Source organism: Mercenaria mercenaria, chromosome 5 (genome assembly GCF_021730395.1).
Source record: "Mercenaria mercenaria strain notata chromosome 5, MADL_Memer_1, whole genome shotgun sequence".
NCBI lineage: Eukaryota > Metazoa > Mollusca > Bivalvia > Venerida > Veneridae > Mercenaria > Mercenaria mercenaria.
Genome location: NC_069365.1, coordinates 1,382,310 through 1,503,300, shown reverse-complemented (window position 1 = coordinate 1,503,300; position 120,991 = coordinate 1,382,310). Strand labels below are relative to the sequence as shown.

The 120,991-nt window shown below is 34.7% G+C and overlaps 2 protein-coding genes across 3 annotated transcripts; one reads left to right on the top strand and one right to left on the bottom strand.

Annotated features, from left to right (window-relative positions):
* The first annotated feature begins 8,825 nt into the window (after positions 1-8,825).
* Positions 8,826-15,167, top strand: LOC123556248 (heat shock 70 kDa protein 12B-like). 2 transcript variants are annotated; one of them, XM_045346846.2, is made up of 5 exons: positions 8,826-8,959; positions 9,608-9,926; positions 11,026-11,250; positions 12,699-12,855; positions 13,446-15,167. In XM_045346846.2, the coding sequence occupies exons 2-5, from the start codon at positions 9,621-9,623 to the stop codon at positions 14,501-14,503; spliced, it is 1,746 nt and encodes a 581-aa protein (XP_045202781.2). In that variant the 5' UTR covers positions 8,826-8,959; positions 9,608-9,620; the 3' UTR covers positions 14,504-15,167. The 2 variants fall into 2 exon arrangements, with proteins under 2 accessions (XP_045202781.2, XP_045202782.2); XM_045346847.2 differs by lacking the exon at positions 8,826-8,959 and adding an exon at positions 9,258-9,347.
* Positions 15,168-29,340: 14,173 nt separating this feature from the next.
* On the bottom strand, positions 29,341-97,674 carry LOC123558068 (protein inturned-like). Its single transcript, XM_053542489.1, has 17 exons — positions 97,507-97,674; positions 69,177-69,886; positions 68,164-68,249; positions 62,613-62,915; positions 61,972-62,084; positions 58,872-59,039; positions 57,180-57,357; positions 51,000-51,053; positions 50,296-50,358; positions 45,276-45,494; positions 43,534-43,691; positions 40,539-40,651; positions 40,212-40,336; positions 39,446-39,537; positions 38,044-38,233; positions 36,984-37,105; positions 29,341-35,894 (listed from the first exon to the last, which is right to left on the bottom strand). Exons 1-17 carry the CDS (start codon positions 97,638-97,640, stop codon positions 35,792-35,794), a joined length of 2,931 nt encoding a protein of 976 aa, XP_053398464.1. The 5' UTR covers positions 97,641-97,674; the 3' UTR covers positions 29,341-35,791.
* Positions 97,675-120,991: the final 23,317 nt, after the last annotated feature.

Below are 120,991 nucleotides of genomic sequence, written 5' to 3'. Positions count from 1 at the left end.
ATTTTCCCATTTTGTTTAACCACTAACTGATCAATTAATGAAGCTGCATTATTAATTAGAGCAATTTGGTCTCCACCACCATAATTATTACCATTAGCAAGCTTATTTACTTTAAAACTTACTTCAAAATAAGCATTAAACCAATCAAAATATGAGCTTCTATCATTAATTGTAAAGTGATATCCGTTTTTTTGTTGCTTAACATTATTTCCCAAGACAGATATTAAGGCTGTATCTAATTGAATAGGAGTTAATTCATACCTTTCACAATTTTGTTTTGTTCTAAACATGTATATATTATATATTATTTTATTTTTTATTAAATTTCAAACTTTAGTTTTTATAAATTAATCTGTTAATACGTTTACGTGTCCCAGATCCTGACAATAATCTATTTAATCTTATATTAATATCCTCCTCATTATCATTATTATTTTTATTATTATTTTTACTGTTATTCTTTTCTTGTAATTCCTTGGCAATTAAATTACCAACTGCCAGAGCAGGTTTCTTTTTAAATTTTTCAACAATTTTATTAGCAGCTAAATTTTCAACTTCTGTTCTAACCTTTTTTGTTCCACTTTCAAGTGCTGCTTTTCCTGCTGTTTCCAGAGCTTTTTTTCCAGCTGTGCTAATTGAAGATGCGACTGAACTTGAAAGCAATTTCGTTAAAGTGTCAAAGATACCTGTTCCGTGTATAATTTCTTTTCCTGTGTGAGCATCAACATAAATAAATATTCCTTTATTTTTATCATAAACATTTGTACATTATATAAAACTAAATTTTAATTAATTTCTTTTAAAATTAGTGTAAAACTTGTTTCAACCTCATTAAAATTAATTATTCTACCAAATACATCTGTAATATATATTCTAATTGAATTTATAATATATTTATTAATTTCAGAATATCCAACTCTTTTTGGTTCTTTTGTAAATGGATAAGCTCTTGTTAAATCTGCAGTACTTAAAGCATAAATAATATCACTGAAATTAGCATCAACAAGTGAATTATCAATAAGATCACAATGAATGTAAATTGTATCCACAGAGTTAGTTATATTTGGTGTTGTAGTTCCCCATTCAGTTTTGTTTACAAATTTTTTCTCAAATCCAAGCAATGTATGAAAATTTGATTTTTCTAAATCCAACATAAAATTATCTTTAATTGAAATCAAAATCTTAAAACTACTTAAATCAAATTCCAAACTTATTGGAGTGGACCATGGTCTCCTGTCGCCTGCGGCAGCAATGTCTGATTTATCAAATTCATAATCACCATTACTTATTAATGTTTCCCTAATATAATTATTAATATCTGTGTAACTGTAAGAACCATTTGTAAATATGATATCTTTCCAATCCTTACCATTATAATAACGAATTCTTTTATTATCATATTCATCACTAATATTATGCCAAGAGTAGGTCATAGTGTTAATACTATCCAAACCAACTGCATAAGTTTTATTTTTATCTAAAATTAAAGAACGACTAAATCTGATTGTAAAATCACTTGGAGTATTTTTGTTATTATCTTTAACTGTTTCAGAACTTAATACTATTTTTTGTTCCATTTATATATATTATATTTATTGAAATCTAAATTCAAGAAAAATAATTTTTATATAACATTTCATGTTCTTTTGGTAAGAGTGAATTCATTTTTAATAGTTTATCAATTATGCTAATACCTTCATTTTTTAGTTCTTCATTATTATTTCCAGCATTAATTGAACCACAAATTAACTCCAAGTCATTAACCAATTCTTCCGGATTACATGGACAAACGTCATAACCCTGTCCTCTAATTACTTTTTTAAATTTCATAGATCTTTTATTTATAGGTAATCCTGATTTTTCTGTTAATTCTTTAAATATTTTTCTAGAATGAATTGAATGTTTTTTATTATTGTTACAAACTCATCACCATCATCCGTATCCGTATCCAAACCCACATGATCTTCAGGAGACCATGTAATTGGTGGTGGTTCTTGGAATAGCTGTGGTAAACCTTGATATGTTTGTATATCTTTAATTTCATCACCTAGTGACTCTAATTGTTGTTTTATTGCAGGTAATGCTTTTAACTGACTTGATAATTTTTCTTTTTGACTTTCTATTCCTTCAGTAATTGGCTTATAAATTTCAGTATACATGTCCCGATTTGTAGCTTTCTTAATTTTTTCTCTCATTATTTCTTCTCTAAGAGCTCTCATCTTTTGCCCGACTAAGTTTTTTCTTTTTCTTATTTCATTAAGTTTTGATTGCATTTATATAATAACGTAAGATAATGTAAGATAATGTAAAATAATGTAAAATAATGTAATATAGTGTAAGATAATGTATTATTATATATAAATGGAAATTCCAAATTATGATACAAAAAGTGATAAATCTAATAACTTTAAACAACATTATCCTTTTATGCCAGATTCATGTTTTAGAATGTTAATATGTGGATCTTCTGGATCTGGAAAAACAAATACATTAATGCATATACTTCGAAAACCTCTTATATATTATGATAAGTTATACTTATATGCTAAAAGCCTAGAACAATCTAAATATCAAGATTTAATTAACCAATTAAGTCAAGTTGCAGAAAAAAATAAAATAGATCCAAATGAAATACTTGAATATTCGGCTGATTCCAACCAAATTGAACCTTGTGAGAATCTTGAATCAGAAAAACAAAAAGTAGTAATATTTGATGATTTTGTATGCGAAGATAAAAAGGTTCAAAATGAAATAACAAAATACTTTATTCAAGGACGTCACAAAAACTGTTGTGTTATTTATTTAAGTCAGTCTTACTATAAAACACCAAAAGATATCCGTATTAACTGTTCACATTATATTTTATTTGAAAGTCTAGGTAAAAGAGAAAATGATATGATTTGTCATGAACAAAATATTAACCCTAAATCTTTTGCTAATGCAACAAATCAAAAATATGACTTCTTATATATTGACAAACCAAGGACGTTTTTTAGAAAAAACTTTACTGGTAATATATAATGGGAGTTTTTAATAATATAGAACAAATAAGTGAACCTGACAGTATAAGTAAAGTTAAATTTGATATAGATTTAAGTGATTATGCTACTAAAAAACAATTCAAAAAACTTAAAAAAGGAAACGGAATCGTATCTTCACAGAAATATGGAACTTGATAACACAATGAACAGAGCATTAGATATGGGAGGTAATAACCTTATAAACCTAGGAGATCCAGATAAACCCAACGATGCAGTTTCAAGACGGTTTATGTATAAAAAAGTTCAAAGTGTAATAGATGACTATAATCTTGAAGATATTAAAAGTATAAAACAGACACTAGAAGCACAAGTAAAGAATATTGAAGAATTAATAAAAGATTTTAAAAAAGAATAACGAAGTAATAATTTCACTCCAAGAAAAAATTGAAAAAGAAATGGAAACTTTAGATAAAACATTAAAAGAACTTAGAGAGAAATCTGACACAACAGATGAGCAAAGTATTTAAGCAAAACATTGCTATAGTTCATGGTCAAATAAAAGAACTATAGGGCAGTATGATTAAACATGAAGAACTAAAAGACAAGATTATTGAAGCTGAGAAAAAGTTACAAAATATGTATCAGTTAGAAATCAAAACAGAAGTAAATAAACTAAATACTGAAATGACAAAAGGGTATGAACAAATGTTCAATACATTTTCAAATAAATTTGCAGAATATAAATCTGAACTGGAAAAGGCAGCTTCACAAAGAGGTGATGACCATGACACAGCATTAGATAACCTTAAAAAAGAGCTCTATTCTAAAATAGATGACTTTAAAAAACAAATTCGAGTTTGGATTAGTACTGTTGACAACCGTCATAATTTAAAGTATGCAGACTTAAGTAATATTACAAAAAAATTACAAGAAGATATTAATGAATTTAATGCTAAAGTTGAAAAACATAAAAATGAACTGGACTTTGTAGTTGAAAAATCAGTTAAACAAGGAGAATCAATCACTGCTAATGCTTAAGCAATTAACACAATTAATGATCAGCTAGAAAATTTTAAGAAACAACTTCAGAACTTGATTAGTACTGTTGACACGTGCCACAATTTAAAGTACGCGGAATTAAGTGCACTTACAGAAATGTTAGAAAAAGATATTGGCGAATTTAATAATAAAGTTGAAAAAATAATAAATGATCTGAACTCTGTAGTTGAAATATCAACTAAACAAGGAGAATCAATTACTGCTAATACTCAAAAAATTTCTACTAATACCCAAGAAATTACAAAAGTAAAAAATGTTTTTCTAAAACAAGAAACACAATTAGCTAGAACAAAGGGCGTTGTTGATAGTTTATCTGCTTTTAAAGCTGCTACAACAAAACGACTTGATGATTTAGCTGAAATAATTCTTAAACTTAAAAAGAAAGATAGAAAAGATAGAGAAGATTTTTTTTTGGAAAAAAGAAATAGAAAAAGTAAAACATGAAGTGTTTCTTTTTGAATATAACAGCAGTTATAAAATAAATCCAATAATTGGATACGGTTTTTATGAATACATAAAAATGAAAAAGTATATTGACCGTCAGGATGCCTGGATATATTCAACATATGAAGATATGGCCGGTCTGAGCTATTTGAATACATTTCAATTAAGATCTGGAATTACCGTAGATTTTAAAGATTTTATACACATAAACCATCGATATAAAGTAGCTGTACCAGATGTGCTTTTGAGGGGTGTGTTTATAGTCGAAAAAACCGGAATTTATATAATAGATATTAAGATTTTATTAACGGGGGCCAAGCCAATAGGTGAACCGGATAAACCGATTAAAAGCCCAATATTACATTTTATATTTAGGTGGTGGAATGATAATGATGATCCATTTCTTAGTATATTTGATAATGTAAATATAGCAGCTGAGGACTTTGACACTGATCAGTTAGTATCTATTTATAAGAAAAAAATTAAGATTTATTTAACACAAGGGACAATGTTTGACATTCATCCTTATGACGATTCAACATCTACAGAAGTAACATTTACGCTTTTGACGGATAGTTACATCAGATTCTACATATCGGATGAACCTATATCTTATGATAGAAACAGACTTTTGAGTTAATCCCTAGTTTTTATTAAAGACACTGATTCTGGTATGCAAGGTATGTAGCTTATGGTCTGCATATTGGCGGTAAGAGCCAATATACAAGACTGGACGATTGATAGACTTGCTTCTGTTTATCATAATAAGCTACTGTATAGCTACTGTGCAGTAAATAAATTGCAGGTGATATTTCTCACCTTTATAGCAAATCAGTTCTCACCTTTATAAGGAGTTTAGAAAGCTTGATTGAATTAGGGCTAAATAAACAAAGTGATAAGATACAACAGTGTTTTTATCATATTTTTAATAAATCAAGTTTTCTAACAATTACATCTCATCATTGCAGTTTTTTTATAAAAAATATAAAAAATGCATTCAGGCACATAGCTTTTAGAAATAATAAATTATGTGTATTTTGAACAATAATATATCTTTATTGCTGGATTTATTATACATAAAAGAAACATTATTTAGACAACACAAGGGGAATTATGCATTTTAATATATAAAATCCTTCTGTCCATATTCCTTTTTTATCTATTAAAAATGCAACTGAACGCCTCTTTAAATAATTGCTAATAAAATCCAGCAATTATCTTTTTTCTGGTTTTATTTTGTTACTTTTGATAAAAGGATCATAATCATTGAATAAACAAACTTGTAATTTCTCTTTAAATAAATATTAAGTTTTAAATAATTATTTTATTGTTGAGGAGTGAAAATTGCTTTGCTGTAAGAGTTATAAATTTAATTGGCCAGGAAATTATTAAACATGACTGAGCAATCAAAATTAGTATATTATCAATTAAAATGATTGTGTGTACATTCTGAAAAAAAAAATAACAAAAAAAAAAACAGCACTTCAATCAATAAAATGCAAAACACAGGAAATAACCAATTTATCTGTAGGCAATAAAATTTATGATTCTCTGACAATAATTAGGCTACATGTCAAGTCTACGGGGGTTTTATGGACCCTTATCAGAGTGGACCAGACAGGATCTTGTATATTGGGGATTAAAAAGTCTGGTATTTGGGGGGGGGGGTCACTTATATAAGAGATTTTCTTTGCCTTTAATAACTATGTTTTTATTTAACTGGAATAATTAATATAATTTGTACTTAAATCTTGTAATATTTGTTTAATAGTTGTTAAAAATGCAAAAGCCGTGTTGTGTACATTTATTTTAACCCCGACGCCAAGTAAAATTTAATACGTGCACACCCGACGCCGGGGTGAACCATTAGTCTTTCCTAAGAGACCTCATCTGTAGGCTCACCATACAGCTGGTTTTTCCTAAATCATCAAACCTGCCCGGTTTTGCAGCCAGAATCACCTTCAACCCCATTGTTCGTTGCCTCTCGAAACCTTCGAAACTAGAGACAAGAACGAAGTAAGGCAATTCAGTGCTATTACAACATTGACGGAAGAATTCTTTATGTGCACAACCAGTCAATGTCATAACAGCAGGTTGTAACCGTTAACAGACAAGGCGACCCAGTACACAAACCATACTAAAAGCTACCTTTAAACAGACAAGGAAACGTCAGATCGACTTCCGGAACTAAGTGTAACACAACTCGGCTCAATGATATAAAAGTTGAAACCGGTTTTATATAGTGTATATTCTTTATTATAATAGTGTTATGGTTTTGAAATTATCATAATTCTATTTTTCATGTGTTATAGTTTATTCAATTACTTTTTGTTTTTAAATAATAACAACTCCTAAAGTAGTTTTATTCTTCCAATATTAATTAAAATAATTTGTATGAATTTCAGTTATCAAAGGGAGATATTACTTGTTTTTTTTTTAATTTCAATTATTAAAGAGGGATAGATTTGTAAATAACCTGACCTTGTTATATTTGTTATATTTAGCATTTGGTTTCCCGGTCTGTGTTATTTTTAGTTTGAAATTTTCTTGTTTCATGGATAATTATTAATGTATTTATTGGTAATGTGTACATTTTGTGTCATTTCTGATGTCTTTAACAGTTGTTTTATCTATGTAGAAGGATTACAAAACAAGGAAGTAAAAGAGTGATTTAAACAGAAAATAAATGTGGTCTAAATTCAACCACATTATATTTTACTTCCTGTGTGTTATATTAGGCCAAACTTATTCTACATTTTGTCTCTCGGTGTAGTGTTTAAAGTTTTTAAGTGGAAACTATTTTTAAATAAAGACATATGTTTTCTTCATTTTAAATCATCTTTAGTTAAATCAGAGGTTTTTACTGGGTTTTAAACCTGTGTATTTTAAATTGTCCGGCATTAGTTGGTTCGGACCGGGGATTAAAGGTTAAATTAGGTGAAACTGTTTCAAAACAAACAATTACTTTACTACTTACGTAACGGTGGGCAGTTAACCTAACCAACAATCCTGGATTCTGTACAATTACAAACCTGTTCTCCACAAGTTACTGCCAACTTCCCCAAATAAAGCAGAAGTGGAGGACTAATAATTTCAGGAACAGTGTCATTCATCAAATCGTTACGGAAAACACAAGCCAAGCCCGTATAGAATTCACGGCCCCGCGATCCGTTGACCAACACACTTTCTTTGAGCTAAGCAGGCGGGCTTTAAGTGTAGCTCTTAAAAACATCACAATTACTTTATTCACACACATGTACTTGTTTTGATAATGGATCATTGTTTTCCAGTGAACCGGGAGTTTGGGACATTTAATTGTTACCTATATGTTCGGGTTTTTGATTTGGACCCTTTGAGAAATAAATAATTAGAAATATATGAACGTGTAATACCAGCGTACAACCATACCTTAACATTCTTTAATAATTCCAGTAACTTATCTCTGTAGAATTCCATGATATATCAGTTAACTTAGTTTTAAATGGTTTGTAGACCCATGCATTAACATTCACCTTACGAGCCTTCCCTGGTCGTTGTGTCCTACTTTCAAAATGTGACTTCATATTGCCCAAAAGAGCATTCGGGTTCAACCTTTACAACAAAACTGGGCAGCAGCATGACCTAAACTGTGTTTATCAATAGAGTGGACAAGGAGAATGCTCTGATTTTTGGCTCTTTGAAACTTTGAAACTTGAGAATTTTCTTAAACGCCTATTTCAACACACAAAGCATCTTCAATGGCGTTGTACACTCATGCATTAAAACAGTAAAAACAATTCATCAGTATTAACACAGAGTCTTGATTTGCTTCAATGTAATTGCTGTAGTATGAATTTTAGAACAATGAATAGTAGTCTTTGAAGAAATGAGTTTTCAACTGCTTTTTGAAGATTTTAACTGATTCACTTTGTCTGAGATTTAATAGTTTAAACATATTTTATTGCAAACGATACATGTTTATAATACAAATAAACACATGCGTTATTTTAACATAGATTAATGAGAATTAGAAAAGCATGTTAATGTATACATTGAAATCAGAAGCAAAAGGGTTGGGATTTAATGGCAGTTCGTTCCAAAGTTTTGGTCCAACCGTACTGAAGCTTCTGTCACTGAATGTTTTTTTCTTGTTATAAGGGACAACGTAGCATCCTGATATGTATATATGACTTACAGTCATGCTAAATTTGTTTAAACACAAACTGCTATCATAATATTACACAGGCATACAATAAAAATAGTGAGCAACACTATACGGTTATATATTTTGAAATGTCATTGCAAGCTCATCGGTAAATAATTCATTTTTTAAAAGCATTGTTTGTGTACTTACGTGCAAAAGCTGCCATTTTAATCCCCAGATATCCGAGCGGCTTCTACGAAAGCGTACAGATTTTATTTTAAAACGAAAGAGGAAGTAAAAATTAAAACGGTTAATAGTAACAACACTTGGTAGTTTACATATTTTACTGAAGGTAAATATTAAAATTTTGAACCGCGTTAGTACATGTTTCTTTCAAAATTTTATAAATTCAAACATGTATCTATAAAATACATTTATTTTGATGTAATACAAATATTTAAACAATTATATGTTCGTCTTAATGCGTCTGAAAATAGTTTGTGTTAAAAAGGCTTCCGCGTACTTAAACCACTCTTACCGATTAAGCATGCAAGTTGTGAGTAAATGTATATAATTTTTATACTATTGCAAATTTGTTATTTGTTTCATATACAACAATCATAATGATTTTTTCTGCAAAGAGGAAGTACATCGATATCATTTCGTGGAATAAAGGGGAAGAGGGAAGTTATTCATCTGAGAAACAGAAACTATTTTCTTTTTAATATTTTCACGTACGTGTAAGTATGGATCAATGGCAAGGGTATGTGTTGGTATTTTATGCTTTTGGAATGTGTCTTTTGGAAACCCCAAAAAATATGGCTTCAAATTGTAATGAGCATAGACTACATGTTGTCCGTGTGATTAATTAGATCGACTTGTGCGTGATTGAACCCGCAGCAATTGAACTTCGCGATCTTACACCATTTCGCCACGAATCCCCTAGCCATTTATTTGTCTACCAAGAATAATGTATATGTACTCTATTTTTTATTTTCAGGGTATAAAATATCATGTCAAAAGAACCAACACTGCTAGTAGCCGCCATTGATTTTGGCACGACCTACTCCGGTTATGCTTTTTCATTCCGACATGAGTTTGAATGCGACCCGCTTAAAGTATCTGCAAGTTCTTGGACAACAGGATCAAGAGTGTCGATCTCACTGAAGACATCTTCTTGTGTTCTCTTCCGGCCAAATGGTCAGTTCGACTCTTTTGGGTTTGAAGCTGAGGACAGATACAGTGACCTGACCCTTGATAACGAACATCATGATTGGCTCTACTTTAGAAGGTTTAAGATGATGCTGTACGGTGCACAAGTATGAAACGATTTCAAAGCCAATTTTAACATAAAAAATAATTAAAAATAATCTATAATTAAAGAAAAAAAAATTACAATAATGAATAAAATACTTCAAAGTTTTCAATCAAATCTGAGCGTTTTACGATATTTTTCATTTTTCAATATATTCTTTTAGATATTTATTTCGGGAACAAAATGATGCATTAAACAAAGTTAGACCCTTACTGGAAATGTATATTTTATGAAAATTTGTAAATACCTCCCTTAACTATGAAAGTGTTTAAAAAGTGGTCCATGTCTTTTGATTTCAATAACACTTCTATTTTTGCATTTGTTCTCGGAATACGTTAACTACATGAAACAACAACTGCGTGATGGATTGAAAATAAATAAATTCCGAAGCTTCTTGGCTATGCAACCGAAATAGGCAAAGGGAGTTAGTAATAATTGTATAAAATTGCATGTCTAATTACTTTTGTTCTTGTCTATGAAAAATCTGTGATAACTTTAATACAGTAGTGCTTATAATCATGTTCTTCCTTAGGTAAAATTTTTTCAGTTGATTAATATTTATGCTAAAATAACACTATATCCTGGATGAGCAACCAAGATAGGAAAATCAAATTTTGAAGTAACTTCCAGTGAAAATCTGATGCGTATTAAGAACTCAGTGAACACAAATAAATGTACGTAGCTGATTAAGTCAGCAAATCCATTAGTTGGCCAAAATCTGATTGACCACCTTCAAAATACCATTTTTTATTTTCATTATTATTGAATGTAAATATTTTGTATTAGAATCATTGTTTTAACATTTACCCATACTGAATTCTCAGTGTTTTCAACAGTTTGCAAGACCTGTACTTTATTATTCTTTGTAGCATACATTTTAGCATGTATCAAATAGTTGCATTTCAAAGCTAAATAAATCCCATTCATAAACAAAAGATGTGTACTTATAATGATTAAAGGGTTTGATGTAAGTTTGTACATTTGTATCTATTATTTAAAAACATAGTGCTCACTTTTCTGGAGAAAACAATGTCTTATTGCTTGAATGGACTTGAATACGCTTCGTTTGTCCTGGGAAACTCCATCATTTATATATATTCCAGGACGTTCATAGGACATCAAAAATAAAAGACGAAACAGGAAAAGAAATGCTAGCCATGGACGTGTTTGCTGCAGCCATCTGCTATTTAAAAGATCATATGCTACAGTCTTACACTGATAGAACGTACGGCAGTAGGGTAGATATAAATGATATCAAGTGGGTTCTCACAGTTCCAGCAATTTGGGAAGATGGAGCCAAGCAATTTATGAGAGAAGCGGCTGTAATGGTCTGTGCATTACATTATCAAATTCGTGCGAGTGATGGACCACATAAATAGCAAACTCATCGCAGATGTTATTTTCGTTAGCGGTACATAAACATACTTGTATCATGTGAAGATCACATGACCAATGTCAAGGAAATTCTATTGTATTTTGTAATTTTTGTTTAAGTACTACTGCATTCCATCACTCACACTAGCCTTATTTATTTTGATACCTATACATATTTTAATTACTAAAATCAAACTGATACACGCATATCTCTTTACTGCTAGGGGTGACCACTGCTGAGGGTGTTCCAAAAATATCTGCTGTTTGCAAATTGTTACGGACAGCAACCATTGTTCACAACTTTATGCGCAAAAAGCTATGTAACATTATATTTTTAGATTTGAATTATTTCATTTTAGTTTGATATTGATCATTTTAATGGACTTTTCCGCGTAAGGTTAACGAAAATGTTTTCAATGAAATTGCTGCAGAGGAGCGTGGAATTCCAACAATATTTCATTACGCATTTTATCGCGTTGCAAACGCTTATCATTTGTAATTATGTAAAAACTTCCTCTAATGCATTGAAACATATCTTTAAACCCTTCTTTATAATACGTTAGAACTATAAGCAATATTTTCATATCAATTTTGACAAAAGTCTAAAGGCATGTCTCATTTAACAGACATTTGTCTAATAAGTAGTACTTGATATACTTTCTGCAATGGCACTATCATCATTACTAAACACTAAAACTCCAAATTGAGTTTAATGTATTAATTTAAATTTAGATGGTGAATATATATTAAAGAATGTATTAAACATAAAAACACTATACACACGAACTGATTGTCATTCCTCCTATTTCTATCCGTCAGTCCATTTAGGGAGGTCTTATGATTTAACATTTTCTTCGCAACTTATGAATTAGGATGAATTATTACAGGAGAGATCTAAAAGTGAAAAAGAAATACCTGTTCCAACCTAAGAAATACTATAATGGGCTTTGTTGCTGCGGCAACATTCCGAAGCGGAATATAATATGTGTGCAGAAATGATGTCTTTAGCTAGAATGTAGATCCACATAAAACATGGTTACTAGGGAGCTTATCATCTATGCATAATTAAGTTTCCCTGTGTAGCTATAGTATGTAATCAATAAATACAAATGGTTAGATCACGATAAAACTGAACCTTTCCATAACGTTTTCATGTTACTTGCTACAAAACATAGGGATGTGACATTAAAAATAAGAAATTGTGTTTGATTCGGCCACATGAGATATGTTTGTTTTTACTGTCGCCTAAAGGTAGTTCAAACGGGCAATGAACTGTAAATGTTTACTCCAATCTAAGAAAGTGTAAAAATAAACAACCATTCACACATTTAACAGAAGTGTTATAGACCCATTGTGTCTTATTTATAATAGTGTTATTATTTGCATCTTTTACATTATTCAGGCTGGAATTCCTGGAGAACACCTTATACTGGCGCTTGAACCAGAGGCTGCGTCAATGTTTTGTAAATATCTACCAGTTGAACGGATGAGCGGGTCTTCCGACAAGACAATAACTTGTTTTAAAACAAAGTCAAAATACCTCGTACTTGATGCTGGTGGTGCGTATTTTTATTTATCACTCGGTTGTCCACTTGTGAATATTACGGACGAAAACAAGTTCTCTAGGAAATTTAATAGTACACAGATTTGTTTTAGCATCAGTTTTGCTTTACGGCAGGTCGAACACAACTGCTTTTCAGCAGCTTAGACTCTAACTACAAAACTATATCACGTAATTAATATCAACAGCATTTTCTACTGCAGTTTATGTCAATTTCTTCTTCAAAAATTTAAATAGTTATATGAGATGAATATTGTTCTCTTTGATTTGAACATTTGTCTTCGTCTGTCGGATATCGTGTACATTTTTTCTTGACGTGTATTTTCATGAGGTTTCCCAATATATTCTTCTGAATTCAAAGATACTTACGTATATTGTGATAATAAAAAGTTTGATATTTACACTTAAACAATATCAGATATAGTTCATTATCATAGATAAGAGGTAAGGGTAGATTTCTCGAAAGCACAGAGCACCAAAACACAACCACAGAGCATTCTCATATCGGAGTCACCCGCTATAGAAACGTATACTAATATTTTATATTATATCCGTTTTCATTTCTGAAATTATTTCATTTTATCTTAGGTGGAACCATCGACATTACTGTCCACGAGGTCTTGCCAAATGGCAAGCTTAGAGAGCTATATAAGGCAAACGGAGGTGCATGGGGTGGTACAACAATTGACGACGCATTTTTGGAATTTATAGAAGGCATTACAGGGACAGAAGTGATGGCGAGGTTCAGGGAAGATCATAAAGACGATTACATTGATTTGCTAAGAGAATTTGAGGTAAAGAAGCGGACAGTTCAACCTGACATGGATTCAAAGGTTACATTCAAGATACCGATTTCTTTGCATGAATTGTACAGGGAGATCCAGAATGGGGAAATCAGAGAAGCTGTAAGGAATACACCAGATTTATCTGGAAAAGTCACTTTCGCTGGCGACAAGATGAGAGTTGATGCTGAAATGGTAAAGTCATTATTTGACAAAACCGGTGGTACTATCACACAACATATCGGCAGTATCTTGCGTTTATCGGTTGCAGAGGGTGTCTCGTCAATTCTAATGGTTGGTGGATTTTCTGAATCGCCGATGTTACGAAACGCTGTACAAAACGCTTTTCCTAACGTCCGTGTGATTGTTCCACACGAGGCAGGCTTGGCTGTTTTGAAAGGTGCAGTTATATTTGGTCATGATAGTCAAGTGATAACGTCAAGAATTGCAAAATATACGTATGGTTTGAAAATATACAAAAGGTATAATTCAAAAGTCCATCCAAAAGAAAGAATCATTAACAAAGATGGAGAGCAGCAGGTCAGAGGCTGCTTTGATAAGCTTGTTGAAATTGGGGAGTCTGTTTCTATAAATGAGCAGTCTCAAATGAAAACATATCAACCTCAGAGTGGATGTGACTCCTTCGCTGTCAAGCTATTTGCATCTCCAGACCCAAACCCTATTTTCGTTGACGACCCCGGCTGTATTCCTCTTGGTGAAGTAACAGTAGAATGCAAAGATAGAAAGGGAAATATCGGATGTGCGTCTGTATGTCTCGTCTTTGGGGGAACCGAACTGGAAGTAAGAGCAGTACACGACACTTCCGGTGAAAAGACGAATGCAAAGTTCAATTTCCTCGAATGAACAGTCTTAAGTATCTATAAACACTTGATACATTTGTATACATTTTATGTAATTATGTATAAAGAAGTCGTATGAACGCAATCCATGAAACATACTAAGTCTCATAAGTAACTGGGTGGAAGTTTCTAGTTTTCTTTTGGGTCGCGTATGCTTACATTTTTGAGGTGTAGGACAATTATCTGCATGTGAAATTTAAGAATATTAGTTATTTACTCATTCGCACTAGGATATCTGCTTACTATGTCTTGATAAATAGTTGGAACTACTATCATGCATCATCTGCAACAGCCCAGTATGTTAATTATGTAAATAAAAGAAAACATTTTTATGACTAATTAAATGTTTCTTTAATACTTATATGTATTCCCCACCATGAGAATTCCTAACACAAGTAATAAGAACTAAAGATACGATATGTACAAAAATATTTTGTCGGCCCAAGATAGCTCACCAGAGTTTTACATCACAAAGAGGAATAACAAGTTTGCATTCACAATGTCTGTAGAAGATAAAACAATGAACATTTGTGTACATTTATTTCAAAATCTGACCATTTGTGTTTGTTTGGTATTTTTTCAGCTCTGATGCATGTTTTTAGTCCAATGAAAAAAATGAAGTCATTTTGATTTTAAGTCATTCGGTGAAATAAAGTCAATATGCGATTTTTCAGTTTAAGGTAGCCCTGCACGTTTGAAAAAAAAAAACAGAAGTGATGGTGTAACGTTATTTATCCGGAAAACGTAGAATAAAGCCTGGATTCGACCTGCGGAAATGAAAATTAATTTATGAATTAATTGAAACCTGTGAGTAAACTTATTACAATGGCACTGTTGCTATATTTCTAAAGTCAAAATATGACAGTAAAACATACGACACATTAAAAAAAATCAAAATAATGTGTTAAAATTAGCATGAAATGTCCGGTTCCCTTGAATCATGGTCAAAAATCGCAAAAATAGGCAAATTATAGTCTAAATGTTATTAACAACCTTGGGAAGTTTCATCAAAATCTACATTGTAGAAAAAAAATATTCGCGAAAATGTTATGAAAGTTATGATTTACCCATAGACTCCCACTATAAAATATTGCATGAAGTCCAAATTTTTCAAAGCAGTCTAGCAAAAATTTAAGCACACGACCCTATCTTTTTTATTTCCTGAATTTTCTATGTATATTCTGAAGTTTTGAAAAATCAGAGTTTAATCAAATTCTACATTGTAGAAATAATTTCGATCCAAACGTGCAGAACTAGCTTAAGAGGAGATTCAGTTTGCATATTTTTGGCGCCAGCCGCTATGATTTTGTTTAAAAATAGGAATGCTTGATAAAACGTGATATCATTTTGAAAGTCACATTTAAGTGTCATTTGTATACAGATTCTGTTTTGTTGATACAACTGCATGTAAATTACACAGTGTACAACCAGGGAGCATTGACCATGTCCTGTAATGAATGTTAATGGAATTTCGCGGCCGTGGTTAAGCCTCTGAATCACTTGCTTCTTACTTAGCAGCCATTTCTGTAACAAATCAGAAGAATGTGATCAGCAGTTGTAGAGGGTCATCTACTATAAAAATCGAACCGGCATTGAAAATTGTGTTATCACTACATCTTGTGGTCGCTGTGTGCAGCTAACTTTAAATTACATGATTGATTTATAGACAAATTAGAAACTTAAGCAAAGCATAAGTAAAAAAAAAACGAGTAAACAAGAGCTGTCCGTAAGACAGCGCGCTCCACTATTCGGGGATTTGACAGTAAAATGAATGTATGTCTGAATAAGAGACCTCTACTTAAAAAGGAAGATACACCAAGGGGCATAATTCCATCAAATACACAAATTTGAGTTATTAGGATTGTTACAACACATGCAGATGATGATAATATTTTGAGTTTCAAGTCATTATCTTATATAGTACCAAAGTTATGTCCAAAAAACAAAGTTTGTAAAAACTTTAAGTATAAAAGGGTCATAATTCGGTCAAAAATACAAATCAGATTTATGGGGATTGTTACAACACATGCAGATGATGATGATGAAGATACATTTTAAGATGATGATGATGAAGATACATTTTAAGTTTCAAGTCTTTCTCTTATATTGCATTAAAGTAGTATCCAGAAAGCGAAGATTGCAAAAAAGTTTAAGTACAAAAGGGGCATAATTCTGTCAAAAACACAATCAGAGTTATGGGGTATGTAGCCACACATGCAGATGATTATAAACAAATACTTTTAATTTCAAGTCATTATCTTTTAAAGTACCAAAGATATGTCTATAAAGGAAGCTCTCAAAAAATTTAAAATGAAAATAATTCAAAGTATAACTTCTTGGTGACCTTGACCTTGGGTATAATGGGCCCAGCCCCTGCACATACTTTGTTTGTATGCTGGACAATGTTTATGTAAAGTTACAGTAAGATTTAAGCAAAAGTAACAAAGATATGACAGAAAAACAAAGGTTTCCGAAAAACTTTGACCTTAAAATACCCTAAGTATAACAGCCTGGTGACCTTGACCTTGAATATAATGGGCTCAGCCCCTACCCATACATTGTTTTTATACTGGACAATGTTTATGTGAAGTTACAGTAAGATATAAGCAATAGTAACAAAGATATGACAGAAAAACAAAGGTTGCCGAAAAACTTTAACCTTAAAAATAACCTAAGTATAACAGCCTGGTGACCTTGACCTTGGGTATAATGGGTTCAGCCCCTACACATATATTGTTTGTATACTGGACAATGTTTATGTGAAGTTACAGTAAGATATAAGCAGTAGTAACAAAGATATGACAGAAAAACAAAGGTCCGCCGGTTTATAATTGAAAGTTTTTGATGTTCATCAGCGTCGTTGAATGTCCATGAAATGCGCGTCATTGTCAGCATTGTTTTATTACGTTGACGTCACTTCCTTTAGACTTATGCGTTATGGGGTCGTAATGCATTACGTTTTTCTACGGAACGCGTACAGATATAACAAGAGCTGTCGGAGGAAAGCAACGCTCGACTATTCAACAGCCTTGTCGCCTGAATGAATACGAAAGTCGAAAAAGGGGCATAATTTAGTAAAAAAGTAAAATAGGGTTATGGAACCTGCATAGTGCTTATCAGCTCATGACAGTGGACAAGTGTGTGAAGTTTCAATCCATTCCCATTAGTGAGTACTGAGATACCAGCTTACATACAAAACCTTAACCAAAAAATTCTTAGTCGAAAAAGGGGCATGATTTTGTAAAAAAGTAAAATAGAGTTATGGAACCTGTGCAATGACGTCAGTTTATCACAGTAAAGAAGTGTGTGAAGTTTCAATCCATTCCCACAAGTGGTTACTGAGATACCAGCTTACATACAAAACCTTAACCAAAACTTTCTAAGTCAAAAAAAGGGGCATAATTTTGTAAAAAAGCAAAACAGAGTTATGGAACCTATGCAATGTAAGTCAGTTTATCACAGTGAATAAGTGTGAGAAGTTTCAATCCATTCCCACAAGTGGTTGCTGCGATACCAGCTTACATACAAAAACTTAACCAAATCGGGACGCGGACGCGGGCGCCGACGCATGGGCGAGTCCAATAGCTCTACTATTCTATGAATAGTTGAGCTAAAAAGGTGTGTTAACAGCGCGTGAATCTTTCTATAAATACACGTTCACTCTCCTGTTTAAACAAACCCCGAAAACGACAAGAATAGCAGTTTTATGCTAGAACCAACGTTTATTTAACAAATAATCAAGGCCATCGAGTGGTTTATCGTCTAATTTACCACGGTTCAGAGTTCAGATGTGTAGGAATTGAACGACGAGGGCGTTAGCCCGAGCGGTTAAATACTGAAGCATCTGAACGATGAACAGTGGTAAATTAGACGATAAATCACAAGAAGGCCTTGATTGTTTTCATTCTGACATGCTCATTGACATCTTTTAATAAATATTATGCTGGACTTCATTTACCCGAGGAGTAATGTATCGGACGTCATGTGGCAGTTTGACGTCATAATTGGCGTCATAATGCTCTCTTACCGGTCCGCGCGTCAACCGTTGTTTATCCACAGGCGCTTGAAGCTCTATCAATAAATATATGCATTACCATATCCCACCCATCTAATATACTATTCAAGAGATCTAACCTGCATACATATTTTATTGATTGATCTTCAGACACCTGTAGTTTATCGCAGAATATACAGAGCTTGATTTCATTCTTTGTTTAGCTGGAAAACAAATCGGGCCATGTTAGAATAATCTGTTTCTGTAATGACTATGCACGTAATAGGCCTACTGTTTAATTCTGAGTGTGAAACTTTCTAGTACAGGCTCAGATTTATCATAATTATTTTCTATTTCGTATTTACACTCTTTGAATGTTACAACTAATCACAATGACTTTGTATAAAATAGTTTTAAATAAGCTAGACTAATGAGACATTAACCGCGGTAGCTGCGGTATATTTGGAAATAATCCGATTAATTTTAAGCCCTCGATTCAGTAAGTCTAGCATTTTGCATAAAAACATGCTATTTTCCCTTCTGTTTTTTTTTTGTTTTGTTTTTTTGTTTTTTTGTTATAGAAAAAAAACTATTAAAAATCTTAAAATCAATCGTATTATACATGTTATTATTGTCAATGTTCTTCAGAAGGTTTACTTGATCAACGTGTACGCATTTAAAAACAATTAGTTTGTCTGAACAGGTTTTGGTCTGTCTTGTTGGGTTATTTGATACCATAAATGAGTGTAATTATGAAACTTCTTCATTGTGAAACTCAAAATTTTAAATATACCGAAAAACTAAGGCCACATACTTTAGGCACGGGTCAAGACGGGATGGTCATTTCGGTGTTCCTGAAATAATGAATTACAAATCAGATAACACAGTGACATTCCTGTATTTCATTCTGGTCACTTTACTTTGATCACGTTGACCGCTATCTTCTGTAGTACTGATATGAAATGGTTAGTGGCCGAAACAAACAATTTTTATCAATTCCCTGTCCTTACATTGAAAGTGTCAAGTACCTCAACTTCAAGACAATCGTCATTAATAAAGCTTAGACACTTGAGATTAATCTTAGCGACAAAAGTTAGACATATCACAGGTATATGATCTGATAATAATTTACAATATTTAATGTTTGTACAAGATGACGGTGTTTTGTGACAAACGTTTAAATAATGTCTCAGATAGATAAACAGACACCGACCCATTTGTATACGCCTGCTGGGTTAATAAATTGTTGGGACCGGCTTGAAGATATGAAAAAATGATAAATGATTTTAAAAAAGCCTATATGAACAAATTTTGAATGAGAGTAACTTACTTTTAGGTCAACGTAAATATTAAAAAAACGTATTTTTCATCAGTTATCTCTGTGTAATCTTATTTTGAAATAAATTAAAACTGAATTAAAGAAAGAGTAAACTTGTTATAAAACCCACGCATTTTAATGGGATTTTTATTCAAAATTTCAGGTGAAGAAATCTCAGTCCCAATTTTAAAATCAGTTAAGTCAAGGATGGTACACTATATGTCTTTGTTTATATGGACTTACAAATATAGTTTTATTTGCCAAGGTACTTTAACGGACAGATGACTTTTTAAGCCCTTACACAAAACTACTTGTAAACAAGAGCTGTTTATAGAACATAAAGACCTAAATGAGGACCTCATAACCGCCTACCTGAATTCAAAATTATTTATTTTATTACTTGGAACTGTGCTCTAGACACAAAATACGAAAGACAGATTGAACTGAATTTGTGACCTTGGCATTTAACCTACAGACCAAGTTCGGGCGCTATGCACTTCGTTTAATTGCTTCCTACCTTTATGCCAAGTTTGAAGTCAATACCTTGGCAATCAAGTTATGCTCTCCACACAAAGTTTGACAAACAGATTTGACCTTGCTGTGACCTTGACCTTTGACCTGGTTCATGCATTCTGCACATTGTCTTGTTGCCATCTGCCTATATGATGTGAGTGAGTGAGAGAGTTGGATTTCACGGCAAATCGACACAGAAAGTCATATATTGCCGAGAAGTTGTATTGAAAACATAAATTGTAAAGCATCTATAAAAACATTTAATATGTAAAGAAGTATATACATATAAAGTGTTAAAAATATAAGAAGTAAAACAAGAGGGCCATGATGACCCTATATCGCTCACCTGTTATCATTGCACTTGAGGACAAGAAGGTCCTCAGAAAAAATATCTAAGTCCAAAGGACAGGAACAACAAAGGAAAGAAATTTAACCAAAAAGAAAAACAAAATTCTTACAAGGTACAGATATGTCAAAACACACCTAAAAATTGGAGGTACCATCCATGTTGTACCACAGAAAAGTGGTCTCGGTTTTTCCCTACGGCCAATAATAAAAAAGTTACTAAAAATAGGCTATATATAGTAACGTAAGTTAACAAAAGAAGGATTTGCCAAATAAATGTGTTAACATAAATGAAATTTCAGATCAGTATCTTTATTAGTTACGGAGATATACCCATTTTAATTTCAAAAATAAAGGGAGGTAATTTGACATAAAATCAGTCCATAGTTATCTACCCTGATTGGCTCGGTCCAACTAATGACAATAATGAAATTTCAAATAAGTCCTGTAAGTACTTACTGATATAAATCCATTTTGACTACAATCAGGGGAGGTAATCAGATATAAAATAACTCTGGAAACTACGAATGGATCCGATTTGTTCATGGAATCCAAGATTTATTGTTGTTGAAGATATTTTGGAAGTTTGTATCAAATAAAACCATAAATGAAGTCTCTATCTGGCTGCAAAAGCCAAAATAGCCAATTTTGGACATTTAAGGGGCCATAACTCTGGAACCCATGATGGAATCTGTCCAGTTTAAGAAAGGAACCAAGATCTTGTGGTGATACAAGTTGTGTGCAAGTTTGGTTAAAATCAAATCATAAATGAAGTTGCTATTGTGCAGACAAGGTCAAAATAGCTAATTTTGGCCCTTTGAGGGGCCATAACTCTGGAACCCATTAGGGGATCTGGCCGGTTCAACAAAGGAACTGAGATCTTATGACAACAAAAGTTTTGTGCAAGTTTGATTAAATTCAAATCATAAATGAAGCTGCTATTGTGCAGACAAGGGCAAAATAGCTAATTCTGGTCCTTTCAGGGGCCATAACTCTGGAACCCATAATGGAATCTGGCCAGTTCAAGAAGGGAACCAAGATCTTATGGTGATACAAGTTGTGTGCCAGTTTGGTAAAAATCAAATTATAAATAAAGCTGCTATTGTGCAGATAAGGTCAAAATAGCTGATTTTGGCCCTTTCAGGGGCCATAACTCTGGAACCAATAATGGGATCTGGCCAGTTCAAGAAAGGAACCGAGATCTTATGGTGATACAAGTTGTGTGTAAGTTTGGTTAAAATAAAATCATAAATGAAACCACTATCGTGCAGACAAGAAATTGTTGACGGACGGACGGACACACGGACGCACACACGACGGACGACGGACGAAGGGTGATCACAAAGGCTCACCTTGTCACTATGTGACAGGTGAGCTAAAAATATGATGGACAGACGGACTGACAGATGCATGTGCCATCACATAATACATCTATTTTTTCAAAACGGGCATATAAAAAGGAAATAACAAGACCTTTCACTATTAGTAATACATTCCCCTGAAGTATGCCTAAGAATGCTACAGTTGTCTGTGCAAAATATGCCAGAATAGTTTAAGTATGAATCAGTTTGTGACCTTGACCTTGACCTGAGAGACTCGGGTCATAAGCGCGACACACCTAACAAGAGGACCATGATGGTCCTGAATCGCTCACCTGTCCCCACATGACCCAGTTTTGAACTGAGTATGATGTCGTTTTTTCTATTATTTGACACAGTGACCTAGTTTTTGAGCTCATGTGACCCAGTTTTGAACCTGACCTAGATATCATCAAGATAAAAATTCTGACCAATTTTCATGGAGAGCCATTGAAAAATATGGCCTCTAGAGAGGTCACAAGGTTTTTTATTATTTGACCTACTGACCTAGTTGTTGATGATACATGACCCAGTTTCAAACTTGACCTAGATATCACCCAGGTGAACATTCTAATTTTCATGAAGATCCATTCTAAAGTATGGCCTCTAGAGAGGTCACAAGGTTTTTCTACTTTTAGATCTACTGACCTGATTTTTGATCACAGTTGACACAGTTTCGATCTTGACCTAGATATCATCAAGATGAACATTCAAACCAATTTTCATACAGATCCCATGAAAAATATGGCCTCTAGAGAGGTCACAAGGTTTTTGTATTATTTGACCTACTGACCTAGTTATTGACGGCATGCGACCCAGTTTTAAACTTGATCTAGATATCATCGAGTTGAACATTCTGACCAATTTTTATGAAGATCCATTCAAAAGAATGGCTTTTAGAGAGGTCACAAGGTTTTTCTATTTTTAGACCTACTGACCTAGTTTTTGACCGCAGTTGACCCAGTTTCGAACTTGACCTAGATATCATCAAGATGAACATTCAAACCAACTATCATACAGATCCCATGAAAAATATGGCCTCTAGAGAGGTCACAAGGTTTTTTTATTATTTGACCTACTGACCTAGTTTTTGAGGCACATGACCCAGTTTCGAACTTGACCTAGATAACATCAAGATGAACATTCTGACCAACTTTCATAAAGATCCCGTGAAAAATATGACCTCTAGAGTGGTCACAAGCAAAAGTTTACGCACGCACGCATTTTCACCTTGTCACAAAGTGACATGTGAGCTAAAAATGGTTAACGTTTGTGTCAAATTGTTTTCAAATCCCTTGATAAATGGCAGAGTTTTGGACCAGACAAAAAACAGGCCATGTTAACCTTTGACTTCTGTGACCTTGACCTTAGAGCTAGGGTCTGGTCCTTGCGCATGACATGTCAACATGTTTTTCAACAATGAAAGCAATAGCACACACATCATATGATATCAGTGCAATTAATCTCTTCGCTATCTCCATGTTATCTCAAATATATGATAAATCTTAATTTTAATTAAATTTGATATGGATGTGTTCAATTGAAACAGGTAGCATTTTATGAGAGCATAACCACACTGTCAATCTTTTATGTAATTTCAAATTCACCAGGGATTTAGTAAACGACAAAAAACAAGAAAGATTTCTGTAATTTTGTTTTATTCATTAATACATATAAAACAGAATACAAAAATAACAGCAATATCAGCTGAATGATATTTCATATGACTGGACCATTTTTATGCAACAAATATGAATCAGAGTTATCACTGCAAGTAATTAAAACATCTGCATTACCCCTTAAGTCAAAGGAATCTTTTTATTGACCCTAAAACGAAAGTCTTCTTAACAAAATTTCCGTGCACCAACATTTTGTTTCAGTGAAAAGGCATTTAATCTATGCAAAGCTACCAATGGGTAAAGCTGCACACAAACAAACAGCTAGGTTTCATGATGATCAAGTTTGGAACCATCCTGTAAATTATTTGTCAGATATATCCATACTTCATGGTGACTATGTTAAAATATATTGTATGCGAATGGAAGTAGTTCCCACTAATTGTTTCGCAACTGACTGCAAGACCGCATACATGACAAACTGTCAAACAAGTCCTGTATTCCTCTGTACCACTGAACTTAATTTGCAGGTGTAATACCGGTACTTGCATATAACAAAAAGATATCTTTTTTATCCAAATTTACTTATTTTATACCAGCTTTTTCATGAAAACCCCGTTCAAAGGGGCTTTACATTTTTAACATCATTTGGTGATATCTGCAGCAAAATAACAAACGTAAAAATCCTTTAGTCTATTATTTTAGTATCTAAAAATAACCTGGGCATTGTTACTGAACCAGCTCAAAAGTAACACCACTTTAAATATTTTCAAAGCTATATAAGGGATTCAGTGTAATTTTCAGTAGCATATTCAATATATATATATATAACTGTAAAGGTGAATTATTGTAACTTTGAAAAAAACAAGAGAATTGCTCACCTCTTCCCACATGACCAAGTTTTGAGTATGACGTCCTTTTTTCTATTATTTGACATAGTGACCTAGTTTTTGAGCTCATGTGACCCAGTTTTGAACTTGACCTAGATATTATCAAGATAAAAATTCTGACCAATTTTCATGAAGATCCATTGAAAAATATGGTCTCTAGAGAGGTCACAAGGTTTTTCTATTATTTGACCTATTGACCTAGTTTTCGAAGGTACGTGACCCTGTTTTGAACTTTATATAGATATCATCAAGGTGAACATTCTCACTAATTTTCATGAAGATCTCATGAAAAATATGGCCTCTAGAGAGGTCACAAGGTTTTTCTATTTTTATACCTACTGACCTAGTTTTTGACCGCACGTGACCCAGTTTTGAAACTGACCTAGATATCATCAAGGTGAACATTCAGATCAATTTTCATCAAGATCCATTGAAAATATGGCCTCTAGAGAGGTCAAAAGATTTTAATAATTTTAGACCTACTGACCTAGTTTTTGATAGCAGTTGACCCAGTTTCAATTTGACCTACATATCATAAAGATGAACATTCAGACCAACTTTCAAACAGATCCCATGAAAAGTATGGCCTCTAGAGAGGTCACAAGGTTTTTCTATTATTTGACCTACTGACCTAGTTTTTTAAGGCACATGACCCAGTTTCAAACTTGACCTAGATATCATCAAGATGAACATTCTGACCAATTTTTAGGGAGATCCATTCACAAGTATGGCCTCTAGAGAGGTCACAAGGTTTTTCTATTTTTAGACCTACTGACCTAGTTTTTGACTGCACATGACCATGTTTCGAACTTGACCTAGATATCATCAAGATGAACATTCAGACGAATTTTCATATAGATCCCATGAAAAATATGGCCTTTAGAGAGGTCATAAGGTCTTTCTATTATTTGACCTACTGACCTAGTTTTTGAAGGCACGTGACCCACTTTCGAACTTGACCTAGATATCATCAAGGTGAACATTCTGACCAACTTTCATACAGATCCCATGAAAAATATGGCCTCTAGAGAGGTCACAAGGTTTTTCTATTATTTGACCTACTGACCTAGTTTTTTGATGGCACGTGACCCAGTTTCGAACTTGACCTAGATATCATCAAGCTGAACATTCTGACCAATTTTCATGAAGATCTATGAAATATATGGCCTCTAGAGTGGTCACAAGGTTTTTCTATTTTTAGCCCTACTGACCTAGTTTTTGCCCGCGGGTGACCCAGTTTCGTTCTTGACCTAGATATCATCAAGATGAACATTCTGACTAACTTTCATACAGATCCCATGAAAAATATGGCCTTTAGAGAGGTCACAAGGTTTTTCTATTATTTGACCTACTGACCTAGTTTTTGATGGCATGTGACCCAGTTTCGAACTTGACCTAGATATCATCAAGGTGAACATTCTGACTAATTTTCATGAAGATCTTGTGAAATATTTGGCCTCTAGAGAGGTCACAAGGTTTTCTATTTTTAGACCTACTGACCTAGTTTTTGAAGGAACGTGACCCAGTTTCGAACTTGACCTAGATATCATCAAGATGAACATTCTGACCAATTTTCATGAAGATCTTGTGAAATATATGGCCTCTAGAGAGGTCACAAGGTTTTTCTATTATTTGACCTACTGACCTAGTTTTTGACGGCACGTGACCCACTTTCAAACTTGACCTTGATATCATCAAGATGAACATTCTGACCAATTTTCATGAAGATCTCATGAAATATATGGCCTCTAGAGAGGTCACAAGGTTTTTCTATTTTTAGCCCTACTGACCTAGTTTTTGACCGCAGGTGACCCAGTTTCAAACTTTACCTAGATATCATCAAGATGAACATTCAGACCAACTTTCATACAGATCCAATGAAAAATATGGCCTTTAGAGAGGTCACAAGGTTTTTCTAATATTTGACCTACTGACCTAGTTTTTGAAGGCACATGACCCAGTTTCGAACTTGACCTAGATATCATCAAGGTGAACATTCTGACCAATTTTCATGAAGATCTTGTGAAATATATGGCCTCTAGAGAGGTCACAAGGTTTTTTCTATTTTTAGACCTACTGACCTAGTTTTTGATGGAACGTGACCCAGTTTCGAACTTGACCTAGATATCATCAAGGTGAACATTCTGACCAATTTTCATGAAGATCTTGTGAAATATATGGCCTCTAGAGAGGTCACAAGGATTTTCTATTTTTAGACCTACTGACCTAGTTTTTGATGGCACGTGACCCAGTTTCAAACTTGACCTAGATATCATCAAGATGAACATTCTGACCAACTTTCATAAAGATCCCATGAAAAATGTGACCTCTAGAGTGGTCACAAGCAAAAGTTTACGGACGGACGGACGGACGACGGACACCGCACGATCACAAAAGCTCACCTTGTCACTTTGTGACAGGTGAGCTAATAAGTGCAATTGCATAGCTTAACACATCAGTGTGGTATATCACAAAAAAAAATTTAACAAGAGTTTTCTCGACTACTCAGAAATGTTTACCAAGATATTATTTTTTTTGTGTGAGAAATGTACTTTGTTTTGTGTGTGCGAGTGATAGGGGTGGGGTAATGGGAGGGAAAGGGGGATGTGTTTGAGGGGATACTTTTTTACTGTTTTGTTGGGTTTAACATCACAATGACACAATTATTGGTCATATGGCGACTTTCAGCTTGATATGGTGGAAGAAGACTGAGTACAACAGCTCTCCTTACACTTAGCATAGCTGAGCTGAAACTGGAGTGAAAAGTAAAGAATGTTTTCTAGAATACCTGCAAAACAAGTCAGGGTATCTTAACCAAAGAAATATCCCAACAAGTGACAAAACTGTGTAATATTTGGAATGCTTAAAAGCTTACACAGAATGTAGTTTGACTAACCTGAGAAAATGAAATAAAAAATATTCTTTTGCAATTCGTTCTAATGACTTTTTGTTAACTAGATGAAGGATTAACAAAAGGAATGTTATAACTTTCAATTTTATAAAGGCTATAATCAGTTCCCAAAATAAAATGGAAGGTGTGTTGTGACTAAATCAAAACACAATCTTACAAAAAATGACAGAGATCTGTCACACTTTCTGCTGACAGAAAGAGAAACAAACAAATGGAAAGACCATCAGGCAGTAACATACTTTTTTCTCTAATTCGTGAACAAGCAATTAAAACAAAAAGAAAGTAAAATTCTAATGCCTTAAACAAAATAAATATGATTTTTTTATTATGTGAAAAAGCTGCACCATTCCTGTAACAGGGACTTGGTCATATAAAAATCTGAAAAAAAAAGCTTTTTTCCTAAATTTAATGTACATACAAATGAACAAAAACATTGAGAGGTAGTAGTTTAATTGGTTAAATGGAAGTGTATCAGGTTTTAAGTCACACCAACACAAGGAAAGCCAAATAGTGACTTTCAAGCTTTAAACTACAGACGAGGATCTCATATGCTCATCCAGGCATGATTTCAGAGACAGTTACCTGGATAGAACCCTAGCCCTATTGCCAGCCAGATGACTTCTTCAAGAGCTTGAAACCCCCAGGATTATGCGGCAAGAGACCTTTACCACTTGGCCATAGAGGCCATAGTGCCACATCAGAAATATAAACTGTATTTCTAATACTAAAGCCAACTAGAACTGTCACAGGAGTGACTCATACCCCCACCATACGGTCTTGTCACAGAAGAATGGCAACCATAAGAAATCTTAAAAATACTTAGTCTTTGGAGTACTTCATCCTGGGCTTCCACATATAAGTAATACTAGTATAATACTAGTATAGTAATACTAGTAAATATAAAAAATCTCTAATATTAGAGATACACTGAAAGTGAATACAAAAAAGTGTCTTACCGACACATGTTACCACAGAAAAATGTATTTACTTTTTACATAGGACTTATAATAAAAAAGTTAGAAAAATACCTAAAATATTGAAAATCTAAAAATAGGATTTCTAAAAATAGACTAATTCCTTGAATTAAAGAGGAAGAAACTCAGTACAAAAGTTAAACAAGAGCACCGCCTTGCGGGTGCTGACGCTCATCTGATTTTTTTTGTGTAATAGAAATATTGTCCTACCCATGATTTTCTAAGTCTAAAAAGGGCCATCATTCTTGCAAAAAGCAGAATAGAGTTATGTTTCTTGATGTACAGTGTCCACTTATGATGGTGAAAGACTGTTGCAAGTTTTAAAGCAATAGCTTTGATAGTTTATGAGAAAAGTTGACTTTAACATAATACTCAACCAAGAAAATGATTTTCTAAGTCCAAAAGGGGCAATAATTATTGCAAAAATCAGGATGGAGTTACGCTGCTTGCTGTACAGGGTCAACTTATGATGGTGAACAAGTGTTGCAAGTTTCAAAGCAATAGCTTTGATAGTTTAAGAGAAAAAGTTGACCTAAACATAAAACTTAACCAAGAAATCTGATATTTTCTAAGTCCAAAAGGGGCCATAAATCTTGCAAAAAGCAGGATGGAGTTATGTTTCTTGCTGTACAGGGTCAACTTATGATGGTGAACAAGTGTTGCAAGTTTTAAAGCAATAGCTTTGATAGTTTAGGATAAAAGCTGACCTAAACATAAAACTTAACCAAGAAAACTGATTTTCTAAGTCCAAAAGGGGCAATAAATCTTGCAAAAAGCAAGATGGAGTTATGTTTCTTGCTGTACAGGTCAGCTTATGATGGTGAACAAGTATTCCAAGTTTCAAAGCAATAGCTTTGACAGTTTGGGAGAAAAGTTGACCTAAACATAAAACTTAACCAAGAAATCTGATTATTTTCTAAGTACAAAAGGGGCCATAAATCTTGCAAAAGCAAGATGGAGTTATGTTTCTTGCTATACAGGGTCAGCTTATGATGGTGAACAAGTATTCCAAGTTTCAAAGCAATAGCTTTGATAGTTTAGGAGAAAAGCTGACCTAAACATAAAACTTAACCAGGCAACGCCGACGCAGACGCCGACGCCGACACCGACGCCGACGCCGACAACCGCTCAAGTGATGACAATAACTCATCATTTTTTTTCAAAAAATCAGATGAGCTAAAAAAGGTTACTTCCCTTTGGCTCTAAGCCAATCAGAATGAGATATAGTGAAAATACATCAAAATTAACCTTAAATTCTAGGTAAAAGGGGACACAATTCAAGAAAAATTAGTGTCAGAGTTATGCACCTTGTGTCACATGATGTGGGTGATGAGGTGGAACATCTATTTTAAGTCTGAATCATTTCCATTCAGTAGTAACTGAGATATAGTGAAAATACATCAAAATTAACCTTAAATTCTAAGTAAAAAGGGGCATAATTCATGAAAAATTGGTGTCAGAGTTATGCACCTTGTGTCACATGATGTGGGTGATGAGGTGGAACATCTATTTTAAGTTTGAATCAAATCCATTTTGTAACAACTGAGATATAGTGAAAATACATCAAAATCAACCTTAAATTTAAAGTAAAAGGGGACATAATTCATAAAAAAATTATGTCAGAGTTAAGCACCTTATGTCACATGATCTGGGTGATGAGGTGGAACAACTATTTTAAGTTTGAATCGAATCCATTTAGTAATAACTCAGATATAGTGAAAATACAACAAAATTAACCTTAAATTCTAAGTAAAAGGGGACATAATTCATGAAAACTTAGTGTCAGAGTTATGCACCTTGTGTCACATGATGTGGGTGATAAGGTGGAACATGTATTTTAAGTTTGAATCAAATCCATTTGGTAATAACTGAGATAATAGATTTCGGGACGCGACGGGACGGGACGGGACGCGACGCGACAAAACTGACTCCTATATACCCCCCTCAAACATGTTTGGTGGGGGTATAATTACTGAAGTCAATTTAAAATTTTCCACTGAATTTTATAAGAATACAAATTTTATTATATAACAAGACTTAGTATGTTATTATAAAGATTACCAGTATGATGACCGCTGGTACTGACAATCTGTCTCTATACTGTATTTTTAACTATGTATGGCCCTTGTAATCAAACAACAAAACAAATTATATCTGAAAATCTTTTTTTCAAAAAAAAAGCAATTTTTGTAATATATCTATGTCCCCTATTTTCAACATCTTTAAATAATATAGAAAAATGGCATATGCTCAAGTCAACTGAGGTAATATAATTGACAAAATTATATAAATATTGAAAAACACAAAAAAATAACAATAAAAAAAAGAATGTTAGAACAACACTACAAATTATTAGACGATTAAAGCTCTAAAAAAAGTTTGGCACCATGGTTATACAAAATAATAAACCTACTCATACAAAAACTATATACAGCACTAATCAGTTATCACAATCTAAACATATAATTTAGTACAGTTTCTACATATGCAGACCAGCTATTCCGCAAATTGAGTCATTTATAGCAATATCACAAAACATATCTTAAATTTGTGTCAACATTTTAGTGCAATAGGGACTAATCGTATATGACTTTATACAAAGGACAAAGAAGTGCATTAATATTAACTTGGTGAAGTTTATAGTTGGCCTTATTAGGTACTGGCAATATAATATACAACAAGAGCACCGCCTTGCAGGTGCTGACGCTCATCTGATTTTTTTTTTGTATAATAGAACAAGAGCTGTCCATAAGACAGCCAAGCTCGACTATTCGAAATATTGTCCCAGAAGCAGGAAAATATTACCCAAAAAGGTTAAAAATCAAAAAAGTTTTAAGTTCAAAAGGGGACATAATTTGACCAAAATGCATATCAGAGTTATGGGACTTGCTGCTATCAACTAGTTTTAAAACCCCGAAGGCACGTGAAGTTTTAATTCAATATCTGCATTCGTTTTGGAGATAGTAACTTGCATGTAAAACTTTAACCAGAATTTTCTAAGTCCTAAATAGGGCATATTTTGCCCAAAATACATGTCAGAGTTATGGGACTTGACCCAGTGAGGTTGGTAATTGATCTAAAAAAAGAAAAAATAAGTTTAAAATCTATATGCCTTTTAGTAATAGCTGTATGTTCTTGCACGCAAAACTTTAACCAGGATTTTCTAAGTCCAAAAGGGGGAATAATTTGCTCAAAATACATGTCAGATTTATGGGACTTGACCCAGTGAGGATGGTAATTGATCTAGAAAAAGAAAAAATAAGTTTCAAATCTATATGCTTTTTAGTAATAGCTGTATGTACTTGCATGCAAAACTTTAACCAGAATTTTCTAAGTCCAAAAGGGGAATAATTTGGCCAAAATGAAGGGCAGAGTTATGGGACTTGGTGCTATCAACTAGTTTTATAACCCCGAAGACACATGTTAAGTTTCAGTTCAATATCTGCATTAGTTTTGGAGATAGTAACTTGCATGTAAACATTTAACCAGAATTTTCTAAGTCCAAAAGGGGGCATAATTTGCTCAAAATACATGTCAGAGTTATGGGACTTGACCCAGTGAGGATGGTAATTGATCTAGAAAAAGAAAAAGTAAGTTTCAAATCTATATGCCTTTTAGAAATAGCTGAATGTACTTGCACGCAAAACTTTAACCAGAATTTTCTAAGTCCAAAAGGGGGCATAATTTGGCCAAAATGAAGGTCAGAGTGATTGGACTTGCTGCTATCAACTAGTTTTATAACCCCAAAGACACATGTGAAGTTTCAATTCAATATCTGCATTAGTTTTGGAGATAGTAACTCGCATGTAAAACTTCAACCAGAATTTTCTAAGTCCAAAAGAGGGCATAATTTGCTCAAAACACATGTCAGAGTTATGGGACTTGACCCAGTGAGGTTGGTAATTGACCTAGATTAAGAAAAAATAAGTTTCAAAGCTATATGCCTTTAACTGATGGCCATATGTACTTGCATGCAAAAACTTAACCAAGGTGTAACGCCGATGCCAGGGTGAGTAGAATAGCTAGACTATTCGAAGAATAGTCAAGCTAAAAATTGTCCTACCCATGATTTTCTAAGTCCAAAAAGGGCCATAACTCTTGCAAAAAGCAGGATGGAGTTATGTTTCTTGATGTACAGAGTCAGCTTATGATGGTGAAAAACTGTTGCAAGTTTCAAAGCAATAGCTTGAATAGTTTAGGAGAAAAGCTGATCTAAACATAAAACTTAACCAAGAAATCTGATATTTTCTAAGTCCAAAAGGGGCCATAATTCTTGCAAAAAGCAGGACAGAGTTATGTTTCTTGCTGTACAGGGTCAGCTATTGATGGTGAACAAGTGTTGCAAGTTTCAAAGCAATAGCTTTGATTGTTTAGGAGAAAAGCTGACCTAAACATAAAACTTAACCAGGCAACGCCGACGCCGACACCGATCAAGTGATGACAATAACTCATCATTTTTTTTCAAAAAATCAGATGAGCTAACAATCATATACCGTTTTATCTTATACAATGACTCTGAATGAGTACAATGTAGCTATTTGAACAAAAGTATAAATTAAATTTTGTCGTGTAAATTGCAGCCTCTTGTATTTACTAATCTTGGGTTCAAGTCAATTAATTACACTCAGTTCAAACACTTGTATTCCAAAACATTTTGGCATTAAAAGTTTAATTAGACCAATATGTAACTTTTGGCATCATACAATGATTCCAAAGGTTACATATATTAACAAGACTAATATGTAGCTTTTGGCATTGAACTAAACTTCAAAGGTTACATGATTTCATATGACTATTTTGTAACTTTTGCCATTAAACTAATATTCCAAAAGTAACATGTATTTACAAGACTAAATTGTTTAGCTGTTGCCTTTCATAACTTTGGAAAAAATGACAAAAGTCCAGAAATTTCAGAAACAGAAAACAATTACTACTACTAAAAGGCACCTAAGATGGCACTTCTGTGGTAACAACATTATGATGAAAAATAGAATAATTATAAATGATATAAACATTTAAATATGACATATTTCATTCTATTTATGTCAATATGGTAGATATTATGTAAATAAAATGGACGGTATGACATGATGAGTATGATATCTAAAGTATTCTATAAAAAGTGATATGTTCTCTAACTCTACCTCTGATATTGTTACATAGCAACAAGAACTTCAGTCTCAACAAATGACAAAACAATACATAGCTAGTGCAGATACAACCAGTTGAAATTCACTAGAAGCATTGAATGTATCTAACAGGTGCTTGTTACTATAGCAACTATTACTAAATAACATAGAAAAAAAGACATTTACTGATCTTACTGCATTTGCTATATACATGTTATACTTATATAAACTGACAAATACCTGTCTAGAAACATGTATATTAAGCTTACTTTGTGAGTGATAAATTCAAAACTGAAGTTTCTATCAACAGAGCATCAACAAATCTTAAAGTAGAATATAGGTACATTTGTATTTTGTACAAATCTAACTATTTAAAAGCATACTGTGCTGAAACTTTCATGTATGACCATCAAATATAGCATCTCTTGGAACAATATTGTTGAAACTTTTCATATTATAACATCCTTTGACAATGTTATGGGTACATTTTATGGAAACATTTTAGAGCATTTTCAAAGGAAAGGACAATGACCTGTGATTTTATGCATGTTTGACCAATCAAGCTTTGAAAAAACATGACTGTCATACTTGGAATATTTCTGTTATATTTTCATAGTTACCCATACAACCAAATTATGATATGCAACTTTGAACTCCTGAATCTATACATTCTGGATTGATAAAAAATAAAGACTTCTGACTAGATAAAGACAGAAAGGAGTGTGCAAAATCTGATCAAATTTCTAATATTGTCAAATTGTATAGTATGCTTGGGAGATATCACTTCTCAAAATGCAGATATTATATAACTGGTATTCATTTTTTGTGTGTATTTGACAGCTGAACTACACTCAACAAAACAAGCAATTTATTTAAACCAAAACTGTAATAGAATTATGTCAAATACTATCAAAAATAAAATACATCACAACTTAATTCAGTTCAGAAATGGTGATTTTTTATGGCTTAATACAACTATAGGTTTAGTAATTACAGTAAACATGAAATCACAGCAGGGTGTAATTCACACAAGTTTCATTTGTAATTGATTAAAGTCGTGTGAAAATTTTTTAGGAAAGCAAACAAGGTTTTTATATCACTGTCTGTCAAGTGAATCTTGTAATTTGATATTACATGTAAATTAAAAACTTCAAAATGTGGCTGAATATAAATCCTATAACATAGAGGACAACATTAAGAAGAGTGTAAGAGGTGAAGGTTTCATCTGTATTCTATTCAGACTCTATTAAGCTGTCATTTCATTTAACATAATACTAACTTCTCTACTATTCATACACCTGTCTTATCAAATAGAATATGAAAGCATCAACTATAATCTCTTGTTGGATGATGAAAGCGGCAAGACATGGCTACATACAGAGTCTAGACTGGTTGTCAAGTCACTGCATGGTTACATATAGCTGTACATTGTAGTTTTTAGATGTCTGTACACTCAGCACATATCTCTCTAAAACTAGTACATTGTTTTCTCTACAGGACACACTTATGTATCATATTGTAGTATCTATCATTAATTTATAAATTTTTTATTTATTGTAGCATAATGACAAAAGAAGTAGTAAGAATTCAAGAATACAACAATTTAAAAAAAATTCTGCACATAACTTGGAAAGGTCATAAACTACCACACATCTGAATCTGATTTCAGCAACTGCTTTGCTGCATTACAGAATCATAAACTAACATTCCCTGTAAAACCCTCAAATCATTTCAACCTGTCAACTTCACCACGAAATTTACAAGTTCTTCATTTCTGAAACATGAGTAAGTATTTCTTCCTTTAGCTGCTCTTACATATATTTAGCTTCAGCATGGAATTTACAGTTAACATACCATTATATTAAGACGGAACCTTTCAACAGGATTTTTTTTTTATAACTTTGATGATGTAAAGTATAGTGATATGATTTTACAACACTGAATGCATTTGCAGATTGTTCTGATACTTCTGTCTCCACAACATCCAGGTTAATAGGTGTCCCTCATGCTTGACAACTGTTCTCAGGATTCTGTTCCTTCAACCTTCAACTAAGTTCTAGCATTTCTTAATTTCCAACTTTAGAATGCAAACTTATATTTGTAGAAGAGAAGTATGTTGAGCTACCCCTATTCCATACATTCCTTCCTGGCTTCAAAATCTTAAATGCTACCAGCAAGGTGCAAGACTAGTTGTATCACTTCCTATTGAGCACCAGCCCTTGAAAACAAACTAGAAATTTGCCTTCAAGTCAATCCAAAGTTGTATGTGAAAGCAAGTTCTAACAAACACTGTGGAGCACCATCTTCTAAACACACAAACATTTCATGTCCATCAGGAAATCTCCGTCTGAAATATTAAAATTAGGATTTCTGATGTCATGTAATGAAACACTTACAGAATGTCTTGACAGTCAACAATATACACTTAGTTTATACTAATTTATTTTAGCTCAATTTTGATGCAAACTTCAAGCTTATTCAAACCACTCTCGAGTCTGCTTCCTGGAAAAGCCAGTACTGGTGTCATTTGAGAAGGCATGGTCTTCACTCCAGTGGGTTCGAACCCACAATCCCCGGGAGTTGAGCAGCCAACACCTAAACCATTGGACCACCGTCTCACTTAATTGTGTATATTTATTTGATGGTTTACTGGTCAAAACTTTTAAACTTCTAACCAACAAGCCATTCAGTATGTGTTTTAATGCATGGCATCAGAAATAAATTTTGTGTATTTTTGTCCCAAACATTTTTACTTTTATAACACAGCAAACTTGTGTTGAACTATTAACAAATAAATACTACAAACTATGGACCAGCAACTTATATCAGGAGTCATGTAATAATCAAAACTTATTGCCCTCAACTTTTCATATCTTTTGACTATTTGCCACCGGCTGGCTAGCCACAGAAGTGTATACTGTTAGCCAGGTCGCAAGATAGAGGTTGGTCAATAATCCATAAAATGCATTGCGTTCCAACAAGTTTCATTTTGGTGAAAAAAAAGAAAAACAAGCAACTTTTTTTCTCATCTTGCAGATCATGCACTATTTGCATCAAGTGGTGAAACTATATTGAAGATAATATTTCTGCAAATACAATTCAACCCGTCTATTTGAAACACCCATCAGAAATGAAGTGTTTACTGTTAACAGGACAGTGGTCTCTCATTATAGGCAAAACACTGTACTGTTTGTTGGTGGAAAGAAAGGGAAAATGTTTACTTCTTTTGTACAGCTGTGGCAAATATCAGGAGGGGATCAGCTATACAGTTCTGACAGTATAATAGGCCTGTGATTTGGTGAAAAATCAAAAGTCTGAAAATCTATTTTTTAAAGCCTGAAATATATCCTTTTCCACTAGAGTTATGTAAAAAAAAATCCTGGTAATCAAAAACATGAAATCAGTGTAGAGGGTATTTGTTCTACAATAAACTTACCCTATTACCCAGTACCTGATGAGTGGAGGTTGTTTTTTAAGATCTGTTGACAGACCAATCTGACAGGTAAACATCACACCTTCCTCTAAACTACACACTGCAAACTTATCTTCTCTTTTTACCTAGGAAAATACAAAGGTTGTAATACAAATAGAAATAATAAAACAAGAAGATTTTTATCAAACAGAACTAATTTTTCAAGATAATGTAAAGTATGATAATCCACAAAATTTTACATGAAAATTGTTCATTTATAATTGACAGTTTAAGCAAAATTACAGCCGTCTGGTCAAAATGTTGACATTTCAATCTTGTCATACAAGAATCAGTTTAATATGTCTTCAGGCTTTGCTTCTGAACTTCAACTTCCTCATATATTGCTTCAGCAGTTTTAAAACAGTTTTAACACTCTTCCTTTCTATAAGAAAGACCTAAGACCAGCAGCCCTCTGTAAGCCAGATGAATGACTCTGTTAAAAGACCATAATGGCTTTGTTTAAAATGTGGCTGCCACAGTTGTTTTTGTTACAAGCATAAAATATACTAGTTGCTTGTTAAAACCAATTTTGAAGAATTGTTTTCTTAACATCTGTCATATGTCTTATTATTATGTTAACCCTTACCCTGCTAAATTTTTATAATGAACTTGTCCATCTTTCAACCTGGACAGGTATCGTTAACTGTTAAAACGGACGCTTACCAAAAGAATACTGACTGAATGGCGAACAGTGTAGATCATGATCTACACTGGTCGCAAAGGCAGAATAAGTCATGTCCAACATGCTACGTGTTAACTGAAATTTTTTACCTCAATACATTGCTCTGACTGTAAATTTATGTGCAATATTGAAACTTGTGCTTTTCTTGCATACTCTCTATTAAGAGGGCTGCTTTAACTGTTTTTAACTAAAACTGAAAAAAACCTCTTGGAAATTTAGATGGAAGAACTCTACTTACAGCAGATTCTGTTACCACAGGAGCGAGGAGCCATGATTCAAAGTTGGCTACCATAACTACTCAGTCATGGAGACCCTCCCACCCATAGATATTAAGATACTCACCCTTTTCTTTACACACTTTTCAAAGGAATCATGTATTCTCAAACATGCACCATAGAAGTTAAACAGCAAGTGTTGATGTGTTGAACCTTGTGTTGAAGCAAGATCAAAAGGTGTTGGACTTAAGTATATGCCCTCAAACTTGTCAAAGTTCACATAGTGAAACAGCTGGTTGTTCAAGCCTTTTGTAAATCTATAAAACAAAAGTTATAATCAGAGACTGTACTGAACTGATATATGTTTTTAACAGAGAAATAACGTACCAACTCAAAACTGTTACAGATCAGAAAATATATTTCAAGTTTTGATGTGTTAGCCTTGAAACGTAAGAATCACATTTGAAATGTAAAGACTAGAAACACAAAAGCATTACAGTAAATATTGTCTGTAAAAATAAATGTCTAAACATGCAATGTTTACCATTATATTCAAACGGAATCAGATATTCAATTTCTTGGATGCAATTAAAAACCTCTTCAAAAGAAACTGTTAGTTTTGAAACATAAAACTCATTCAAATTGAAATCATATAAACATGGGATAACACTCACATTCAATCCCTTGGTAGCCCAATGACATACCTACTTACTGTCTAAGACACAATCCGACCTATTTACTCACTGTTTGAAACAATCAACCATTCCATTAGTTGGTAGTCTACTGACCTATCAGCCATTCCATAGCCTTATGACCTACCTACCAACCGTTTCGGACAATCAGCCATTCTATCGCTTGGTAGCCTTATGACCTACCTACCTACTGTTTAGGACAATCAGCCATTCGATCGCTTGGTAGCCTTATGACCTACCTACCTACTGTTTAGGACAATCAGCCATTCAATCGCTTGGTAGCCTTATGACTTACCTACCGTTTAGGACAATCAGCCATTCAATCGCTTGGTAGCCTTATGACCTACCTACCTACTGTTTAGGACAATCAGCCATTCCATCGCTTGGTAGCCTTATGACCTACCTACCTACTGTCTAGGACAATCAGCCATTCCATCGCATGGTATACTTACTGTTAAGGACAATCAGCCATTCCATTGCTTGGTAGCCTTATGACCTACCTACCTTCTGTTTAGGACAATCAGCCATTCCATCGCTTGGTATACCTACTGTTAAGGACAATCAGCCATTCTATCGCTTGGTAGCCTTATGACTTACCTACTGTTTAGGACAATCAGCCATTCAATCGCTTGGTAGCCTTATGACCTACCTATCTACTGTTTAGGACAATCAGCCATTCCATTGCTTGGTAGCCTTATGACCTACCTACCTACTGTTTTAAAACTTTAGGACAATCAGCCATTCCATCGCTTGGTAGCTGACACAATCAGCCAAGCAATAAATGAGATACAACTTATGACAACAGCCCATTGATGTAGGGAGTACATATATACATACTTGATGTCGCAAGCTTTACTACCATCTCTGCTGAAACTTCTGTTCAATGTTTCCACATCATACATAGATCCTTTCTTACTTCCTGACTTAATCTGCAATTACAGAAATATAAAGAACACATTTATTTATGAATTGGTATCTATTTAGTACAATACATGTAACACAATTAAACTAGAAAATGGACATTAGATGAGTTTATTAGGTTTCAGGAGTTTGTTTTTGCAAAACTTCTATTAGCTACCTGATTGGTCAACACATTTTTAAACCAAATAAAACGGTTCATATTTCTTTTCATGCAGTTTTCTATTTTAAGGACATCAAACTTCCTTACAAATTGAGTATTCAAGTGAGAATTCTTAAATAAATTTAGCTACTGAAGACAGGGCCAATACAATGCATTCATTTTATTATCATTACCAGTTTAACCTCAGAGGTATGCATTCACCAACATATAAATGGCATTAATTACTAAAGACTCTAAATAAAATGCCCTGCAAATGATATCAATTACAGCTAACCCTGTATTCAGCAGGCAGACAAGGAAGTTACAAAATGTGTTTGCTCAAGGCAGGTGGCTGCTTAAGTCGGGTAGAAATTAGAACAAATGTCAGTTCCACAACTTTGCTGACATTATGCTTAACGTGAGCAGCTGTTTAATACAGGTGACCTCTACAACACGTTTAACTGTATTACAAATGCCTCTTCGTCTGTTTACTTAGAGACCTGTGGCATTAATATTTTCCCTTACTGACATAAACCATAATACCTTATTTATACTTGTGCTGCTCCCGCTGGAATCATTAGATCCATACGAGAGTTTGCTACCTTGTCTCTTCATTACAGCTGGTCCATTAGGAGACTGGAATGATAGTCTCTCCCCATCGTCTGTACCTAAATCATAATACCTTGTAAATCTAGGTTGTTTGTACATTAATTCTGTCAACAGCCATTTCACTAAAACAACTGCCATTTCAGTAAAACTGTAAAATTGTTTTGTTTTGTCTGTTTTACTTTATTCATGCTTTAAGAAAGCCATACACTGCAGCTAAGAAGCATTTTTGGTGAAAAGAATAAAAATAAAATATGAACATACCGTGTCTTGGAGATGGTGTAGATTTAAGTGGAGAGATAATATCATTGTTTAACCCAGAGGCTTTTTCTGCATCTATACACTTTAAACTGGGGCCTGACTGTTCTGAGAAAAGTCTGCAATTAAAGAAAGAAATGTATTACAGAAATACTAATTACAATGACAAGAAGAGTGCAAAACTCACAACACATTCTCAACACAGCAAAGAACTTTTGTTTTTAAAACACTACTTACTGCACAGAAAAGTTGTAAATTTCTCTGATATTTTACTAATTAATACTCTGGTAACTGAGCAGACACTGTCAATTTTCATAATTAATAACTCTGAAGATACTGATCAAATCCTGGCCCAGGTTTTAAATGATATTAAATTTTTTGTATACATTTGTAAATTGGGTAAATTTCCAAGAAAAATACTTTTAGTTATTGTGTGGACCCTGTGGTTACAATTTTCAGTTTTGAGTAATTAAAGGCTCATGACTCCCTAGTGACTCAGACTATCCAGCTGTTTATGGATCCTGGCATTGATATTTTGCCTATAAACATGTCTGATAAACATTACATACGAACTATACAAGTTAGAGAGAGGACACTGTCAATTTTTGCTATTGTTAATAATTCAAGAGGCACAACACTACAGTTATAACTCTAGAGCCACTGCAATTATCCATATGTACATATAAACTGCTTTATCTACAAGACAAATTATGATATGTACTGAATATATTGGGAAGAGCACATGACAAACTATTTATCATCATGTCACGACAGTCTTGGCGTTCCATAAACTTACATCAGCTTATTATCTGTCTGATTAAAAAAAATAAGCATTCCAAACCTTTCATTGCAACGTAACTCTGTATCACTCTACATTTTGGTGCAGTTTAACTCTGTACCTGTATCACTCCACCTTTCGCTGTTACTCTATATCTGTATCAACCTACCTTTCTCTGCACTGTAATTTCATATCTGTATTTCTCTACCTTCCATTGCACTGTACCTCTATATCTGTATTACCCTACCTTTCATTAAACTGTAACTCTATCTCTGTATTACCCTAACTTACATTGCACTGTAACTCTATGTCTGTATTACTCTACCTTTCATTAAACTGTAACTCTATCTCTGTATTACGTACCTTTCATTAAACTGTAACTCTATCTCTGTATTACCCTACCTTTCATTGCACTGTACCTCTATATCTGTATTACCCTACCTTTCATTAAACTGTAACTCTATGTCTGTATTACATACCTTTCATAGCACTGTACCCCTATATCTGTATTACCCTACCTTTCATTGCACTGTAACTCTATGTCTGCATTACCCTACCTTTCACTTCACTGTTCCTGTATATCTGTATTACCCTACCTTTCAATGCACTGTAACTCTTATCTGTATTACCCTACCTTTCATTAAACTGTAACTCTATCTCTGTATTACATACCTTTCATTAAACTGTAACTCTATCTCTATATTACCCTACCTTTCATTGCACTGTACCTCTATATCTGTATTACCCTACCTTTCATTAAACTGTAACTCTATCTCTGTATTACGTACCTTTCATAGCACTGTACCCCTATATCTGTATAACCCTAACTTTCATTGCACTGTAACTCTATGTCTGTATTACCCTACCTTTCATTAAACTGTAACTCTATCTCTGTATTATGTACCTTTCATTGCACTGTACTTCTATATCTGTATTACCCTACCTTTCATTAAACTGTAACTCTATCTCTGTATTACGTACCTTTCATTAAACTGTAACTCTATCTCTGTATTACGTACCTTTCATTAAACTGTAACTCTATCTCTATATTACCCTACCTTTCATTGCACTGTACGTCTATATCTGTATTACCCTACCTTTCATTAAACTGTAACACTATCTCTGTATTACGTACCTTTCATTGCACTGTACCCCTATATCTGTATTACCCTAACTTCCATTGCACTGTAACTCTATATCTGTATTACCCTAACTTTCACTGCACTGTAACTCTATCTCTGTATTACGTACCTTTTATGGCACTGTACCCCTATATCTGTATTACCCTAACTTTCTTTGCACTGTAACTCTATGTCTGTATTACCCTACCTTTCACTTCACTGTTCCTGTATATCTGTATTACCCTACCTTTCATTGCACTGTAACTCTATGTCTGTATTACCCTACCTTTCAATGCATTGTACCTCTATATCTGTATTACCCTACCTTTCATTGCACTGTTCCTGTATATCTGTATTACCCTACCTTTCAATGCATTGTACCTCTATATCTGTATTACCCTACCTTTCAATGCATTGTACCTCTATATCTGTATTACCCTACCTTTCATTGCACTGTACCCCTATATCTGTATTACCCTACCTTCCAATGCACTGTAACTCTATGTCTGTATTACGTACCTTTTATTGCACTGTTACTCTATGTCTGTATTACCCTACCATTCAATGCATTGTACCTCTAAATCTGTATTACCCTACCTTTCAATGCATTGTACCTCTATATCTGTATAACCCTACCTTTCACTGCACTGTACCCCTATATCTGTATTACCCTACTTTTCAATGCACTGTAACTCTATGTCTGTATTACCCTACCTTTCACTTCACTGTTTCTGTATATCTGTATTACCCTACCTTTCAATGCATTGTACCTCTATATCTGTATTACCCTACCTTTCAATGCACTGTACCTCTATATCTGTATTACCCTACCTTTCATTGCACTGTACCCCTAAATCTGTATTACCCTACCTTTCAATGCACTGTAACTCTATGTCTGTGTTACCCTACCTTTCATTGCACTGTAACTCTATATCTGTATTACCCTACCTTTCAATGCATTGTACCTCATATCTGTATTACCCTACCTTTCACTTCACTGTTCATGTATATCTGTATTACCTTTTCTTTCAATGCATTGTACCTCTATATCTGTATTACCCTACCTTTCAATGCACTGTAACTCTTATCTGTATTATCCTACCTTTCATTACACTGTAACTCTATATCTGTATCATCTAGATCTAGCTGGGCTAAAGTTGTCTTGGACTGCTCTACCACGAATTTGTCCACTAGCTGACGGCCCACTGCCACCTTAGAATAACTCCCAGCCTCAAATATTGTACAAAGGAGAAAATGCCTCTGAAAAAAATCAAAAATCTTTGTTTTCATATATATTATAATATTGAAATATATCCAAATTCAAATCACTTTTAGACCAACATCTAGGTTCATAATTAATAAGGTCATGTTTATTCAGATAGTATGTGTCATGGTCTACTAATAATCTGCTTGGTTGTAAACAATACTTTAACAGATTTTATAACAAACTAAAAGCAAGATAAGAGCTGTTTGTAAAACACAAATACCCCCATGATGGGTTGTTCAATTTCCAGTCCCCTGATCACTATGACCTTGAACTTTTACCTACTAATCCCCAAAACTATAGGTGTCATCAACATGATAAGCTTTATTATGCTATCAAGTTTGAAGAGTGAAGACACTGGCTCAAGTGGTTCTCAAGTAATTGAGTGGAAACAGTTTTCAAGGTTCAGGCTCCTGTGACCTTGACCTTTGACTTATTAACCCCCCCCCCCCCCCAAAAAAAAAAAAAATACGGGTCATCTACTTCATAAGTCCAACCAAGCCATCAAGTTAAACAGTTCTGGGTTGAGTGGTTCACAAGTTAATTAGTAGAAACCAGTTTTCAAAGTTCAGGACCCCGTGACCTTGATCTACTGACCCCAATATCAATAGCGGAAATCTACTTCCTAAGCCTAATCATGCCACTAAGTTTGAATATTGTGGTACAAGTGGTTCTCAAGTTATAGGGTGGAAACCATATTCAAGGTTCAGGCCCTGTGACCTAGACCTTTCACTTAACTCAAAAGCAGTAGGGGTCATCTACTTCATAAGCCCAATTGTGCTATCAAGTTTGAATGTTCTGGGACAAGTGAATCTAAAAGTTATTTTGTCGAAACTGTTTATAAGGTTCTGGCCCCTGTGACCACAACTTTGGACTCATCCCGAAAATAACAGGGGTCATCAACTTTGTAAGTCCAGTTATGCTACCAAGTTTGAAGCTCCTGGTTCAAGTGGTCCTCAAAGTATTGTGCAGAAACCATTTTCAAAGTTCAAACCCTTTGACTTTGACCTTTGACTTCAAAGACTACAGGGAATAATCATTATGCTACCAAGTATGCACATTTTAGATTAAGTGTTTCTCAAGTTATTGGGTGGAAACTGTTCACTCTACCGACCAATGGACCAGGACCGACGTGACTACAGGTGCAAAGGAATAGACCCCCATTTCCACATAAACTCATTTGTACAACTTTTGGGAATGAGTGACATGTTTAAGTGTTCTTGTCCAAAACTAACTGCTCGGTTGCAAAGGTTGCACCTATTAACTGATTAAAATTCAAGACAGATACTTTTAGCTGGAGGCTTGCCAGATGTTACAATTTCCATAACCTCTGAAGAGCAGTACCTTCTTAGATTTTATTATTTTAGATAGGTTGCATAAGAAATCAAGAAACTTTCCATTACCTATAATTTCATAAAGTGCCTTCTGAATAATGTAAAATGATCAGACACAATAATGCATATTGTAATCTAACAGAACATATTGAAGTATGTACAAAGCTACCCAAATGAGCTTTATTTTTATATTTTTTTCTTTTCAACTTTTTTTGGCATAATAAATATGTTACTTATAGCACATACCATGCTAACAACCAGTAAGAACCATCTCCCCTTTGGTTCCCTATAACCAGGATTATCTCCCTTTGCAGAATGGCAGAATCGAGTGGGATAAACTTCCCGCCAGATAATGAGGTCATCTACTGGTTGTTTACTGACTAGATGCAGGATACAGTGATATTTGAGAAATAGATACACATCTTGCAAATCTTCCTGACACAAGTGGGAACATAATAAATAGTCCTGAAAATATAACATACATAATTATTTACCTAAAATATGTACAATTCTGTCAGTCAAATGCAATAATGGTACCTAAAACAAATGGGAAAACATTAAATTTTTCATCAACAGACCAGTATCATACTCATGAACAGACCATCTTGTACTCGTCAACAGATCAATGTTACACTCATCAACAGAACAATATTATATTCAGCTAAAGATAGATGCTATACCCATCAAATGACCATCATTATACTCATGAACAGATCACTGTTACAATCATGAACAGATTACTGTTATACTCATGAATAGATCAAAATAATATTCACCAACAGATCACTGTTACACACATGAAAAGATCACTGTTTCACTCATGAACAGATTATTATAATTGTAATAGGAGCGGAAAAATGTGCAGCCCGATACAGGACTCGAACCTGCGACCTTCTGCTTGCAAGTCAGATGCTCCACCAACTGAGCTAATCGGACAATCGATATCATAGACAAATTATATACATTATATACACACTGCTACATTCCTCCCTCCTTTTTTTTTTCAAAGACAAACTCAGATTCTTTTGACTAACCCAGCCATTGCTTCACCCTAGCTCTAGGATTCCAAGGCTAGCCACCACACTCACGGCACCAATGTAATAGGAGCGGAAAAATGTGCAGCCCGATACAGGACTCGAACCTGCGACCTTCTGCTTGCAAGTCAGATGCTCTACCAACTGAGCTAATCGGACAATCGATATCATAGACAAATTATATACATTATATACACACTGCTACATAATATTAATGAACAGATCACCATTACACTCATGAAAAGATTACTGTTATACTCATCAACAGATCACTACTATACTCATGAACAGATCACTGTTACACTCATAAATCACTGTTACACTCATAAACAAAACACTGTTATACTCATGAACATATCAAATTTATATTCATCAACAGATCAATGTCACACTCGTGAACAAACCAATGTCATACCTTTGAACAGACCAATGCTGTACTCATGAATAGATTCATATTACACTCATCAACAGATCAATGTTACACTCATGAACAGACCAATGTTACACTAATAAACAGATCAATGTTACACTCATGAAAATATCAATGTTACACTCATGAAAATATCAATGTTACACTCACGAACAGACCAATGTTATACAGCAAGGCCATTTTACATTTCTGTTATTTTTCTAGTATGTATTTATATACAATACTAACTGATATTAATGTCAACAATATCTAATATAACTACTGTATTCTTGCATGATGTGAAAACGTTCCTTAAAATAGAACAAGACGGCCATGATGGCCCTATATCGCTCACCTGAGTACCATTGCTTTAACCAAAAACAAAAAGAAAAAATTCTTACTAGATACAGATATGTCAAAAATTGGAGGTACCATCCATGTTGTACCACAGAAAAGTGGTCTCAGTTTTTCCCTACGGCCAATAATAAAAAAGTTACTAAATAAGCTATTTATAGTAACATAAAAGGGAAGTAATAAAAAAAAATATTGTAAGCAAACAAAAGAAGGATCTGCCAAATAAAAACAAGAGCAATGCAATGCAACACAAATGCAGAGCAATATTCACATAAAACAGTTATATGACCTTTGACCCCTAAGTGTGACCCTGACATTGAATTTAGCCATCCGAAACATGCGCTCTGTACATCCTTTCAATGAGTGAACATTTGTGTCAGGTTTCTCTGAAATCCATCAAGGGGTTCAAGAGTTACAGAGCGGAAGGGAAACTGCTAACCAACACACAGACAGACAGATGGACACCGAGGCGATAACATAATACGTCCCTGCGGGCATATAAAAAAGAATCGAGATCTTATGGTGATACAAGCTGTGCAAGTTTGGTTAAAATCAAATCATAAATTAAGCTGCTATTGTGCAGACAAGGTCAAAATAGCCAATTTTGGCCCTTTCAGGAGCCAAAACTCTGGAACCCATTATGGGATCTGGCCGGTTCAAGAAAGGAACCAAGATCTTTTGGTGACACAAGTTTTGTGCAAGTTTGATTAAATTCAAATCATAAATGAAGCTGCTATTGTGCAGACAAGGTCAAAATAGCTAATTCTGGCCCTATCAGGGGCCATAACTCTGGAACTCATTATGGGATCTGGCCGGGTCACGAAAGGAACCAAGATCTTATGGTGACACAAGTTTTGTGCAAGTTTGGTTAAAATCAAATCATAAACTAGAAAATGCTTTTGTAAAAAAGCGCATGTCTCCCCCAATGCAAAGTCCTATAGGCAAGAAGTCAGTAGGGGTCAGGAGCGAAAGTCAAAGAGACACTGATGGTTAGCTGCAATAGGGATCATCAACTTGGCATGTCCAGTCATTCCGCTAAATTTCAACACTCTTGGCCTAGTGGTTCTCAAGTCACTGTTCAGGCTCCTGTGACCTTGACCTTTGATCAAGTGACCTCAAAATAAATAGGGGTCATCTACTCTGCATGTCCAATCATCCTATTAAGTTTCAACATTGTAGGTCAAGTGGTTCTCAAGTTATTTCCAAAAAATGATTTTACATGAACAGGCCACTGTGACCTTGACCTTTAATAGACTGGTCATCTACTCTGCATGTTCAATCATCCTATGAAGTGTCAACATTCTGGGTCAAGTGGTTCTCAAGTTATTGATCGGAACTGGTTATCAATGTTCAGGCCCCTGTGACCTTGACCTTTAACGGAGTGACACCAAAAACAATAGGGGTCATTTACTCTGCATGAACAATCATCCTATGAAGTTTCAACATTCTGGGCCGAGAGGTTCTCAAGTTATTGATTGGAAATGGTTTTCCATGTTCAGGCCCCTGTGGCCTTGACCTTTAACAGAGTGACCCTAAAATCGTTAGGGGTCATCTACTCTGCATGACCAATCATCCCATTAAGTTTCAACATTCTGGGTCAAGTGGTTCTCAAGTTACTGACTGGAAATGGTTTTCAATGTTCAGACCCCTGTGACTTTGACCTTTCAGAGAGTGACCCCAAAATCGTTAGGGGTCATCTACTCTGCATGACCAATCATCCCATTAAGTTTCAACATTCTGGGTCAAGTGGTTCTCAAGTTACTGACCGGAAATGGTTTTCAATGTTCAGGGCCCTGTGACCTTGACCTTTAATGGAGTGACCCCAAAATCGATAGGGGTCATCTATTTTGCATGTACAATCATCCTATTAAGTTTCAACATTCTGGGTCAAGTGGTTCTCTAGTTAGTGATCGGAACTGGTTTTCCATGTTTAGGCCCCTGTGACCTTGACCTTTGATGGAGTGACCCCAAAATCAATAGGGGTCATCTACTCTTTATGACCAATCATCCTATGAAGTTTCAACATTCTGGTTCAAGTAGTTCTCTAGTTATTGATCGGAAATGGTTTTTAATGTTCAGGCCCCTGTGACCTTGACCTTTGATGGAGTGACCCCAAAATCAATAGGGGTCGTCTACTCTTCATGACCAATCATCCTATGAAGTTTCAACATTCTGGGTCAAGTGGTTCTCTAGTTATTGATCGGAAATGGTTTTCAATGTTCAGGCCCCTGTGACCTTGACCTTTGACGGAGTGACCCCAAAATGAATAGGGGTCGTCTACTCTTCATGACCAATCATCCTATGAAGTTTCAATATTCTGTGTCAAGTGGTTCTCTAGTTATTGATCGGAAATGGTTTTCAATGTTCAGACCCCTGTGACCTTGACCTTTGACAGAGTGACCCCAAATACAATAGGGGTCGTCTACTCCAGCAGCCCTACAACCCTATGAAGTTTGAAGGTTCTAGGTCAAATGGTTCTCCAGTTATTGCTCGGAAATGAAGTGTGACGTACGGACGGACGGACGGACAGGGCAAAAACAATATGTCTCCTGGGGGAGACATAATGAAGCTGCTATTGTGCAGACAAGGTCAAAATAGCTAATTCTGACCCCTTCAGGGGCCGTAACTCTGGAACCCATAACGGAATATTGCCAGTTCCAGAAAGGAACAAAGATCTTATGGTGATACAAGTTTGTGTGCAAGTTAGGTAAAAATTAAATCATAAATAAAGCTGCTATTGTGCAGACAAGCTCAAAATAGCTAATTTTGGCCCTTTCAGGGGCCATAACTCTGGAACCCATAAAGGGATCTGGCCAGTTCAAGAAAGGAACCGAGATCTTATGGTGATACAAGTTGTGTGCAAGTTTGGTTAAAATTAAATCATAAATGAAACCACTATCGTGCAGACAAGAAATTGTTGACGGACAGACGGACGTACGGACCGACAACGGACGAAGGGTGATCACAAAAGCTCACCTTGTCACTATGTGATAGGTGAGCTAAAAAGAAGAAATCTTGTAAACCAAGGATCCAACTCGATTATCTCCAGATACACAAAATACAAGAATTTTACATTCCTGCCAGTGTAGGACAGGTTTTCCCAACCCGAAAGACAGTAGGGAATGAGAAACCAATTGCTAGTGTTTTTTATCTGCACTGTCCCAATGGTTGGAAAAACACCTATCTGACACAGGCAGACATGTCAGATCATTTTTCTTGCCTACAGTTGCGAAATATTTAAAGATACTGTAAATCATAAAATCACCCATGTAGTTTTAGATGTGAAGTCACAATGTGTGAAAGTAGCTTGTCAATCCCCTATGAAAAATGTGAAGTGATCCGCTACTGGGATAACATTGTCTTTCCTTACTAAAAGGCAAAATAGAACAATACTGGACAAATATAGAATGCTAAATGAAGGAAATAATCATGATGACTACAAGGGGTAACATCTATACAACATACTTACTCTATAAAACAAACACGACCCTAGGATACCAAATTTTCTTCTTTTGTCAGGATCTACCTCCTCCTATATAAAATAAACAATACAAATAACTGAATACTACTTTAGATATTTCTAAACAACTCTGGCCCCGATTTCACGAAAAATATAAGGTAATTGCTTAGCTAAGTCTGTTATTTTAAAAGCATGCTATTGCTTAAGCTATTGATATTTAATGTTGATTTTTTCTATACCAATGTATTTATAGCTAAATAGTATTTGTCTGCAGTACTTATTTCAGTCACGCAAATATGATATTTCTATTTAAGCAGGATATAAAGAACTTAAGTATTTGCTAAAGTATATTTCTTATTTTTATACTTCATTTCTGTAATATTCAGAATTGTTGTGCTTTGATCTATGAAATAGTCATGTACGGGTCTGATATAGATGAAAAAGTCAACACTGAAAATGCATAAAGGGCAAAAACAAGCATTTGAAATAACAAACTTAGCTAAGCAATTACTTAAGTTTTTTCGTGAAATCGGAGCCAGGTTATTTACTTATAAATGCTAATTTTGTTTCTCCTTACAAATTGTTACAACTCCCATGAACATTCAAGTGGACTTCGTCTTCATATCAACAAAACTACAGTTAGTCTCTTAACTTTTTATTTATCACCTGACCAGGCATTCTGAGCAAGAAAAGGTGAAGAAAAAGAAACTTACAAATTCTGCAAAATCTTGAGCTTCATATTCACTTAAAATCTCATCACAGGACATCTGGAAAGAAAAAGTAAAGATCAAAACTGTCACTCTTAAGTAAATGAAATTCTAACAAATTAATCTGAGAATAAAGAAAAAAAACTGTCTGGAGGACAACAACACTGAACTATTGAACAGCTTTGTCACTAAACAAAGTTAAATGAAAGAATACAGAAGTTGAAAAAGGGGCAATATTTTGTAGAAGTGCAAAGCAGACTTCTGGAACCACCCCACCCACTTAGCTCAATAGAGACTGCATAGATCTATGGATCACGGGGTCATGAGTTCAATCCCCGGGCAGGGTGTATGTTTTCCATGACAATTTGATAAAAGACATTGCGTCTGATATTGTTTATCCTCCACCTCTGATTCATGTGAGGAAGTTGGTAGTTACTTGCGGAGAACAGATCTGTACTGGTACAGAATCCTGGAACAACTGGTTAGGTTAACTGCCTACTGTTACATATATGAAATACTGTTGAAACACGGCTTTAAACCCTAAACAAACAAACAAAACAATGCATGTCAGCTCAACACAGTGAACAAGATTTGAAATTCCAATCCATTCCCATTATTGGATACTGAGGTACCAGCTTACATACCAAAACTTAACCCAAAATTGGCAAGTGTAAAAAGAAGCATAATTTTGTAAAAAAGCGAAATAGTTATTAAACCCAGGGCCTCCGCTGTCGATCGCCAATGTCGCCATTTGCGATAATTTTAAGAATTTGGCGCTAAATTTTGCGAACTGGCGAAAATAAGTGGCGCATAGTTTTTTTCCTCGGCATTTGTTTTTTCCGTAGTGATATAAGCGGCCCAAGAATTGGTTCCCGATATACGTGTTTACCTAGACGCTGGTAGTGAAAAAATCGATAACCAGTCTAGGCGGTGTATTTGACAATCGACTATGAGCTGACACCACTAATCCACTGTTCTTATTTCATATAAAATCCTCACTTATAACGTGTTTCGACTTCTAGCATATCAGATTCAAACTTATATCCATAAAGAACTAGATCGCTACTTTAGAAAACAAAGAAAGGGTTTAACTTTATATAAGAAAACTACGTTCGTAAATACAACCCGCGAATACACTTTCGCTTCTTCAATTTCTCTTTTCGTGACATTAATTCTTACGCCGCATTTTTTCTAGCATGCGATAGAACATGCCGATTTCATTAGAATGCAAATGATACATACTGAAACGCGGGGTTAATAAGTAAGCACGTTGCTGCGAGAAAATGCACTAGGAAGGAAAAAATTAGTACTATTTATATTTGGACTATCTTGATTACTAGACTGCGGAGGCTACATTCTATTTGTAGTGATCACTATAAGAGAAAAAATTTGTTTGATTTCACTAGAATTTGCATTCAATTCTCAGTACGCCTATTTCACATGATTCTGCTTTGTTTTGGTGCAAAATATTGAGAAATATAGAGAAATGACAATCATTACAGGTCACCCCCATCCCAAAATATGCAAAATTTAGCCCTGTGCAAGCAATATTTCAATTAATTTTACCTTATTCGTGAATTTACATTTAACATCCATTTAATCGTTACGATGTTTGTCATTTCATTCAGAAACATGCTAATTTCAATATTATTTAGACAACTGAAGTGCTAAAATGCGAGAGAAGACATTTACTAGGTCCTAAAACGAACCAAAATAGTGCCACCTGGTCGAAAATTCGATCTAAATTCCAAAAACACAAGAAATTGAAGCGTTTTCAGCCATTTGTTACCGTTTTACATCATAAAGAATAGATTAATGGCATTTCCATTCATTTTCGAGGGGTTTCAGAAAATAACATGTATTGCCCCTTATAGGCTGAACACCACTAAATCCAGCTGTTCTTTATTTCATATAAAATCCACTCACTTCATAACGGTGTTTCGACATTTCTAGCATATCAGATTTCAGAGACTTATATTCCCATAAAGAACTAGATCGCTACTTTAGAAAAACAAAAAGAAAAGGGGTGTTAACTTTTATATAAGAAAACTACAGTTCGTTAAATACAACCCGCTGAAATTACTACTTTCGCTTATTTCAATTTCTCTTTTCGTGACATTAATTCTTACGCCGCCATTTTTATCTAGCATGCGATAGGAACATGCCGATTTCATTAGAATGCAAAGTGATACATACTGAAACGCGTAGGGTAAAAGTAAGCACGTTGCTGCCGAGAAAATGCACTAGGAAAGGAAAAAGATTAGTACTATTTATATTTGGACTACTTGTGACTAGACCTGCGGAGGCTTACATTCTATTTGGTAGTGATCAGCCTATAAGAGAAATATTTTGTTTGATTTTTCCATGAATTTGCATTCATTCTCAAGGTACGCCTATTTCACAATGATTCTGCTTTGTTTTGGTGCAAAATATTGAGAAAATATAGAGAAATGACAATTCATTACAGGTCACCCCCATCCCCAAAAATATGCAAAATTTAGCCCTGTGCAAGCAATATTTCAATTAATTTTACCTTATTCGTGGAATTTACATTTAACATCCATTTAATCGTTACGATGTTTGTCATTTTCATTCAGAAACATGCTAATTTCAATATTATTTAGACAACTGAAGTGCTAAAATGCGAGAGAAGACATTTACTAGGTCCTAAAACGAACCAAAATAGTGCCACCTGGTCGAAAATTCGATCTAAATTCCAAAAACACAAGAAATTGAAGCGTTTTCAGCCATTTGTTACCGTTTTACATCATAAAGAATAGATTAATGGCATTTCCATTCATTTTCGAGGGTTTCAGAAAATAACATGTATTGCCCCTTATAGGCTGAACACCACTAAATCCAGCTGTTCTTTATTTCATATAAAATCCACTCACTTCATAACGGTGTTTCGACATTTTCTAGCATATCAGATTTTCAGAGACTTATATTCCCATAAAGAACTAGATCGCTACTTTAGAAAAACAAAAAGAAAAGGGGTGTTAACTTTTATATAAGAAAACTACAGTTCGTTAAATACAACCCGCTGAAATTACTACTTTTCGCTTATTTCAATTTCTCTTTTCGTGACATTAAATTCTTACGCCGCCATTTTTATCTAGCATGCGATAGGAACATGCCGATTTCATTAGAATGCAAAGTGATACATACTGAAACGCGGTAGGGTAAAAGTAAGCACGTTGCTGCCGAGAAAATGCACTAGGAAAGGAAAAAAGATTAGTACTATTTATATTTGGACTACTTGTGACTAGACCTGCGGAGGCTTACATTCTATTTGGTAGTGATCAGCCTATAAGAGAAATATTGTTGTTTGATTTTTTCATGAATATGCATTCATTTCAAGTTGACCTATTTCACAAATGATTGGTTGTTTTGGTGCAAATATTGAAAAAATATAAGATAAGTGCTATTCATTACAGTGTCACCCCATCCCAAAAAATAATGCAAAAATTTAACCTGTCAACATTATTTCAATAATTTTACCTTATTCTGGAATTTTACATTTAAATCCATTTAATCGTACGATGTTGTCATTTTCATTAAAACATGCTAATTTTCATGTTAATTTAACATCTGAATTCTAAAATGCGAAGATAGACATTTACATGGCTCTAAAAATCCAAAAAGTGCACCGACCTAGTCGAAAATTCGATCTAAATTCCAAAAAAACAAAGAATTATGATAGCGTTTATTCAGTGCATTTGTTATACGTTTTACCATCATAATGAATTTATTATTGAAAGCAATTCCACTTCAATTTTCGAGGTTTTCCAGAAATAAAATTTATTGCCCCTTTATAGCTGAACACCACTAAATTACCAGCTGTTCCTTTATTTCATATTAAAATCACACTTCAAACGTTTTCGACATTCTAGAGATTCAGATTTCAAACTATATATGTCCCATAAAGAACTAATCGCTACTTTTAAAAAAAAAAGAAAGGGTGTTACTTTTATATAAGAAAACTAAGTTCGTTAAATACAACCCCTGAAATTACTACTTTTCGCTTCTTTCAATTTCTCTTTTCGTGACATTAAATTCTTACGCCGCCATTTTTATCTAGCATGCGATAGGAACATGCCGATTTCATTAGAATGCAAAGTGATACATACTGAAACGCGGTAGGGTAAAAGTAAGCACGTTGCTGCCGAGAAAATGCACTAGGAAAGGAAAAAAGATTAGTACTATTTATATTTGGACTACTTGTGACTAGACCTGCGGAGGCTTACATTCTATTTGGTAGTGATCAGCCTTGAAGATGTTTGACACTTTGAGAAGATAATTGCGTAATGATGTGTGAATTGATGATTAATCAGTAATCAAAACATCTGCCAGCTTTTATGTTTGACCTCTGCCGAGAATTCACCAAAATTAACACCGATTAAGGTGTACTTTATGTGTTGTGATTTTTTACACAAAAAAAAGATCACATGTGTGTGTGTGTTTGTGGCATGCAGTTGTATGACTGACAAATTTTAAATAAGTACGAAAGATACATTTAATTTGTTACTTTTTGCAAGATAATTTTGTAATTCCTCAGTTTTCATAAAAGATTTTAACGATGGATCCGAAAATTAAAACACATCGGCCTCAATTTGTATCCTGGACCTGGTTAATTTCTTTGAAATTTTCAGAAACTGGAAGATATCACTTGCTACCATGGCTTCTTAAAAATCATTAGAAGAGTGTTCAACTCGACCTTTTAGAATAGAAAAAAATCCGAATTTTCCTTTCCGAAAATAAATGAGTCCTGAAATATTGGTAATTCTGACATGGATAGATACGATTCTTAAATTAGAGAATGATTTGTGTCATTTTTTTATCCAACTACAAATTGAATTTATTATTAAACTAATACACCTTCAAAAGTTATTATTATTCCTAATGAAATTATTTACAATATTTTATTCCTTTATGCACACTATGACAGCCAACTAGGTTACATTCTACCAATTCAATTCCTTATTTATTTCATATTAATAACAAAACATTCAGACCTCATTTCAGCACTTTAGAGCATTTCAATGATATGCAAACCATATATGGTCATTTATTATAACATGTCTTCTTATCAAAAATAGAAAAATATTGACATGTTATGTTGTATATAAGAAAAATAATCTGTTCTGAGAAACATCACCCTCTAAAAATGCCCCCATGAAAACAGTCGTTTAGCAATTACGCGTAGGTAGACATTTTTCGCAAAGAATGAAACTTATTCCAAGAAATTTACAATGAAAATGGTTTAGATCTATTCTCAATACAATAAGCAATAAACATAAGCCAAAAATTTAACTGTCACCTCCTCAAGTCACTCATTATACCAGATTTCATCCATAGCATGGAACTACATTTTGGACTACTTCACATGTAACACTGAGTAGTCACTTCCGGTTTGGTGTAATCCATCCACTTAGAGAAATAAAAGTGGCTCAGAACTTTGGCTCAAAAATGGCTCTAAAGTGGCTCCAACTTTTTCAAATTGGCGAAAAGGTTGGCGACAAGTATGAAAAACCCAGAGGAGGCCCTGAAACCTGTGCAATGCAAGTCAGTTCATCACAGTGAATAAGTGTATGAGGTTTCAATGCATTCAAACAAGTGGCTATTGAGATACCAGCTTACATACAAAGACTTAACCAAATCAGGACGCCAATGGATTGGCAAGTGCAATACCTCTACCTACCTGAAAGTCGAGCTATAAAAGCAAGGTGTTCCATTAAATTATGAACATATTATTTTTATTGGAGGAAGGGGTGGGGAATATTTTATTTCATCATTAGGTGAAAAAGCTATTTATAATATTTGCACATAAATATGGATACACTTACATATACTGCTAAAATATAACACAACTTTCAGACAGAAAATGAGACAACTGCAATTCTAGTTCAACATTCAGTTCATGTCACAAACTTGGCTTTTACTTATGTTGAAAAATATCAGTAAGTACAAAGTTGTGAAATATCAATGCAGATGCCCAATCCTATATCAGAGTTGTTTTTTTTTCTGAATGACTTGATAAGTGAAGGAATAATTTACTTTTACCTGAGCATAATTTATCAGAAAATGTTCATTGTTGAAGCCACACCTGGCAACTGCAAGGTGAAAATTGTTGAAAGAGGCTCATTGTTTATATGGTATTGAAAACAGACATACAAAATGATGTACCTTATCATCTGAAGACAGCCTTAACCATCTAACCCCTGTCAGTGTGTCTAGTAGGACAGGATCTAGCGGGTTACAGTGAGGAATAGCCTGTGTTTGTACCCCTGTATGTAACACTCTATATACAGTTAGACTGATCAGCTGATCTAAATGACTGTGTAATTCCCTGTCTCTAAATACCCTGAAAAAAAAAAACAATAGACATATGACAGAAATGTTTCAATAGTTACTGTAGAATGCTTATAATTTTTATATAATTTGCTCTACATCACTGAAAATACTATAATTGATTACATAGAGAACATTGTGTTGATCTGTATCTTATCATGTTGAGTTGGTTGTGTTATTTTCCATTTGACCAGAGTCTGAAGGCATTATCAAACAATTTGATACAACAGTTCTTACTTTTCATTAAACAGAAGTAGTACTGTAGTAGTCAGTTAAACCTATCAACGAGGGTAATAGGGGTTCAGAATACACGTAGTCAGTGATGATACAAAAAGACTTATCACATTTGACCTTCTAATAGTGAAATAAAGTATAGATGAGAAGATGCTGATTGAACTGACTTGTTCATTCCATAGACTGATAGAGACAGAAGGAATTTCGATGTTTCTGCAGAAAACTAATGCTGATAAAAACAATATTACATTTGTGCCTTTCCACACTGAATTTATTAAATTTGTTCAATAAATTCAATACTAAGAGCTCATGTAATATCCGCTATATATCATAATATTGTTTGATAAAACCTTAATTTCTAAATAGAATATGTCTTTGTATAAGGCCATTTGATTTCAGCAAGTCTAAAGAACAGGTACACTACTTTTTGAAATCTGTTATTGTTTTTTGTTGAGTTTAATGGGTTTAATATTGCACCAACACAATTACAGGTCTTATGGCGACTTTCCAGCTTTGGTGGTGGAGGAAAATCCCAGATGTCCTTCCGTGCATTATTTCATCAAAAGCGAGCACCTGGGTAGAACCACCGACCTTCTGTAAGCCAGATGAATGGCTTCCTCATATGAACAGTTCAACGCTCTGAGTGAGGCTCAAACACACATCGCTGAGGGGCAAGTGATTTGAAGTCAGTGACCTTAACCACTCGGCCACAGAGGCCCCTTTTTTAAATCTGTATTTTGTGCATACTAAACAGAAGGAATACTTCTTACACTTCCATACAAACAGAAAATTCAAAGCAACAAGGGAATTTCTTAAGTAGAGCACATTGGGAGGTACATGTCATATGATTGTAAAGTTTAGTTTAATCATTTTTCTATTCTAATTTAAAGGTTTATTAACCTTTAACCAGCTAAATTTCTAAAATGGACTGGTCCATCACTGAATTTGGGCAATACCATTTATTATTTGAAGGTATGTTCACTAAAAATTTACTGACTGAATAGCTATCATTTGAGACCATGATCAACCTGCACAAACGGGCAGGATGATCTTAGTCTGCACTGGTCCCAAAGGCAAACCTACTTGCCGCCAGTAGGCTAAAGGTTAACAGGATAAAAGGGGTTATAAACTGTGACCCATGATTCTATTAAATGTGACCTAATAACTGACCAAATATGCAACCAGTTTGTCAACTATCCCTTCTTTGATATTTCACGACCAAACAATTGTACACAATAATTATGAGCTAAACTAAAACAAGAAACAGGTAAGGATTTCTTGGGACATACATACCTTACTATAGAGCCATGTAACACCTGTATGATGTGTAACAAATCAGTGAATATATGTAGAAGATAGAAAGAAGGTATTTTGTTTTCTGGCAAGCAAAGCAATAAAACATCCTGCTCACTCTTCCAGTATGCTATATTTATTCTGTTTCCACGGTGAATAATACATGTCCTGAAATGCAACAAAAAAATCAAAACATTTTAATAGTACAAAGAACAAAACTCATACAGCTTGGATAAATGATAACAAAGGTTGATTAATTAAAAAAATTATCATAAGCAAATATAGTGAATTTATACATCATGGGATATAGGTTGTTTTGTGAATGCATGGACTATATTTTGAAATATATATCGATCAAAGGTCAATAACTCTAGTTACTGAAGAGATCCTTAATCGGCCTGGGCTGATTTGGCTAGTTATCAAATTTGGTCGAGGACTTATGGTCAAACACATTTTGTTCCAGTTTGGTGAAGATCGGATGAGAGATGTTCGACTTAGAGCACAGACAAGATTTGAGACAGACAGACGGACACACGCACACCAACAGAAGTAAATCATCACACCACTGTGTGGTAGGAGACATAATTCTAAGTAAAAAGGGGGCATAATTCATGAAAAACTGGTGCCAGAATTATGGACATTGTGTCATATGAAGTGGGTGATGATGTGGAACAACTATTATAAGTTTGAATCAAATCCATTCAGTAATAAATGAGATAAAGTGAAAGTGCACCAAAACTTTAACCTGAAATTCTAAGTAAAAAGAGAGTATAAAATTCATATAATATTGGTGCAAGAGTTATGATCCTTGTGCCATATGATATGGGTGATGATGAGGAATAACTACGATTTTAAATTTGAAGCAAATCCAACAAGTAACTAGAGCTGCTTTTGAGAAAAGCGCATGTCTCCCACAACTGCCTAATCATTTAGATTGGTATTTCTTCTCCATTATGTATCTGAGCCAACCATGCACCAAGACCTGTATCACTGCAATCGGTACTTTCGGTAATTCAAGGGCTGTAATTCCATAGTGCCTGGGCCGATTTGGCTAGTTATCGACCTTGGCCGAGGACTTATTAGCAAACACATTTTGTTCAAGTTTGGTAAAGGTCGGATGAGAAATGTTTGACTTAGAGTGCAGACAAGATTTTTTGACAGAGGGACACACATACAGTGAAAGACACACACACACACACACACACATAAAGACTGGAGTAAATCAATATGTCTCCTACCACAGTGGTGCGGGCAGGGGTCACGCTGTCGATCGCATCTTGAGCCATTTGCGACCAAAAATTAAATGTGGATCTGAAATTTTCTAAGTGGCGAAAATGGCCCGAAGCTACGTCTGTCTGCAAAACTACGATTATTGCCAGTTTTAGGAACAAAAAGGTGTAAAAAATCGATAATCTAGCTGTATAGACAAACAACATCTGTTATTGAAAGGGAGGAAGCCAATTTGCAAAATTTTTATTTGACCAGGCAGTTAATTGGCGATAATTAGATTATTGAAAAACAAACTGGATTTATAATTATAATCATTATTTTGTGCGCTTGATACCTTTTTATGAGCAATCGGCCGTTAGACAATCTGTAGTAAATTTTCTTTTATCATGTTAGTTGTCGAGGGTTAGTTTGGGCAAAAACAAATAAAAATGCTTTAGATAAGCAGAAATTGTAAGTATTGAATAGATATGATCATCGAAAAGCAATAAAACATAGGTATTTTATCAAAAATTTAATTCTAATTTACGTTTTCCGTATTTGTCATCCGTTTTCGCGACCTTAATTTTCGGAAATTTTTGTCATTTCTGACGAGAAGTTTTAGTGCAGTCTTAAATAAAAAGCCAATAAAGAGTCTACATTTAAGAAAAATATGAAAACTGTTGCAAAAGGAGCTCATATTTTAAAATATTTTTCGAGAATAAAACATGCGAAGGCATCGAACCCCACCCACTTATAGGCAATATGCAAAATAAGACACTGCTTAAACAAAATCGCTTCTTTTTTTTGACATCTTTATTTTAAATATCATGTTAGAATTTCTTTATTAAATGGCAGAGGTTTATAAAAATGATAATTTTAGATGTTAACAAAAATTGATTTTCTAAATAGCTTTTAAAGGGTTACTAAAAAATATGTTATAACTTTACATTAATTTCTTGAGTGGTATGAGTACTTTGGTACATATAATGTAGTCCTACAAGAACGTCAATGCTATGCACTTTGCTGTTGTTGGCCTCATAATTTCATCTTCGGAAAAAGCAGTGGCTCAGAAAAAAAAATTCCCAGTGTGACCCCTGTGCGGGAGACATAATAACAAAGATAAAGAGAAAGTGCATCAAAACTTTAACCAAGGTGGGGATGCAGAAAGACTCCAACATTGGGTCGAGTAGGATAGCTCTCCATACTTCATATAGTCAAGCTAAAAAGGTTGGTTGTTGTAGAAGATTAATTTTTAGAAACACTGACATAGTTAAGGTCAAATATGTAGAGTGCATTTTCAGCTTTAGTGGCATAGCTTCAACCAGGTACCGATGAACAACTGGATAGAATCAGAATCTCCCAGTCAGCTGGATGGCTTGCTCACTTGAAGAAATCTAAAACTCAAGGTTTTGCATTCACATTAGTGACAGGCAAATGATTCAAAGTTGAACCACTTGACCACAGAGGCCCGTTATCCCTAGGTGTGTGGGTGATGTGTTCATAATACTAATCCGACTGAAAACTCCACATCAAAGATCATTGTAACAATTCTCTTATTTGTCACAACAGGTTAGTGTTGGCATGCTATTTAGCATTACTGACAATACGTGCTAATCCTTGTACAGAATGTAGTGCAGTTTTTCTAGAGTGAACATCATTGAAAATATATGTTTGTTGCACAGAGGCTACTGATCTGGTGATGTTTATTTACTAGGAATTTTGTCATAATCATGTAGTAAGGTATTCAGTTCTTGGAGGCGTCATCAGCACGTAACACTGCAGCCAGCCTTTAAATGGAATCTGACTTGTAAACACATTTATAATGACAAATATTTATAAAGATGTCCACTTGGATGAAAGAGAAAACTGATTGTTTAAACTTATTACTCACACCCTAGGATGATTACTGGTCACATCAGGCAATAGCCCATTCAGAGTAAGAAACAGGCCTCGTACATCAAACACCTTGTTGTCTTCATTAGGAAACTGGTATATCACATCATCCTGAAACAGCATTTCCACAATACTATTACATCAATAGGTCTGGAATGTTTTTACAACAATGCATGGTAAAATATGAATCAACATTACGTAAATGAAACATGCTGAATGTGAAAGAAGTGTTGAATTCTACTCTTAAAACAAATATAAGACAACAAAGAAACTGTTTATTTTTAAAATGACATACATTAATCAAGATATTGACCTGAAATGATTAAAATGCAAGAAACTACTACCTGTTGAACTCTAAGTGTTATCTATACCATTTAGCTATGGGTCTTGGTCTTGCAGGCAACACAATTATTATGGTGAATGTTTCTGCCAAGATATTTTAATATACCTCAATGTATAAAAAGGTCAGACTAAAGTAAGACATTAAATCTTTAATCACTAAAGATGACCTTACCTTTGATTGAGGGTTCTAGGCTGAGCATGGTTTTCAGACTGACATACATAAACTGGGGTATTAACATCTAACACATCCCCATTTTCTAATAGTAGGGGCATAAAAAGTGAAACAGCTGGATTTACCCTTGAGTTCTCTGACTGGCCAGCAAATGTTAGATACATCAATGAAAACAAGAATCGACTCAGTGAGGCTACTAAACTTGACCGTTTTTCCCCAGTTGTCAAGGTAACCAAATCCTGACGCTGCTCCCAATGATGAGGGGCAGGCGGTCTAGGAGGAGGAGTCAGTGGTATGCGTAGAGGTATATGTGGTGGCACAGGGGGCGGGTTATGTCTTGGCAGAGGTGGAGTATGTCTTGTAGGTGTCACAGGGGGTGTTGCTTGTTTTGGCCCAACCACCACAGGTACCTGGAATGTCAGTTTGACCTGCAAAGTAAATAGATAAAAAGTAATTTTTAACAAATTTCAACTGACAAAAATTTATCAAGGGTTTAATGATGACCCCAAGTCACTCACCCGACCTTGACAGTTTCACCTTGAACATATGTCATGACAAAGTGTATTGTGAAAGTTAATAAATGTGTTTAGAGCAAAACTAGATAACAAGAAATGTTTTAAGAAGATCCTGGGAGGAGAATGGACTGAGCCTGTTATTAAGGGGAAAAGATGCTTGGTAATTTGGCAAATGAGAATAAAAATCTAAAAAGTCAGTTTTATGAGAAAGCTGCAAGATTTGAAGGAATTGTTCTGACGGAATGAGGCCAGTAAAAGGTCTAGAGACAAAAAAGGCCCGAGATCCATCAAAGGTGATTGTCAAATTTTAATGTATATTTGCTATTATTTGACCTAGTGACCTTGGTTTTATGCCAAGATGATCCATTCTTGATTTCATTAGACTGACATTCTATCCAGATTTCAGGTAGGTTGGAAAAAAAATACGGCCTCTAGAGTAATTATATTATCATGGGCTTTTTTCTCTTTAATTTTACTCTATGACCTATTTTATGAACCCCACTACCAAAGTTTCACATTTGAATTGTCTAGATATTGTAACAGCAAACCTTCCGACCAAGTTTAATCCAAAGCAAGTACAAGGAGCTGTGTTCAATAAACGCTTGATGCCCCCAGTGGCATCCTTGTCGATACAAAGCAACCTAAGTCCAAAATGTGGTCAAGGTCAAACTGAGGTCAGGTGATGTTTGAAGATGAGGAATGGTCACAGGTTACATCTGTATTAATATCAATTCATTCTTGTAAGCGGTATTGATGCTAGACGAAACGGTCCCATTTGGTTAACCAAGAGATGGCCCATATAAAGCAACCTAAGTCCAAAATGAGGTCAATGTCAAGGTCAAACTGAGGTCAGGTGATGTCTGAAGATGAGGAATGGTCACAGGTTACATCTGCGTTAGTATCAAGTCATTCTAGAAAGGGGTATTGATGCTAGACGAAACGGTCCCATTTGGTTAACCTTGTAATTGGACGGAAGAACAAATGAACGGACATGACAATCACTATATGCCTCCTGCATCAGTAGATGCTGGGGGCATAAAAATACTGCCTCACAAGTATTAACAAATCTGTTCTTTATTCTGATTCAACAATTTCAAGAAAATCAAGTAAATTTGTGGTCTCTAGAGTCTTTTAACAATTTTTCTATGGTATGACCTGGTAACCTATCACTGGACAATCAGATGACACTGTTCAAATCCTGTCCTAGATTTCACAAAGATTAACATTCTTACCAAGTTTCATGTTGATCCATTAAAAACACGACCTTAGTGTTAACATAGCTTTTCTATGATTTGACCTTAGATATAGTGACCTAGATTTTGATCCCTTAATTACCCTATTTAAAACATGACCAGAGTTCATAAGGACAAACACACTGTGTCCAACGTATACGTTGCATTTACGGCGAGTACGCTGCATACATGGTATATTGTACGTTCCATTACCGGCATTTCCTGTTGATTTTGTCAACATCCTATATGGTGAGGTAAGAAAAACTACTCATTTTCATCGAAGTTCAACGTGTTCAAAGAAGCGATATATTCAGTACGAACTGCAGATCATTCAAGCTCCCCATGGTAATGTGATTTTGGTCAGCAATTCTCTAGTTTCTTCAAACATTTGAGTAAACTGACGTGTGAAGTCGGTTTCGAACTCGGACGTTCATTTTCAGGTTCATTTTCTGTCTCTTAAAATCATTCTGTTGATTTTTCATCTGTTTAATGCGAGAATAATATAACAAGTGACACATAAAAATATATACCATGGCGTAAATTCATGTTTTAGGGGAGCTTTATGCCAAAATTAGCGATGTACGCCCCATAAAACGGCACGTCTACAGAAGAACGCCACATAAAAAGGCCGTTATATTTATAGCAACTGATGTATGTGTACGTATGTCTTCACTCGCATCTATTCTTTCATTTTATTTACACTTTATAACAATTATAAACAGTTTTGGAATTACATAATGTAATAACAGTAATATTAATTATTCGAAAGATAAAATAAACATGCTTGTTTTGTATAAACAGTCCGGTATAGAATTGCCCGTTAAAGTTTTTACTTGGGAATCATGAATATTCCAAATATTTTCGTAAATTAATCTTCGGTGTCAGAACCTAAAATGAATTAAAAACAGAAAATGTATTCCACAAGTAACATAATGTCGTATTTTCAGGTAGAGTGCGGACAAAACGAATACTGCTAGTGTGAACATGACCTGTAACTTCACAACCTGCCCCGCGTCTGGGGTAGGTTGTGACAGTATGAGGGGTACACTGTGCGGGGTACACCCTTACCTTACAGTATGGTATAGCATTATAAAAGTACATGGCATTTAACCTTTTCGTATTTCTGAGTTAACATAACTCAAAATGTTGACTTTCATAATATATCTTATGTCGATATATCTACATGATAACGAACTGTCAGAACACAAATGTGTAATACGTCAAAAATTACTTATAGCGGTCAAAATCGGTATTTCAAACACAGTTTCGTTGTCCTTTTGTTTACAATGCTTGTGCTTTCCAAGAAGAGTATTTCAGAGCGTTCTCAGAAAACCAACATAGTGGCTTTGCGACAAGCATGGATACGTTCTCTGGTCAGGATCCATGCTGTACGCTTTCAAAGCCTATTTCAATTCGAGAAACCATAACGGAATAGCATGGATCCTGACCACAATGCACGCATGCGCAGGCTGTGTTTGTATCCATGCTTGTCGCAAAGCCACTATGTTGGTTTTCTGATGTTGCGGCTCAAATCTAAAATTGAAAACAATTAAAATTCATAAAATATGTTACATGCACATGAAATAATATAAGAATAAAATCAATGCCGATAACATTGCGTTTAAAATAAAATGGTCTACGGTAATTTGGAACCCGTGGTATCAAGCGTAGACACAACTACGCCATCGTATATTTGTGTTTTCTGCATATGTAACTATTTTCAGGATATGATTCTTTCGTAAGCTAACGTAAACGCCAGAAAATATTGGGGAAGATTAATGAGTGCCATATAAATGCTTATGGACAACTGACTGAAAATTATTATACATGATATCTAATTGTGTTTGTAGCTCTACAAACACAATAATTTCATATATTTAGTCAAGTTTATTTGATAACATTCGACATTAAAATTAATATTTTAAAAAGACTTTTTGCTAGGAATTTATCACAGTACGCAGTGGTGGGGTTTAGGTATCATCCCGGAAATTCCTTACAATTATGACAGTAACTGTTGCATTTTAGATAAAGATAACGGCCTTTTTATGTGGCGTACTTCAGTAGACGCGCCGTTTTATAGGGTGTACATCGCTAATTTTGGCATAAAGCTCCCTTTAAACATGAATTTATGCCATGATATATATTTCAGATTGTAGCTTGTGATACTATTCTCGCATTAAACCGATGAGAAGTCAACAGAATGATTTTAAGAGACAGAATGTGAACCTGAAAGTGAACGTCCGAGTTCAAAACCGACTTCACACGTCAGTTTACTCGAATGTTTGAAGAAACTAGAGAATTACTGACAAAAAACACATTACCATGGGGAGCTTGAATGATCTGCAGCTCGTACAGAATATATCGCTTCTTTGAACACGTTAAACTTTAATGAAAAAAGTAGTTTTTCTTACCTCACTATACGGGATGTTGACAAAATCAACAGGAAATGCCGGTAATGGAGCGTACAATATACCATGTATGCAGCGTACCCGCCGTAAATGCGACGTATACGTTGGACACAGTGAAACATTTTTACAATGTTTCATGGCATCTGAAGTATTAATTATTAAGGTTTTCTACGATCTGACACAGTGAACTAGATTTTGACCACAGTCATATGATTCAGTTTCAACAGTGACCTAGACCTCATTTAAAGACAAAAATATGACCACCAACATTCCTAAGGTTTATAAAAAAATTATTATAATAACCTAGTGATCTAATTTTAGACCCTCAAATGACACAGTCTCAACATTAACCTAGTTTTCATAGAAGTAATCATTCTGACTCGACTTCAAATAGATTAAGCAGAAAAAATGGCCTTCAGAATGGTAACAAAAATTTTCTGTAACATGACCTAGTGGCATGTGTAAACCCAGATGACCCAGTTTTGAAAAAGCCCTAGATTTGAAAAAGACAAACATTCTGACCATGTTTCATATAGCATATACAGAAAACTATAGGCCCTTACAGGGTTTACAAAGCTTTTCTAAGATTTTACCTAGTGCCCTAGTTTTTGACTTAGATGACCTAGTTTCAAACCTGCTACTAGTGTTTACACGTTGTTTTTTTTTATAATCTGACCTAGTGACATCAGATGTTGCAGTTTTGAACTTTGACCAAGATTTTATTCACAATACATCTGATCAAGTTTCCTTAAAACTGGACTAAAATTTCAGTTTATACTAATTTATTTCAGCTCAATTGTGATGAAAGCTTAAAGGTTATTTGAACCAATTTCTCGAGACCGCTTACTGGAAAAACCAGTACTGGTGTCGAACCCATGACCACCCCCATCCCCCCAGGTCGTGACCTTAAACACTAGACCACCACTCCATTTGACCTCCAGTGTGGGATACCGAAAGGAACACACTGATCCATTCAGCTATGCCAATAGCTCACACTGAACTAATAAGGATCCATCCACTGAAAGACTAATAAAATGCTATTGCCTGTAACATAAGCATTTTCCCTAGTCTTTATGCCACAAACACATGTCAAACAGGGTAATACATGTACTGTGCAATTGTAAGACTGCCTTTTTTTCATCAATTTTAGACCTCTGATAGGGAAGCCTCCCCTTTACCATCAGAGTATGGAAAAAATTTCACTAAACTGTAGTACTGACTTAAATGTTATGAAACTTTCACATTTTACTACAGGTCACCAAGAAAAATCAGACCTTTACCAAATGCAAGATTCTCTCAAGCACTTCTTAAAGCAACAAGATCTTATTTCGAGTGATTTTTTACGACAACTTCACTTTTACTCAAACAAATTGGCACAAAGTCACTTTAAAGTTTCACTTTTTTTGTTACAGTATTTTTCAATGTCAGATAAGTACTTACTATTTCAAAATCAGTGTAAATCATGAAGAGACAATTTTTATCATCAACTGTAAATGAGTAGCTTTAAAGGTACAATATTACCTTTTGTTGTTGTACAGCTTGTCTCAGTAAGTCATCAATGTTGATCCATGTTAAGTCCAGGTCATTTAAGCCTACCAGCATGTCTCCTGAAATTTGCATCGGTTAAAAACACATGGTTCAACACCTTTTGCATTCTATCAATAGTATCTTCTGTAAACAAGTGGGCCATGATGGCCCTATATCGCTCACCTGACTCAGGGTCCCTCTGCCATTCACCAATGTAGCCAAATGCTACAAATTCAAAGAAATGGCTACAGATTTTTGAAGGTGGTGACAAGAATTTTAGTAGAATATGGCCAAAATTTAGCAAATCAGCTTCAATTTGGCAGTTTTTCTCAAAAAGTGGCTACAACTTTCTGAGGCCCAGTGGAAGCCCTGTCAGACTCAAATGTGTCAGCTCCAGGACTCAAGGCTTTTAAAAAGAAAGTTTTTGAAGTATTTCTAATGTAAACAAGTGATCCCCAGGTGGGGCCTGAAAAATTTGAACAATCTTGGTAGAGTGTCAACTAAGGAACATTTCTGTCAAATTATTTTGAAATCCAGCAAGTGGTTTCTGAGAAGAAGTTTTTACTGTTCTGCATGAAATAAAATTATTTGACTTTGACAGACGACAATCCAAGGGACACTCGAGCCATGTTTAATCAACTTCCATCAAATACTTTCAGAGGAGATGTTGTTTGAATAAAAGTGTGGATAGATGATGGAGGAAAGATGGAGAATGAGACATCACAATTTAGCTCACCGAAAGCACCTCATGCTCAGGTGAGCTAAAAAGAAAGATTTTTTTTTTCTGAGATCTACTAGTTAACAACTGCTCCAACAGCCAAATGTCACAGATTTCTCAAGACACATGATACCCACTCAAGAAAAGTAAACTAAATTTAAACATGTATGCATTTATCAGAATGAGAAGTACTAAAACCAGCAAAATACATGTAATGTTGACATGTGTGAAAGTATTCAAAATCTTTATTTCAACAGCACTATGCATCTAAAGTCTCAAGTGTACATACCTCTGTTTATCTGTCCACATATATCTGCCTGGCTGTCTGGTATCACAGCCTGCACTATAACTTTACGATCTCTTAACACATGGTCAACACTAGCACCATTTGGACGTGGCGGTCTTTGCTTATAGTGACATAGTTTTATACCAAACAGCTTTTCACACAGATCTAAACCAAAAGAGTTACTAATATCATCAATATTCCTAACATCTGGTATCATTAAGACTGATTTTCTCTTACCAGACTGACTAACAGTTAGATTTGCAGTGCTGCTATTATCTACTGTCAATGGAATTTTCATACGCGATCTCTGACTGGTTTTATGATGTCCATTTTCTGAATTAAGATTTTCACTAAATGCAGCATAGCTTGGGTCCGACAGTCTTAATGCATTATCTCTTTGAAAATGTTCATAATGATATCTCTGATTATCTGGTAAAGATCTTTCCCGATGTTGCTGATATTGTCGAGTAATTCCTGATTTCGAGCCACTGCTACGTTCAGATCCCATAGAACTTTGTCTGCTGAATGGTTGCCGTGGTGACTCACTGCTACCCGACTGGTAGCTCCCTGCACTACCAACAGATTGCAGACTTTCCTGTCTCCTGTGATTCATACCAACTGAAATATTTCTGTTGGACTGAATAGCATTTTCTGTTGGTTCCATGTAGAAAAGATTTTCCTGGTCTTGTATAACATGGTTCCAACTACGATCACTGAAATTAAAAAAAAACTAGAGTTGCTTTTGAGAAAAGCCAGTGTCTCCCACAACTGCCTGAATCATATAAATAGCAGGTCAGTGTTTATATACTGTTTACTCACTACAATTCAAGGGCCAAAACTCCAAAATGCCTGGATCGATTTGGCTCATTTTCGAACCTGTTCGAGGTCTTATGGTCAAACACATTTTGTTCAAATTTGGTGAAGATCGGATGAGGAATGTTTGACTTAGAGTGCGGACAAGAGCAAAAAGGCCAATTTTTCAGTAATTCAAGGGCAGTAACTCCAAAATGCCTGATCTGATTTGGCTAGTTATTGAACTAGGCTGAGGTCTCATGGTCAAACACATTTTGTTCAAGTTTGGTGAAGATCGGATGAGAAATGTCCGACTTAGAGAGCGGACAAAAGTAAAAAGGCCGATTTTTCGGTAATTCAAGGGCAGTACCTCCAAAATGCCTGGACCGATTTGGATAGTTATCGAACTTTGCCGAGGTCTCATGGTCAAACACATTCTGTTCACGTTTAGTGAAGATCGGATGAGAAATGTTTGACTTAGAGTGCGGACAAGAGTAACAAGGCCTATTTTTGGTAATTCAAGGGCCGTAACTCCAATATGCCTTGAGTGATTTGGCTAGACAGACACAAAGACAGACACACACACACACAGACTGGAGTAAATCAATATGTCTCCCACACCAGTGTGTGGTGGGAGACATACCAGTAACTATTTTTACTACATGTGAATATAATTATGTTTCCATCACAAAAAAGAAAAAAAAAACTCACTGACAGAAACATTTTGTGAAAAGCAGAAAGTAATGTTTTGCATGTGGAAATGTTTGCAAATGTTTTTAATGTAGTAAGGAACAAGTCCTATATAGATAACCAGAGTTACACAGCTCATTTCTCTCTAATTACCTTAACAAGAGGGCCACAAAGGCCCTGTATCGCTCACCTGACCTGTTGACCTAAAGATCATCAAGATTAACATTCTGACCAAGTTTCATTAAGATATGGTCCCAAATGTGGCCTCTGAAGTGTTATCTAGCTTTTCCTTTGATTTGACCCAGTGACCTTGTTTTTTACCTCACATGACCCAGATTCGAACTTGACCTAAAGATCATCAGGATTAACATTCTGACTAAGTTTCATGAAGATATATTCATAAATATGGCCTCTAGACTGTTAACAAGCTTTTCCTTTGATTTGACCCAGTGACCTAGATTTTGAACCCACATGACCCAGAGTCGAACCTGACCTAAAGATCATCAAGATTAACATTCTGACCAAGTTTCATGAAGATACAGTCATAAATGTGGCCTGTAGAGTGTTAACAAGCTTTTCCTTTGATAATGATTTGACCTAGTGACCTAGTCTTTTACCCCACCTGACCTAGATTTTAACATGAACTATAGATCATAAAGATTAACATTCTGACTTAGTTTCATTAAGAAACATTCATAAATGTGGCCTTTCCAGTGTTAACAAGCTTTTCCTTTTTTTTGACCTGGTGACCTACTTTTTGACCCCACATGACCCAGATTCAAACTGGACCTTGAGATCATCAAGATTAACATTCTGACCAAGTTTCATTAAGATATGGTCATAAATGTGGCCTCTAAAGTGTTAACTAGCTTTTCCTTTGATTTGACCCGGTGACCTAGTTATTTACCCTGCATGACCTAGATTTGAAGCCGACCTATAAATCACAAAATTAACATTCTGATAAGTTTCATGAAGATACAGTCATAAATGTGGCCTCTAGACTGTTAACAAGCTTTTCCTTTTATTTGACCTGGTGACCTAGATTTTGACCTCACATGACCCAGATTCGAACTTGATCTGAAGATCATCAAGATTAACATTCTGACTAAGTTTCATGAAGATACAGTCATAAATGTGGCCTCTAGAGTGTTAACAAGTTTTCCCTTTGATTTGACCTAGTGATCTAGTTTTTTTACCCCACCTGACCAAGATTTTAACATGAACTATAGTAGATCATCAAGATTAACATTCTGACCGGGATTCATAAAGATATGGTCATAAATGTGGCTTCTACAATGTTAACAAGCTTTTCCTTTGATTTGACCTGGTGACCTAGTTTTTGACCCCAGATGACCCGATATCGAACCTGACCTTGAGATCATCAAGATTGTCCACCAACAGATCACAAGGTCTAGGGTTCGAGCCCCAGAAGCGACCTTGGTATTTTTTCTCCCAGGGTTTACTTTAATGGTGTCAGAAGTGTTTGACGGACTCATGCGGTGGGCATGGAGTGTCATTCTGGACAGCTGGTAAGCTCTTAGTCCAACTAATTTTATGTGAGCCACGATATTGTGATAATTTTTGCATAGGTCAATATCTTTCCTCCACGTACAACATAGAAAGTACCAAAAACGACCAACCCCACTGTCAGCGTGTACTCAGGGTATCCACTGGCCCTAATTTTTTTTCTGCCACAAAATATCGAAGTAAAAGACACATAGGGGGAGGGCGCGTCCAGTGGGCGTATTCTCCAACACACTGTGCATGTTGCAACAATTTGTCATTTTTACATTTTATTTTTCATTATTTGATTGTAAAACTCTTATTGGGGGGCCAGGGGGGTTAGGGGGCTCTCCCCTTGGAATTTTTTGAAATACAGGCATGAATGGTGGCCTCTGGTGCACTTTTACGTCCAAAATTTTGAGGTAATGGAGAGGTTAGTACCCTTTTGATGACCGGTGGGCCCTGGGAAATTTTTAAATACAGGTATGAAATGGTGACCTCTGGTGCATTTTTAGGCACAAAATTTTGAGGTAAAGGAGGGGTTAGTACCCACTTTATGAGTGGGGGAATCAGGGTGTTTTCCCCCTGGAAAATTATAAAATACAGGTATGAAATGGTGGCCTCTGGTGTTTCTTGGTCTAAATTTTGAGAAAATATTATTATTATTATTCCTTTGCCAAAATAGTAGGGTACTTCTCAGCAAAAATTAAACAAGAGGACCATGATCAGGTCCTGAATCGATCACCTCTTCCCACATGACCCAGTTTTGAGTATGACGTTGTTTTTTCTATTATTTGACATAGTGACCTAGTTTTTGAGCTCATGTGACCCAGTTTTGAACTTGACCTAGATATTATCAAGATAAAAATTCTGACCAATTTTCATGAAGATCCATTGAAAAATATGGTCTCTAGAGAAGTCACAAGGTTTTTCTATTATTTGACCTATGGACCTAGTTTTCGAAGGTACTTGACCCTGTTTTGAACTTGGTCTAGATATCATCAAGGTGAACATTCTCACTAATTTTCATGAAGATCTCATGAAAAATATGGCCTCTAGAGAGGTCACAAGGTTTTTCTATTTTTATACCTACTGACCTAGTTTTTGACCGCACGTGACCCAGTTTCGAAATTGACCTAGATATCATCAAGGTGAATATTCAGATCAATTTTCATGAAGATCCATTGAAAAATATGGCCTCTAGAGAGGTCAAAAGATTTTAATTATTTTAGACCTACTGACCTAGTTTTTGACCGCAGCTGACCCAGTTTCAAACTTGACCTAGATATCATCAAGATGAACATTCAGACCAACTTTCATACAGATCCCATGAAAAGTATGGCCTCTAGAGTGGTCACAAGGTTTTTTTATTATTTGACCTACTGACCTAGTTTTTTAAGGCACGTGACCCAGTTTCAAACTTGACCTAGATATCATCAAGGTGAACATTCTGACCAATTTTCATGAAGATCCATTCAAGGGTATGGCCTCTAGAGAGGTCACAAGGTTTTTCTATTTTAAGACCTAATGACCTAGTTTTTGATGGCAGTTGACCCAGTTTCAAACTTGACCTATATATCATCAAGAAAAACATTCAGACCAACTTTCATACAGATCCCATGAAAAATATGGCCTCTAGAGAGGTCACAACGTTTTTTCATTATTTGACCTACTGACCTACTTTTTGAAGGCACGTGACCCACTTTCAAACTTGATCTAGATATCATCAAGATGAACATTCAGACCAACTTTCATACAGATCCCATGAAAAATATGGCCTCTAGAGAGGTCACAAGGTTTTTCTATTATTTGACCTACTGACCTAGTTTTTGATGGCACGTGACCCAGTTTCGAACTTGACCTAGATATCATCAAGGTGAACATTCTGACCAATTTTCATGAAGATCTCATGAAATATATGGCCTTTAGAGAGGTCACAAGGTTTTTCTATTTTCATATCTACTGACCTAGTTTTTGACCGAACATGACCCAGATTCGAACTTGACCTGGATATCATCAAGATGAATATTCAGACCAACTTTCATACAGATCCCATGAAAAATATGGCCTTTAGAGAGGTCACAAGGTTTTTCTATTATTTGACCTACTGACCTACTTTTTGAAGGCACGTGACCCACTTTCAAACTTGACCTAGATATCATCAAGGTGAATGTTCTGACCAACTTTCATGAAGATCTTATGAAATATATGGCCTCTAGAGAGGTCACAAGGTTTTTCTATTTTTAGACCTACTGATCTAGTTTTTGATGGCACGTGACCCAGTTTCGAACTTGACCTAGATATCATCAAGGTGAACATTCCGACCAATTTTCATGAAGATCTTGTGAAATATATGGCCTCTAGAGAGGTCACAAGGTTTTTCTATTTTTAGACCTACTGACCTAGATTATGATGGCACGTGACCCAGTTTCGAACTTGACCTAGATATCATCAAGATTAACATTCTGACCAACTTTCATAAAGATCCCATGAAAAATGTGACCTCTAGAGTGGTCACAAGCAAAAGTTTATGGACGCACAGACGCACTCACGCACGGACGGACGGCCGACACCGCACGATCACAAAAGCTCACCTTGTCACTTTATGACAGGTGAGCTAAAAATACATTTGCATAGGTAGGTCTTCTCTGAATGACCAAAATTAATCAGAAATTGGGGTCGCAAAAATGTGTGACAAACGAAAAAATAATGCAATCAAGACTAGCTTTATTTACAAAATGAAAATTTAAAACGTATTTTCTATGACCAGAGTTAATTTTACCATAGATTTCTGCTTGTTATGCCCCGCTGATGAAATTGGGAGGGGGGTATTGAAATGGCGTTGTCCGTCCGTCACGTCCGTGCGTCCGCAGATATATCTCAGTAACTAGCAGGTAGAATTTCATGAAATTTGAAGTAAACATGAACCAACATACTGCCATGATGCCCGTCAAGTCTTTTTTTTGATTGGTCAATTTTCCTTAGAGTTATTGCCCTTGATTTAATGAAAAATGCCCAAAAATGTCCGTCCGCAGCCATTTCTCAGTAACTATCATGTAGAATTTCATAAAACTTGAAATAAACATGCACCAACATACTGTGATGATGCCCGTCAAGTTTTTTTTTGACTGGTCAATTTCCCTTAGAGTTACTGCCCTTGATTTAATGAAAAATTTACGTCTGCAGCAATTTCTCAGTAACAAGCTGGTAGAATTTCATGAAACTTGAAATAAATATGAACCAACATACTTTGATGATGCCTGTCTTTTTTTTTTAATTGGTCAATTTTCCTTAGAGTTATTGCCCTTTAATTGTTTAAAAATCTACAGATCTGTACATAACAAACCAACCAATTGGTAGAATTTCATTAAACGTCTTTCAATCTTTTCCATGAACATTTATTATAAACATGTGAAGTTGTGTACCCATACCTGGTCACCACCTTGCCTTGGTCACACACCCTCCCCCTCCCCCCAAAAAAAGATAATTTTTCATTCCTTTTTATTTTTTTTTTCAAACCTTCCAAGAATATTTATCAACATGCAAAGTTGTACCATTCCCCCACCTCACTCCTCCACCTAGTCATGCCCACCACCCAAAGCATGCATCACCCCACCCCACAACCCCCATTTTTTTTTTTCATTTTTAATTTTCCATCAATATTTATAATCAACATTATGATGTTTTGTACCCTCACCCAGTCACCCTCACTGCCCCCCCGACCCCCACCAAAAAATAGCATTCATTTTCTGTTAAATTGATTTTGACTAATGAAATTATTTGCCTCTTAGTAACATCCTTAACTTTTGCCGGATATACTGTTTTGCCGTTCCTCACCACAAACCCTTTCGGCGGGGGATACCAATTCATCGAATATGCTTGTTTATAGCAGTTTTTCATTGGAATCTGCCAAAATCAATCTACGATCATGATTTAAAAATTATTGGAAATAATATCGATGATGTCTCATCAGTCGTTCATTCTGAAGTTTTGCTACAAATTATAACTTTGAAATGGCTACTTTGATACTACTTTCGTGATTCCGCTCGTTAAAACATTGTCGCGAAATTTATAACTGATGTGGGTTTTTCATTTAACACCCGTAATAATTATTGCCTTTTACGTCAGTCCATGAAACATAACTTTCATTTCTTTGACGATATCAGTAATTACTTCAATCAACGATGACATGTAGGGGCGGAGCTAAATAATTTTGACGATAAAATACATCACACGTTCTACATCCAAAGCTGTCATTGGTTTATTGCATGTTTAAATTAAAGTCAGAGATCGAGAGACACGTGGCAGCGTTATGTAATGGATGTCGAATCGCTTATCCCTTGGTTAGTAACACGCTGTGTATTGTGTATTATGAACGGAAACAGCCATGGGTAATATTGATTTTTAGGCTAGATAGAGAGTACTTTAGACAAAGAAATACACATTTTAAAAAAATACATTTACGGCAAAATAGTTTGCCGCCACTTTTTTTTTCGCCATTGGCCTATTTGGCAAATTGCAGCGGAAACCCTGGTACTGAGTGTAATGGCGGTAGTGTTTACAAATACAGCGAGGTAGCCAAACTGAAACATATGGTGTTTATGCTTTATTAACATGTTTTACTGTTATGTTTAAACCATACAGAGCTCCAGATAAGCTTTTGGTGCAAATGGGTATTTACCCATCACTTTTTGTCTGAATTAGGTATTCGAAATTTGAATTGTGTAAAAATAATATCATTACCCAACCTTTTCAGAAGTAATTGGGTATTTGCTAAAACCAATTGGGTATTTTACCAATCTCGCACTAACAATTGAGTATTTTTTGCTTACAGCATACATGGTATATATCATTGAACAGGAGAAGTAGCTAAGTACTTTAATCGCGCCCTTCACAGGCCCTTTCCCAGCCGCATAAGGCGCCGCGCTACCGCGGCGCTTAAAACACGAAATATAGCTTCCCACAGTGCTTAAATATCCCGCGCGGTGCCTCAGTTATTAGCACAGCGTCTTAAATCAGTAAGCGATTTCATCCCCGTGAGATACCTCAGGTAAAATCGATCGGGGAAGTTTATGAATACACAGTGTAGCTAGCTGTTTACCGTGTACTGATAAGGGTTTAATACGACACGTGTTGATGAAAGTCTTTTCACAAGTTTGCGGTTAATTGGAACAGGAGTGATTGGAATACAATTAGTTAAGGATTATAATTAGTCTATGCAAAGAAATGGTTTATAGTTGGTGGCTGCATGCATGGGTAAGTTAATTGTTATCAGTAATAATTAGCAGAGAAAGGCAACTATATTAAAATGACCAGTGGCAGTGATTCTTTGACTGTTTGAAGTTTGAAATCATTGTTCTGAATGAACTGAAGCAAACTTTTCGAGGATATTTAATTACTATTGTTTAAGGACCTATTAATTTTAAATATTAAACTTTATCTACTATGATATTTTTGTTTCACTTTGCTTTTGTACATGAAAAGACCAAATGATACAAGTTTCAGTGGAATAACAAAATTTAGGGCTGGTTACCTAACCATCGTTCAAATAGACTGCCTACTTTCTCACGTAAAGAACCGGGCTAGTCGGTAAAAGGGATGAATGAATTCTCTTCTGCTGTATTTCAAGGAAGTCAATATTTCTATGCTAAATAAACATTGATTTATTTAGAATCTCTATTTACTGAATATATTTACAGCATCATGTATGGTCCAAAGAATTTTAGAAGAAAAAAAAACAACAAGAAACTTATCAACAACAAAAAAGTTATGATTCATTTTGACAAGTCATTGAAACATGTCATTGTAACTTATGGTTCATTTCAGGCTCTTTCATCACACTTCTCCCTTGAAGAAGACTGGGCAGTTATTGAATGGGCACAGGCGAACGCCACCCTTACCACAGATGAACACTTTGAGCTGGTGTGTATACATGTTCTTTCTGAAACTTGCTGCTTGCAGTAAAATACATAGTTAAACTTGAAATACAGAACCTGCTTCTATGTGTAAAAAAGCTGCAATGGTGTTGTTAACACCCACAAATATTTAACAGAAATACTGTTGCAATTCATTGTGCAGAAGAACACAAGATAAATGTCAAATCTTAGGAACTTTTACAATATAAATCCATCCTTGGTTATCCTTGCTCTGGGAAAATAACAAATACTTCTTTTTGTACTTTCAGATTGTGAGAGAGGTTTCAGCAGTTGAATGTGTAAAGACCACCCACCATTCACCAGTGAGCATGAAAGTGCTTACTCATGGTGTCCATGCAGGGACAAAAAAATGAATGACTTTAATTTCAGTGGTGCAGTAAAGGAATGGCACAAAGCCAAAGACAGACACTTATATGAAAAACAAGAGGGCCATGATGGCCCTATATCGCTCACCTGAGTTTAGCTGGGCCCACTACATGATGCTACATACCAAAGACATTAAATTTTATCATATACTTGTTACTGTTTGTAGATGACCAGTTAAACACATTTAACTTAATAATAACAACAATTTTTGTGTATCTCACTTTTAATGTTTTTGTGATGGCTTGTCATTATGTTTCTATAAAATGAAGGTTCTAAACCATTGTTGAATGTTAGTATTTTACTTAATATTAGCATTGTTTTACAAAAGTTGTATTATGTATTTAATTGTATGTTCCAAGACAGCATGACAAGTTTTTATGACAATAATAATATTTCTAAGGTAGTTCTGCACATTCGGATTGACCAACAAATTTTTCATAATGGTGTCTACAGGAAAATCTTAACTTTCATAACATTTTCACGAATAGAAATTTTTCTACAATGTAGATTTTAATGAAACTTCTGTTATAAAAATATGATCTATAATGTGGTGAAATAAAATGTATAGGTCCATGTGCTTATTTTTGAGATATATGACCATGATTAAAGTGAACCGCACATTCATGTTAATTTTAATTTGAATTATTAAATGTTTCAGATGTTTTAATATCATATTTCAACTTTAGAAAGATAGTAACAGTGCCATTGAAATAAATTTAGTCACAGAATGCTATTAATTCATAAATGATCCAGGCTTTATTCTACATTTTAGTTGTTATGCTATAACTTCCAGTTTATCAAATGTGCAGAACTACCATAAACAAGTGCAGCAGCCAAGAAATTTTTTAACAGAAGCAGACTGATTAAAATCTATATTTTTTTCCATACACCTATTCATTCTTATTGCAGCTGGGTTGTCTGTTACTAATATGAACATTTGAGCAATAATATAAAGTCAGTGTCTTAATATGATAAAAGCAACTAACAACAAAAACATTTTTAAAACTATTAAACATAACTAACAACAAAACATGAAAGGGGACAACAGAAAATTTGATATATACATGATTCTAAATTATTATTAATGAAGTGTACTCAAAAAAGATTTATAAATCATTGCCGTAACCAGAACTGAAAAAAACACCGAGGCAGAATTTTTTCTGGAATGAGTGTTGCATATATTGGCATAGGTACAAACTACGACTGTACAAGTCATTAATTAATTTGAACATTTTTTCTTCACTATAAAAAGCATAATGGAGTTGTGACATATATTAAGGCATGGTTACAGGGGCCAATCCTAAGAAAAAATTTGGAATTCTACAAGTCAAAATGGTGCATTTTAAGTTATTTCATATAAAAAAAATCTGAACAAAACACACATACAACTTGCCTGCAATAAATTGGAGTATAAGTTGAGATCTGGGGTGGTCCTCCTTGAAAATTTTTGACACTATACAATACAAAGCTGTGCATTTTAAGCGATTTAGACAAAAATCTGAGCACATCAGAGTAAAATGTACACACTACTCGCCAGCATAATTGGAGTACACGTCGAGAGTTGGGTGAGAAATTTAGAAATTATACAAGACAAAGCTGTGCATTTTAAGCCATCTTAAAACTTAAAAAAAATATGAGCAAATAAGGTTAAAAAGTATGCACTATTCGACTGCATAATTTGAATACAGGTAAAAATGGGTTTTCGAGATCCTCCCCAGGAAACTTTCAAATTATAAAAGACAAAATGGTGCATTTTAATTTAACACATCTTTGACCAAAAAAATCCGACAGAATCGGGTTGAAATGTACACATTACCCACGCAGAAATAGAGATAGGGGTTCGGGGTCCTCACCGTGAAATTATACAAGATAAAATGGTGCATTAAAGCCATCTCCGACAAAAAAATCTGAGCAAATCAGGTTAAAATGTGGGCATACACCCTACTTGTTTGTCTGCGTAATTGGAGTGAAAGTACAGGTGGGGTTCGGGACCCTCTTAGAGAAATCTGGAAATTCAATAAGGCAAAACTATGCATTTCAAAGCCATTTCAGACAAACGAATCTCAGCAACTCAGGTTGACAGGTTTACCATACTAGACTGGTGAATTGGAGAACAAGAACTGGGCTAACTGTTAAGTTATACAAGAAAAAAGTATGTTTTTTTTTCAGCCAGTTTAGATGTAAAATTGTTAGCAAAATGTTATGTGATTCACAAGCAGAAGTACAAAATTAAGTGCTTATGTGAGGTCATCCCATGATGCCAAAGATGTGTCGAGAATCTGAAAACATTTGATCAACACGACCACATGCTAAGCAAAATTTCTATGATTGTATCTAGTATTTCATATGAAAAGTAGTAACTAAATACACAAAGGTGAGTAATTCCTACCACATTTTCAAATACAAAAGAATGTAATTACATAACACACATGCATTTTACTATAATAATAACCTTTACTATGCTATATGCAACAACTTAAAAGTTCCTCTGCTATCATTTCAAGTATGTTTAAAACTTAGATATTACATCAAAGCTGTTTTACACTTAAGACAAATACAACAGCAATAAAAATTCATGTAAAACTTAAAAAAAATGGAAAACTTTGCCAAAATGTTTATAATAAGACCAAAGACATATAATTATATTGCAAATAAAATGTAACAAGTGGCCACCCTGAAACAAAGTTAAACCACTATATGAATGCCAACCTCTATATGGAGAGGTTGGCATTCATCATACCAGGAGGGTGAAATTGTTAAGTGATTTTAATTCAGTTTTGTGACTAGTTCCAATGATAATGCAAAAACTGTTATGTATAAAAGTAAACAAGTTTGTGATCTGACCAGTATGTTTCTACAGTTCCAACACTGCCACTACAATTTGCAAATACCAGATCTATTGTTGACCCGTGATCGGTTGTTGGTTCATGCATCATTTGTTGGCAACATAATCTTTCGATCATAAATCGTTTCAGACTGTCATTTTGTGAAACATCTATATTGAAATCTCCCATGATAACTAACGGTTTATCTGAGTCGAGGTGCTCAAAAAGCTGTTTTTCAATAGTTGAAACAAGACTATGAAAAGAAAGACCTGGTGATTTGTACAGCATCACAATTTGCATTTGCATTAGCACATGTTTTACATCTACGACTATCCACTCAAAATTCGTTGTACTATAGCAATGGCATTTAGAAACTGTGATATCATTTTTAACATACAAGGCTAAACCATGAGATGGTCTGATGTTCTGTTTTGTTTGGTTTTGGTCATTTCTTATTAGCTGAAACCCATTTATTGAATAGTCTGAATTTTCATCTCTTCGGACTAATCTTGTTTCAGCAAGTCCAATCACATGTGTCGACATGATATTCTGCTCTACTGCTACATCTTCAAAATGTCTGTGCAATGATCTACAATTGTTATAGACTATTTTAAAATGTTGATCAGAATTGACTGTGTCAAGTGGGACATAACAGAGTTGAAGATTTGCTTTAGAATAAAGTCTTTCCATTTCTACTTCTACACGTTCATCCAAAGACAATGCCTGTTCATTGAAGTTCAAAATATGGAGATTTTTTAATAGATCTCACTCTGCTTAAAGCTACATAATGGATATGTGGATTTTTTCTTGGTTTACGTTGTGACAAATCTATAACAACTTGGTCAAGAGTGGTTCCCTGAGCTCTGTGAACAGTTTTACCTGCAGACGGTTGTAATGGAAACTGTATTCTCTGAATTGTGTTTTGTCTCAGTGGAAATGTTCGCTCTATGTCAAATATGGGAGTCCAATTGTCATCAATTAAGTGATGATAAAAACCTCTATTGTGATATTTTTTTCGTCTTTCATTGCCTATTCGTTTGTTGTCAAAGTTTACCCATATAATACTGGGTCTATTTGTTTCAGCTTGCTTGTATTCTATATATTTAACTACACAAGAGGCACCATTAGTTAGCCCATCTTCTGTATCAATATTAACAGTCAAGTCATATATCATGCCAACCACTACTATCAAAGAGTAGTGCAAACCCATCGTACTACAGGCATCTCTTGGTAATCTTTTCAAAATATCATTTTGTCTATCCTGTGATATGTTTGCTCCTACAACTGAGTCATGACAAGAAATTTCAACTTTTTGAGAATTAATGTTATTGATGATTTTGTCATTAAATGCTTGCATAAAGCAATTTTCTGCAAATATATGGGGTGCATTCTGTGGGTATGTTACCGAGTTTGGATCAACCTGACATTGTTGGATCTGTTCTTTGTCATGGTCTGTCATTTTATTGTGACGTAACCTGTTTAACAGCTCTGCAAATTCATTGTCATTCTTTTGTCGCATGATCTCAGTCAACTCAAACATGGAAAAGTGATCTTGCCAGAAATTAGTTGCTAAAGCAGATGCATCATGTGTAAGGTCTTGAAATATCCAAGATCCTGCCACTGGCTTTAACTGGTACAAGTCACCTACAGCTATGATGCTTTTACACCAAAAGGTATTCTTGTGCCCGTCAGTTCTTGAAGTCTTTGGTCAATAAACTTTAGCATTGAATTGCTAACCATTGATATCTCATCTATAATGACAACTGAAAGGTTTCTATACTTTGACCTAAATGTGTTGAGCTTGTCACAATTTAAAGTTTGTTCCTTTTGCTTAAATTTTTGATGGAAAGCTGTCGATATTGTTGAACCATTGATGTTGTAAGCTGCTTTACCAGTATACGCACACAACAGTACCCTTTTCTCATCTGCATTTTCACCTTCTCTGAGATTAAAATATCTGTACAAGGTCTGATACAAAGCCTTTATTACTACACTTTTACCAACACCTGCTCCTCCAGTCAAAAAGCATACAATGGCACATCTTTTGTTTTTTACCCAATGTATAACATGGTTGAAGAAGTGTCTTTGTTTTGTATTCAAACATCTCAAAAGTTCTCTGTAGTGTTCATCTGGCATCACATTTTCATTTACATCAATTGTAGCAGATGAAGCACAGCTTCCTAGTTCAATACCAATATCATTATTCTCTCTGCTCATTAGCTCTATCAGGATTGAAATAAACAAATGTCTCAGATTCAACTGACTCTTCCTCAGCTGTTTCTGCTTCAACTTGTTGTGTTTCTGGGGCTATTTCATCATACGCATCAAAGTCATTTTCTGCAGCTTCCCGAGCCATTTCTAGCTCCTCAACATGGTGTTCATACAGTTTGCACTTGCTGTCAATTTGATGCTTTTTTGCTTCATAATGCTCCTTATAAGTTTCATAGTTAGCTGTCAAATCTGTCATTTCATTTCTCCATGGCAGAAACAAAAGAAGTTTTTCTCGAAAATGATTATCTTCATCTGATTTGAGATTAAATCGAACATAACGTATAACTTTGTGGTTTTGTCTCTTTCTAATTTTGATACCATTTTTCAGTACCAAGAGAGTTTGGTCATCATTGAATACTTCATGTTCAACCATGTTATCATCGTCATTCACATCTTGGTCAGTAGGAGGAGTATCATCATCATTTGGATAGACAACTTCTAACTGTGATACATAATCAGCAAGACACCAGTTTTCGAGACACGTTGGTCTTCTTGAATACCTTCTGATGATATTGTCAGCTACAATATCTGTTGAAGAATCTGGCAGCTTGTCCAATACACTTTTTGTCTTGAGAACCTGTATTCGCTGATTTGGTTGTGACGTGTTAATAAATACTACATCTCTTGTGCTCCTAGTCAAAGGCATTTGAAGTACTAAGTAAGCTGCTTCTGGGCACTAACCTCAACACTATTTGAAAATACATTTCCAATGTGTCGAACCTGTCTCTTTATATCTAAATTTCCATTTCTGGCCTCCTTTGCAGCAGCATGCAATAATGTACTCATTCCCCTCTGTGATTTACTAATATAAGATACAATGTACATTGCACAAGCATATGGGTCTAATACAAACTGAATATCAATGTTTGCTTTCCAGGCTCTTAAGACTGCCTCGTTGTACAAATTTACACGAATATCTTTAGGTGTCCTTTCTAGAAATACTTTAGATGCTTTTAAAGAACTTCGTATGCACTTAATATAGTCTTCCTCTGTCATTTCCAAAAATTCAGTTAAAAACTGTTCATACGACATATCTAATCCATCTTTTTCAGAATTCATTTTCTCTTGTACCTTTTTGTACATTTTCTTGTACTTGTCAACATCTGACTCAAGTGGCTCTAGAACCATTGTCTGATTTAATGGTGGAAGTGGGTAACCAAATCGACAAATTTTATCCTCCTTTTTGTGACACGTCCTTGAATGTTTATGAATTTGTAACTGAATCAAATCTTGTAAGTGTATTTCATCTGAACAGCATTTCAAATACTTGTCAACATATGCAGTTATTTCTTCATTGGAACTACTGTTATATTTGGGAGCATCTTCCACCCAAACTATCATATGAATATGTGGCGAACCTCTCTGTTGAAATTCAACTCGATAGAAATAGTCTGTCATACAACCAAGGCAGTTGTGAGAACTTTTCAAAACAATTTTTATAAATTGCTGAACCCTATGCTCAAAATATCGAGAACATGTTACAGGGTCTTTTTGAATCAGCTTTATTTTCTGTTCCCACGTCAAATTGTTTATCTGCTCTTCAGAATATTCAATGCCATCATTAAGATTTGATAACATATTCAATAAATCTGACCATCTTGTATCTGCAGATGAAAGTGACATGAACCAAGTTGGCAAACCGAGTTGTCGTATCATTGCAAAGATATCTTTTTTTCTTGTTTCTAAATATGACGGAGAATTTCTAAGCTGTTTGAAAATGTAATATCCTTGATCTTTTTGTACCATGTCATCCATGTAGTCTGAATTTCTAGCCTGAACTGCTGTCAATTTCTTCTTTTCAAAATTACCTCTTCTAACAGCAAGATTAACTTTGTCATTTAGTTGCTTCATTTGAATTTTTTTCAATTTAAAAAATATATTTGGTACACTATTGGCTGCTCGTCTATCACTGCTTCTCAGTTCCCATTTAGCAATATCACTATAGCTTACAGGGATTAATCTTTCTGCATTGTCAGTTCTCCTTTGTCCACAAAATATGGTTGGGAAACATAAAAATTCTGAATCTGTATCTTGATATATACTAAGAGGTCGCTGACCTTCTCCTGGAGCAAAGGTAAATGTATTGTTTCTATTCTCAATATCTGCATCATCAAGAAGAGTGTCTATGTTTCCTACATTTTCTTGTGTGTTTTCTTCTGCATCTGAATCATAAGTTGAATTTTCTAGACTTTCACCTTGAAAGCAGACATAACATTTTTGTCTTTTTTTGTAAAACTGTCAGGTGTTGTAATATCAGATGAAAAAAATTCTTGCACTGTATCTTCGCAGTCTTTTGTTACATGTGCAGCCCATTCTTCATCTATTAGCACTGTTGAGTTTTTGTAGAAGTCACTATTTCTCTTAAGCCAGTGCAATGCTACTAAAACACGTAATGGCCGCACATTCTCTGAAAATGCACAGGATTTGTATGACAATTTCTTTTTCAATTTAACAGCTACTGTTACATTTTCATCAAATGGTCTTGGAAGTGCATTTACAACAGGTTGAATATCAACAGGAACATTGACAACATTCCCTTTCACAGAATACTGACGACCCCTTGGCAACTCTCTGATCTGCATGAATGGTATACGTAAAGAAATTAATCTTTCTTCCAATGGATGCAAATGAAGCTCATTCGGTTTTTCAGGCCAACTCATACCATTCTTTACAGATAACTTGGAACTTTTTTTTTTAAAAGACTGGTTTTACAAGTTGTACATATCCATTCTAAACCATCAATAGACAATGTCCCAGTCAAAAGCTGTGAATCAATACACGTTTAATGCTGCTAATATTGCAAACACTTTGCTTAAACCAGGTCTGCTTACAACAAGTGCAGATAAACTGAGGTCCAACTTTTATGCTTTCATGAAATAGTGAGATGCAACTGTCAATGTCACTTCCTTGCTTCGTTCGTTTAGCAGCAATGTTCTCAGTTTGCTAAAATCAGGCTTCTTTCGCTTTTCAGCTTTTCTGGTCTTATCATTAAGTAAGTATCTTTCTTTTGTCCTAGCATGTGAACGAGATATTAGTTTTGTTATCCTTTCTTTTCTAGCACATAAGGTTTCATTCTAGCACTTCTTTTTGAGGCTCTCTGAACAAGGATTTCCTTACTTCTGAACTCTTCATCAGCTCTTGCTTTTTGTTTTGACGTTTTCTGTATTGCTTTTTCCTTATTTTTGAACTCTACATCAACTCTAGCTTTTTGCTTTGAAGTTTTCTGCATGTCTTTTTCCTTATTTTTGAACTCTACATCAACTCTAGCTTTTTGTTTTGATTCTCTTTCTTTGTTTGCGTAACCTAAAGCTCTTGCTTTCTGTTTTGAAGTTTTCTGCATTTCTTTTTCTTTACTTCTGAAATCTATGTCGGATCTTGCTTTTTGCTTTGAAGTTTTCTGCATGTCTTTTTCCTTATTTTTGAACTCTACATCAACTCTAGCTTTCTGTTTTGAAGTTTTCTGTATTGCTTTTTCCTTATTTTTGAACTCTACATCAACTCTAGCTTTTTGCTTTGAAGTTTTCTGCATTGCTTTTTCCTTATTTTTGAACTCTTCATCAGCTCTTGCTTTTTGCTTTGAAGTTTTCTGTATTGCTTTTTCCTTATTTTTGAACTCTACATCAACTCTAGCTTTTTGCTTTGAAGTTTTCTGCATTGCTTTTTCCTTATTTTTGAACTCTTCATCAGCTCTTGCTTTTTGTTTTGAAGTTTTCTGTATTGCGTTTTCCTTATTTTTGAACTCTACATCAACTCTAGCTTTTTGCTTTGAAGTTTTCTGCATTGCTTTTTCCTTATTTTTGAACTCTACATCAACTCTAGCTTTTTGTTTTGATTCTCTTTCTTTGTTTGCGTAACCTAAAGCTCTTGCTTTCTGTTTGAAGTTTTCTGCATTTTCTTTTTCTTTACTTCTGAAATCTATGTCGGATCTTGCTTTTTGTTTTGAAATTTTCTGCATGTCTTTTTCCTTATCTTTGAACTGTGTTTCAGTTCTAGCTTTTCTTTTTGAAGCTGCTTGGATTTCTCTTTCTTTTTCTTTAAACTCTGGATTAGTTCTTTTAGCTTGTTTAAATTTCTTAAAGTACTCTTTCCTATCTTTCTTTTTATGTCTTACAACAATCCAATCTTCTTGTTCCCCCGAGTTCTGCATAAGACTGCTTTTTTGCTTACTCATTTTATGATCTCTTCTTATCTCTTGATCTTCAAAGTATTTTGCTAATAGATCTGAGGCATTACTACTTTCCCCACCTGAGACAGCTAATCGCAATGGCAAAATTTCATACTGACAAGACAGATCAATCTTCATGCTACTATACATAGCATACATAAAGGTAACAAGATCATCTAGGCAGATAAATGACATCAACACACATTTACCATCAGGACTAGACAACCCATCTTTACCATGTGAATGAGAATCAAAAAGCCAGAACAAGTCATCTTTGACAAAAACTGCTGAACAAATTGCTCCAATCATCACCAAAACATGTTGTACATTTTGAAATGCTGTATGTAAAGACTGGTGTAAAGAAGGTAAAGCAGAACTGCCAAACTGTTCAACAGCAACTCCTGATATAATGTCTGCCTTTTCAACACAAACAAGCCTTGATAGAACGTTTACTTTATCTGGAATTTCGTCTAGACTCAGCAATCTGTGTCTAAATTTTTCAAGACGTTTCAAGGTGTTTAAAACACTTTTATATATCTGATCACCTGTATTAAGCACATCATCTAATAACTCTCTTGATGAAAAATTAGAATACTGTGCATAAATTAAAGCACACAATGCATTAATAGTACACTGACTTCCTCTTGAATCAACAGAAAATCTGACATCACCTTGATGGTAAGAACCAAATATTACTGACCTACTACTTTCATTCATAAATTTAACAGCATGAGCATAATACAGAGTTTCATTTTTATTCACTGATGCAACATTTTCTACTGTCATAATGACAGGATCTAGTAAAATTTGATCCACATTTTCAACTCTATTTAGTGAACAAATTTCAGGCTCAGAACAAGTCTCATTATCAATCAGAATTTCAGGCTCAGTACAAGTCTCATTATCAATCAGCATTTCAGGCTCAGTACAAGTCTCATTATCAATCAGCATTTCAGGCTCAGTACAAGTCTCATTATCAATCAGAATTTCAGGCTCAGTACAAGTCTCATTATCAATCAGAATTTCAGGCTCAGTACAAGTCTCATTATCAATCAGAATTTCAGGCTCAGTACAAGTCTCATTATCAATCAGAATTTCAGGCTCAGTACAAGTCTCATTATCAATCAAAAATTCCAGCTCATTATCAATCTCAATATCAATCAAAAATTCCAGCTCATTATCAATGCACTCAGATGATCCTTTATCAAATAAAGGACTAATGGGGCGGGCTCCACCCCCATCTGAGTTAACCAGGCGCCCATTTTCTCCATCATTCTTCCGAATCACTGCCTTCCTTGCCAGTGCTCTTCTCCAGTTCTTCCCTCTAGGCATCTCCTACTAGTGTATCACTACAAAATCCAGTCTTGACTATAAAATCCACACTAAATCCACACTATTGTTATGCCACACACTATTAATCCACAAGTTTTTCACTTGTCACTATCAATAACACAAATATTTATAGTTTATAGTTTGTTGGAATATAATCCTCGATATAATTCATGTAAGCCTAGAAAAGAAAAATATGGTATTTAATGGAATCATAATAAAAATAAACTAGATATAATTGCAAAAACAAATAAACTTTTGACTGATTTACATATGTATTTATATTATTTTAATTATTTGTTTTGGGTTTAACGCCATTTTTCAACAGTATTTCAGTTATGTAACAGCGGTCAGTTAACCTAACCAGTGTTCCTGGATTCTATACCGTACTAACTTGTTCTCCGCAAGTAACTACCAACTTCCCCATATTATTTTAATATTTTTAAATATCTAATTAATTATCATTAGCACTTCTATTCTTTAATCTTCTAAAAATTTAAATATCTAATTAATTATCATTATCATTTCTATTCTTTAATCTTCTAAAATATTTATAGATAGTTAAAGTAGTATCTGAAAAGGAAATAAAAGCAGACACTGTGATCAGCCAGGCGGTTAAATTCCAGGAAGAGGTTTTCTCATACATGGGTGACAGTGATAGCACTTTAATTGTGATACATTTTTAAAAGATTACTATGTTGTAAAATAAAAGAAGCAAAAACTTATTGCTTCAAATCCTCAGTCATAAAAAGAAAAAGTGGACATCAATAGTTTTAACATGTCACCCATGGCACTTCACCTGGTACACTACGAAATCTCAAGTACACATAATTTGATATTATTATAGAACTCCTTGTATAACAGGATGCATCTGAAAAAAAAAATAGAAGAAATAAAATGCAATGACAAAAAGACATCAAAAAAGTTGAAAGATCCATTGAAAACTGTGACCTCTAACACATTTGCAGACTTTTGTGCCTATATTAACTCACTTGGCATCTATCAATTACATGTAGTCAGGGAAATTAAAGTAAAACAGAGTTGCTAATAAATCATATTCTTGGTAGAGGGTCGCACAAGGGCCATTTGTGTGAAATTATTTTAAAATCAAGCCAGCAGTTTCATACAAGAAGATTTTTAAAGTTTCCATTATATACATATAGGGAAAAATGACCACTGACCTTAGCGGCCATGTTTTTTTGACGAATCAGAAAAAAATTGATCAGTTTTGGTAGACGGTCACCCAAGGACCATTTGTGTGAAATAATTTTAAAATCGGGTCAATAGTTTCATACAAGATTTTTAAAGTTTCCACTATATACATATAGGGAAAATAGACCACGCTCTCTGTCCGCCATGTTTTTTGAGGAATCAAAATAATTTGAACAATCTTGGCAGAGGGTCACACAAGGACCATTTGTGTGAAATTATTTCAAAATATTTTTTTGGAAGATTTTCCGATGTACAATCAAGTAACCCCTGGGGCGGGGCCAATTTTACCCCGGGGGGTCATGATTTGAACAAATTTTGTAGAAGTCTACTAGGCAATGCTACATGTCAAATATCTAAGATCTAGGCCTTCTGGTTTATTTTTAGAAATTTTTTGAAGATTTTCCTATGTAAAATCAAGTGACCCCTGGGGCGGGGTCAATTTTGACCCCGGGGGTCATGATTTGAACAAAGTTTGTAGAGGTCCACTAGGCAATGCTATATGTGAAATATCTAAGCTTTAGGCCTTCTGGTTTATTTTTAGAAAAATTTTGAAGATTTTCCTATGTAAAATCAAGTGACCCCTGGGGCGGGGTCAATTTTGACCCCGGGGGTCATGATTCGAACAAATTTTTGTAGAGGTCCATTAGGCAATGTTACATGTGAAATATCTAAGCTATATGCCTTCTGGTTTATTTTTAGAAAATTTGAAGATTTTTCTATGTACAATCAAGTAACCCCATTGGGCGGGGTCAATTTGACCCCAGGGGTCATGATTTGAACAATTTTTGTAGAGGTCTACTAGGCAATGCTACATGTGAAATATCTAAGATATAGGCCTTCTGGTTTATTTTCAGAAAATTTTTGAAAATTTTCCTTTGTAAAATCAAGTGACCCCTGGGGCGGGGTCAATTTTGACCCCGGGGGTCATGATTTGAACAATTTTGTAGAGGTCCACTAGGCAATTGCTACATGTGAAATATCGAAGCTCTAGGCCTCTGTTTATTTTTAGAATTTTTTGAAGATTTTCCTATGTAAAATCAAGTGACCCCTGGGGCGGGGTCAATTTTGACCCCAGGGTCATGATTTGAACAACTTTAGTAGAGGTCCACTAAGCAATGCTACATGTGAAATATCTAAGCTCTGGGGCTTCTGGTTTTTGAGAAGAAGATTTTTTAAGATTTTCCTATGTAAAATCAAGTGACCCCTGGGGCGGGGTCAATTTTGACCCCAGGGTCATGATTTGAACAAACTTGGTAGAGGTCCACTAGGCAATGCTTCACACCAAATATCTAAGCTCTAGGTCTTCTGGTTTTTGAGAAGAAGATTTTTGAAGTTTTTCCTTTCGGTTGCCATGGCAACCAGAGTTCTGCATGGAATTCAATTCTTTGAACAACTTTTGTAGAGCTTCACCCAAGGAACATTCCTGTGAAGTTTGGATGAAATTGGCTTAGTGGTTTATGAGGAGATGTTGTTTAAAGGAAAGTGTGGACGGACGGACGGACGACGGACGGACGGACGGACGGACGGACGGACGGACGACGGACGGACGGACGCCGGACGGTGAGCGATCACAATAGCTCACCCCGAGCACTTTGTGCTCAGGTGAGCTAAAAATGCCTATGTGTTGTTAGTGTTAGTACAAAAGAAGTGGAAGGACATAATATTATGTGTTGTTCGAAAATACTTATAAAAGAAGTGAACATCTGTGTAGTGTATATGATATATTGATGGTTATATGATTATGTGAAAATGTAGAAGTAATGAAATACATGTTGTGTTTTTTTCCATATGGTATACTTAAAAAAGCACCATTTGGGTTTGATTTAAAAAAAAAAAAACGAACATGGGAGGGGAAACCCCTCCCGCACCCACCCCTTGTACCGCCACGCAAACTTTACCCCAGCGCCTTAAAAAATTTCTCAGGAAGGGCCTGCTTCAATATTTAATACAAAAATGTATTTAAAATTGTAATGAATGTTCCATACTGTTGTTTTCTTTTTCACTTTTAACGAAGTCGGAGATCAGTTCATCCACAATATCCCCAACGATGTGGTCACCACAATATGCATTCTCCCAAAAGATATCATCCAGTATTGGTGACACTACATCGTCACAAACAGATAACTGTCATTGTTGAACAGCAAAATATCCCACTAATTAGTTTGTGCTGCAACAATGTTTATTCTTCAACTCTTTTACATTTTATCGGCGTAAAATTGTTTACAAAGTATCCAAATAACACCGATCAGCCGACTGAATGGTCCTGTGATTTTTCCGATAAATTACAACATGTTCTGCGGTAACGCATAACCAGTCAGTCAAATCTAGCGTTAAAGTCCCCGTTCTAGTAATAAGGAAAATGCGATACGCAAGCTATTTTTTTATGAATCGAGTATTAGGAATTTTACTTGCATTTCATTACGCACACTGTATGAATTCAATTGGGGTTTCTGCAATACGCAGCTTATCTGGAGCTCTGACCATAAAATGATTCAGTTTTATTTTGTTTTACGATTTCATTGTGTAAATATATTGCCTGATCGTGTTTTTACCTAAATCTAATTTTACCACAAAAAAGGTCGTTATTGGTTTTGACATAAAGAGAGGGATTATGACCTATCATGAAAATATCTCAGAATCATATCTGACGCCAAATTATTTGGACTAGTAAGCTCTGAAAAGTAAACTGGGAGAAGTGTAGTGACAGTAGGTTTTTAGGCCACTTCAAACAGCCTTGCTGTTGGGTTAACCCTTAGGGAAGTGGTCCGAGTGTCCGCCTGCAAATCACTTGGTCCGGAGTTCAAGCCCCAGAAAGGACCTTGGTATTTTCTCTACAGGGGTTTTACATAATTTTGCGGGAAATTATGGCACGACAGCCTTCTGGCACAATTTCTGGTTAGGTTTCAAAAATGTGGGATTTGTTTCAGCTCAGAGATCAGTGACAGCATATAAACATCTCTAAGCTGAATTTTTAGGTAGCAAGACGTTTTGACCCCTTGACATTTTGACCCCTAATAAAATAAGATGACACCTTGACCCCTTGACACTTTGTCCCCTATTTTCAATTTTTTCATAGTGACACTTTGACCCCTATTTTTTTTTTTTTTTTTTTTTTTTTATTTGCTTGGTTTAAGTGAAAAATTTACATGTTATATGTCAATGTGCAGTATTTATAGATAGCTTTTACAGTTTTTGTTGAATATTGACAGATATTCTGGCTCAAATATTTAACATTATTTTAGTGTTTTAAAAGGAACAGACATCAGAAAATAATACAATTTTAATCACATTATTTGAAGATTTTGACATCACAAGACACATCAGAGAATATGTAAAAAGGCGATAATGATATAATGGTAAGTATAAATGCTGTATTAAAATATAGAATGACTTTGAATCAAAGAAATCATTGATTTCAGTTTTATGTAAGTGGGCTAATTTGCAAGTAATCATAAGATAAAGATGGACTCATAGAACATGTCAGTCAGGTAAGTGTAAAATGTTAGCTCTATATCTCTATATTACCATGGTTATATTAATATCTAACTGAGTCAAACTGATATTGTATTTTGTAAATTCATTTGTGTATCTGGACTGCATTGTCTAATTAATGTTCTGTTTAATCATAATAAATTGAATCTGACTTATTCATTTGAGATGTTTGTCAGAATTACACATATTTGGCTATGTTTGATAAGATGTTGGAATAAATGCAATTATTTTCCACTAAGCTATAAATATTATAAGAGTTGTTGGACAACCCAAGGACATATTTTATCACACAAAGCAGTGTTTATATAATTGTACATTATAACATGTTTTGTTGCATTAAAAAATGTCAATGATAAATATATGCAAAATGATTTTATAAGATTTACTAAGTATAATAGTATTGTAGTTATTGCAGTCAGAATAGATAGAATATCAAGGATGTGTTTGTTGATTTATTAATGTAAATGAATATATATTTTGTGGAGTGTAAAATTTCACTAATAAGATTTGAGCAATTAAAGTCTAACACTTATTATAATAGCATTTTATTTCACGTTTATCAATTTTTCAATGTATTTTCATAAAAATGATATTTCAATATTAAACTAATTTCAAATATAAAATTATTCAAAAATAACATCAATTACAATTATCAAATTTATCTATCATTTAATTTATTGTTTAAAGGCATACTTGAACTCCATCAATAGGGTGGTGATTGGATTAAAAACTTACTGAGGTGTGATAATTGGATTACACTGCACTGTAAACTGAAGTGTGCCCCTAATTACTCTAATCTAGGTACAATACAATAAACATGTTACCTAATGGGGTCTCACCTTCACAACATGTAACTAGTAGGTACTGTATATTAATTGAAATGTATGGTGTTAAAGGTTATCAGGCTAATTTTTTTATGAAAATTCCTTAAAATCAAAATGTTTTTTTTTTTATCTAAGTTCAATATATTTAAAAGTTCGAAGATAGTGAATTAACTTTACAGAAAATGTAAGCAAAACATTAAAGTGATTTAATTAATCATAATAATTCAATAACCTTACACACATTTATATACTGATACAACTTCTTTGATACAGTCCATCATTCGTCATGTGAAGGAGCACGGTCTCGCCAAAACTTACCAGGACAGGACAACCGTTCATCAGCTGATAAGCAAGCTACTTGCCCTTCCTTTTCTACCGGGTCGGGACATCGAGAGAGCGTTCCAATGTCTGAGGGACCGCGCCATGACCAGCTCGCAGCCAGTGCGGGATCTCTTCCAATACGTCTAGGACCAGTGGTTGTGCTAAAGTTTGTGGACGGGCGACGAGTGGAGTGTCTACAGGCAGCCTGCATGCACAAACAACGACTGTGAGGGTTGGCACCGGCGCCTCAACCAGAAAGCTGGATGCAGCACGCTCCCATTCTACGTGCTAGTTCCACTTCCAATGTATTTTTCTTATTTGTGTCTTTGTTGTCTTTTGTATAATGTTTAATATTTATGTTGTCTGTTTCATGTAAATAGTGTACAAAGTGTATTTATTCAATGTATTTTATGATTTATGTGATGTATTTTTTTTATTTGTGTCGTTGTTGTCTTTTGTTTGACTTTTCTGTTTTACAGTATTCTGTCTTTTGTATAATGTTTAATATTTATGTTGTCTGTTTCATGTAAATTGTGTAAAAAGTGTACTTAGTAAATAGTTTAGCGTTACTTGTATTTATTTATAAAAATGTACAATTATGAATAAAGTAGTATACAAGTAAATGAGAAGTTTCGAACAGAGAGTTATTTTATTATTTCAATTAGTAAATGAAGTTATTTACTGTATATATTATTACTAACATGATTAGTAATTTCATCTAAATAATTTCTTAGATAACTGCAAACGTTTGTGAAACATCATTGTTTATGTTACGCGCATATAGCCAATCTGCGCATTTGGTAAATCGCGCAGCGCAAATAACCAATTTGTTATCTGCGCAACGATTTGTAAATCGGGCAACCTTATATATTTCTTATATGCGCAGGGTAACTGTCTTGCGCGTTTGGCAAATGAGTCTGCGCTTTTAACATTTGGATGATATCTTCCGATAAAATTGAAAATCATTAGAGGGTTAGACTTGTAGGCCTACATAAAACAGTTTAATTTTAAAACTGATGGTGATCAGGCACGCGTAAAGGTGTGTATGAATATTTTGTTACATCTGTATCCTGCGCGGGATATCGGCCCTGCGCTAATAAAAAATCTGGAAATAATCCTGATAACTTGGACATCTTTCATAAACCATGCTAAATTTAATTCTGTTTTATAGTTACAGACTAAAGTTGTAGCTTTTGCAAAGACAAATGTAATTTTAATTCTGTAACCTGCGCGGTTATGACAGAAATCACTCTTTTTCTATTCATTTTTTTTTTACAGTATTCATTTAAAAGTTACATAAATAGTATGTTTTATGAATGAAATATATTTGAAATACAGTGTAATTTCAAACTTTGCTATTAGCGCAGGACCGATCTGCCACGCAAGTTACAGGTGTAACATTATAGATCCGTTTAGATTTGTAAAAAACTATAGTTTTAGTCTGTAATCGTAAATCTAAGTAAAAGTTAATATGATTTATAAAAGATAATTAAATTATCAGAGTAATTTCCAGATTTTCATTTAGCGCAGGGCACCGAACACATATCTTGTGCAGCTACAAAATATAAAATTTCGTTTACGTTTTGATGAAAATTAGGCCTACTCTTTATTCAATCGATTTTATACTATAAAATAATAATAATAATATAGATAAGATCTGTAAGAATTTTCTTTTAATTCTGTGACTTTTTTTATTTCATCTTTTATCTTAGACATGTTGAGAGATATGCTCCCGTTGGTAAAAAGAATATTATTGTGAAATTTCAAGATATTTCAATATAATAAAAACGATATTTTGCTAAGTGTGTGCTCGGGTGAAGTAGAAAATTATAAAAATATCCTAAAACATACCAGAGGACGACGTGTGCAAGCTGGAGGAAATCACACCTTCACGCATGTTTGGGTTTTATTGCATCTTGTATAAGATCGGAGGTATTGAAACCTGGTGACCGACTGCCGTGAATTTACTGATGTAGAAACAAATTTATGACACATAATTTAAGTATCAAGATATTCAGCATTTGACATCTATATTTATTAATAAATTGACCAACTGCATGATTTATCAAATACGAAATGCAAATTTCTGATATATAAAGTTACATTTGTTATTTGCGCTGCGCATTTGGTAAATCGCGCAGATTAAGTTTATCCTGCGCAACGATTGGTAAATCGTTGCGCATATAAACCAACGTACAAAAATTTGTATATGCGCTGCGCGTTTGGTAAATAGCGCAGATTGGTTATTTGCGCTCAACATTAATAATACCAACACTCATAAACCATACTTTGTCACCTACTCATAGCCTAGAACTTGTACAAGTCCATCAATACAGCTTTTATCAATGACTTACATGCACATTAAGAAATTAAACTGCAGAAAAATATACCCCTAGCCACAAAAAATCTAAGGGGTCAAAGTGTCAAATAAAAAAAAAGTAGGGGTCAAGGTGTCACTGAAAATAGGGGTCAAAGTGTCACTAAGGGGTCAAGGTGTCATCTTTGGTAAAAAAAATTAAGGGGTCAAACTGTCAAGGGGTCAAACCGTCTGACATTCAATTTTTAAAGCTACTTGTACATGTAAAACTTTTTATAAAAGTCACCAACTTTGTTATCAACTTTTCATCTTGATGGTGCTGTTCACCCGACTTCCTCGATCTAAGTCGCCCATCTGCTTCGCCATAAAAATGTTGCTCATGATTTGGTTCATAAAACGGTCCAATCTTAGGGAAATATGCCATTTTAAAGGAGATAAACCCTGTTAGCCCATGATGAATTTTGGTACACAATATCCGGGCATCTTAACAATCCGTTACTACCTTCACTTCCGAAGAGCTACTTATCTAAACTCAATCAGAACTAAATGCCGAAAAGCAACACGCCTTAAGTGCGAAAAGGCATCAATATGCGAATATGCATGGTGGGAATGGTTGTGGAAAGACGTGTTTTTAGGTTGTTTTTTTTTTATTTTTTTTTATTTAACGTCGCACCGACACATGACAGGTCATATGGCGACTTTCCAGCTTTAATGGTGCCCCTCCGTGCTGAATTTTTAATACGAGCGGGCACCTGGGTAGAACCACCGACCTTCCGTAAGCCAGCTGGATGGCTTCCTCACATGAAGAATTCAACGCCCCGAGTGAGGCTCGAACCCACATCGATGAGGGGCAAGTGATTTGAAGTCAGCGACCTTAACCACTCGGCCACGGAGGCCCCGTGTTTTTAGTAGCTGACATTTTAAAAGAAGATTTTTTACTATATAGTTCAGGTTTTATGTGTAAATAGGTATCTGGTGGTATTATCCAGGAACTGTGTGTTAAATTGATATTGCTTTTCGTATTCTCCACAGTGAATAGCGGAGAAAAACTTTAGAATTTCTTTGTGTGTGAAGAAACGTGACTGGCGGCCATGACAGTTTATGAAAATCAGACTTCGATTTTAGTTTTAAACATTGTTTATTTGAAGGCCCTTGGACCGTGTTCTCCACTTTATGAACAGTTATCTCTTAAAAAGAAGGGTGAATCATAGTGACGGAATTGAATCGAACCAAGTGTCCGAATACGATTTCTATGCAACTTTTAACTTCCTGAAAAGTACTGTATGAGAGGTTAGATTAGCAAAAAACTGTATAATAACCTCCCTGCGGCTTGAATTACTTGATTCGAACCATATGTCTGTGCAATAGTTTCAAATACAAGACTTAAATATTCTAGAAATTTGAAAATTATCTAGACTACTTATATACTTCGTTAATGTTATGTGATTGATCCTTACTGTGACTGATTACTGGTCTTCTTATGCACGATTGCCGATCAAATCTTAAGAAAATATACACTGAAAAAACTAAGTAACTTGTGAAAACCATAGTGTTCAAGAATAACTTATTACTACTTCTTATCTTCTGAGTGTGTCGCTAGATCAGCATAATTGTAAAGCAACTTCGAAGTGGCTTGAATGACTTGATTCTGACTATTTGTCTGTGCAGAAGTCCCAACGCAAGATTTAATTATCCTAGAAACCTGAAAAACGCCAAGATTATTGATGTATACTAAAAAACATTTATAAATAAAAAGATTTGCACAAGCAAGAACTGTAACATTACAACAAACCAATAGTAATATTGGTAAAAAAGATAAAACTAGAATTATATGTAAAGTGTTTATTAGGGACAGAAGTACACACATTACAACGGTTTTTAAAACTGAACCGTGCCATCAACGAATAAAACAAAACATGGCGCTGGCACGAAGAAACAGTCGAGATTTTCCATCTTTACCAAGTAACAGTATATCATCTCACTTGGGCACACGTGATTACACACTGAATCAAGAAAAATCTGTTCATAAGAAAAGACTAGCATGTGAAAAACCATTTATTAATATAGTACCAAAAGATAATGGAAAACAAGTAAAGATAGAATGCAGTGCTGGATGCTATGAACTTTTAAAAGCTCAAATTTTAGATTCGCAGAAAACTAAACACATATATGATAAACATTGCATTGTAATAGAAGAACAAATAATAGTGGATCTTTCTGGAAATAGAGCTGAACATATTATTCGCGCATATAACAAACTGAGTACAGGTGCCAAAGGGAAGAAACATAAATTTACTATTAATATGTACAACACACAATGCACTCTTTTGATAAATGGCAGAAGTGTTAGTATTGTTCAAGATGACATTCTACCAGATATCATGGACATTATACAGAATGATCCAAACTCCTCCAGTATTGACAGGAATATAGCAAAATTAATTGATAGGTGTATTAATCATAGCGTGAAACATCCAGATGTAAACACCAGCATGGTAGGTGATATAGAAGGTTCAAACCAGATCAAAATCAAACTTGTTACTGAAAATGACAGAGAGCAAAGAGAAGAAGTGGAACCTGAAAACTCAGATGTCTGCCCACACTGCTGTAACCTGGTAGCAGCAAATGGCATTCAGTGCGATGACTGTCATAGATGGCTTCATTATGAGTGAAAAAATTGATAAAGAACTACTTGAATTCCATAGTAATGATGAAATTTACATTTGCATTGCTTGTAGACATTTAATATCACTACCCATACAGTATTTCTCTCCGACAAGTGAACATATAAACTCTTTACTTTACCCAGAAAGTGAAGACTATCTGGTGCGTACTCCACACGAAGCAATAGAAATAAATGATACAGTGTTAGACACTCCTATCTGTGAATCTGATATTCTACAAAAACAAAACAACTTACAAAATGAAGATAACATACATGCTGATAAAGACCAAACTACATTAAAAACTCCTGAACATCAGCCTTATAGACAGACCAAATCGAATGATGAAACGTCCAATGCTGATAAACTGTCAAACGACAATGTGAAACAAAAACAAAACAAACGTACTTAAAAAAAAAACAGAAACAAATACACAAGAAATGAAACAACAACTAGAACATACGGCAACAGTAATCAAAAATCTGGAACAAAAGATAACAGATCTTGAACAGACTAATGAACTCTTGAAAAGAAATGCGTCACATTTACCAACGGCAGCACATAAGAATCAAGTAAATTATGAACAACAAAATAAAAAACTTAAATCTGAACTTGGAATGCCTAACTTACTTGAAAAACTATCACAAATGGAGATAAACATGAGAATTTCTCAAATGGAGCAAAGTCAACAATTAATTCAAATGCAAATACAACAACAGCAACTAATGCAGACAAATGTAAACCAACTTCTACAACAACAAGTGATGCAAATGGCAAGTCTCAGCTGCAGGCCTTGGACCAACCCAGTTTCACCTGCAATGCCGCAATGGGGGTATGGTCATCTTCCACCGCCACCAAACTACAATCAACAGCATACACTATGGAGACCACCACGGATGTTCCATCACCCACAAGTTATTCCACATCAGCAGGCCCAACAACAGCTATACACACAGGTCAATCCAGTACAACGTAATTCACATAATTTGATGAGTGCAGCCAACCCATCACAGAATGAAATACTCTATCATATAGAGAAAACCTCTCATTCTCAGAATATAGAAACACACCATAAAGGAAATATGAATCAAAACTTAATAGTTCAAGAAAACCAAGAACATCTTCATAGGGAAAGTAATGTGACCCATAATACTGATCATGGGAATCACAAACCTAATGCATTAGCTGAAAAGCCACCTACGGTACTAGAAATGGTCACTGGACAACCACTCCGGAAAAGATGCAATCAATTCCAGAATAATCCAAGAATGCATTCAACACCTAAGAGGGTTAGATTCCAGGAACAGACAGAAGGAACGTCAAGAAATGAACGATCCCAACAACAACAACAACAAATTGAGAATGAGAACGAAATCTGCGAAGATAGTGAGACCACATCAAATGCTTTTTTGGGACACGGCCGAGCGTCAACAAGACTAGATCGGAACAAAATAATAAACAACACACTATTTCTATAGCTACCTTGAATGTGAAAAATGCGAAAGGCAATACTTTATTTCTAGAAAATTTGTTACAAAAACATGATATCATCTGTCTTCAAGAACACTGGTTATTTGGTTTTGAACTTAAACTCTTGAATACAATCTCTAACAAACATCTAGCACATAGTAAAGCTGTTGACACAAATAATCCAGTGCCCCCTATACAAATACCTAGAGGTTACGGAGGAACGGCGATTATCCATATAAATGATTGGAATATAAAAATCACTAGACACCCAGATGGACAAGATAGAATTGTTGTACTAGAACTTCATACTAACCCTAGAACATGTGTAATTAGTGCATATATGCCCTCCAGGGGTAACAACACCAAAGATGAGTACCAGTCTACTCTAGATGAGCTGAATGAAGTGTTACAAAAATTTAATAATACACATGCAGTTTTAGTCTGTGGAGACATGAATGCGTCTCTCACAAGGGAACCTGAAAACAATCATGACAGACTCTTGAAACAATTTGTTAATGCAAATGGTTTAATTACAAAACAAATAGGAATACCAACGTTTATACACCCAAACGGGCAAGATAAACATGAAATTGACTATATACTCATAAATGAAAATGCACATAGTCTCATCACGGAAGTGAAAGTGAATACAGAAGATCATCAAAATACGTCTGATCATTTATGTATCACAACAAGTTTAAATATAAAATTTGAACGGACATATATTGAACAGGTAGAAACTCTGTCTAAACCCAATTGGAACAAGTGTGACAATAGTACTTACAAAACTCTAACCAAGAACTTACTGAACACACCGGATAATACAAAGGACATAAATATTGAAAATCAAATTAACTTCTTAACAGATGTATTAAAAACTGCAGAAAGGAAAAGCATTCCCTCAAGGGAGAAAGGACGTAAACGATCAAATTTAAAAACCGTTGGAAAAGAGATAAGAGACGCTTCAAAAGAAAGTAAACAAAAATGGTGGGAATGGAAGAACAATGGCTCTCAAAAGACTCCTGGTAACAATAAACTTCAAGCAATGATAGCTGCAAAGAAAATACTAAGAAAAGCTCAGAGACAGGCTCATAATAAAAACAAACAATTGAAACTGGAGAATATAATGAACAGTAAAGGCGATGACAAAATGTTCTACAAACTTGTACGAGAACAGCGTTCCACTTCTACAACTCCAACTGAAATACTAACTATAAATGGTCAACCTATTGACTCCCCTGAAGAAATTACGAAAGCATGGGCAAATTATTTTGAAAACCTAGCAAAACCACTACAAGATGATAATTCAATAATGAATATCTACAGAGAATATTGGAAGACAACGAACTCATTGAGAATATCTGTGAAACAAGTTCTATTCCTTTGGTTACATTGAAAGAACTTAGAGTTGCAATACATGGACTTAATAATAGCACCTGATGTGTATGGTCTCACAGCTGAACATATTAAAAAAGGAGATAAAGCTATACTATATGCATTATTAGACATCATTTACTCCATCATTATTGACAAAAAGATACCTACTAGTCTCAAAATTGGAATCCTCACGCCTGTATACAAAAAAAGGTAGTGCAGATAATCCTGCAAACTATAGAGGCATCTCAGTTACCCCTATTATTCTTAAAATTCTGGAACGAATACTAAATACTCGACATGACGAAGTATTACTACAATCACAGTCACAACTACAGTATGGATTCACAAAAGGCAAATCGAGTCTCACTGTAGCTTTTATAATAACTGAGTGTATACTAGAAACAAAGACAAATAAACAACAAATGATTCTTACTACACTGGACACACAAAAGGCATTTGATGTTGTATCCCATAGTATTCTGCTACGTAGATAATATCTTGATGGAATTGTGGATGCTGACTGGCTGCTTCTCAAAGACTTGTATCAAAACATGTGGTGTATGTAAAAAAAACCCCAGAAACTCGTGAACACATAATCGCAACTTGTGAAAAATACACAACAATTAGAAATCAATTTATATCAAGAACTGCTAGCATTCTTAATCAATCAGTTCACATCATACAAACATTGACTCCAAAGTTATTTACACAAATGGTATTAGATTGCTCTCAACCAGATTTTCAAAAAGTAATACCAGTCAAAGACTCTAGCATAGAGTATTTAGAACTATATTCGAGAAAATTCCTATTTGATCTACATGTTCTAAGATCAAAATTGCTTGAGGGAGTTATGTAATAATAAACTGATATGTGTATCTGACAGTTAAATACCCGTGTAAATAGGTTCCATATAGCGTACATACAGATGATAACAGAGAAAAACTTTGGGAGGCACATGTGTATATGCTCAGTGTATATTATAAAATTTTAATATCAGTGAAATATACTATAGTAAGGCACTTATGAATAATAGTGAATCATGTATATCTACCGTATAAAGTAAAATATTAATATCATTGTAATATACTTAAAGTATCTATGAATTATAGTGAATTTCATTTTAACTTGAAATTAGTTAGAAGTTGCGAATGTATTAAGATTTAATAAAATAAGGCTAAAAGCAACCATAAGGTAATTCCTGGATAAAAAGTGTTTTCATTCTTGGATTGGATATATTATTCTGTGGCGGTCATTGATTCGTCGACTCAGGGTTCATCTTAATTTTCTGGAAAGGATTATTACCCGCCTTCGATACTTACCGAGAGAGTCTCTTGGGTGCTCCGACAAGTCAACGGAGGAAACTTCAAGACAACAACAACATATGGAAAAAAGGAAGAGTTATATAGTTTTCTATTTACTGAATATAAAGTTTTTTCATAACACAGTATGAGGTTATAACACACTAAATAGTTGTTGTTCTTTATTCATATAAAATTGACTTATTTCCAATGGCCACAGCACACATCAGGATCCATTTTAAATGTCTGTAAACTACATTTTCTTGAAGAATATTGTCAGTGCTAAATAAAAATCAAAAGAAAAGCATATTTGATGCAAGAAAAATAATTTCTGTCAAACATACAAACTGCAAAATCAGCTAAAAAATGAGACCCCAAATTATACTGGTGGTGTATGATCTAAGTTTCCATGACAAATTTTGTCATGTTGTTATTTCATGATCAAAATGCTATCTACATGTCAAGCATAGTTCTGTCATGTGATTTTACCAAAAATAATTGCAAAGAAGATAAGGAAAATAGCTCTACAGAGCAAAAAAACTGAGGACTATTTGTATCCGCCATTATGCGACTACCATTTTTTTCGCGCCGTTTTTCTATTTAGTGTCTGTATCCCTATAAGAAAAACTCTTTTCTCTGACACTGTGCCAGTTTCATTTGAAATGTAAAAGAAACCTAAAAGCATGTAAAATAGAAGGTTTCAGCTTGATATCAACAATTTCTAAGGTTTTATGGCATTTTCAGTACCACAAGACAAAGCATCAGATTTTGTCCAAAATAGCTGTCGCGACATAATTTTGAAGCAGTTACCCTAAATGCAGCCTTGTTTTGCCCTGTTTTGACATTTTCTACTGTGATCTGCATACAAATTATACATTTAAACTGTTAATTATGTTCACTTTTACCTCTGATGGTCAGACATTAGCAATCAGTAGGCTATAAATATGCAGGTTTTGAAAAAAATACACACAAAACAGTGAAAAGGTGATATTTTTGGGTTTTATCCTCATTTTCAACAAATTTGCAATAAATTTGTCATTTTCTATCAAATTCTAATCAAACTAGCCCATTTCCACCATCATCTGGCCAGATTTCAATTTTTACCAATGTCATCTTATAGGTTATAACACACTAAATAGTTGTTGTTCTTTATTCTATATAAAACTGACCTATTTCCAATGGCCACAGCACACATCAGGACCCATTTTAAATGTCTGTAAACTACATTTTCTTGAAGAATATTGTCAGTGCTAAATAAAAATCAAAAGAAAAGTGGGGGTCATGTTTTTTTCGCGCCATTTTTCTATTTAATGTCTGTATGCCATGAATAATTCGACGCCGCCAGAAGGCGGTGTCGAGTATATGGGATACACTTTTATTTTGGACCCTGTAAAGATGGTAATGAATAGTTTCGGAATGATAAACTGAAAACAGTGAATAGTTTGTAAAAGGACCCACGATATTGCACAATAGATTTTAGTGAATAAACAAAAAAGAAATGGCAAAAAAACATAAGAAATGTATGTAATGGCCAACTTATTATGTGATATAAAAATGTTATCTGTCTTTTCTCTCTTTATTTGTAGAGCAGAATTTTTTTTTATTTATAATTTCGTCAAATGTTGATCCGATTTATTGATAAGGGAGGTTACTCTGTAAGTCAAGTTTTCTATTTCTGACCTTAGCATGACCTACTTACCTATCAAATTTTCTATAAATAGAACACAACGCAGATATACCATACTGCAACGCGTGAGGTCTATTGTGGACAAGGGAGCGTTCATGTATTTTACAATAAGTAAACTTCGAAGAGAATATTAAAAAATAAAAATACGGAAAATTACACTTTGATAAAATAACCGCATGCTAGTTTCTTTTTACGAAAAGCCAGAACGTATCAATGACTTCTATTTACGAAAATACTGATCTCTGATTAATTGTCAATTATTTAAAACTGAGAACGATAATTTGCACGTTTTGTCTAGAAAAATCTTAGTCATCTCTTATAGTTTTCAATATCCATATTTTTTTGTTAATTGTTAGACTGTCACAATTGACTTCTTCCACATACCACAAAATTAAAGCATTCATTCCAGTCATAAATCACTATGGAAACCAATCAGTATGTGGTATATTAATGAAAATCAGTTTTGATCAGTTCCTAATGACTATCACTAATTAATAGATAGATTTCCTGTTTGTTTTATCCCTCTAATGTACCCTCCGGGGCCTTATGGTAATTTCCTGTCTTATCCGTTTGATGAATGCCTTCAGGGTCTTATGATATTTGGAAGATGCACAATATTGTTATTTGCGTGTCAGTTGACAAAAGGATTAATAGAGATACTACATAAAAAACCTTAATTAATACACATGCCCGAGCATATAGTTCATTTGAAATTTTAAAATCAATTCACCAAACTAATTTTTGACTGGAAGGACATTTCTAAAAAAAAAAAAAAAAAGAAAAAAAAAAGATAAATAAGATTACATAGAATAAAGTACATGTATAAGTTTTCAAACTTTATTTAAATGACCTTCATACTTAATATACTTCGACATTATAGCATTTTACATAAACTTTAAATAAAATATATCGCACAAAGTACATTTCAGAAAATGGCAACAATATCATTATTTCAGACCATTAAACATTTAGAAAATCAGCTTATTTTAAAAAAGACATAAAAAAATCAGAAAATTAATTTACTTTTTTATTTGACTTGATCTTTCTATTTAGTTTAGTTTAATATGTATATATATATGCTAACTGAGAAAATGTTGAATAAGCTAAAATGGGAACTCAATTATAACTGATCCGTAGCGCTGAAGGGCTGACAATACATAATCTGTCACTTTTTCCACCAGACCGTTTTAAAATCCCACAAAATCAATTATTACAAAAACCCTACATTTTTTTGAAAAATATATAGATTGTACCTTAGCGTAAGGACTGCAGATAATAAAAAATTGACTCTAAATTTGTTTTATTTGAAAATAAAAACATCACAGCCCACACCGCTAGTTAATTCGCTACGAATTGCAGGGTCCTGCTTTCACCTCCGAGGTAATTTGCATAATCGATTGCTCCGGATGTGACGTCATGCCGACCTGATCAATAAACTCATCTTGATTCCTTGATTCTAACGTTTGACTTTTTTTTGCTTATGTGTCAAATACTTATTGTTTACAGATATTCACTGTCAACTAAGATGTGCAATAAAGGGCTATCATTTGGCTGAATTAGTCAGTGACAGATTAATACTTTTTTAAAATATGGTTAGATCGAAATACCAAAAGCCATGGGACCATAACTAATCAAATCATCAGTGACTTTCAAATAGATTTCTTTGTTGAATTTATATTTTCATTAATTTTATATGACTAGTCAGTTGCTATGGTTGTATCATATCTTGTTACTTGTTTCTTTTTCCTTTGTTTTCTTACTTTTATAGATAGTTTGTTTTTGTATCTGTTCATTCCTGTCTAACTTAAGAAAAAGATTTTCGTTAAAACGTTTTCTACACTTGTACTATTATGCTTGCTAAATTTCTTGCAATATTAGATTTGAATCTAGACTCTAACACATTCCTAGTAACCTTACGGTTCAACGAAGACTTCAAGTTTACCGTTCATTCCTGTCTAACTTAAAAACAAGATTTTCATTAAACATTTTCAACACTTTGGCAGTGGGTTATTATGCTTACTAAATTTCTTGTAATATTGGATTTGAATCTAGACACTGACATATTCCTAGTAACCTTACGGTTCAACAAGGACTTCAAGTTTACCGTTCGTCCAAACACCCCCCCCCCCCCCCCTCTTAAAAAAAACCCAAAAAAAACAAGAATTCTATGATATTCCAAAAGTATATAAGAAAGATTCATGACGTTTGCTTTGTGAATAGAGGCAATTTAGAGATTATTCATGTTACATCATTCTTTTCTTGGACAAAATTTTTGGTTGTTTTAGCAACGAAAACTGTATAATCTGCATTCTGAAATCTATAAAGTACGTGACTAAGGTCCATGAAACTTTATCAGTGAATAGAAAACACTCATTACATTATATGATTATAAAGATAATGGTTTCTGTGAACCACAACTTTGAAATAATTATCTTTCATCATTTCCTCATTTCCCAACAAACTGCACTTCTGTGAAACTTCATACACATGCTCCTGCATATAAGAACTTTTCACAGGTGCTGACCTTAGTTGGTGAAATATTTACTCTAATTTTGTATGTAAAGAGCCCCTACTCTCAATGTCAGTGTCATTGCAGGTAGAGGATTTGTATTGCATGGCAATGCTTTTCTAACATGCTTATTCTTCAAGCTTTTAACAGTTTATAACATATATTGTATTATGTGCTAATGTTGATAATTTGTAACCAGTCAGAAAAACCAAAATAATAATTAGGTGATTTCTCATATTGCAATAAATGTACTTCAGACACAACAATTGGCGGCGTCTTTGATGTTTTCATTTTTAAAACAGAAACTTTAGCCCATTTACTTTTACAGTTAGAGTCCAAGTCTAAACACTCCTTAACAGGAAGATCAGGTCGCACCCCCTGCCTTTGTTGACCAGCTGTTTCCTACTAGTATCGTTCCTGAAAATTTGATATTTAAGTTCTGGGGAAATATTTGCAGGAAGAAATTCAGTATTAAAGTAGTTTGCGCCAGCATGCGTTTCCGGGCCTAAGATGATATCAGGCGCTCGACAAGATATAATGTTATGTAAATCAGTTTTCCTATTTCTCACACTTTGAAAGTTTATTACTAAAACATCGAGATTATTCTTCTCAATATTTATGGATTGCATGGTAGATGAGTCCAGACGGTGTATGTAATTCTCCAAGGAAAGACGAAGTTGGTTCAGTTTCAGTACTACCAGAGTGAGATGATGGAATTCCAATCGAGACGCGCGATATGTTGGAAAAGTCCCGACTGGTCTCACTTCCACGTATCGGTTTGGACGAATAACGTTCACTATACGACTTATTAATAGTTTCGTTCAAATTCATAGAATTACTATCAGACTTTGCAAGTGGATGAAATGAATTTTCACAAATAAGAGACTAAACATCTGTACAATAAAGTGATGAAATGTTAGGTAACCCACAACGTAGACAAATCCAAGTAACATGCGACTGCACTAAAACTTTGAAAGTGTCCGGACCGTTATTGGCACACTTAGTTTGATAACAAATGTCACATCCATCGCACTGGATGGCTTTTGTGTTTCAGTCTACGTTCTTATTACAAATTCCACATGGATATTTCACATGTCATGGGCTGACCTCAACATCCCCTAACTGAAGTATCAACAAGTAAAATAACAAGCAAGTTTGTGTTCTAGGTGGAAAAAATAAATATTCAACTCCAACGTCAAGTTTGCTATATGGATCAGAGACATAGAAGCTGACCAAGAAGATAGAGAATGCTCTGCAGGTGTTCCTCAACCGCTAACTACGCAGAATTCTGAAGATATACTGGGCAGACAGAATTTCCAACCTAGAGCTTAGGCGGAGGACAAAGCAGGAACCCATCACCAACACCATATGCCGACGCAAATGGAGGTGAATTGGGCATACTAAGAGAGCAATCCAACATCACAAACCAAGCACTGGATTAGAACCCGCAAGGTCAGAGGAAGAGAGGCCGACAAGTCATGACATGGAGAAGGACTTCATGTAAGACTGCGAAAGATCCAGCTTTCATGGGATGAGGCGAAAAGAGCAGCCCAGGACCGAGACAGATTGAAATCTGTAACGAAGGCCCTATGGCGAAGAGGAGCGACTGATTTATTGATTGATTGTCAGGGCGGAAAAATTATTATAAAGACGATGTTTGAAGTGCATAGACTAAAGAAGAGCCACAGAATTTTAACAAGGTTTTGAGCTATAGGGCTAGCGCATAGGAGTTTTAGCTTAAGGGTAGTTGAATGATATAGACCATAGCAAATGTAGGCTGAGCATCGGAAAGCTGAGACAGAGACCCAGAGTTTGGTAATCTACTGAGATAGTAGGAGAGTCCCAGTTTATAGACGAGGTTCAGCATTGTTAGCGAAGTACAACCAAGGCATCGGGGTTATATCTATATGATAGTTAAATGCTACATGTGATAGCATATAGGCGCTGAGCATCCAGGAATCAGGGCAATCATATAGAGTTGCAACTCCAATTAAGAAGACAGGGACCGAGCATCTATGCGATATAGGACTCGTATGTTGTTGATTCAAAGACATTGTCTGACGTGAACTTCAACAAAAAGACCAGTCAAGTGTAGAGTCTTCAGCCAATATGAGTTTGAAGTATTATTATTAATTGAAGATTGTTAGCTTGAAACATTTAGTGATCTAGCTCATAACTGAAATCATTTACAAATCATTGGTACACGAATCATTTATGAAAGGCAGCCAGAGGAAAATTTATATATGAGATATTTGGTCTCACCAGCTACACGTTTTAACAAAGGACATTCTATATCGTTTGTCAGCTAGCCTAAGACATAGTCACCTTAGCGATTGGACCCATTTCATTGTTCAAGATACTAAAGGCGTAGGCACTTCCCTGGATCATATAACTCGTATCCTGTCAGTGTGTATCTATATTGCTGTTTCAATTTTGTCATGTGATTATTTCATTATGAAATGTTTAGATAGATTTATCATGTGATTTCTGCAAAAATGCAAAGAAAATCTGGAAAATAGTTGTACATAGCAAATTAACTATTTGGTTCCGCCGTTATGCGATGATACCATTTTTCGCGCCATTTTCCTATTTAGTGTCTGTATACCGAAATACGTTCTGACCTAGCTTTTAATACATGAGACGATTTACAACAGGATGTACTGGAAGAAATTTGGATGGAACTTTTATTGCCAAAATCAAAACCTGTTCTATTTGCAGTTGTTTGCAGGCCACCATTTGAAGCAGCCGAACTTTATAGTATTTTAGAAACTGTGTGTGCAGGTCTTCACGTTTTAGGGAATATGAAACCTATGTTCTAGTGGTTTTTAACACTGATGCTTCTAAGAATAGAAAATGATTTTTTGTATCTGTAATGACCATGTTTCATTTTAAACCGTTAGTTTCTAATTTTACAAGTGTATTTCCTTTTGCTACTGTAGATCTTATTTTAGTCTCAGACAGTGATAAGGTCCACCGTTACATGACTTAAATACTGTTGAAAAACGGAGTTAAACCCAAAAAACTGCGATAAGGTTTTACAGAAAGGAGTCATAGATACATTTTCAATGGCCACTTTGATATTTTGTACCATGAATGCATCTAAACTGTTTATTGGTAAACATAACACTGTAATTGTCCATTCTTTGAAAAGGTACTTTAAGGGTGACTTGCAAAATATATCACTTTCTACAGAATAGACTCCTACAATAAAGTTTCTCTTGCATGGCAGAATTTTAAAACTATTTCTTAAATGCAATAGATATATCAGCTCCTGTTAAAAATATTCGAACCAAGCAACGCAATTAATAAACACTGAAGTATTACAAAGTATTAAGGAACATGACAAAGCATTTTACAATTACAAATAAAGAAAAGTTTGATATTAACTATGAAAATCTCAAGAAGCTGAGAAATAAAACACACGCTATTATTCACAAAGCAAAAACAGAATATTTTACACACACACTTGAGCAGAATAAATATGATTCAAAATTATGAATTCATCTTTTAAGATGCCACCGAAGAAGAATAAACCCTCTTCCTGCCAGAGTATAAGCCTTAAGGTAGATCTGCACGTTCGGATAAAAAAATTCTACAATGTAGAATTTGATTAAACCCTATTTTTTTCAAAACTTCATAGTATACATGCACTTATAAAAGGCCAATCAAAAAGATAGGGTCTAGTGCTAAATATTTGCTGGTCTTATATTGAAAAAAATTAACAAAAGTTTTCAAAATGGGAGTATACATGTATTTGATTTGTATTGGAAAATCACAATTTTGATAACATTTTCGCAAATAGATTTTTTCTGCAATGTAGATTTTAATAAAACTTCACACGACCGTAAATGTGTGTGTTCGGGTTTAACGTCTTTCTCAACAATTTTTCAGTCATATGAACGACGGCACGACCGTAAATAAACATATAACATATAATATGGTGAAATAAAATGTATAGGTCCGTGTGCTAATTTTCGAGATATTTGCCAATGATTAAAGAGGTCAGCGCATTTACAATTGATGTTTAGACATTTTTTTGGAATTATTTAACATGTTAGATGTTTTAATATCATATTTTAGGAAGATAGTCACATTGCCTTTGTATTAAATTCATCCTGCTGTTCCCTTTAATTATGTATCCCACCACATAGTGGTGTGGGAGACATATTGATTTACCCCTGTATGTGTGTGCGTGTCCGTATGTGTATCCGTGTGTCTGTCACAAATCTTGTCCGCGCTCTAAGTCGAACATTTCTCATCCGATCTTCACCAAACTTAAAGAAAATGTGTTTGCCAATAAGCCCTCGGCAAAATTGATTACTAGCCAAATCGGCCTAGGCACTTCAGAATTATGGCCCTTGAATTACCGAAAATCGCTCTGTACACACTTTTTCGCACTCTAAGTGGTACATCTCTTATCCGATCTTCACAAAACTTGAACAAAATGTGTTTGCTGGTAAATCTTCGGCCAAGCGTGATAACTAGCCAAATCAGCCCAGGCACTTCAAAATTACGGCCCTTGAATGACTGAAAATCGCTCTGTACACTTGTCCGCTCTCTTAGTCAAACATTTCTCATTCGATCTTCACCAAACTTGAACGAAATGTGTTTGCCAGTTAGTATTAGGCCAAGTTCGATAATTACCAAATCGGCCCAGGCACTACAGAATTATGGTCCTTGAATTACCGAAAATCACTCTGTACACAGATGCCATTGGTGCATGGTTGACTCAGATACAGATGATTAGGCAGTTGTGGGAGACATGCGCCTTTCTCAAAAGCAGCTCTTGTTCATAAAATTATTTTCATTGCCGTACGCTGAATCCAAGCATTATTCTACGTTTTCCGTATAAATGACGTTACGCCATTGTTTCCGGTTTATCAAACGTGCAGAACTACCTTAAGATGTGTTGTGAATTATGTTTTAATAAAATTGAAGTAGCTGAAGTATTCATTAGCTTTTATACTGATGTTGCATCTAATCTAGGTTCTAGGTTATCATGTTCATCTTTTAATTAGGTAACGATTTTATTTCAAATTTTATGCTGCAAAAGGTATATCTAAAGATGGCTATTAATTATTTCGTGTATCAGAAAACAAAATGCTAAAATATTTGAATAATTTGGTTTGGATGGCATTCCTGCTCGATTTATTGTAGACAGTTCTTTAATTGCTGGTCTATTAACCCATGTTATAAATTTGTCATTGATACAAGGTCTTGTTTCCGATGTCTAGAAGTCAGCATGTGTTGTTCCATTTGTAGTAAAAAACGATAAAACAGAAGTTGGAAACTAACGAGCAGTAGCTGTTCTAAGTTTCTCTCTAAAATATTTGAAAGAGTAGTTTATGATCAAATTGAATCTTAACAAAAATAAAAATTTACTAAATGATTTTCAATCTTGATTCAAAAAAGGTTTATCAACGGATACATGTTTTATACACTTGTCTGATTACATACAATTTCAAATGGATAAAGGCAACATTATTGGTATGTCGTTCCTTGACCTGTAGAAAGCATTCGATACTGTGAATCATTCCATACTTGCATTTAAACTTGAAGCTATTGGTCTTGGAATAGACATCATTCATTGGCTTGATTCATATTCATCTAATCAATAGGCAACTGGTTAATGTTTCTGGAATTCATTCCTCCTCATATGTGGTTTTCATTGGCATGCCACAAGATCTATATTTGGCCCCCTGTTATGTTTGATCTATATTAATGAAATGGCAGTTGTTGTAAAGAACAAGTTATTTTTATATGCTTACCATTAAACAATTCTAGTTGACACAAGAATAGGTCAACTGTTGAAAAGGAATTAAGTGAAGATCTTCAGTTAGTAAGTTTGTGGCTTTCGACTCTCCTCCAACATCCTCATCCTTTTATCTACCATTTACCCCTTTTTGTATTTTGCATATAATTAAAATGTACGTGCTTTTGATTTTTTTAATCAACCCGTCTGCAATATTTTTCCGATACATTTTCTTTTTGTTGCGGACCTACTTTGCGACGCATGGATCTACGACTGTGTTTTGGGTGCTCTATGCTTCAGGGAAATCTACCCTTAACTTATATCGTTTTTTTTTATTGTTGATAAAAAACTGTCATTATATCTTGGTAAAATAGAATCTATGATCTGTTGTCCAAACCTAAGTTGAAATCTACCCCAACTCTCTCTCTCTCTCTCTCTCTCTCTCTCTCTCTCTCTCTCTCTCTCTCTCTCTCTCTAAATGTATCATGTAATTGAATAGCTATTCAATCAACATCTTCAGGCATCATATTATAAAGGCAAATGCCAGATTAAAATGTCTTTATAGTAAACGTGACTTTCTTCAAGAAAAGTTAAGAAAAACTTATAGAAACATCTCTGATTCAGTGTAACGTTGACTATGCTAGTTCTTTCGTGTTAACAAATTACCACGACTCGGCAATGTGGAAAGACGTAAGGCTGTCAACTGGATAGTATGGTGTGGGATGCTGCATCACCAGTGTCTGTTTTTATGGTGGCAGACAATAAACTTGTACCAGTTGTGAAACGTAATGATCAGTATTAAACTGAGAGACAAGTAAATAAGGAACGAGAATTCATTTCTGTACAGTCGCGCGAAAATAGAATAGTTATCGCGCAAAGTTTTATTAATCACTATATGCTTCTTCGTCTGGCAAAGAATCGTTCAAAGGAAGCTTTTCCCGGTTTCAGAACTCTAGTCAAACTATGTTATTCCTTCATGACAATGTCTGTTTGGTTGAAGACATCGGTACATTTCCACCGAGAGGTTACCATAGTCGTATAGCTAAAGCTGCTGATAATATTAAATACGTCAGGACAAAACCATCGGTACGCAATAGTTTGTCAGGAAAAAAGAAGCAATTACAACTGTAGAGCGAAAAATGAACAATCAATATAAAGATGAGTATGCAAAACAACGGAACGACAAACGACTCAGAAATATTAAAATAATAAAGAAAACGGACCGGACAACGAAAGAAATAACAATGTGGTGGATTAAGTTTTAACTGTAGAAGAAATGACGAAAACACATGAATTTGTTAGAAGCGTGTCATACATAAATAGACGCGGATAATTTGATAATAACTCTACATACAGACTAACATATGAATTATCTGAAACGGTTTTCTTGTGTTTAAAACATCTGCGTGCTTGGTATCGATAAATTACCCATGCCACTCCAACAGTTTATGAAGCGATTGAAAAGATCAGCAAAGAACATCCGATATGTTGTGGTTCAACATTTATACACACAAGTTCGGCAACCAAAACATACTCTAAATCCATGCATGACATTGCGGACAATTTTTACTTTAGTGAAGATGAAATGTCAAACTTGATGGTATAAAGTGACGAAGAATTACTCTTCATAAGTGTATTAAAGCGTTGCGTCGTGGAGGCAACACATGTGATTTGCACGCGTCATCTAAAACAGAATTGCTTCAAGTAAATGGAGAACAGTGCAATCAAAGACACGGGCAACTTTAAGCTTCATGATAATTTCAGACCTCATTACATTGATTTACAGCGTACAAAACGGGAAGATAGATTTTTAATTGACAAAGGAAGGTCAAATCCGAGTTTAGTGACATTGACTGATGGTACTTGAACTTTAATCCTGTCAGCATCAGCCGGTACAAAACCTAACCAGGTAAAATGTAAGAGAGCAGAAACGTCAAGGACACCTTCTTTTGAGAGAAAACTATTGTGTTAGCCTTCTTGTCAGTAATGAAATTTGCAAAACTGTCTCTAGCATGAATCGTGCTGGCTAATGGCTAATGCTGACTGACTCGTTCTCATGTGAATCTTCGACTTTGTTCTTTTTATATTTATAAATTATGCATGAATTTCGGAACATCTCTTGTCATTGTAACATAATAAATCTGGTATAATAATGAATGTGTTTATTTTGGTATTTAACTTGGTATTTGCTGCTACTGCCAGCAGTTAGCTGCTACTACTGTCAGCAGTTACAGCAGTTAATAAGTTTTTACACTAGTTTATGTTACTGGCATCAGATATTTTGTTTCCCTTTCTTCACAATAGACATCAATATCAATACATCTAAATGTTGTCTCATATTGGCATTTTCCCTTCATTTACTGTTATTTTACACTCAAAATTGGGAAGAGGGATAGCGTGGATGCGCTCCCTGTCCCCACACCCTTGCTCCTACGCCTATGTATCAATCCTTCGCACAAGGTAGATTAGGGAAACGTGGAAAGTTTGGGGGTCCCCAGCTCCGCCCCAGACCTTAATAAGTGGATCGGACCGGTGGCCGTTGTAGAGAGGGTTGTACCCCACCAGGCACGGGTGGCCGCCATTCCGGGAAAACTCTTGGTCGAGGTCGGGCGATGTTTGCCGGGAAAACTCTTGTTTTTGGGAACACGGGGCTGAATGCGGTTGGAGTGGTTTTCTTTCAGCAGTACATACACCAGAAATATATACGAAACTTGTTTATTGCTCTTGTTGACTGTAACAAGAACCTTGTTAATTGCTGTCATAAACCATTTTACTGCTAGCAGTAACAGGAACCTGGTAAATCGCTTTCATAAAACATTTAACCGCTGGTAGTTACGCGTAGAAAACTGTTATACAGCTCTTATAAACTATTTGAAAGCCGACAGTAACACATAGAAAACTCGGACACTGCTTTCATTGGTCATCTCACTGCTGGAAGTAACAGAACTCTGGTAAACTGCTCTCATAGACCACTTAACTGCTGGCACAAACATAACTGAGACTTGCAAACCATTTAACTGCTGGTATTACATAATTTATATGAGAATATTAAACTGCTCGTATAAACCAGTTATAACTGCTAGCAATAACAGACATAAAAACCTGTTTAACTGCTCAAATAAACCATACTGATAAACTGTTCTTAGTAATATTTAAATGCTGGTAGTTACGTATATAGGAGACTGGTAAACGTTCTTATAAGCTATTTAACTGCTGACAGTAAAATAGTAAGAAAAATGACGAAACTGCTCTTAGTAATATCGTTTTATTGCTGGAGGTTGCATATCCTGCTCTTAAAAACATCATTTAACTAACTGTAGTAACATATAGGAAACTGATGAAAGTAATCGTTGAAACATCTTTTAACTGTTGACAGTAACATCTATCTGACACTGATACCAGATATCGTCATTTAACTGCTATCAGTATCGTAATATAATGTTTATAGGAAATACAGAAAAGCTGTCAATATCATATAGAAAACAGCTGAAACTGTAGTAAGTGCCAATATCAGTGTGCCCATACCACGTGACTTTGACGTCATTTTATGGCTAAGACGGCAAGCCAAATTCCGTCGATTCGATTCTTCAAAGTGGCGTAAGTTCTTTATTTCTTGATCAAATATGACCAAATAAAGCGCAGGCTAAGGAAAAAAGTGAGTACTTCACTCACAAGTAAACGGTTTTATCAACAGATGAACAGTTTTGGCCTGAAAACGGGAAAACTGTTTTGTTTAGAGAAAATGAGCATGGTAAGACGGCAAGCAAGAACCCTTTTTGACAGAAAAACGGATGATTGTACACATCAGAGATGTCGCACGTATTACCGATTCACAGGAATTTAATGCCGGCTCTGTGGGAGGCCTTAATTGACAAAAATGTAGCAGAATTATTTAAAAACTTTTAAAAAATCCAAAATATGCTAAGACGGCAAGTCCGCTAAGACGGCAAGTTATTTTTATTAGATATACCTGGTTGCACCAACTTACGTAATTCAACACTTCCGTGGTTACAGGCCGTCCATCCTTCTATCAATCCGTCCATCAGTAACATTTTTACTATGTTTCTTCAATCCTTGTGAAATAAAATAGAGAAAAGTGGAAACTTTACAGATCGCCCAACACGACAAAAACGAAAATGTTGCAGGCTCGGTTTGATTGAGCCTGTTCATGGACGGTAGTGGAAATGCATGCTACCGTCCACGCCCTCTAGCCCCGGGTTGAGCAGAACTCAACATTTACCCATGCTAAAAGTACAATAAGCAATTTAGAGACATCCGCAGATGTATTCAAACGGCGGTGAACATGGAACCTTCAATGAACACTTACATAAAAGTTCAGTGACATTCATTGATCATCTTTCATCTTCTCTTTGAATCACTAGTGCTGGGCAAAAGAGATATGAACGGTTTATCCTCACTGTTTTCTCATTAAGGCAAAACAATTATTTTAACTTTGGACCATACACCGTTTTTGGTGGAATTACACACTATCATTGAAGCTACCATATGCATCGCCGAATGAATACATCATCGGATGTTGCTAAATTGATTTTTAGGTTGAAACCACGAAGTGGTTGAGACCTATAATTACCGTATTCCAGAGCTTGCAAAAATATCAGACTAACCATTTTCACTGAAAGACAGATTAATCCGCAGTAGGGTTTTTCCCCTTTTTTTTCGGGCTAATCGACAGATATTCTTATTGATGTTTTCTGAACATTGTTCTACAGTCGGTTGATATTTTCATACATATGTAAATACAATAAGGTTAAAGAATGCGTCATTTCATATTAAAATTATGTTTTTAAGTCTGTTGATCCATCGAGCATGACTAAGTTGAAAAGCGAAGGTGTATTCCTTTAAAACAATTCAGAAAAACCGCAGACGTGACCGAAGCGCATGAAAATATGCCGTGAAAAAAATAGTTCAAAACGTATAAGAAAGATTTCTCTAGTTTAGCCTTAATACATAATGCACTCGTCAGTAATAAAACAGCATATGATCTGAATCATTTTTTCTAGTTGTATAGGATATAGATCTGCATGCGATTCTTTCTACCTGTCCTGATTCGAATGACGAGGGAGATCACTGTGTAGGAGTAAGCTAAATGATTGAAACTGCTTTATTTAATTTAAAAATAGATTTTCTTTCTGAATTACTTCCCTTTATTCTTATTTTATCCTTATTTTTGTACAGCTTTTATAACGACCGATTCATATTATTTATTATTTAACATTTTACTTTATCGTTTTAATATCTCTGTAAGGCTGATGCAAAACTGAGTCAAAATATTTGTTTAAGATTTCCTTTTTATAAATAATTATATCTGTAGTATATTAATTGCTACAGTGCTCCGCTGTTACATGGAAAGCTACACGTTACAGATTAAAGCCCTGCTCCGCGGCTATTCAAATTCTTTTGTGTGTATGCAACCAATGATTACAATAGGTAACAGTTAACGGCCACGTGCCAACCTTTAGCATAGCACGCAAAACCACAGGTATTTCATATAGAATTTCATATACAATAGACTCTATTTTGACAGACGTCACTGTTCATAGTCAGGATTTTCATGCTTTTTCAGTGACAATTCAAGGTTAAGAGGTAGGACGGGAGCAGGGCTTTAAGGAAAATGGTCGTGCTGCAAGTACACGTCTGGTTAACTTACCTAATTGTCTCGATATTTAATGTAATAACCTATATTAATACTTACAAGATAAATAATTGACATTCCTTGCAAATCCTGAATACATTTAGATGTTAGGGGTACTTTACTATGACTTTTAACAACATTACATCAGTTCCGGATTATTATAATTGTTATTGAATTGAAAAATTTACATGAAAGTTGTCATTTTGATAAACGTTAATAAAACAGCGTAAAAGCTACAGAGTTTTTAAAATAGATTATGAAGCAAAATAGAATCAAAACAGTACATAACGAGAATTTGTAGTCGGTTAAAAATCTTATCAGAGCTAATGTTACTTGTAATTTGACTTTCCGACTCAATAAATAAATCTTATCTTAGTATATCAAATGTTGGTGTTTGCCTGATGTGAAGTTTCTAAGTATGTGTGCCCGATAAATGAAACTGTTTGATTTCTTTTAAGCAAAATTGAATCAAAGCATATCAACGGGGCATTTGCGTCTTCTCCCGATGATTTTCATGTGTATGGTTCTTTTTCTTATCTCAAAACTGCACGGAAGTCGAAACAGCAGGATCTTGGGGTAGATACAGGTCTAGTTTCCAGTTTGGCGGACCCCACTGACTTCTACTGTTGTTGTAGCAGGGTCGGTCGTTTGTACAAACATTTTTAACAAGGTAGTGGAGTTTAAAGACAACAACCCATGAATTAAAGAAGTAGGGTTGCAATATTTTTAATGTTTTGGTGTCACGATTACTTAAGTCGTGACATCAGTACATTTTATTTTATTAGGCTCGGCTAAACAAGAAGTTGATTTTGCAGAAATGTGTAGAATTATACAACCCTTCCTCCAAGAATTGTGAAAGTTGGTGTATTTGTGGGTGGTTCCAATACTCCCGCTTTCATAGCCTTGGGTATTGTTTAATCACCCCTTGGATATGGTGCCTGCTTTTTAATTTTGTCTTTTGACTGTTCCTGTGATACGCAGGCTCCATAACCTCAGATCCCCTTCCTAAATTCCAGTTTGTTTAGTTCTGCCCATTGTTTTCTCGTTTGGGGCAAACCCTTTATTTTATCTGGGGACCAAACGCCGCTCTTCGTGGAATTACACGCCTCAACACGTGTATCATTGAAGGTTCCATGTTCATCATCGTTTGAATACATCTGCGGATGTCTCCTAATTGCTTTTTGTACTTTTAGCATGTGTAAATGTTGAGTTCTGCTCAACCCGGGGCTAGAGGGCGTGGACGGTAGCATGCATTTCCACTACCATCTATGAACAGGCTCAATCAAACCGAGCCTGCAACATTTTCGTTTTTGTTGTGTTGAGCGACCTGTGGAGTTTCCACTATTTCTATTTTAATATGTGATAT

What these genes read in the sequence shown, in the direction of transcription:
- LOC123556248 (XM_045346846.2), top strand. Translation starts at nt 9,621, where the DNA reads ATGTCAAAAGAACCAACACTGCTAGTAGCCGCCATTGATTTTGGCACG. An exon ending in TGATGCTGTACGGTGCACAA is followed by an intron (nt 9,927 to 11,025) that starts GTATGAAACGAT and finishes TATATATTCCAG; the next exon opens with GACGTTCATAGGACATCAAA. An exon ending in CCTCGTACTTGATGCTGGTG is followed by an intron (nt 12,856 to 13,445) that starts GTGCGTATTTTT and finishes ATTTTATCTTAG; the next exon opens with GTGGAACCATCGACATTACT.
- LOC123558068 (XM_053542489.1), bottom strand. Translation starts at nt 97,640, where the DNA reads ATGGCATATTTCCCTAAGATTGGACCGTTTTATGAACCAAATCATGAG. An exon ending in CTCAAGATTTTGCAGAATTT is followed by an intron (nt 50,359 to 50,999) that starts GTAAGTTTCTTT and finishes TATTTTATATAG; the next exon opens with GAGGAGGTAGATCCTGACAA. An exon ending in GAGTTACAGTGTAATGAAAG is followed by an intron (nt 40,652 to 43,533) that starts GTAGGATAATAC and finishes CTTTAATTGCAG; the next exon opens with ACTTTTCTCAGAACAGTCAG.